General features: G+C 41.7%; 1 protein-coding gene across 1 annotated transcript; it reads left to right on the top strand.

Moving 5' to 3' along the window:
* Window positions 1-40117: 40117 nt before the first annotated feature.
* gra (granulito) lies at window positions 40118-143823 on the top strand. Its single transcript, XM_080194957.1, has 5 exons — window positions 40118-40210; window positions 55994-56067; window positions 97551-97686; window positions 122701-122813; window positions 143645-143823. Exons 1-5 carry the CDS (start codon window positions 40129-40131, stop codon window positions 143726-143728), a joined length of 489 nt encoding a protein of 162 aa, XP_080051083.1. The 5' UTR covers window positions 40118-40128; the 3' UTR covers window positions 143729-143823.
* The last annotated feature ends 356 nt before the right edge of the window (window positions 143824-144179 follow it).

The following is a 144179-nucleotide window of genomic DNA, read 5'->3' as shown; positions in this document are numbered from 1 at the left end:
TATGCAGCAAGAAAAGGTTAGTCCAGCAGCATGATTAGAAAAAACTGTATGATGTCTTATGGAATAAGTCATGTGATAAATCCTCCGCAGGGATCTACGGATTGTCCGTAAAGTTATACAAACATTTTATGTCCCTATTGCAGTGGAAGAGAAAAGAAGGCGAGGAATTCAAAAGTCCATTGACATTAAAAGGAGCAGGCTGGTGGGAGAAGCAGTAAAATTCTGCTCAATGTCTTCCTATTTTGGCACTTACTTTAGTTCTTCATTGCAATGAAAATTAATATTACAGATTGGTTTTAAGTCTCTCCCCCAGAAGATGGCAGTATTACCAGGATTGTCAAAGCTATAAAAGCAAGTTGGAGAACGATTTGAATTCAGAGTATTGAAATAACACTGTACAAAGTCAGCAAGTGTTCATCACACCAGAATGCTTCTGTTGCACCATGATGGAAGACGTATAGAGAGAACAAACTGTAAGTTTGCTATGATCTGTACCTACATTTTAATATTGCATACTCTGTTCACCATTTGACAGTGAATTTGCTTCTTTTAAAGTTGTTTTTGTCACATTTTGATTTTACAAGTGACTTTCACAATGGAAACGCCAACTTGAGAAGTAACTATTAATATCAGTGGGTTATTTGTCTAAAGGATTAATACTGTAGTTCTGCAAGGTTTTCCTGTTTGATCATTACTTTTTCAATATTATTTATGATTAGTAATAATTTGAATAGTATTAGGGCAAGGATAGAGTTTAAAATATAATTCCAGGATTTATTTCTATGTACAGATTGCATTATTCATTAGAAATTATTTTTCTTATTAAAATAGTCAGGAAAAAGAGAGTAGCATTTAATTTTTAAATAAACACGATAAAACCTCTTGTACTACATATTGAGCTTTGGCTCCTTTTCTGACAAAAAAAGAACGTGAGAAAATATGTTTAGAGGCTGCTGGCCAGCCCTTTTTATAAAAAAACAAACCGTTTTTAGTAACAGTTTAGATAATTAGCAGGTTTGGAGACCAGCGGGCCATTGTATGAAACAATCAATGGGCGAAAGAAGAAAAAAAGACTTGCATTTTTCTAACCCTTTTAAAAATCACTGGATGTCTTGGTATTTTTTTTACAGAAAGAGAGGCACTTTTTGAGGTGTAGTCAGTGTTGTAATGTGAGAAATGTGACAAAAAATCTGTGCCCAACAAACTGTATTCTGTATTCAGGATCCTCAATATAACATCAATGAAGTCTATTGCGTAATCTCCAGATTCACTGAAGTGTTACGACTTGAAAATCCAAATTAAAACAAAATTGTTCCATTTGAAGACAACATTTTGAAATTGGTACAAAGTGGTAGGGAACCTTAATTTCCTTGTCTTTTTCTGGGAAAGAAGAAGCTTCTTCATTTCTACCAAAGCACTGTTTATGAACTAAACTCTTAATGGTCCAAGAAACTTACCTTGAAGGTAATTCTGTATATTTAACAAATAACTGTTCTTGCCTTTATAACATTCCTTACCGCTAAAAGAACAAAATTCTGTATGGACTATTCATTACTATTTCTGGAGTGAGTTAAAGCATGAGGCTACTGGGGGAGATTCTCCAGCCTCCCAACCATGTGTTTCCTATCGGCAGTAAGTGACGCATTGTCTGCTAGCGGCAGGATTCTTCCAAGCTGATGGGGAGCCCATGTGCAGGGGTGTACTGCTGACAGGCCTGAAGAATCCTGCTGGTGTGAGCAGCCGGAGAATTCCAGCCATTGTCTCTGTGTCAGAAATAAGGTTCAGATCTAGAGTCTTGCTCAGATGAATTAGAGGAAATGATTCAAACAACATAAATGATGATGATGAAGTTACAGGAGGTCTTAGGTGGGATTCTTTGGCTGCGCTCACCCCAAAACTGAAGAGTCTTGCCAGAGGTCAATGGACCTTTGCAAGGTCTGTGCTCCCGCCTCCCCAGGTCCACTATAATTTATGTGGTGGGAGGGACAGGAGAATTACACCCCCCGTCCCCCCACCCACCCCCCATGTGAGTTGTCTGAGCTTAACTACAAAAAGATTAGCCCATGGGGCTTCTTAACTTTACATTGCAATGGTTTTGCTTTTATCCTTCAGCTGAGAAGTCTTTACACCATGCCCTGCATTCTGTGCTATTTACTCTTGTTTTACAATGATTACATTATTCATTATTATATAAATTTGTATGTGGGTAAAGTTCAGGATATAATAAAATTTCTCTTATCTCCTTGTCCGTTCCGAAGACGTACACATACAATTGTCAAATGTACAATTGATCTAACAGAATGTCAGAACTACGTGAATAATAAAACAGTTATCTTTTTAACAAGAGTGGATGGTACCAAATACGAAAGAGACCTTGAAAATGTGGCCTGATTTATAGACGTTTTCTAGAATGCTGTAGCTAGCAAATTCTGGAAAAAAACAATTTTTTTATAAAGCGCAGTCTTTCATGTAAAATGAACTCTTTGTTACAATCATTCCTGCTTATTTTTTTTAATAAAGACATCTCTTATTCACCTTTTAAAGGCGAAGGTTCAGAGTTTTTCGAATCTTTTCCTCAAAGTTCAGTTGGGGTCAATTTTGTGGAAATTTGTTTACACCACTTCAAAATGTCGCAGTAACCAGAAGTGAATTTAATACTTCAGGTGTACTCTACCCAATAGATCTTCTGCAAGACAATCACAGATTTACACTGCTCAGCATTCTTTTTGCTTTGTTGCTTCCTGCTCTTCAATTATTAGATTTTCATCTGTAGAATGAAAACATCCACAGCAGCTTAATCATGACAATGTTTTTCGCTTATCACTGCTACTTTTCTGGAAACTGAATATGCTTTTGGCATGGTTCAATGGTTCTATTTTACAAAGAGCTTAGGTTTTGGCACCAGCATCATGATACTGTGGATTACCTCGTGGGATTAGTTATAAAGGCATTGTAGATATAATATACATAAAATAAAGTTAAATTGTGCCAGACGATACAATATCTACTAGCAACTTGAATCCAATACTTTTATAATTAAGCTTATTTAGAAAAAAAGTTAATAGTAAAAAGAGACTAGGATGACTAACCAAACAATATGTTCAAATCTTACCGCCACATTTGAATTCTGCTTTTAAAAAAAATCAGAAATAGCAGATTGATATCAGTTAATGATATAAGATGCCAATAATACCCAATTAGCTTATTTGGCTATTTTTAAGAAGCAAACCTTGCCATCCTTACCCAATCTTACTGATAGATGAATGTTCACCCACACCAAGTGGTTGACTCTTAACTACCCTCTGAAATGGCTGAGCAAGCCATTCAAGTGCAACTAGGGATTGACAATGAATCTGGATCTTATGCTGATGCCCATTATGGTGATTTAACCCTTTCAGGACCAACTTACAGAATAAGGGTCAAAAGGCCCAGGGAACTAATTAGGAACAGGGTGGGGGGATCACCCTCGAGAGCTCGGGTTTCTGTTTCAGAACCTTCTTGGGAGCTGGTTGCGTTCACAAAGCTGTTCTGTATAGCCTTTCACTGAAAATAAGCGTGTTGTTTTTCCCTTAACTGGTGAACAAGAATTATTACATTGGCAATGGGGATAAAAGCAAACCTTGAACTTTGAGTATACAGTTTTTATTGAAGTTGACTGACGTTGAGGCAAAGAAGAACAATTATAAAAATACTCTATTTGGATGAATATTTGCATCCTTTTGATGCATCCATGGAGGGCAGAACATAATACAAAGAGCTTTTGACTATTACTTTCAGATTAATGGAATAGAGGAGGAAGGGAACAGAAACACAATCCTCCTGACTGCATGTGAGGCCCAGGCTTATAATTTGAGTTGCAGTCTCACCACCCGAAATCCAGTGACTCCAAGCCATTCAGTGAAATTATTGAATTGGTAAAATCACATTTCTTTCTGAAACCATTTTTGTTTTTGCAAGTATTTAAATTTAATTTAAAGTGGAGAACTCCACGGGAAACTATCGTGACTTAAATCACCCAGTTGAAGGAAATCTCAGAACACTGCAACTTTTGAATGACACACTGTGGAACAGATTAGTCTGTGTAGTGAATAATAAGGCAATTCAATGTAAGTTACTAAGCGGCATATGTAAAGTTTAAACGAGTGTTGGAGGTAGCATTGGCAATAGAGAGTGTGAAAAAGGTGCACAAGAGTTACAAAGTATGCAAAATGCCACTGTCCATCAGTTAAGGTAGGAACCTGCAGTCAGTAGTGATGCAAAACACAAAAATGTAGTGGTGAAGTGGGAAGCAAATTCAGCCACAAGTAAAACAAGATTTATAAGAGGCAATCAATGAAGCAGAATGCTACCATTATTGGGGGATAACCACTGTTTTGAATACTGCAGGTACTAAAGGGGCTGAATGTGTTTTTTTCTGTTACAGGAAAGGCCACTTAAGGGATTGGTGAAAAAGCAAGTTAAGTCTACCCAGTAACTAATTAAGTACATTATTATGTACTTTATATATAATGTGGAAGAAGCTATCACCAACAATTTACATGTTCACTCCATGTTTAATGGGAAAACAGGCAAGATAGCCCAATTACTGCAATACTTCTGGTAAATAGAAAGCCTTTTAAAATGGAAGTACACATTGAAGTATTTGCTACTGTGATAGGTGAATATTTACTTTGATACTTGAGAGAAGGAGCCTAGGCATTCAATTTAAAGAATACTGCAGCAAAGTTAACTTACACAGGCAGTCATAAAAATAATAGGTATGACAAGCCCCCAGCTACCTTAGAGGAGGTGCCAAAGCGATTTCAAGAGGCTGGAGTTCACTTCAAGAAGGAGAAATGTACTTTGTGTGGTGTTGTGCCATGAGATGGATGACTGATCTGAAAGCCAACAGGGTATGTTTTAAGTACTAACTCAGAAGCCGAGAAAGGCTATCCACAAAATGGAAAAGAAGGATTCTGAATAGTTTTGGGTTTCAGGAAATTCCACCAATATTTGTATGATAGTCACTTTATCATTGCTTCTGATCACAAACTGTTTATGGGACTTTTTAGAGAAGACATGGCTATTCTGCCAATTGTATTGGAAAGAATTCAGGTTGGGTGCTCACCCTCTCTTGCCTAAGAATACACAATACCGGCTTGGAACACACACAGTGAATTTGGATGCACTTAGTCACCTACCTTTGCAAAAGACTTGCATCTTCTCCAGTATTGGAGGAATTTGTCATGGCATTGAATTTCTTTGACACATTTGACCAGTTGCTATCCACTGCTGTCGAAAGTGAGGCACAGGATACTAATGGGTTGGGCTAATGAGCCAGTGTTCTCAAGAGATTAAACCATATTTATATGAAAGGTTGAGCTGTCAAGATGGCATCATACTTTGGGGAGTGAGAATAGTTGTCCCTACACCAAGAAGAGAGTTGCTCCGAGCTGAATTGCATAGGGCCCATCTGGGTATTTCTAAGATGAAGATGCTCGCCAGGAGTTATGTCTGAGGCCCTGGCATTGATGCTGACATGGTGAGCCTGGTCAAGCACTGGGAACATTGCCTTTTGCAACAAAGATTGCTTGCTGAAGCCCCACTCTGTCCTTGGGAGTGGCCTGGCCAGCCATAGGCACGAGTCCATATTGTTGGTCCGTTTATGAGCACAATGCTTTTGTTCCTTATCAATGCACAGAGTGGATGAAAGTGTTTGAGGTAAAATCTCAGACAACACACACTACAGTTGAGAAATTACACCAATGTTTTTCCACCCACAGAGTAACTGAAGGCATATTGTCTGATAATGAAACAGCCTTTACCAGTGCTTAGTTTCAGAACTTTGCTGCTCTCAATGGTATTAGCAAATTAGGACTGAGCCTTCCCACCCAGCATCCGATGCTAGTTGTACGAAACAGCCAAACCTCTAAGTCTGGCCTAAAGAAGCAGTCATGAAGGCCCCTAAAGTCTAGAATCTCTCGATTTCATAGAATCATAGAAACCCTACAGTACAGAAAGAGGCCATTCAGCCCATCGAGTCTGCACTGACCACAATACCACTCAGGCTCTACTCCCATATCCCTACATACTCACCCACTAATCCCTCTAACCAATGCATCTCAGGACACTAAGGGCAATTTTTAGCACGGCCAATCAACCTAACCTGTGCATCTTTTGACTGTGGGAGGAAACTGGAGCACCTGGAGGAAACCCTCGCAGACACGAGGAGAATGTGCAAACTCCACACAGACAGTGACCCAAGCCAGGAATTGAACCCAGGTCCCCGGAACTGTGAAGCAGCACTGCTAACCATTCTGGCCTGTAGGACTGCTCCACTTGCAACAATGGGAGACCCCACAGCAGAGTTGTTAATGAACTGTCATCTCAGAACAAGACTGAGCCTCATGTTTCCAAATTTGCCAGGATAGATAGAGGCCAGTGAAGGTAGTCAGGAGACAAACAATGATACAATGTGGTCATTTTCAGTGAATGAAGCCATGTATGTGAGGAAATTTGGAAGTGGGTTGAGCTGGGTGCCTGGAGTCATTGTATCCAAAACTGGACCCCTGTACTTTCAAGTAGACATAGAAGTAAGGATTGTCCAGAAACATTTGACCACTTGAGAGAGGAAGAGTCAGCCAGTACTGCCATCAGGAGCCAAATTGCCACCTGGAAATGTTGCCGACTAAGCATTGAAGTACTTGGTCATCCTGTGGCAGACACAACCAACACCTTAATGGAAACAGATAAACTGAACAGCCTGTGTCTAAAGAGGCACCCGTCATTTGGTTTTGGCTGACAGCAATCCAGTGGAAGTACCCCAGACAGAGGAGTTATGCTGCTGCACCAGGATTGGGAAACCCACAAAAGACTTCATTTAAGTTCCCCGGAATTGCCTCTTAGTGTCAGGGAAATTATCAGGGTAAGCGTGGGGTTGTGGGGATAGGGCTGGATGAGATTGTGTGGTTGCAGGCTCAAAGGGCTGAATGGCCTTTCTCTGCGCTATAGGGATTCTATGATTACTAATGAACCCTACACCACACGATGATTAATCAATGCCTTCACATTGCATTATACCAAATCTAGAATAGCATGTTCCCTAGTTGTTTCCTTAACATACTGGTTAAAAACACACTCCAGGAATTCATCCACCATGGTGTTGTTGCTAACTTGATTTGCCCAATCCAGATGTGAATTAAAGTCACCCGTGGTTACTGAACGGTTCTGTAGACATTTGTTATATGAACCTCTAATTTCTAGTTTAATGTCATAACTTATCACTGCTGATTGGAAGCTTATAGACAACCCAGTTGTCTTCCAACCCTATTTCCATGTTTTCCACCTCTTGTTTCTTCTTGGTTCGACCCAGATTGATTCTGCATTTAGATTTTTCTGAATCAATAAACTTACTCACTATTGCATTGATTTATCCTTAACTAATAATACCACCCAACCTTGTTTTCCCTTTTTGCCTGTTCCTCCTAAACGTTGCGTACCCATGGATTTTCAGTTCCCAGTCTTGGTCACTTTTTGCAGCCATGTCTCCATAATCATAATCATATTGTAGCTGTTTATACCAATCCGCACTGTTAATCTACCTCACTGCGAATGCTCCATGCATTCAAATATGGTGCCTTTATAACATTTTTATACATTTTCTTTTCTACTTTGCCATCTTTCATTTTTATCTTTGTTTCTCTCTCTTGTCTCTCCCCACTTATGTCATCACCTGCTTGCCAATATAGTGTAAAGCATCCCCATGCCACCCCCCTCTCCTACCCCCCAATAGCAAATATCCCCTTGAGGATATTGTTCTCAATCCTGCTGGATTGCAATCCCCTCTGGTTTGTACAGATTCTATATTCCCCAGAATTGGTCCCAATACCTCAGGAATCCAAATTGCTCCCTCCTCCACCATCTCCCCAGCCACACATTCATCTGATCTATTCTTCTATTCTTGCTCTTGCTTGAATCCATCACACCAGGCAAACAAATGAAAGAAACAAAAAGAAAGAATAGATCAACCCTTTGCCAAACTGGGACATCTGGACCAGAGACATGACATTGGCAGATGATTAAAACTGGTTGATAAACACAAATAGCAGTGATAAACATAGAACAGCATAGGTTGAACATGGATATGCCTCCCCTACAACAGACCAGCCTTGCCAAGATTACTGATGCAAATTGTCATGTGGAAATACTATGTTGTGGCAATAACAGAAACCTGGCTCAAAGAAAACTGGGACTGAGTATTAAATATTTCTGGATGCATGGTGTTTAGGAATTGGAATGGAAGAAAAGGGAGGGGGTGGCAGTGTTGTTTCGGGTATTTATAAAGGGTAGCGATATGGTAAATCTATTTGGCTAGCGCTAAGGAATTAAAAAAGTAATTACATTGCTTGGTGTAGTTTATGGGCCGGCAAATAGTAGAAAATACATATTATATTTGCAAGGATACTACAGAGAGTTGCAAGACGTATAGGGTAGTTATAATGGGGGATTTTAATATCAGAATTAGATTGGGATAGTGGTAACATTAAAGGCAGAGAGGGGCAAAAGTTCCTTAAGTGTGTTCAGGGAAGTTTTCTACAGTATGTTTCCAGTCCAAAGAGAAAGGACCCACTGTTAGTCTTGGTTCACAGGAACACAATGAGTCAAGTGGATCAAGTGTTCATAGGAGAACATTTAGGGACAGCAATCATTGTATCATAAGGTTTAGGCTGGCTTTCAAAAAAGACAAGAAACAATCTGAAGAAAAAATAAGTAACTGGGGGAAAGCAAATCTAATAGACGTAAAAATGGATCTAGGCTCGATAAATTGGAATAAAAAGTTGGAAAGAGAAACAATAGCTGAACAATGGATTACCTCCAAAGAAGACAGAGTTTGGGCACAACTGGAGTATACTCCTGTGAAAGAGAAAGGTAGGGAAAACTAACACAGTGCTCTCCAGATGGCAAAGAATGAAAAGTATGCTTATAATGGATTTCAGGAGAACTAGGCTGAAGATAGAAGGCTCAGAAGAGAAACGAAACAGAAAATAAGGGAAGCAAAGAGAGAGTATGAAAAAGAATTGGCTGCTGACATAAAAGGGAATCTCAAAGTCTTTTTATAGGCTTATAAATAATAAAATATTGTTAAAAGAAGTGGGGCTGATTAGGGACAAAAGGGGGGATTAATGCATGGAAACAGGAGGCATAGCTGAGATATTAAATGAATACTTTGCATCTGTCTTTAACAAAGAAGATGATGTTACTTGGGTCAGGATGGAAGAACAGCCAATTAGTACACTAGAAGGATTTAGAATTGAAAAGGAGGTGGTTTTGGATAAGGGGGTACAAGAGCAGAGCCATCTGAGAATACATATATGCATAGGTCATTGAGGGTGGCAAGGTATATTGAAAGAGGGGTTAATAAAGCATATAGTATTCTAAGATGCATTAACTGGAGCACTGAGTATTTGTCTAAAATACTGATTCAGCTTCAACTGGTGTATTGGTTCCAGTTCTGGGCACAGTACTTATGGGAAAATGTGAAGGAATTAGAAAGAGTGCAGGAAAGATTCATGAGGATGGTTCCAGGGATGAGGAACTTCACTAACAAAGATAGATTGGAAGTTGGGAATGTGTTCCTCAGAAAAGAAAAGGCTGAGGGAAGATTTGATAGAAGTATTCAAAATCACAAAACGTGTGGACAGATGAGATAGGGAAAAACTATTTCCAAGTATGAAAGGATCAAGAATGAGAGGTTATTGGCAAAAGATGCAATGGCAACATGAGGAAAACCTTTTTCACGCAACGAGTAGTTGGGATCTGAAATGCACTGACAGAGAATGTGATGGAGGCATGTTCAATTTAGGCATTCAAAAGGGAATTAGATAGTTACCTGAAAAGGAAGAATGTGCAGGATTATGCGGAGAAGGCAGGGGACTGGCACTAGGTGAATGCCTCATTCATAGAACTGGTGCAGAGATGGTGGACAACTGCTGATTCTATGTTTAGCAATGGAGGCTGGTACCGACATTCATCCATATAGTCTTCTCTTTGCTGCTTTTGTATGCTTTAAGGCTGTCTACAGAGAGTGTCTGCTTACATACCAAACCTGATGGAAAGCTGTTTAGCTTTGCTCACTCGAGATCTTAAACAAAGGTGCAAAATCCTCATGAGAGAGTTGCTCTACACTGATGATGTTGAACTGGTATTCCATACCAGTGGCAAATGGACAAACTTTCTCATACATGTGAAGATTTAGTTTGACCATCAGCATCAGGAAAACGCATGTCATTGTCCAGCATATTGCCTTACCACCACATATCAGCATTGACAACGTGACTCTGGAAATCATCAAGAGGTTCATATATCTAGCCTCTACAATCATCAGCAGTCTGTCACTTGATGCTGAAATCAACACATGTATCACAAAAGCTGCAATTATGTCCAAACTGAGTAGGAGAGTAAACTAACAGCCAACTGGCTGAGAACACCAAACTGTGAATCTATTAAGTCTACATCCTCAGCACACACCTCTATAGTGGTAAGCCCTAAACAATATATGCTGGGCTGGAGAAAAGGCTAACCAGTTTTCACATTCACTGTTTCAGGCATCTCCTCAGTGTCTCTTGGCAGGACAAAGTCACCAATGCAGAGGTCCTGGTCTGTGCTAATTCCATTAGCTAAGCCAATGCCATCAGCACGAACTCCGTCACATTCATCAGATGAATTATGGCTTTTTTTTTGCTACTGGTTGTGACTTCTTAGTGTCAATTTCTCTACAACAAGGACATCTACAAGATAAGAAGATGGCAGACACTATCCCTACAACTAGACAGCAGTTGCTGATGGCTCTGACCTCTTGATGTTGACTATTTGGAAAGATGAACAGAAATTACAGGCTCAGCTGACCAAGGGGAGGGCCCAGAGAAAACAAGGGCCAATGAATCTTGCACCTTCTCAGTCCACTGTCTTTTGCTGCAGCAAAAGTGGCAGAGACTGCCATGCCACTATGGGACCTCAGAGCCACGTCAGCCGATAATTAACACATAGTTGACTGCTATGGTGCAAACCATCATCCTGTGAGACATAAGGATGTCATTTTATATCATGAACTCTGGCTGAAATTACTTTGTCATTTCTAAAATGTACTCCTTCATAGTTCTATATCCCTTGGGACAATAAAATACTTTATTGTGGACCATGGGGCTAAAGACTGATAAGTCCACTAGACCTGATGTATTGCACTGTAGATATTAAAGGAAGTAACTACAGATATAGTGGATACACTGGTAGTAATCTCCTAAGAATCCTTAAATTCTGCAAAGATCCCAGAGGATTAAAAGGATTGCCAATATAACACCCTTATTTAAAAAGTGAGGGAAACAAAAAAACAGTTAATAGGCCATTTAGCCACATCAGTCATTAGGAAAATGTAGGAGTCCATTATGAAGGATGTAAGAGCAAAGCATTTAGAAATACATAATATAAGAAAGCAGAGTCAGTATGACTTAATGACGGGAAAATCATGCCTGATAAACTTATTAGAATTCTCTGAGGTGGTAATGAGCAGGATAGATAAAGGAGAACTATTTGATGTAATATATCTAGAATTCCAAAAAAGGTGGGATAAGATACTGTATAAAAGGCTACTTAATAAGATAACAGCCTGTGGTGTTTGGGATAGAATATTAGCATGGATAGAGGATTGGCTGAGAGAAGACAGAATTGGGAGAAGTGGGGCATTTTCAGGGTACAATCAGCAGTTGGAGTGCCACAGGGATCAGTGCTTGGGTTACAATTATTTACATAAATAATGCATGTACTTTGGCCAAGTCTGTGGATGACAAAAAGAGATGGGAAGGCTAGTGGTGAGAATGACACAAGGAGTCTGCAGAACGATATAGCCAGGTGAAGTGAGTGGACAAAAACTTAGCAGATGGAATATAATGTAGGAAAATGTGAAGTTATGCACTTTGGCAAGAAGAATCAAGGAGCTGAATATTAGAGAAAAACTGTAGAAAGCTGAAGCACAGAGGGTCTTCATGATTATGCCACAGAAGGCTAGTTCGCAAATTCAACAGGTAATAGGGAAGGTAAATGGAATGTTGGTCTTTACTTCAAAGGAAATGGAGTATAAAAATAGGGAAGTCTTGTTAAAAGTATACAAGACACTAGTTAGACCAGACCAGGAATACTGTGAACAGTTTTGATCTCCTTATGCAAGGAAAGATGTATTGGTATTGGAGGCAGTCCAGAAAAGGTTCTCTAAGATGATTCTGGGTATGGAGGGATTTTTTTATGAGGTGAGGTTGAGTAAAGATTGGCCTTGTACAGGCTGGAGTTTAGAAAGAAAAGGTAACCTTATTGAGACATATAGGATTTCCAGGGCAGATGTTGTAAGGTTGTTACCCCTTGTAGGAGAGTAAGGTGACTCCTTACTCAGATTATGCCCTCTGGTCCTACATGCTGTGTTCAGATGCTGAATAACAGACTTCCCCACTATGTCCTGTTTTCTCAACTCTCAAACAGCCAACTTTCCAGCAAAGGACAATGAATATGCTTCAAAGACACTGAGGCTTTCCTTGAAGTGCAGCAGCATTGACATTAGTGACTAGGGCAAGCTCAAAGTGTTCAGAATGGCAACAATTTGTAAATAAAGCTGCATCATTTATTCAGTCCCAACATTCTAAGCAAAGCATGACAGAGAAGGAAAGGAAGAATTTCCTGCACACCAGTTCCTACTGTCCCATGTGCTCAAAGATCTGTTGGTCAATAATTAGTCTCATCAACCACATGAAGACCCATGGCAGAAACTTACGATATTGAATGGATGTCCTCCTCAAATCAAAGGACAATTCATGATGACTGGAAAACTGTATATGTGAATGTATGCTCAAGTATCTAAGGTCAAGTGAGAAATATATGTTACTGTTCACCTAATTCCCCTGAAGATTTTTTGTTATCTGCTGTTAACAGAAAATGCTGGAAAACAGTCAACGGTTCAGGCAGTATCTGTGGAGAGGGAAACAGAACCACAGTTCCATATTTGCTGTTTGCATAGTTAGGACTCAAAATTGGTGACTATTATTTCTTGAGGAATGTCTCTTTGGGGATCTGACTTGTTCCAGTATGACATGCTTAGTGATACAAGTTCAGAACCAATTGAACACTCAGTGCCAAATTTGATAATCAGCTAGCTGAGCTCGATAATATCAGAGATGTATGTATTATTTATGTTTATAGAATTGCTTGCTTAAGTGATCTAGTCCTACTCTTGCCTGGCAAACTGCTAATTAGATCATCCTGGTATGCAAAGATAACCCCAGTTCCTCTTCTTAATCAGCAACTACCCTCTTAAACCCCTCTCCCCTAGTTACTTTACTTTTACCTCTAACAAGTATGAGGAATTAATGGACATTGAGAATGTTCATTAGCTGCCTCTACTGCACCTCTTTTTACTAAGCCAAGTCTTCCCCCGGCACCCTCTGCCCTAACTCTTTCTCTAATTTCTCACCTATCCTTATTCTGATTTCCAGGGACCCTGCTGTCTTGACACTATTCTCACTACAATGCTGACTATTCAATTTTCTATCCTTGTCCCCATACTGGTTCTCTCTTCTCACATACTGTCAAGTCTACCAGCATGAACTCATCCTAAAAAAAAATCCTTGACCCCTCTGAGATAGCAATTAAACTACTGCCTCATTTCCAATTTCCTTTTCCTCTTGAAAATGATACCACCTTTCACAACTATGCTTATGTCTCCTGAAATTCCATATTTGAACTTCTCCAATCAGATTTCTGCTCTTGCTGCAATAGTGAAATTACTCTAATTAAAGTCACAAATTGCATCCTTCGTGATTTGATTGTGGTGCATTATCCTTTCTCATTGCTTCTCAACCTCTCTGCAGCTTTTATTGTGCTTGACCAAACCACCTTCTTCAAAAACCAATCCTCCATCATCCAATTGAGTGGAGTCATCCTCATCTGGATTCCACTATCATTTATCCAATTGTAGATATAGCACTTCCTGCAATGTTGTCTTCCTAGCTCTACACAATTACTTCAGGAAATCACCACTGATCAACATATGCAAATTCATCTGAAATGTGCTCAATGACATTCAGCTCCACCTCATTACCATCATCTAGCATTGGATAAAGCAAAGATTTATCCAGCTGCATGTTGGGAAGACCAATGCCATAGCCTTTGGCATTTGTAAAGCTATTGATTCCACCTCTCACTCTATCCACAATAAAGCAACATTGGCATTCTGTCTAACTCTGAATTGTGCTTCCAAATCCATATCCTCTCTATCACCAAGACCATCTATTTCTATCTCAATAATGTCCATCTGTGAGGTCTTGTAGTGCATTGGTAATGTCCCTGCCTATGATTCAGAAGCTCCACATTCAAGTCCCACGCCAAGACTTGATGGCCAAGGAACTTGCATTTATAAAACAGCCAAACAGGTCAGCATCAACTTGTAAATCCTTCCAACATACGCCAATGGTAGATGGTAAAGGCAAGAAAGGTTACTGGTCAGCATATGATGGAAAAATTGGAGCCTCTCCCATCAATATCCATAGCCTCAGGCTAAAAAATGCATATAGAAATGCATGTTGTCAGTTGACTGGACAGATGGTGTGGATTGGCTTGCTGCCAACAACTTGGTTACCTGTTCTGGTTGGAGAGGATGTGAGACCTTGCTTTACCCGTGGTGGATATCATAGTGCTGTGGGTCACAGCACTTACGAAGATCATTCACCTTTCATCTCAATAATGTTGTGTACTTCAGTCCACCTGTTGCTGAAAGTTTTATTCCTGATTTTGTTAACTCATGACTCAACTATTCCAATACACTCCTGGCCAACCTCCTATCTTCCACTCTTACATCAACTTCAGTTGATTCAAAACTTTGTCTAGTATGAAACTCTAGAATTGCTGCCTTAAATCTCTTCACCTTTCTACCTACCTCTCCTTCTCTAAGATGCTCTTTAAAAGCTTTGACTAAACTTTTGGGCACATGTTCAAACACCTTATACGTCTTTTTGTCTCAGCACATTCTGCAATGGGTCTTGGGATGTTTTATAATGATACAGATGCTGTAGTTGTTGTGAATGTTATGGACAACTTGAATGAGTTGTTACATGTAGAGCACGGTAATTTTACCTATATGTGTTAGATTTTTACTTTCCAGTTTTCTGAGATGGAACCTACTAAAATGTTAACAGCTGTGATGGCATCTTACAAGACTTAGCTTTATCAACAAGATCCATAGCATAGTACTCACGCTACTATTCTGCATCCTTAAAGGTTTCCACCCAAGCAGGCACAGGACTCGGTGACCTGGTAACACCAGGATGCAGAAATAATCAGTTTGGGTTTCATTTTTAAGACAAAACCTTCGTTTTGCAGAATGTCTCGAGTATAGCTTTCCTAAAGGTGCACCTGCCATTGGATGCTGAAATCTTTCCAAGGGACCTGTAATCTAATGGTTTAATTTTGTCAGTCGCAGGATACTTACTAGCGTGTTTTGTATTGTTAACTTATGTAGTTAAAATAAACTCTAGCCCCACTTTTGCATAGACTTGGACTTCTTAAACTCCTTCATTTTACAATTAAGTCTAAGCTCTGTTCTAACAATAAATGGAGAGTGTGCACTTGGGGACAAAGTGTACACTCCATATTGAACAAATTGTTGGTTTCTCAATTTAGTTTCAGAGATTCCTAGAGGTCAAAATCTGCAATTCTCTCCCTGAATCACTACCTTCCCCTCTTTCCTTTAAGATCGTCTTTCGATTAAGCGTTTACCGAATTCGTTGGTGCGACGATGCTGGATATTCAAATACAAAAAAAGGTCGGGTAAAGTTAAAAGTACAGCGCCAGCTTTTGGAGTTTGAAGAAGTTCTTTGGACTTCGAGAGCGGCGATGCTTCTTCCAAAGGAAGGAAGGAAGGAAGGAAGGAAGGAAGGAGGGCGGGCGGGCGGGCGGGGGGAGGGGGAAACAAAGCTTGCTCTGCCAGACAGGTGAGACAATACGTTATGATTTAAATGTCGATGGCCACAAAAAGGGGAACGCTAAATGGTCCGAGGGGGTGGAATGTGCGTGCTGGTGATGGAGGCGAGCTGTAGGAGGGAGAGTATCTTGGCCCAAGCGCTGGCAGGAATGCGCTGGGAAAGATGTCCCACCGCTGCTGCTGAGACACTGACAGACGACACGCGCCACGTCACTGCGGTACCTGTTGTTGTGGTTGGCGGGGCAACCGTTCCAGGTGACAGTCCGGTCGGTTATCCAGCCTCATAACCCCCCTCCTCTCAATGCAACTTCTCTGTGAGTATTTCATTGCTGGGGGGGAGAAAAATACCCCTCCCTCCGATTGTTATGTGCTTTTTAAAAAACAAACCCCGATGTGTTTAGTAACCCTTTCTCTGGTGGAGAAACATTGTGTTAATTTCTTTTTTGCGGCGTCTAAAACTTTTTTTTTCCCCCCACCTTCCAAATTTAAAAGTCTGACTCCGTCGCCTTGATTTTGTTTGCCCTGCTAATTTTTTTTTGGTTAATGATCTTCATTTCCCTCTGCATTTCTTCAGCAGGTTTGTTTTTATAGATCCCCGTCGGACGTTCCCTTCTCGGTGATCGCCACCGCCTCCTCCCTCCCTCCCCCTCCCCGGCTGGTGCGGGACACCTCCCTCCCTCCCTCCCTCCCTCCCTCGCTCACTCACTTTCTCGGGCTCGCTCTGCGCGCAGCAGGAGCTCGAGACCAACGGACGGGCACGTGCGAGTCTGACGAAGCGGGGTCGGCCGAAGCAGCTCGAGCTCTGTGTGTGTGTTGCGGGGGGCAGTGCCGCACCTGGCGGAGGCGGAGCGGCTGGTCGCGCGGGAGGCGCTCGAGCGAGGAGGGGATGGCGGAGGTGAAGGGCGTCGCTCAAACTGGGTGAGTACGACCGTTCAAATCTGAGCGGACTCCGACTGATTCTTTTCTAAAAAAAACCGATATAATAAACGTGTTTTCTGCCACAGGACACGGAAGGGTTTTAAAAAGGGAGAGGGAGACGGAGGTTCACTCTTACGGCAGCAACCTCCGCCTGTCAGCGATCTTCTCTGTCACTCGAAGCTCTGTCCGAGACAGTTGGTTAGGTTTTCGGGAGCCTGACCCGAAGTTTAAATGGCCCTCACTTCACTCGCCTTTCGAATCAAAAAGTTGTTTTGAGTGGAGGAGTTGGTGGGTGAGGGGGTAGTGATGATTGGGGGATCGGGTGTGGGTTTGGGGTGGGGGGGGGAATGTTTGCGTTGGGTCGGTCTCCCGTTGGCTCTGCCCCGTTCTTCGTGCGTAAACCGACCGAGAATGTCGGGGCTGTTCAACTGCGGGCGGCATCGCAACTGAGACTGGATTCTCACAACACAAACAGAAAAAAAGCTGGCAAATCTCAACAAGTCTGACAGCATCTGTGGGGGGAGAGAGAGGGGGAATAGAGCCAGAGTTTCGAGTCTGGTTTGACCCTTCAGCGGAGACTCGAACCGTTAGCTCTGTGTTCTCTCTCTTTCTCCACAGATGCTGTCAGACCTGTTGAGTTCCTCCAGCTGATTTTCTGTTTTTCTTGTATTTTGCTTTTTATCTGGATTCTCGCCCTCTGACACTCTCCCCGCCCCAGACAGCTGAGGGCAGTGGTGGCATTTCTTGCCGAGATCCACCTGATTTTCGCAGAGATCGGAGATCGAATTTTGAGAGCTTCTTGACCCGTTATGCTCTGTCCCGAAGTCATCAGGATTTGCTCCAAGGCAGGATATGTTGACAAAGAGCAATCTGTGGGAAGGAAAATTGTGCAAAGCGTGCTCTCTTTTACCGGACATCATTTTGCTTTAATTCCTTTCACCTTTTTTAAAAATAACGGCTGTCACGGTTATCCTTGAATATAAAAGGATTGAAATTATTATTGCGATAGAATATTGTTTAAAAAAACATAGCAGCAGCAAACAACTTGGCATTTATGTAATACCTTTAATGTAGGGAAACCTCGCAAGGCATTTACCTGAGATTCAATAAGAGGCTGATCCAAAGGGGAGATTATGTTAGAAGGGGTGAACTAAAAGTGGCAGAAGAGGTAGACTTAAGGAAACCTTTAAAGGAAAACCACAAGAAGCTAAAGTCAGAGAGCGGAGAGTTCAGGATGGAGTACATAGGAAGAAAAGAATAGAACAGGGCCATTCAGCCTCTTGAACGTATTCTGTCTTCAGTCAAATCGTGGTTGCAACTGTACCTCAACTCCATTAACTTGTCTTTGATATCCCGTTGATATCCTTGCCTAATAACCAACCAACACAGTGGATGCTGAAATTCCAAAATAAAAACAGAAAACGCCGGAAATGTTGAACAGGTTAGGCAGCATCAGGAGAGTGGAACAGAGTTACGAGATTGAATTTTCGCACCACTGTCAGATGAGCAGAGTTGGGAAATGCCCCCAGCCGGCAAACTCCACTCAGGAGATTCTTCCCCGAAAGCCTAGATTTTCGTTCTGTGGGGTAGGTCGCGTTAGCCACTTCCAGAAACAGTGCGAAGGTAGAAGGATTGCCGAGCGTGGATGTGGACTGTTTAAAAGGTCCGCTCTGCGCTGCGATTCATCTCAGTTTCAAGAAAAGCAGCAAAGCAAAACGGCTGTCTCACCCTCACACTACCCATACTCCATCTGTTAACTCATACCCCACCAAATCCACATGATCCCTCATACTCCATTGTCAATGAGTGCTCTCCTACCCAACTGCAATAACCCTTCAGATCTTCCATGCCTGTCTACCCACCTTTGTCCTGCATAACATACATGCCAAGTTTTCCTCCTCTATATACTCTACCCACGTGGCCCTTCATAGCTCCATGCCAATGTGCCAACTTGTGTCAATCCATGATCCCCAAGACCCTTTAACCCCTATGCCAAACTTACTGCCATCATGCCAACCCATGCCCCCACCCATTACTCTTTTCCCTTGCATCCTTCATGAAGTTCATACAGCATCCATCATGGGCAGATCTCAGGAGCCATAGTGATATAGTATAAAAATAAAGTTTTAAGTCTCTGTTAAAGACTACTCTATATTAAAAAAAACACACACATTTATGATCTGGCGTATATTTTAAGTTTCTGTCCCTTTTTTGTTAGTAATATAAATAGGAGCAGGAATAGACCAAATGGCCACTGATGCCTTTGATTTGATTCATTGTCACGTGTATTAATATACAGTGAAATATTGTCTCTTGCGTGCTATACAGACAAAGAGTACCATTCATAGAGAAGGAAACAAAAGAGTGCAGAATATAGTGTTACACTGATAGCTAAGGTGTAGAAAAAGATCAACTTAACACGAGGTAGGTCCATTCAAAAGCCAGCAGGAAAGAAGCTGTTCTTCAGTCGGTTGGTACATGACCTCACATTTTTGTATCTTTTTTCTGATTGAAGAAAGTAGAAGAGAGAATGTCTGAGGTGCGTGGAGTCCTTAATTATGCTGGCTACTTTGCCAAGGCAGTGGGAAGTGTAACCAGAGTCAATGGATAGGAGGCTGGTTTGTATAATGGATTGGGCTACATTCACGATCTTTTGTAGTTTGTTGTGGTCTTGGGCAGAGCAGGAACCATACCAAACTGTGATACAATGAGAAAGAATGCTTTCTATAGTACATCTATAAAAGTTGGTGGGAGTTGAGCAGACACGCCAAATTTCCTTCATCTGCTGAGAAATTAGAGGTGTTTGTGGGCTTTCTTAACTATAGTGTCAAAATGACAGGTTGTTGGTGATCTGGAAACCTAAAAACTTAAAATGCTCAATCATTTCCACTTCATTCCCATTGATGTAGACAGCGGCAAGTTCCCCACTATGCTTTCTGAAGTCGATGACAATCACCTTTGTTTTATTGACATTGAGGGACAGATTATTGTCTCTATCCCATTCCTGTACGCCGTCTTGTCATTGTTTGAAATTCGACCCATTATGGTGGTATTGTCAGCAAACTTGAAAATCGAGTTGCGGGGATTTTGGCCACACGATCATAGGTCTGTAAGGAGTATAGTAGGAGGCTGAAGACACAGTCTTGTGGGGCAATGGTGTTGAGGATGATCATAGAGGAGGTATTGTTGCCTATCCTTACTGATTGTGGTCTGTGTTTTCGGAAGTTCAGGATCCAGTTGCTGAGGGAGGAGCCGAGGCGCACACCATGGAGTTTGGAGATGAATTTTGTAGGAATAATGGTGTTGAAGGCTGAGCTGCAGTCAGTAAATAGGTGTCTGACGCATGTGTCTGTTACCTAGGTGTTCCAGGGTTGAGTTTAGGGCTAGGGAGATGATATCTGCTGTGGACCTGTTGCGGCAGTAGACGAACTGTAGTAGATTCAGGCAGTCTGGGAGACTGGAATTGATTCATGCCTTGACTAACCTTTCCAAGCACTTTGTAATGATGGATGTCAGGGCCACTGGATGATAGTCATTAAGGCACAGGTTGTCTTTTTGAAGCAGATACGGACCTCAGATTGCTGTAAAGAGAAGTTGAAAATGTCTGCAAATAACCCCGCCAACTGATCTGCACAGGATCTGAGTGCTCGTCTGGGTACCCCATCTGGGCCAGCTGCTTTTTGTGGGCTAATCTTCAAGAAAGCTGTTCTGACATCTGCAATGGTGACATCAGGTATAGGTTCATCCGAGGCTTCTAGGGTGGAGGGCATGCCCTCAATGATCTCTTGCTTAAAATGGGCATAGAATGTTGTGAGCTCGTCAGGGATGGGTGCTTTGGAGTCTGCAATTTTACATGTCTTCACCTTGTAGCCTGTTTTATCTTGCAGACCTTCCCATGGTCGATGTGCATCCCTGTGGCTAGCCTGAGACTAGCTTGGTCTTCTGGCATTTTTGATGGAACTCCATGGATCATATCAGGCTTTCTTGCATAGGTCAGGGTCGCCTGACTTGAAGGTCTCAGACCTAGACTTCATCAAGCATTGGCTATCCCTGCTCATCCTCGGTTTCTGGTTGGGAAACATGCACATTTGCTTCTTTGAACACACGTTTTACACGCTAATGAAATCAGTTACCATAGACGCTGTCATTTGATATAATTATGGTGATCATCTGCTTTAACTCCACTTTTCTACCCCTCCCTGATTCTGGACTCTTGGTATCTCCATGGTTTCTTTGTTACTTTAAGCAATTTAAGTTAGATTACTTCTAAACAGACTTGTGCATTCATTTCTCATTTTTTAAATGCTAAGTATGATTCGGTGAATCTGTGTTGAATTCCTCCAAGGCCACTGTATCTTTTCTGAGATATGGTGCCAAAACTGAATGCTCTAGATGGCTCTGTATAACTAAAACAACTTTTTTGTATTCAAACCTCCTTGAGAAAAAGCCAACATTCTATTAACATCTTTTGATTACTTTTTGTACCTGTGCAGTTGATTTTAGTGATGGGCACTTATGGACATTGAAATTACTTTGCTCCTCTACATTTCCTAGCCCATCACCATTACAAAAACATTCCCATTTACTTTTCTTAGATTCAAAGTAAGTGATCTCATACTTTCTCACACTGATCTTCCTTCACCACAGTTTTACCCACTCACTGGTCTCCCCCTGTCACTTAACTTCCTACTCCCATCTCCACACATTACTATGTCTCATAACTTAATGTCATTTGCAATCCTGTATATACACTTCTATATTTATTTCTTAATCCTAATAATCCCGATACAGATGTTTGGGATCAGCACCTCTACTGCTATTATTTATATTTATAAAGCACATTTAACATAATAAAACGTCCTATGGTGGTTCACTGAAGCATTATAAAATGCAATATAATACACTTGAGCCTCATAAATAAATATTAAGGCAGATGACCAAAAATTTAATCAGAGCGGTAGGTTTTAAGGAATTTTTTAAAGGAAGAAAGTGAGTAGAGAATCAGAGAGATTTAGGGAGGGAATTCCAGTTTTAAGGGCCTCAGCAGCTCAAGGCACTGTCAGCAGTGCTGGAGCAATTAAAATTGGATGTGTTCAAAAAGCCAAAATCATCAGAGTGCAAATGTCTTGGAAGGTTGTGGGGCTGGAGGAGATTGTAAATATAGGAAGGGGCAAGGGCATGGGATTTGAAAATGAGAATTTTAAAATTGAGGCTTTGCTTAACTGGCAACCATAATAAATCAAAGTTTTAGATTGTCATAGTAAGCATCTTCCTATTTGAAAGAATGCACTAATGTCTTTAACAGAGATGAGCGTGTATGAATGATGTTGTTGGTATGGGCTTTTGTGGGTCTAGTTTTACCACGAGGAACTTGTGTAACTAGCTGCCTTCAGTCCATGCTATGTTGTATTTCAATCTTTTTTATAAGTAAAGATTGAATATCATAATGCATTTGGCCACCTTTTTTTGGTCAAGTTACCAAATCTTTTGGCGACAAGAAAAAAAATCCCAGAATAAAAGGGCAAGAAAAATTCAAGTTTCAGTATGGAACTATGAAGACTTGTACAGTGAGCAGTTAGTTTGCAATGTGATTTATGCCACAGATTAGCAGCACCATGATTTTGTTTAGGATTATCATTGAGCTTATGGAAGAGAACAGGGATTGGACTGAACATGCGGGAAGGTTGGAACACTTTTTTGGCAAATGGAATTGCAGGTGAGGCTAAAAAGTACTCAATTCTCCTGAGCATGTAGGGTGAAGACTTACAAGTTAGTAAGGAACTTAGCAACACCACAGAAACTGGGGGACATTTCATTTGCAGATTTAGTTGTACTCATTCTGAATCACTTCAATTTTAAGCGCTCAGTGATTGACCAGTAGTTCAAGTTCCATTATCCATTTTGGAAGACAGGGCAGCGTGTAGCTAACATTGTTGCTGAATTAAGACACTTCTATGAACATTGAGCTTAGAACAGTATTGGACGACATGCTTTGGAACAGACTAGTCTGTGGCATTAGTACTGATCACATTCGGCATTGTTTGTTGGGAGAAACCACACTAACTTTCAAGAAAGCTCTGGAAATTTTCTCAGGGCATGGAAATGGCTGCCAGCAATGCAAAATATATTCAAAAGGCCAATGGCAATGCACAGGTGAGTGCAGTGTATCAAGTAAAGAAAGAGACTGCAAATAAGAGGGTGAAATATTTCAGGCGTGGAAGGACACACAATGCAAATCATTGCAAATTTATGGATGCTGTTTGTCACTGTTCCAATAGACAGGATTATTTACCTAAGAAATGCAGGGTTGTTGAGAGCAAGTTGAAGACTGAGCAAGGAAATTCAAATTCACAAAACCTCAAGTCAGCTACGGATCACTTGGAAAGCTCAGAGCAGGCAAAGGAGCACTCTGAAATTTTTGTTTAATGTGAATGAGGAGTGGGCGGTGTCAATCTATGTTACTGTGGAAGTTGATGTTTAAAAAATGTAGCAGACAAAAAGCAGGGAATTGTAGGCTGGTTAGTTTAACGTCTGTAGTTGAAACTAGAAGAAATAGCAAAGCACCTAGAAAAGAATGGTTTGATCGAGCAGACGCAGCACGGATTCGTTAAGGGGAAGTCGTGTTTGACAAATTTATTGAATTTCTATGAGGATGTGACTAGTGCGGTAGATAGAGGGAAACTGGTGGATGTGGTGTTTTTGGATTTCCAAAAGGCGTTTGGTAAGGTGCCTCACAAAAGGTTGCTACAGAAGGTTAGGGTGCACGGAGTTGGGGTTAAGGTGTTAGCATGGATAGAGGATTGGCTGTCTAATAGGAAGCAAAGAGTTGGTACCAATGGGTGCTATTCTGGTTAGTGACTAGTGGAGTGCCGCAGGGATTGGTGCTAGGGCCTCAACTGTTCACCATTTATATAGATAACATAAATAGGAGCAGGAGTAGGCCATCTAGCCCTTTGAGCCTGCCCCACCATTCAATAAGATCATGGCTGATCTGAAGTGGCTCAGTTCCACTTTCCTGCTTTCTCCACATAACCCTTAATTCCCTTGCCTACCAAAAACCTATCTATCCATGACTTAAATATATTTAGCGAGGTAGCTTCCACCACTTCAACGGGCAGAAAATTCCAGAGATTCACCACCCTTTGAGTGAGGAGGAAGAAGTTCCTCCTCAACTCTGTTCTAAACTGCACCCCCCCCTGCATTATCATGAGGCTGTGCCCTCTAGTCCTGCTGTCCTTTCTGAGTGGGAAGAATCTCTCTACCTCTACCCTATCCATCCCTTTCATTATCTTATACGTCTCTATAAGATCCCCCTTCATCCTTCTAAACTCCAGCGAGTACAGACCCAGTCTCTCTTCATAGTCCAACCCCCTCATCTCCAGTATCAGCCTAATGATCTGGAGGAGGGGGCTGAGTGTAGGGTGATGAAATTTGCTGATGACACGAAGATGAGTGGAAAAGCAAATTGCGTGGAGGGTGTGGAAAGTCTGCAGAGAGATCTGGATAGGCTGAGTGAGTGGGCGAGGACCTGGCAGATGGAGTATAAAGTTAGCAAGTGTGAGGTTATCCACTTTGGCAGAAATAATAGCAGGAAGGATTATTATTCAAAAGGCGAAAAGCTGCAGCGTGCTATGGTGCAGAGGGACCTGGGGGTCCTTGTGCATGAGTCGCAAAAACCTAGTCTGCAGGTGCAGCAGGTGATCAAGAAGGCAAATGGAATGTTGGCCTTTATAGTGAGGGGGATAGAATATAAAAGTAGGGAGGTCTTGCTGCAACTGTACAGGGTACTTGTGAGGCCGCAGCTGGAGTACTGTGTGCAGTTTTGGTTGCCGTACTTGCGGAAGGATATATTGGCCTTGGAGGGAGGACAGAGGAGGTTCACTAGGCTGATACCGGAGATGAGGGGGTTGGCCTATGAAGAGAGACTAAATAGACTGGGTCTGTACTTGTTGGAGTTTAGAAGGCTGAGGGGGGATCTTATAGAGACGTACAAGATAATGAAGGGGATGGATAGGGTAGAGATAGAGAGATTCTTCCTGCTTAGAAAGGATAGCAGGACTAGAGGGCACAGCCTCAAGATAAGGGGGGGGGGGGGGTTGCAGTTTGGATCAGAGCTGAGGAGGGACTTCTTCACTCAAAGGGTGGTGAATCTCTGGAATTCTCTGCCTGTTGAAGTGGTGGAGGCTACCTCGCTAAATATATTTAAGTCACGGGTAGATAGGCTTCTGATAGACAGGAGAATTAAGGGTTATGGGGAGAAAGTGGGAAAGTGGAACTGATCCACTTCAGATCAGCCATGATCTTATTGAAAGGTGGGCAGGCTCGAGGGGCTAGATAGCCTACTCCTGCTCTTATTTCTTATGTTCTTATGATTTTAAAAACAAAACAAATCAAAATGGAGGTGGACAGGTAACATTTGCATCTGTAATTAATGAGGAGACCTACAGGGGGCTCTAAGCAGGCACCAGCCCTTATTCAGGCAAAGAACCAACTTTGGACACACCAGGAACGCTATATCATTGCTTGTGGCGTAAGAGATGAACATTGCATACAACTGCAAAGAAGCCTGGTGGAAAAAGGGAAAGGACCTAGTTTTCTCAGTAAAATTCTGTTAAACTAGAGTGAGATTAAACACACGTGCCATTCAGAAATATTCTGAAATTTTCTAAGATGAACTGGGTACATTGCCTACAGTTAAATCGTTTGTAGATCCTCAGGCTATTCCTCACTTTTACAAGCCCAAGATAGTGTCTTACACCATGAAAGACAAAGTGGTGGAGGAGTTGGAACAGCTGCAGAGCCTTGGAATCATTGAGTTCATTCAGTTCTCATGTTGTGCAGCTTCAGTTGTTCCCGTTTTTAAAAATGGTGGCACTCTGCACATATGGAGGGATTACAAACTTACTGTTAATCAGGCTGCCAAGCTGGATGCTTACCCACAGCCTTGGGTGGAAGATCTGTTTTTAACCCTTGTAGAGGCAAGACATTCTCAAAACTTGACATGAGTCAAATCTACCAACAGATTTTGTTAGAGAAGGACCTGAAACAGTATGTCATAATCTACAGCCTCAAGTGTTTATTCAAATACAACCATCTGGTTTTTGGGGTGTCTTCTAGTCCAACTATTTTTCAGAAGATAAACCATCTGTTGTAAGGGTTACCTCATAAAACAGTTCTTTTGGACAACATTCTGATCATAGGAGCACCCCAGCAACCTGGATCAATTGTTACAAATTTTCAGAGGCAGGGCTATGCCTGAAGCATAGTAAGTGCACCTTCTAGACACAGACAGAGTTGGAATGTATTGGTTACAAAATCACTTCAGAGTTTGTCCCTTCTGAAAGACAAAATCAGAACTATCAGAAAAGCTGCAAATCCCAAAAGTGTGCCTGAGCTTTAGGTCATTTCCGGGCATGGTAAATTACTATGGGAAATTTCTACTAGATCTTTCAACAGTGTTGGCATGCGTCACTGTAACAACTACTTCACAAATGAACAAAATGGAACCAAGGGCCGACTCAAAAAGAGACTTTCAAGGATATGACAGTACATTTAAGACATGTATTTTAATCATGTTTCTCTACAGGATTTTGTCTGCAGCCAGTGTCCTCCGTTATTGAAGCAATATAATGGACATCATGCTGATTTTAATCTGAATGAATGCAGGGTCCTGTAGTTTTAGTCTTCCTTGGGATTGCTGAGTGGAGCTTGATTGAGGATGACTGACAGGTTAGGTGAGAGCTAATTTTTTACAGAAAATTCCAAATTTTTAGTTTTGTTTCTCAGTTGCTGCTAGAAACGGGTGGAAGATGGCAGTGTCTGCGTGTGCGTATGTCTTTCTCTCTCCAGAGGCTTTCTGAAAGTTCCAGGACCAAGGGGCCTCAGAGAATTGATCCAGCATTCAAAGAACCAATTCACATAGGCGTTGAAAACTGCAAATCTAGCATCAGTAGAAAGGGTCGAGAGCTTCATGTTTTTAGGTGTCCAAATCGCCAGCTACCTGTCCTGGTCCCCTCATGCTGACACTATAGTTAAGAAAGCTCACCAATGTTCTACTTTCTCAGAAGACTAACGAAATTTGGCATGTCAGCTATGACTCTCCAACTTTTACAGGTGTGCAGTGGAAGTATTCTTTCTGGTTGTGTCACAGCTTGGTATGCTCCTGCTGTTTCCAAGACCACAAGAAACTACTAAAGGTCGTGGATGTAGCCCAATCCATCAAAGAAACCAGCCTCCCCCATCCATTGATTCTGCTATACTTCCTGCTGCCTCAGAAAAGCAGCCAGCATAATTAAGGACCCCATGCATCCCAGACATTCTCTCTTCCACCTTCTTCCATTGGGAAATAGATACAGAAGTCTGAAGTCATGTACCAACCGACTCAAGATCAGCTTCTTCCCTGCTGCCATCAGACTTTTGAATGAACCTATCTTGCATTAAGTTGAATTTTCTCTACACTCTAGCTATGACTGTAACCCTACATTCTGCACTCTCTTGTTTCCTTCTCAATGAACAGTATGCTTTGTCTGTAAACATGTAAGAAATAATACTTTTCACTGTTAACATGTGTGACAATAATAAATCACAATGTGAGCATGTTTGTTCCTGTGCAAAGTCTAAAGATGGGTGTATGTCTGTGGAAAGGTGTTTAGCTTGAAACCGCAGAAATAGCTAGCTAGTAGGAATGATACTGTGTTGTGTTTAATTCTTGTAATTGATAAAAGTTATGCTAATTTAACAGTGTTCTTTATTTGATAAAAGCTTCCTAGTAGGTCACTTGAATCGTATCTGGAGTGAAACACCTTGTGTTCACCCATGCCAAAATCAAATGTGCAACTTAGGGTCTAGGCTAACTTCATAGAGCACCTTGGAGTTTCTAGCCTGGGTCTTTCTGGGAGCTCTTGAGGGATTAAAATCTATATTCCTTGTTTGGTTTGGGATTATTGGACTCAGAAATTAAGCGATGAGTATATTTATGTTTTTTCAGTTGTTGCATTAAATAGAGAGTGCCTTGTGGAATAATGGATGTTTCAGTGGCTAAAAGTTTCCTGGGTGTGTAAGAAGCCACTTAGGGTTGTTTACAAAAGGTGATTAAAACAAAGTGGTTAGAAGTGTATGTCATGAGCAACATTACGGTGCCCATTATGATGGAGAAGCTATGCCAAGTTTTTTGCAACTCATGGTTTGCCAGACTCTCTTGTTTCTGATAGAACAAATCATATATAGTGTTGTACTGAGTTTATGCAGAGAAATGGAATACGCCATGTGCATATTTCTTGTCTTCATCCATCTCAAAATGGTTTAGCAGAGTGAGTTGTTCAGACACTGAAAGAAGGATTGAGGAGAATGGTTGGTGATACTTTGGGAACTAAGTTTTTCTTCCAGTAGCATATCATGCTACAAACAACAACCAGCTATATTGCTAATTGTTAGGAAGCCAATGTCTTACTTGGATCTGCTGCATCCAGATGTCAAAGTGAGAGTGTGAAGGAGACAGGAAAAGCAGAAGGTGAGACATGACTACCATACTAAGGAGAAACACTTCAACCCATGTGACTGTAGAATAGATCATAGAACCCTACAGTGCAGAAAGAGGCCCTTCGGCCCATCGAGTCTGCACTGAACACAATCCCACCCAGGCCCTAACCCCATATCCCTACATATTATACCCACTAATCCCTCTAATCTACGCATCCCTGGACACTAAGGAGCAATTTCTTAGCATGGCCAATCAACCTAAGCTGCGCATCTTTGGACCGTGGGAGGAAACCGGAGTACTTGGAGGAAACCCACGCAGACACGAGGAGAACGTGCAAACTCCACACAGACAGTGACCTGAACCGGGACTCGAACCCAGGACCCTGAAGAAGTGAAGCAGCAGTGCTAACCACTGTGCTACCATGTTGCCCATACATTCCTTACATAGATTGTGTCTATATAAGGAATTTTGGCAGTAACTTAATGTTGTCTGCCTGGAATTATTCTCAACTGAAATGGTCTAGTATCTTTGGTATAAAACTGACCAATGGAAGAGTTGTTTGCAGACATCAGGATCATACTCGTCTATGCCCTGATTCTGAGACAGCAAAAGTTCCAGATAACATGATAGAAGGAAATGCTGCTGTGGATATTCGACCGTAATTGGTTCCTGTTGTTTAAGGATTTCCAGTGGACTCTACTGCAGGAGAGGATGAGGATTATTCATGGACCACCTACTCTTGTGCCCACAAGTCAGATCCACTGAAAGAAGACTCACCAGTGTCTACAGAATCACTAGTGGTACTACACAGATCATTGCATAGTTGCAAAGCTCCTGAAAGACTGATGTATAGTTGAGATATGATTTTCATTGTTTCTTCTTTAAATGGAATTGAACTTAAGGGTGGAGGAGTGTTACAGTAAGCATCGTCCTATTTGAATATATGTACTGGGGTCTTTAGCGGGTATGAGTGAGTGATGTCATTGATAGCGTCCTCTTTCATGGATCTAGTCTTAGACGTAACTAGCTACCTTCAGTTCTGAGTCAATGCTGTATTGTATTTTAGTATTTTTATAAGTAAAGAGGATTGAATAACAACACATTTGATTACGCTCATGTGGCCATGTCACCATAATCAGCGTGGACAGGTGTGATGGATAAATTGGTTTTCGTGTGAGATTGAACACATGCCTCAGAGTTTTGGTTGACCTCAGCTTTTCATAAGTTAAAATCTGGGAGACCAGCTTGGAATGCTTTGGGCTAGTGTAGTCTAGAGGTAACAATGGCGTAGATGAAAGTTTAAACGGCAGAAGAGATGTGGTAGGGACAGAGTCAAGCTATGAGATTATGGAGGTGGAAATAGATAATTGTGGTGATGGTTGAAAGATCAACTCCGTTTCAAGTATAGCACAAGGTTCTGAACAATGTGGTTCAGCCTTAGATAGTTACATGGGAGAAGGATGGAGTCAGTTACAAGGGCAAGGAGTTTGTCGTGGAATCTAAAGACGATGGCTTATGTTTCTCCAGTATTTAATTGGAGGGAATTTGGAGGTTGGAAAAGCAGTGTGATAATTTAGCAATGGTGGGAAGTCAGGAAAGGCATTAGAAAGTAATGCTTAGTACCATCAGTGTAGGTGTGGAAACTGACATTGTGTTTACAAATGCTGCCCCATTTATGAGAAATAGGAGGGGACCAAGAATAGATCCTTGGTGGAACACCAGAGATAACTGCAGGAACAGGAAGAAAAGATAATAATTGTGATTCTCTGGCTATTATTAGCCAGATAAGAATGGAACCAGACAATGGAAACCCCAACCATTGGTGGAAGTGGCAACACATTGGAGAAGGATGGCATGATCAACTGTGTCACAGGTTGTGGACAGGTTGAAAAGGATGAGGAAAGATAGTTTGGCTATGTCACGGGCACAGGATGTCACTTGTGACTTCAATAATAGCTGTTTTAGTACTGTGGCAGAGGTAAAAACATAATTTGAGTGATCCAACCATGGAGTTCTCAGGGAGCTGGGAAGAAATTTTGTAGGCAACTTTACCACTTTTCATATTTCAATCAGAGAACACCTCCTTTGTCTGTAATCTATTTCTGGCCTCCCAGTAAATAACATGCAATGTCCAATATTATCATCGAATTTGATGCACTTTTACTTTTGCAAAACCTTATCAAATCCAAAGAGACAACATTCCTAGATTCCGAGTGACTTTATGAGAATGATACATAGATTAGTAGGAGTGATGCTACAAGTATATGGACTCGGGAGGGCTGGGACACAATGATAATGCCCAGATCTTTTGGTCTCCAGATCATTGGAGACTGGTTGTATGACCCAACATGCATGTTGGGACACTTCAGAAGTCATGATATATTGATCTCCAGCATAATTGCCAAGGAAATTTCAACTTCCAATGGGAAATTCCCCTGTGTCCCAGGACCAGCTAGAGTCAAGAGTCAAAGACTTCTTACAGTTCTGTGGGATTTTGGCTAAGATCAAATATTATATTGACATGCTGTGCTTGGTTGAAGTCATTAGGTTACATTTCAGCTTCATTTGAAGCAATTTGTAAAAGCGGCATCTCGGTCTTTTGGCTAAGATGCAAATGAGATCAAGCCTTGGAGGAGGAGCTATGTCTACTCCAATCAGGTTGGATCATGTAGATCAAGCCCAAGATAGGAGGTGAGAGCTCTCCCTGTCTTGTCAGCTTGGATTGGGAACGTCTCAACTTGTTGAGACTCTGAATTGGACTTGATTTGATTGAATTGGAATAAAAAAAATCTATTCTTAGTTTAATATCTGATACGTCCCTTATCTGGGGACCATATATTAGATTGATTTTTGGAGCAGGGAGATGAAATAGGGGCTTACCCCATCCACTCCACGTGAAAAAAAACAAAACTAACTCTCAGTCACTCGCAGTGACCCTTCAACTTCCACCTGTCTCATCCCCTGGCTACCTCCCAACAGCCCTTCTGTCCTCCAGCTACTCCTTCTGACTGCCTAAGCACCTCTCCTGACCACTCAATTACCATCCCTGACACCTGACTATGGCCCTGGCATCTGACTATTGACCCAGATTATACCATTTGACCTGACACAACCCAATTAACCATGTAACCCCACAATACCTCTCTGACACAGCTATTACTCCACCACCATCTGACTAGCCCCCAATCTAATTACTCTTCCTGACTTGACCTGATTACCCCGCAATCCACCCACTGCCTCCATACCACCTATCATCCCATTCATTTTAGCCACTTGCCTCACCCACCTATCCCTCTGCCCATTCATTAGCACTTAAATTCACTAGCACTTATATAGCCTTTAATCTTACTATATGGCAGTTAGTGCCTGAGGGTCACGTCATGTCATTCTACCAACTTTGCGATGGTCTGATGGAGTTCTCCGAGGGATGCTGTGCTCTGCATTTCTGAACAAGTCAGGCCCGGACAACCTTCTCCTGTGTTTACCTGTTTAAATCTATGGCCAAAATGTGCGCACAAATGGACTGTATAGGAATTTGGTTGATATAGCTTCAGCAGACATTGAGAGAGACATAACTGATCATAAATGGCATCCTGTGGCATTATTTTGAAGAACACCAGGCAGGTTATTTTTGATATTTTGGCCAATATTTATGTCTTGATTAGCATCACCTTGGTCAATATTTGCTCTTTGTAGGAGTTTGCTGTCTGCAAATCCATATTCCCCACATTACCACATTAACTGCACTTCAAAAGCACTTCATTGGCTGGAGAGCACTTTGAGATGTATGATGAACATGAGAAGTGCTATATAAATGCAAGTCTCTTTCTTTTATACAACAATTCTACCTCTCTGGGAAGTTCAGCTTTTTGGACTAAAACTGCACCACTGAAAAAAAATCAAACTCAAAGATGACAAAAATCAGTATGACGGAAAAATCATCATCACATGCAGTGTTAATAAGAAATTGCAGGCTGGTAGAAGAAGCACATATTTTCAAGAATGTTATTATATTTTTGGTAACTTTATACATTTGAATTGGCACAGTTCACCTAATTTAGAATGTCACAATTTTGTAAGTAATATTCTGCATACCTCAATTATTTTTGACTTGAATATGGATTTTAAAAGGCAGCCATTTTTATCTCATTTTCCATTCATGATTTCAGCCAAGTGCTAGTGGTTTGTCTCCAAGTTTGCAGATGAAACAAAGTTGGGTGGGAGGGTGAGCTGTAAGGAGGATGCAGAGATGCTTCAGCATGATTTGGACAGGCTGAGTGTGTTAGCATATGCATGAGAGATATAGTGTAATGTGAGGTTATCCACTTTGGTAGCAATAATAGGAAGACAGATTATTACTTGGATCAGTATAAATTGAGAGAGGTCTGTACTCAGTGAGACCTTGATGTCCCTGTGCATTGGTTGCTGAAACTAAGCATGCAGGTACAACAGGCAGTAAAGAAGGTAAATAGTATGTTGGCCTTCATAATGAGAGGATTTTCATCATGGAGTGCAGTTACGAGTGGTGTGCCTCAGGGATCTGTTTTGGGGCCACTGTTGTTTGTAATTTTTATTAATGATCTGGATGAGGGTATAGTTGGGTGGATTAGTAAATTTGCTGATGACACCAAAGTTGGAGGTGTGGTAGATTGTGAGGAAGGGTGTCATAGTCTGCAGGGAGACTTAGATAGGTTGCAGAGCTGGGCCGAGAGGTGGCGGATGGAATTTAATGCGGAGAAGTGTGAGGTAATTCACTTTGGTAGGAGCAACAGATGTGTCGAGTATAGGGCTAACGGGAGGACTTTGAATAGTGTGGATGAACAGAGGGATCTAGGTGTGTGTGTACATAGATCCCTGAAAGTTGGGAATCAAGTAGATAAGGTTGTCAAGAAGGCGTACGGTGTCTTGGCGTTTATTGGTAGGGGGATTGAATTTAGGAGTCGCAGTGTAATGTTGCAGCTGTACACTACTCTAGTGCGGCCGCACTTGGAGTACTGTGTGCAGTTCTGGTCCCCGCATTACAAGAAGGATGTGGAGGCGTTGGAGAGGGTGCAGAGGAGGTTTACTAGGATGTTGCCTGGTATGGTGGGGAGGTCCTATGAGGAGAGACTGAGGGATCTAGGGTTGTTTTCGTTGGAAAGAAGGCGGCTAAGAGGGGATCTTATTGAAACATATAAGATGATTAGAGGTTTAGATAGGGTGGATAGTGATAGCCTTTTTCCTCGGATGGAGAAAGCTAGCACGAGGGGGCATGGCTTTAAATTAAGGGGGGGTAGCTACAGGACGGATGTCAGGGGTAGGTTCTTTACCCAGCGGGTGGTGAGGGATTGGAATGCCCTGCCTGCTGCAGTTGTAAATGCGTCTAGTTTGGGGGCGTTTAAGAGATCTCTGGATAGGTTTATGGACGATAAGGGATTGGTATAGGCTAGTGGGTCATTGTTTTTGTAACTGGTCGGCGCAACATCGTGGGCCGAAGGGCCTGTTCTGCGCTGTAATGTTCTATGTTCTATGTTCTATGATTTGAGGATGGGGATGTTTTGCTGCAATTGTGTAGGATGTTGCTGAGGCTGCACTTGGAGTATTGTATGCAGTTTTGATGTCGTTATCTGAGGAAGGATGTCCTTGCTGTAGTAAGAAGTCTCAAACACCAAGTTAGAGCCCAACAGGTTTATTTGGAATCATGAGCTTTCAGAGTGCTGCTCCTTCATCAGATGAGTGGAGAGGTAGATTCACAAACACAGCATATATAGGCAAAGACACAATTGCAAGATAATTACAAATTGGAACGTGAAGAATGGTTGGAATGCGAGTCTTTACAGGTAATCAAGTCTTTGCAGGTACAGACAGTGCAAGTGGAGAGAGGAATAATCGCAGGTTAAGGAGCTTTATATAGTGATATTTATAACTTGTAGCCAATGAAGCACAGTGAAGTATTGTCACCTTGTAATACAAAAAGCATGGCAGAAAATTTTTACACAAGGTTCCACATTAGCAGCATGATAACCTGTTTGGCCATATTATGAATGCCCTTTCCATGGTGATCAATTCCTGGAATGGAACTTGAATTCTGAGCCCTAGCATAGAGGCAGGGACACTACCCACTGGGCCACAAGACTTCCCATATGATAATTGCCAGATGGTAAATTTTCATCAGATTTACTGATTTTCTTCAAAATAGTTTGATCAGATCTTTACTTCCTCTGAGTTGCAGGTGAGCATTAGCTTTAACATCTTACCCAAAAGAGGCCACTTTCAACAGCAAGATACTTCTGCATACTGCAGCTAGTCTAGATTTTGTGCTCTGAAATTTAGAACTGAGTCAGAAGGTTATGGGTTACATAAGAACATAAGAAATAGAAGCAGGAGTAGGCCATCTAGCCCTTCGAGCCTGCCCCGCCATTCAATAAGATCATGGCTGATCTGAAGTGGCTCAGTTCCACTTTCCCGCTTTCTCCCCATAACCCTTAATTCCCTTGCCTGCCAAAAACCTATCCATCCGTGTCTTAAATATATTTAGCGAGGTAGCCTCTACCACATCAACGGGCAGAGAATTCCGGAGATTCACCACCCTTTGAGTGAAGAAGTTCCTCCTCAACTCCGTTCTAAACTGCTCCCCCCTTATCTTGAGGCTGTGCCCTCTAGTCCTGCTGTCCTTTCTGAGCGGGAAGAATCTCTCTACCTCTACCCTATCCATCCCCTTCATTATCTTATACGTCTCTATAAGATCCCCCCTCATCCTTCTAAATTCCAACGAGTACAAACCCAGTCTATTCAGCCTCTCTTCATAGTTCAACCCCCTATCTCCGGTATCAGCCTAGTCAACCTCCTCTGCACTCCCTCCAAGGCCAAAATATCCTTGCGCAAGTGCGATGACCAAAACTGCACACAGTACTCCAGCTGCGGCCTCACCAGTGCCCTGTACAGTTGCAGCAAGACCTCCCTGCTTTTATATTCAATCTTCCTCGCTATAAAGGCCAGTATCCCATTTGCCTTCCTGATCACCTGCTGCACCTGCAGGCTGGGTTTTTGCGACTCATGCACAAGGACCCCCAGGTCCCTCTGCACCGTAGCATGCTGCAGTTTTTCGCCCTTTAAATAGTAGTCCCTCCTACTATTATTCCTGCCAAAGTGGATAACCTCACACTTGCTAACATTGTACTCCATCTGCCAGGTCCTCACCCACTCGCTTAGCCTATCTAGATCCCTCTGCAGACGTTCCACACGCTCTGCACAATTTGCTTTTCCACTTATCTTTGTGTCATCAGCAAATTTCGACACCCTACACTCAACCCCCTCCTCCAAATCATCTGTATAAATGGTAAATAGCTGAGGCCCCAGCACCGATCCCTGGGGCACTCCACTAGTCACCAACTGCCAATCCGAATAGCACCCATTGATACCAACTCTCTGCCTCCTATTAGACAGCCAATCCTCTATCCACGCTAACACCTTACCCCCAACTCCATGCCCCTAACCTTCTGAAGCAGCCTTTTGTGCGGCACCTTATCAAACGCCTTCTGAGAATCGAGAAACACCACATCCACCGGTTCCCCTCTGTCTATCGCACTAGTCACATCCTCATAGAATTCCAATAAATTCGTCAGACACGACTTCCCCTTAACGAATCCGTGCTGCGTCTGCTCTATCAAACAATTTTTCTCAAGGTGCCTTGCTATTTCTTCTTGATGACGGATTCAAGCATTTTTCCCACGACAGACATTAAACTATCTGGCCTATAATTCCCTGCCTTTTGCCTGCTACCCTTTTTAAACAGCAGCGTAACATTAGCCGTTTTCCAATCTTCTGGCACTTCCCCGGAATTTTGGAAAATAATCACTAAGGCATCTACTATCACCTCTGCCATTTCCTTCAGAACCCTGGGATGCATTCCATCCGGTCCTGGGGACTTGTCCACCATCAGTCCCACTAGTCCATCAAGCACTACCTCTCTAGTGACTATGATCACATTCAGGCCCTCAACTCCTACCATCCTCCTATCTTTAATACCCAGCAAACTATTCGCGTCCTCCTCCGTGAAGACCGAGGCAAAAAACTTATTTAAGGCCTCAGCCATTTCCTCATCCCCCACCACCCTTTCATCCTCTAAGGGTCCAACATTCACCCTAGCCAGCCTCCTCCTCTTTATATATTTATAAAAACTCTTACTATCCTTTTTTATATTTAGTGCTAGTTTAGCTTCATAGTCTATCCTTCCTTGCTTTATCATCTTCTTCGTCAATCTTTGTTGATTTTTAAACCTCTCCCAATCTACTCGCCCACTACTTTTAGCCACTCTAAACGCATCAGCTTTTAATTTAATACTCTCCTTTATCTCCTTCGTTAACCAAGGCTGATTATCCCTTCTCCTACGATCCTTCTTTACCACTGGAATAAATTTCTGCTGAGCACCGAAAAAGATCTCCTTAAAGATCCTCCACTGTTCCTCAGCAGTCCTACCGACCAATCTGCGCCCCCAATCTACATTTGCCAATTCCTCTCTCATCCTATCGTACTCCCCTCTGTTCAAACAGAGGACACAGGTCCGGGAACCTACTTTCTCATCCTCCATCTGTGTCAAAAACTCAACCATAGAATGATCGCTCTTCCCAAGAGGATCCCTCACAACAAGGTCCCTAATTCTACCTGCCTCGTTACACAACACCAGATCTAAGATAGCTCGCTCCCTCGTCGGTTCCATCACACACTGTTCAAGGAAACTATCCTGGCAGCATTCCAAGAACTCTTTCTCAAGCCCACCGCGCCCGACATGGGTCAACCAATCAATATGTAGATTGAAATCCCCCATAATTATCGCTGTTCCATTTCTGCACGCATCATTTATTTGCGTGTTTATAGCCCGCCCCACCTCCAAGTTATTATTTGGGGGCCTATAGACCACACCCACCAGCGTCTTCCTCCCCTTGCTGTTCCTTATTTCCACCCACAAGGATTCCAAGTTCTGCTCTTTGGAGCGTATATCTTCCCTTACAACTGCCCTGATACTATCCTTAATCAGCAGAGCTACCCCTCCCCCCTTTTCCTCCCATCTATTCTTCCTAAACACTTGATACCCCTGGACATTCAGCTCCCAGTCCCTGTCACCCTACAACCACGTTTGTGTAATGGCCACCAGATCATATCCATTTGTGCTGATCTGCGCCACCAGCTCATTCACTTTGTTCCGAATGCTTCGTGCATTCAGATAAAGTGACTTTATTCCAGCCTTTATCTGGACCCTATTTGAAGGAATGCTACCAACCTTTCTCATGTCCCCTACTCCCTTTATTATTGGGACATCCTCGACCTTTTCCCGTATCTGTACCCTCTCTTTTACTTTAGACATTGTAATTTCTCCTACCCGCCCCCCCCCAATTAGTTTAAAGCCCTATCTACAGTCCTAGTTATACGATTCACCAGGACTCTGGTCCCAGCACGGTTCAGACCAAGACCATCCCATCTGAACAGGTCCCACCTGCCCCAATACTGGTGCCAATGCCCCATAAATTCAAACCCATTCCTCCCACACCAATCCCTGAGCCACCCATTCATCTCTTTAATCCTATTTAGCCTACACCCATCTGCACGCGGTTCAGGTAGTAATCCAGAGATAACCACCTTGTCAATTCTGCTTTTTAATTTCATTCTCAGCTTCTCATATTCCCGTCTCATACATGGGTTCATACATCTCATACAACCCACCTCATACATGGGTTGCGAGACTGTACTGAGCTATGGCTTAGACCTGAGGGTTTTTTAAAAAAATCATTCATGGGATGTGGATGTTCTGGATAGACAAGGGAATTAAGGGTTATGGGGAGAAAGCGGGAAAGTGGAACTGATCCACTTCAGATCAGCCATGATTTTATTGAATGGCGGGGCAGGCTCGAAGGGCTAGATGGCTTACTCTTGCTCCTATTTCTTATGTTCTTATGAAACAGTTGTGTAATTGGACTTAAAATAGCATGTACAGTGTAAAGAGGATCATGCAGCTATAGAAATGATACAGGAACAAGCAGGCACAAACATAGAGGAGTTGGAGAGGTGATTAGAGGAGCAATTAAGTGATCTTTGAAAGTTCTCATTGGAAAAGAAAGTTCAGAGGTGAGATGATTGCTGGATCATGTTTCAAAAGGGATTAGATAATATAGATCAAGACAAGGTTGCTTTACCTTGTCCAGACCAGCAAAATCAGAAGATGATTGCTATTTTTAAAGTTCTAAAGGGACCAAAATACCTGAATCGTGCCATGTTGCTCCACACTGTCCAGAACAGAACAACCAGGAGGCACACCTGAAAGGAGAAGACAAAACTAAGCAACAGAAGCACTACCTCACTGAGCATACCATTTTATGGTATTGACTCCAAGGGTGACAGTGGACATGGATAATGTTGGTTAACCCAAATTCAAATCAGATTTATTTCAGAAAATAATATTTTGGAATAGAGTATATATGTAATTTAAGACAGATATGTTAAATGTAACAACATGTTCGATAGGAACAGACAGTTTTGAATCACTGGCTTTCTTTTCTTCATGTCTGGTTCCTTTACTGTCAAACTTAGTGTACAGTCATGATTAGTCAATAACTCCATTATTGTATTATGATTACCATAGTGGAAGAGGGTGAACTTTTTTTTTAATGTAACAGTTGACTCTCAAACACTTGATGCTCACATTAAGTGCAATAAAAGGAAAGCTGCTCTATACATTATCACTGAAATTCCTCTTAAGAGGTAACACACACAAACATATTGCAGAAGAACAGTGCTTTGGAAAGTTTTGTTTAGATATATTAAGAAATCAAAAGTTTGGCAATAAAATACTTTAAAATTTTGTTTGGCCTTGTTGGTGCAAATTTGATGTTATATATTGTTTCCAAAGTGTTCAATTCAAAAATGTCAAGTTGTACTGTCTATTATTAAACATTTGCTGAATCCCTGAATTTTCTGTGTAAAATTTTATAATTTGGAACATTGACATTTTTTAAAATTTATGAAATATTGAGGGCAGTGGTATAATCCTTCTGATCACATGCAACTTAGTATATTTTTGTGTGATTGAGTAAAAAGTGTTTGTTTTATTTCCTCCTCCGTGATCTTTAGTACCCTTGACGTGAAAATACTCATCTGAGATTAGCCGTTAGGAAGTGTGCATGCAGTCTGGGGTAATGGGCTACTTCAGTTTTCCTTCTGTAAGGAATTAAATGCATTGCTGGTATTTGAAACTCAGTATCTGACAATTACAGATCTAACTCGTATAATATTTTTCAACCTTGCATTATTACTGTGCCGATTAACTAAAGAAAAGTTAGCTCTATCATGACGGACAAAGTAAATTTTGATTTTTTTAAAATTAAAATGCAATGCTACAGGATTTACCTTCGGCAATGTTCCAGGAAACTGGCACTTTTAACCATATGACTGGTAAATCTATCATCTTGTATGAAGAAAATTGTGCTTAAAGTTCCTAAAAAAAAATTCAAACAATATGAACTGTTTCTTATTAAGAATCTAAAATAAATTCAGAATGTTCAGTATCTTTGCAAGAAGGCATGCATATTCATATATACAACCCAGAGATATCCTGAAGCACTTCAGTACTTAAATCCTCAAATTCAGATATATGTGGTTTAGTACAATTTACATGCTGTGTTACAGAGTTATTGTGATTTGACTCTTGTGTTGATTAGATTAGCTAAAAACTGAAAATTTTATAAACAGGATCTCTCCAATAATCATGGATACCACCAGGAAGGTACCAGTAATTCGCAAATCCCTCAAACCAGCGAGACCATTACATCGTTTATCTGCTGAGTTAGGTAAGTGTCACCATTCGTAACTTCTGCAGAGCATTGTTAACTACATTAGTTTTCCATTAATAAAAATTGGTTATTTTTAAATAAACCTGCAGAAACTATTTCCTAGTATGATTATAACAATATGTTTCTGCACTTTTACTTGCTGTTGCTACATTATGCCAACATTTATAAATAATAAAATCTATCACAGTGATTTCAAGAATAATCTAATTCTCTAATGATATTTACGGTATTTTAATGGTGGACGTTCCAACCACAATCTTCCAATCCTTTTTAGATATAGGAATGAAGGATTGAAAATGTTTAAAAATATTTGTAGGTAAACCCAGCAAATATAGACCCATCAGCATAATATTATTGATGGGAAATTTGGGATGAAATTAAATGACATTCAGATAAAGATGGGCTAATAAATTGAATCAGCATCAGTTTGTTAAAGGCAAATCAGGGTTCTGATGAAGAGTCGTCCAGACTTGAAACATTAACTTTGTTCTCTCTCCACAATGGAGACAACAGCTGGGGCCCCGAGCAGGACAAAGACAGTGATTACTGTATATAAATAGGTTGTTTCTTGAAGTTACATTGAGAGTTTACAATTTTAACGCTGGTGGAATAAAAAAACCTTGTTTATTAAGCTCTGTGCAGTTCATATGCTTAAATCCTATTGCATTTGGACCAAATTCTAATGAGGTCAAGACTCAAATAGCCCAAGCAGAATCCAAATTAAGCAAGAGTGAATAGGTTGTTGCTGTACAAGATTTATAGAAACATAGAAGTTAGAAGCAGGAATAGGCCACTCAGCTCTTTGAGCTTGCTCTGCCATTCATTTTGATCATCAAGTTCAGTACACTGATCCTGCCTTTCCCCCATATCCTTAGATTCCTTTAGCCCCAAGAGCTATATCTAATTTCTTCTTGGAATCAGACAACGTTTTGGCCTCAACTTCTTTCTATGGTAGTGAATTCCACACATTCACCATCCTCTGGGTGAAAACATTTCTCCTCACCTCAGTTCTAAAAGATATCCTCAAACTGTGACCCCCAGTTCTGGACTCCCCCACCATTGGGAACATTCTTTCTGAATCTACTCTATCTAACCATGTTAGAATTTTATAAGTTTCTATGAGATCCCCTCTCATTCTTCTAAACTCCAGTGAATGTCATCCTAATCAAATTAGTCTCTCTTCATATCACATACCTGACATCCCAGGAATCAGCCTGGTAAACATCTGTTGTACTCTCTATAGCAAGGACATCCTTCCTCAGATAAGGACACCAAAACTGCACACAATATTTGAGGCATGGCCTCACCATCACCCTTTACAATTGCAGTAAAACATCCTATTCCTATATTCAAATCCTCTCGCTATGAAGGCTACACACCATTTGTCACCTTTACTGCTTGTTGTACATGGACGCTTACTTTCAGCAACTGACGCATGAGGATACCAAGGTCTCGCTAAATATCAACCTCTCTCCATTTACACCATTCAAATAATAATCTGACTTTCTATTATTGCTACCAAAGTGGATAACCTCACATTTATCCACATTATACTGTATCTGCCATGCATATGCTCACACACTTAGCCTGTCCAAATCACACTGAAGCATCTCTGCATCCTCCTCACAGCTCATCTTCCCACCCAACTTTGCATTATCTGCAAATTTGGAATTTATACATGCAATTCTCTCTTCCAAATCCTTATTATCTAATGTGAACATATGAGATCCGAGCAGAGATTCCTGTGGAACCCCACTAGTCACCGATTGCAAATCAGAATAAGACACATTTAAGCCAATCCTTTGCTTTCTATCTGCTAACCAGCTTTCTATGATCTCAAGACACTACCTGCAATCCCATGTGTTTTGCAAGTGCAGCAGGTGGTCAGGAAGGCGAATGGGATGCTGGCCTTCATAGCGAGGGGGATTGAATATAAAAGTAGGGAGGTCTTGCTGCAGCTGTATAGGGCATTGGTGAGGCCGCAGCTGGAGTACTGTGTGCAGTTTTGGGCACCGCACCTGCGCAAGGATATTTTGGCCCTGGAGGGAGTGCAGAGGAGGTTTACTAGGCTGATACCGGAGTTGAGGGGGTTGAGCTATGAGGAGAGGCTGAATAAACTGGGCTTGTACTCGTTAGAGTTTAGAAGAATGAGGGGAGATCTCATTGAGACGTATAAGATGATGAATGGGATGGATAGGATAGAGGTGGAAAGACTCTTCCCGCTCAAAAAAGACAGTAGGACTAGGGGGCACAGCCTCAAGATAAAGGGGGGGCGGTTCAGAACGGAGTTGAGGAAGAACTTCTTCACTCAAAGGGTGGTGAATCTCTGGAATTCTCTGCCCGTTGAAGTGGTGGAGGCTGCCTCGCTAAATATTTTTAAGAAGCGGGTTGATGGGTTTTTGATAAGAGAGGGGATTAAGGGTTATGGGGAGAGGGCGGGAAAGTGGAACTGAGCCACGACAGATCAGCCATGATCTTATTGAATGGCGGGGCAGGCTCGAAGGGCCAGATGGCCTACTCCTGCTCCTATTTCTTATGTTCTTATGTTCTTAACTTTATATAGTAGTCTGTTATGTGAGATCTTGTCAAAAGCTTTCTGGAAGTCTAAATAAACCATATCCACTGGTTCGCCTTGGTCAGTTGTACGACTTACAACTTCAAAGAATTCCAATAGATTCATCAAGCATGATTTCCCTTTTGTAAATCCATGCTGACTTTGTCTGATCATACCACTGCCTTCCAAATGCTGAATTATGAAATCTTTGATAATGAACTCTAGCAACTTTCCCAGTACCAATGTTAGGCTCACTGGTCTATAGTTCTGTTATTTTTCTACCTCCTTTTTTTGAATAGCGGAATTACATTAGCTACCCTGCGATCTGTAGGAACTATTCCAGATTCCAAAGAATTTTGGAAAATAACCACCAATGTATCTACTGTTTCCAGAGCCACTTCCTTAAGTACTCTGCAATGATGATTATGAGGACCTGGAGATTTATTTGTCTTCAATCCCATCAGTTTCCCCAAAATCATTTCTCTACTAATGCTGATTTCCTTCATAGAAATCATAGAAACCCTACAATACAGAAAGAGGCCATTCGGCCCATCGAGTCTGCACCAACCACAATCCCACCTAGGCCCTACCCCCATATCCCTACATATTTTACCTACTAATCCCACTAACCTACACATCTCAGGATACTAAGGGGCAATTTAGCATGGCCAATCAACCTAACCTGCACATCTTTGGACTTAAGAGGAAACCGGAGCACCCAGAAAAAAACCATGCAGACATGAGGAGAATGTGCAAACTCCACACAGCCAGTGACCCAAGCTGGGAATCGAACCCAGGCCCCTGGAGCTGTGAAGCAGCAGTGCTAACCACTGTGCTACCGTGCCACCCAGTTCCTCACTAAAACTTGTTCCTCAGAACTTCTGGTACATTATTCTTGTCTTCCTTTGTGAAGACTGAAGCAAAGTACAAATTTAATTTCTTAGCCATTTCTTTATTCCCCATTATGAATTTTCCTATTTTTGACTGTAAGGAGCCTATGTTTGTATCTGTCAAACCTTTTCTCTTTACATACCTATAGAAAGGTTCACAGTCAGTTGTTTTTATTCTCTGCTAACTTACTTTCGTACTCTATTTTCCCCTTCTTAATCAATCCTTTGGTGTTCCTTAGCTGAATTTTAAACTGCTTCCAACCCTCAGGCCTATTGCTTTCTCTTGCCAATTTGTATGCTTCTTCCTTGAATCTGATATTACCTCTCATTTCCCTTGTAAGTCACGGATTGGTCACAATTCCTTTGTCATTCTTACAACAAATAGGAATAAACAACTTCTGAAGTTCATCTATTCATCCTTTAAATGCCTGTCTTGCCTGTCCACTGTCTTTCCTTTCAATAATGTTTCCCAGTCCATCATGGCTAATTCATGCCTCGTTCCATCATAGTAATCTCACTGACTGTTACAATTACTTACGGAAATGTACCGACTCTAACACACACGCAATACCTGAAATGAGGCTCTGACCAGAAATCAATACAAACACTAAAATGGGTATAGGCTCTAAGGGTAGTACGAGTGTCCATTCAGGTGAAAAGGTCTGGAAGGTATGTTCCTATGCTAACTCTGTTCCAAGGTTTTAGCGCTCCATTCCCCAAATTTTAACACTCCGTTCCCCAAGTTTATCTCTATGCTGTGTCATATTCTGTGGGTTGAAAATTCTGCCTGTTCTTAGAGGGCTGATGACTTAACATCCAGCTTGCAACTGCCACGTCAACTTCTTGCTACCACTAGATAGTTTCTGTTATACTAAGCTTTTTAATTTTATTGCAGTTTTCAAATTTTTAGTCAGAATACGCCAGTCAACATAAATTATAATTTGAACAAGACTGATTAAAGATATGCCTCCTGCACCAAATTTCCACTTAGTACTCGTTTCTTGTCAACACTCAGTTTTCAATGTCTCCACTCTGTTCTCCCACTATTCTATCGTGAAGAGATACAAAAAATATTTGTTCAACATTTCTGCAATTTTCTCATTCCCCATGATAATTCCTCCTACCTCTGCTCCTATGGCATTGATTCCCAACCAGCATGCCATGAGAAGGGTGCAAGCATACCATGGTTGCTGGCACACTCATACATGCGCCCTTGCATCAAGCCACCCGCCAAGGCCTAACCATTTCTCTCAGCAACGACCCAGTTCCTGGCAGCTGTAGCTGCCGCTCGCACATTGCCTTCAAAGTCCTCTCTTTCAAACAGATGCTGGGCACAAATGTCCCCTTCAGATCTTTTCACTTGAAAGGACGTTCATCGTACCCATTGGACCTATACCCATTTCAGTGTGTGTGTTGATTTCTGAGCACAGCCTCATTTCAGGTATTGGAATTATGTTGGGGTCAATACATTTCCTCGAGTAATTGTAACAGTCAGCGAAACAGGACATTTAAGCAAATATTCAGCCAGGGGCCACTGTTTAAAAATAAGGTGTCATCAGTTTAAGACAAACATGAAGATAATCTTTTTCCCTGTGGGTTCTGAGTATTGGAACTTTTCCTCAAAAGGTGGTAGAAGCAGAGATTTAGAGATTTATGGGTAAAGGCAGTTAGATTCTTGATTAGCAAAGGAGTGAAGGCATGTAGTATTGTGGAAATGAGAATGCAATCAGAAGAACCCATGACCTTATTGAATGGTGGAGTAGGTTTGTTGGGCCAATGGCCTATTCCTGCTCTTAATTTGTTTGTACATATCAACCTGATGAAGAAGCAACGCTCCAAAAGCTCATGATACCAAATAGACCTGTTGGATTTTAACCTGATGTTGTGAGATTTCTTACTGTGCCCACCCCAGTCTAATGCTGGCATCCCCACATCATGTGTATTATAAACCTGTTTTTTAAATCTAATAATATTCTTAACTTCCCAAGTAAGTCATGGATAGATTATATTGTTGAGTTTTTTTAACAGAATATATTTTTGTTGACAAGTTTGAATTATTTCTTTAAAGTTTACCACCATGATTTTCAGTTTATTAACCCAATCAACTGTAGCCAGCTTTCCCATACCTATGTAACTGTCTTTGTTAAAGTTTAAAATTCATATTGGGTTTGAATATGTCACATTCAAAACTTAATATGAAATTAGATTTTGTTATAATCACATTCCCTCGAGCAGCTTCTACAATTAGATTGTTAATTAACCTTGCCTGATAAACAACACTAAACCTAAAATAATTTTGTCATTATTTTGCTCCTAAATATATTGTTCTTGTAACTGTTGTGAAAGGTTCTACAAACTCAACTTCCAGACTATATTTGCCAAATTGATTTGCCCAATCTGTTTGAAGATTAACATTCATCACGATTATTATATTTTGTTACAAGCTCCAATTATTTCTTTTTAAGGCTCTGTCCAACAATGTAGCTCCTGGGGCCTATAAATTATTCCCACCCTTGTTATTTTTAATCTCTATCAATACATATTCTACTTATTAATTTAGTGAACCAAGTTCCTTTCTTAGTAGTATCATTATGCATCCTTTATTATGATGGCTACTATATCTGTTCCATTCAGCCTGACTTTCAAAATATTGTGCATCCTGGAATATGTATTTCTCACCCTTTGTCACCTTGCAACCTGGTGTCCGTAATGGTGATTATCCACTTTGGTAGCAAAAACAAGAAGGTAAATTATTATTTGACTGGCTATAGATTGAAAGAAGGAAAGGTGCAATGAGACTTGGGTGTCCTTGTACACCAATCACGAGAAGTAAGGGTGCAGGTGCAGCAGGCAGTATAGGAGGCAAATGACTTGTTGGTCTTCATAGTGAGAGGATTCAACTACAGGAGTAGAGGTGTCTTACAACAATTATATAGGGCTTTGGCGAGACCATATTTGGAATGTTGTGTGCAGTTTTGGTTTCCTTATCTGCAGAAGGATGCTCTTGCTATAGAGGGAGTACAGCAAAGGTTTACCAACCTGATTTCTGGGATGCCGAGACTGAAATACGAGGAATGATTGAGTCGATTAGGATTACATTTCCTGGAATTTAGAAGAATGAGGGGGTTTTTCAAAGAAACCTTTATAATTCTACCAGAGCTTGACAGGATAGATGCAGGAAGGATGTTCCTGAAGGCAGGGATGTCGAGAACTGGGGATCACAATCTGAGGACACGGGATAAACCATTTAGCAATGAGATGAGGAGAAATCTCTTCACCCAGAGAGTGGTGAGCCTATGGAATTCTTTACCACAGAAAGCAACTGAGATCAAAACATTGTTTTTAAAAAGGAGTTAGACATAACTCTTGGGCTAAAGGAATCAAAGGAATTTGGGGGGAAAGCGGGAACAGCTTACTCAGTTAGATGATCAACTATGATCATAATGAGCAGACTTGAAGGATGGAATGGCCTACTGCTATTTTCTTTTCATTAGTATTATCAGACTGGTTTATCTCTATTTGTGACATTGCTTTCTCTACCTTATGAATGCTTTGTGTATTTGGATAAAGAGCTTTTAATTTTACTTCTGTACCACTATTCCTTGCATAGATCTTATTTAAGGGAATAAATGAATATGGGGACAGTGGAAAACAATGTAACTGAAGAAGGAGATAACCACAGGATTACTGAATGGCGGTACAAATTTCAAGGGCTGAATAGGCTACTCCTGTTTCCATTTTGTTTGTGTTTATGTTCTTGAGGCTAAATAGAGATTTAATAAGAGGTGTTTAAAATCATGAAAGGTTTTGAGAGAGTAAATAAGAAATTGTTTGAAGTGGCAGAAGGTAAGTAACCAGAGTACACAGATATTGAGGTAATAGCAGAAAAAAACAGGCAGAATGAGGAAAAGAAAATATACAGTAAATTGGTATGTTACATTGCTTGTGAAAGGATGGTGGAAGTATATTTAATAACTTTCAAAAGATTATTGGACACATACTCAAAGGGGGGGAAGTTCCTGAGTATGGAGAAAGAACAGAAGGGGACCATTTTGTTATCAGAAACTTTAAGTGCTAGTTTGTAATCATTTCTAGATGTCAATTATTCTATGCACAAGGTCTTTAACAAATAAAGGAAGAGATGTAAACTATTAAGGACATGATACGATTTAATTTTAAAACTATTAAAACAAAATGATAGTGAAATATGTTGTACAGTGTCTTGTAAACTTATGATGCAATAACAAAATTTCACAATCAGAAATAGGTGTGCTCTTGTTCCTCTTTAACTAAAACAACCTTTCTCAGGTTGATGAATCCATTGTATGCTAATATGTTCACTATACATCATCTGAAATGGGTTTAGATGCTGCATAAACATTTGATACAAAGTACTAAACAAAAGGCTACTTAAGAACCCATAGTGTTGGGGGGTCATGTATTAGCACGGGTGAAGGATTGATAAGTGATAGAAGACTGAATTGAGATAAGGGGGGCGTTTTCAGGAAGGCAATCTGTAACCATTGGAGTGCCATAGGCATCAGTACTGGGGCCACAAATATTCCCAAAATATATTAATGACTTGGACAAGGGAAGTGAATACTATTCAGTAATATTGCCAGATTTGCAGACAACACAAATTGGTGGGAAGGCAAATGGTGAGGATGACACACAGTCTACAGACATAGGAATATAGACAAGTTAAGTGAGTGAGCAAAAACTTAGCAGATGGAATATAATGTAGGAAAATGTGAAGTCATGCACTTTAGTAGGAAGAATAAATGAGCTGAATATTATTTAAATGGAGAAAGACTGCAGAAATCTGAAATAGAGGGATTTAATGGTCCTGGTGCGTAAATCACAAGCTAGCATGCATGATCAGAAAGTAATCAGGAAGACAAATGGAATGTTGGCCTTTATTTCAAAGGTAATGGAGTATAAAAGTAGGGAAGTCTTACTAAAACTGAGGCACTAGTCAGATCACATCTGGAATATTGTAATGGTTTTGGCCCCCTAATCTAAGGAAAAATATACTGGCATTGGAGGCAGTCTAGAGAAGGTTCACAAGGTTTAACCCAGGTATAGAGGGATTTTCTTATGAGGAGAGGTTGTGTAGGTTAGGCCTGTACTCAGTGGAGTTTAAAAGAATGAGAGGCAATTTTATTGAAATGTATAGGATTCTCAAGGGGCTTAACAGAGCATATGCTGAGTGATTGTTTCTCCTTGTGGTAGAGTCTCTGAGCAGAGTGTGCATAAATTCAGAGTATAGTATCACCCATTTAAAACGGAGGAGGAATTTCTGCTCTTGGAGGGTAGTGGATCTGTGGAATTCTTTAATATAAAGGGTTGTAGAGGCTAGGTCGTTATATATGTTCAAGGCTGAGGTAGACGGATTTTTAATCAGTAAGGGAATCAAGGCTTATGGGAATATGGTGGGAAAGTAGTATTGGGGATCATATCAGATCAGTCATGATCTCACTGGGCCAAATGGTGTACTTCTGCTCCCATGTCTTATGGTCTTGTGGTTTTACACAAAATCAAACTGTAAACTGGGTATATGCCTATGTGCTTTGATATATTCCCTAGCAGAATTTCACAGTAACTTCATTGCAGTGTTAATATAAGCCTTACTTATGATTAATAAATAAACTTAAAAAAATGCCACAACAGAATTGGTTGTAACAAGGGCATTATGCAAATTTCTCTCTACTGGAAGACTGAATATGAGAACATATATTTAGGTACCACAAACTCAGGAATATGACAGTTGTAATTGTCTTTTTAGAAGGGAGTTAAATAATGCTGCAGAAACTATCGAGATATTTTCATCTTTCACAACAGGGAATAGCATTCTCTTGAATTGCTTACTTCCTGTTGGTGAGGTATTCCTCCCAGAAAAGCAATATGGCATTATACCTTCCTCTGATATGATCTTTGTTGTCAGACAAATTTAAGAAAAATGTTGAGAGAAACACCAGGCACTCTTTATTAGATTCATCGACTTGACCATAGCATTTGACACAGTAAATTGCAAGGTTCTGTGACTCGTTATGCAAAGGTTTGGATGTCCAAGAAACTTCAACACAATTCTAAAATTGCTTCATGACAATATAACTGCAGCTGTCTTGGAGTGGGAGATCTAGAACAGATGCCTTCTGTTACATATCAGCCAGTAGCTATCACAAAGAAAATTACAGATCACGTGAGGGTATACACAGGATAAATGCAACCACTTGAATACAGAACATCTCTCCCCATTTACTTTAGCCTCCAAACAAAGATTTTTCCCGATGTTTCAACAACAGATGCAATTCAACAGTAGATACACTACTTTGCACCATTACTTACCATATATACAATTAATAAACTGTCTCACAGGTGACATCTGTTTCTTTAGAATTGTACGCAATACTCTGGGATTTGGCTACTTCGACACCTTTGAAGTATCCTTATTTTCTTCTGTTGGTAGCCTTTTTTCATTTGAAACTGTTTCAGTGTCAGGTTCCATCAGTGTTCGAGATTCTTCAGAAGCAGCATTTGAATTTGTCTCTGTGGTTAGCTCCTGTTTAGATGCATCACTATTTAACATTTCTGATGTAAATACTTTTGGTGAAGTTGGAGTAATTTCACTTCTTGAGGCTAATATTTGGTCAGTATGACCTTGCCAAACTCTCTTATTGGATAAGATTTATGGCCTTGCTCGTCTGGAAAATGTAAGATCCCACCTGAGGCCATTGTTCGATCCTCGCCCACTCCGATTCCACGTCACGCAGGGCAATAAAATTCTGGCCATTGTTTTTCTGTACAGTGTAAGATATTAGATCTATTTTTGCTAGGAAAGCAGCAGACATCCATTTTTCATTGGTTGTGTAGCTACTTGCCAATACTCATTCTCCTTGATTAAATACTCTCCTTTTTAGAGCTTTGTGTTCTCCTATCAATCTGTGCTTTTATTGTCGTTCAACAATTTCACCAAATTTGCAGAAGACACAAAGCTGGGTGAGAAGGTGAGCTGTGAGGAGGATGCAGAGATCCTTTAGTGTGATTTGAACAATTTGAGTAAACAGACAAATAAATGGCAGATGCAGTATAATTTGTATAAATTGAGGTTATCCTCTTCAATAACAGGAAAACTGATTAGTCTCTGGCCAAAAATTAGGAGAGGGAAAAGTGCAATGAGAAACTGGGTGTCCTTGTACACCAGTTACTGAAGATAAGCATACAGGTGCAGCAGGCAGTAAAAAAGTTAAGTGGTATGTTGGCTTTCATAATAAGGAGATTCAGTTATAGGAGCAGGGATGTTTTCTTGATGCAATTATACAGGGCCCTGGTGAGGCTATACCTGGAATATTGTGTGCAGTTTTGGTCATCTTATCTGAGGAAGGATGTTCTTGTTCAAGAGGGAGTGCAGAGAAAGTTTACCAGACTGTTTCCTGGGATGGCAGAATTGACAAATGAGGAGAGATTGAATTTAAAGACAATATTAAACTTAAAGAAAAAGCATATACTTGCATGAAGATATGGAGGTCAAAAGATTGTAAAGAACATTAAAGAATGACAAAAATATTGATGAGGAGGGAAATAAACTAGAATAAGAGAATGCTAGCTAGTATTATAAAATGGATATTAAGAGTTTGTATAGTAATTAAATAAAAAAGAAGTGAGTGTTTGATCTATAGAAAGTGTTCTGGAGAATTGATAGTGGAAAGCAGAGCTATGGCAGACTAATTAAACAGGTATTTTGCATTGCTCTTCACTATAGAGGACACAAGAATCATTCCAGAAATAGCTGTAAATCAGGACATGAGGGAGGAACTTAAGAAATATACAACTGGCATTGAGCAAACTGTTGGGTCTGCGGGCTGACAAATCCCTGGATCAGGATGTCATCCTGAAGTCAAAGAGTCAAAATGTCATAGAGGTTTACAACATGGAAACAGGATCTTCAGCCCAACTTGTCTGTGCCACCCAGTTTTTAATCACTAAGCTAGTCCCAAATTGCTCATGTTTGGCCCATATCCCTCTATAACCATCTTACCCATGTTATAGTTCAGGTTAGAAACTCCAAAGCGTTCTGTCGAGCTAACCTGGGTCATTAAGTCTTTTGTCTTGAATTTGGCTAGGATAAGCACAATAGGCTTCCCTTCAGGTATAATTCAAACAACCCACTAGGCAGCTTTTATCAAACAAAGTTTATTTAAGAATATAGTCAACATGTATAGTAAGAAAATTAGCAAGAACTTTAATTAATTACAAACCACTATAATATATAATTCTTAAAAATATCTAATGTGTTCCAATCAAACTTTGCCACGGACAAAACTCTTTAAACAGGTTCAATACAGCAAAGTCTACTTTTTAATAATGGAAATTGAGTCCTTTGGTTGAAGTCTGCAGTTCTCTGGATTCATTCTGAACAGTTCGAGGATAAGGCAGCTTTCCAAAACACCAGAGAGATTTTGGTCCGGCCCAATAATAATTGATTTTCAGCCTTCAGGAAAGCAAGAAAATTTCCAAAGGGGAAAAAAAAGACAGGGAGAGAGGGAAAACACTTTTTTGGCTTGCTGTCCCTTCTAAAACTAAAAACTCAAACCAGCAGCTCCAAACTCAAAATGAAAAAACTCCAAAAATATATGGCCATCCTTCTAATAATGTAGCAACATAAAACAACCCCATTTAAAACACTTAAGTGGGACGTTTCCAGTCAAGCTGGCAACAATGACCTCACTGAAACTGTGAGCTAAGAAACCCTTGAAGCTGTGAGAGCTGCAGAAATCATGTTTTTTAAAAAAACCTTTCTTAAAGATACACTGTTGCTGAGCTCTTTTTCTTGAGGTTCTCTATTGCTAAATTTAAGCTAATATAAAGACTTGTGAAATGCAGTGTACTGATTCTAAGATGTAACTTTATTTAAGCAAATGATCGAATGGGAAAACGATATAAGGTAGCGCAGCATTCAAGTTCTAGAATGTGGTCAGCCCAATATCACTCTGAAGAACAATGCCCCCCTGAAGGAAATTTCCCAAATCATGTTGCTGGGCATTATCCAGTAAACATTAATACAGATCAGTCAATCATCATCCTGTTATTAACTCCAGTCAAGCCTATAACAATACACATCCTAACCTCATGGGATGTCATTAAATTACAACAATTCCTCCCCTCTGTTGCCCAGCAACATGGAGCACTGAACAATGAAATAGGGGAATGATTCTCCCGAATTGAATACACGTGGCTCTCATCCAACCCAGAGAAATCTCTTATGTCTGCCTTCCACCTGCGTAATCAGCTCAGAACTGTATAGCTCTATTCATCAAACTGGCATTGATAGCCATCTTGTTCCCGACTGATAACACAATTGCATTCAGTGAAATTGTTGTCCTTTGGAACGCAGGCTCTGTCTATGCTTCCTCCGTCAAGCCTGAAGCTTCCCAAAATCCTATAATCAAACTACATTTCATAAATTCAAAATACCTGTTTTTAAATGAAAAACACTTGTTATTCCTAGAGCTGATGTCTACAACAACAGCCCTTGTCAGCCCTCTCCGTAGCCTAAGATCATTCACTCTTAGTCACTATTGTGTTAGTATTCTTAAACTTGTGGTTATGTATCTTTATTAGCCTAATTAGCCCTCCTACATCATTCACTAACATCACACCCATCTAACTGTGCTTTTTCAAAGATAAAATTGTACACATCTTTACCACTGCCTCTGGCAGCTTTGTTCCAGACACTCACCACCCTCTGAGGGTTGTAATGGAATACTCACCACTTGCCTGGATGAGTGCAGCTCTAACAGCAGCCACAAATTTCAACAGAATAGAGGATAAAGCAATCTGCTTGATTGGTAACCCATCCACCACCTTAAACATTAACTCCCTCTACCACTGACACATAGTGGCAACAGTGTCTACCATCTACGAGATGCACAACAGCAACTCACCAATGCTCCTTCAGCAGCTCCTTTCCAAACTTATGACCTCTACCACCTCAAAGGAAAAGGGCAGCAGATGCATGGGAACTGCATCTGCAAATTCCCTTCGAAGCTGCACACCATCCTGATTAGGAACTACATCACTGTTCCTTCGTTGTCCCTGGTCAAAATTCTGGAAGTTCCTTTCTAACAGCACTGTGGATATATCTATACCACCATAGACTGCAGTAGTTCAAGAAGACGGCTCATCATCATTTTCTCAAAAATCAGTTAGAGATTGGTAAGAAATGCTGGCCAGCCAGCAATGCTTACGTCCTGTGAAGGAATTAAAAGTACTCGGATCATGGTGTAAATGTGAGCACTCTAGTGTTCAGACAAATATTACAAATGCTTGCCGAGCTTCCCCTTAAATGTATATGAGGAAGTAGGGAATAGAATGTTACATTGACAGAGTTTAGTGAGAAGGGATGGGAAGTGACTCAAGTTGAACATAAATGGCAGGATGGCCTGGTTGGATTGACTGGCCTGAGTCGTGCTGCATTTTATATATAGAATCATAGAAACTCTACAGTACAGATAGAGGCCATTTGGCCCATCAAGCCATCCAAAGATGTGCAGGTTAGGTTGATTGGCCATGCTAAAAATTACCCCTTAGTGTCCTAAGATGTGCAGGCTAGTGGGTAAAATATGCAGGGAGATCGGAGGTAGGGCCAATACATTCAGTAAATTTAAGGAGGAGGTAGACAGATTTTTAATTTGGAAAGTTAAGAGCTATAGTTATTAGATATGGGGAATAGATGTAGCTCTTGGTGCTAAAGGGATCAAGGGATATGGGGGGAAGATGGGATCATGATATTGATTTTGATAATCAGCCATGATCGAAATGAATGGTGGAACAGGCTTGAAGGGCTGAATGAACTTAACGTATATAAATGATCTTCATTAAAACCTAAAGTTGTTGTTATTAAAAAGACATTAGAGCACAAATTTTGTTTTATTTATGTAATAATGTATGCAACATGAAATGTTAAAAAACATAGAACACCACACCTAATTGCATGTTTTTTAGAACATAGAACACTACAGCACAAACAGGCCCTTTGGCCCACAAGTTGTGCCGATCACATCTATACCTACCAAGCCAGAGAACTATCTGTAACTTCCAATGCCATTAGATCCCATATACTCATCCAGAAGTCTTTTAAAAGACCCCAGCGAGTTCGCCTCTACCACCACCGACGGCAGCCGATTCCACTCACTTACCACCCTCTGAGTGAAAAACTTACCCCTAACATCTCTGTACTTGCTTCCCAGCACCTTAAACTTGTGTCCTCTCGTAGCGACCATTTCAGCCCTGGGAAATAGCCTCCTAGAATCCACCCTATCTATTCCTCTCAACATTTTATAAACCTCTATCAGGTCGCCTCTCAACCTTCGTCTCTCCAGGGAGGAGAGACCTAGCTCCCTCAACCTATCTTCATAAGGCATGCCTCCCAATCTAGGCAACATCATTGTAAATCTCCTCTGCACCCTCTCAATAGCTTCCACATCCTGTAGTGAGGTGACTAGAACTGCGCACAGTACTCCAAGTGGGGTCTGACAAGGGTCTTATAAAGTTGCAGCATTACCTCCCGACTCCTAAACTCAATCCCTCAATTAATGAAGGCCAGTACGCCATACGCCTTCTTGACCACATCCTCCACCTGCGAGGCCGATTTAAGAGTCCTATGGACCTGGACCCCAAGATCCTTCTGCTCTCCAACGCAGTTAAGACTCCTACCCTTGATATTGTACTGCATCCTGCTGGTCCTGCCAAAATGGACCACTACACATTTATCTGCGTTGAAGTCCATCTGCCACTTCTCTGCCCAGTCTTTTTGTTTTAATGCAGTTTGTGTATTAGGGAAATTGGCCAAATAGTGCTGCCAGCCTTGACCTCTATTTTTGTAGCGGTCACATACACCAAAGAATCACATGCAACTGCGCATATCCACACTTTTATTTTGAAACCATGTTCCCACCACCTTGCTTTCTGCCCGAATACAAACCCCTCCTTTCCTTCAGCCCACCGCCTATCCTTATGTCCTTGTTTCCTCCTGTTCACTGCTTCCTGCTTGCTACGTCTTTCCCAAATCCCTTTGAAATCAACAAAAATCTGAAAATCCCTTGCTGATTCACCAGATTGCTTGCACAAATAGATATGAATATTTTTAGTTATGCTGATGTTAAATTTGTGATGTTACCATAATGCTGAAAATGTCAGAGCCTAATCTTGTAAAAATTTAGGTTTTCAATTCTTCAACAATTCCTCAATGGATATTTTACATGAAAATGACAAAACTCATGAAAGGGTAGAGACTTGTGTATCAATAATATTTTTTTTAATTTACCTTTCCATTAGATTCTGCTGTTTGCATTGATTACCTACCACCGGTTTTACATCAAAATGAAGTTTCATGGAGTGAAGAGAACTGGGTATGATCAATTCCATTTGTAAGATGCTTTTCTATGATCCCATTTCTTGTCCAAAAGAGTTTTATTTAATGGTTTAGAGCTGGTGGATATTATAAAAGACACTGAGTGACAGTATTTTAGTTTCTCTGGTGAGTGGAAAGTCTTGTTGTTTTCAACAAATGAATGGAGTAAAGTAACCTTAATGTCTATGCAGCTACTTATTTGTTCAACCATACTTCCACCTTTTGATGTTCTTGTCCTCAACAAAATCATTACTGTCTTTTGCCCTGGCCATTGCCTCTTGTACAGCCCTCATCTCTGCTAACACAAATCCAAAGTATCAATCTTGAAAGGATATATCAGACAACTGGTTTCACCATCCACTGCCATATCTGGCTTGACAATAGAAAACATGATTGAATGAGTGTGGGGAAGAAATAACAAAAGATTTTATGGTGATGGGCAAAACATAAAAGATGTATTGAGATGGGATGTGAATGTGAGCATATCTTTTGTTTCTTTACTTAACCCATTACTATAAAACCTTCTGTCATTTAATCTCTCCTATTCTCTACCCTATAATAGACGTTCCCATTTGTTCTCTCTCTCTCTCCCCCCTCCCCCCGGCTTTCACTTGCTCAACATTTCTGTCTTTACTGAGTTCTGATGAAATGTCATCATAACCAAAGCTTAACTCTATCTTTCACCACAGATACTGGTTTAACTGATGATTATTTCTAGCATTTTCTGTTTCTATTTCAGATTTCCAGCATCTAGAGTATTTGTGGGGTCCTGTTCTTCTCTGCTAAAACTGCTCACTATTTCCAATTCATCTCAGAATGCATAGATAACCCCTGGCTTTTTCTCTTTACTGGAAACTATATCATTAAAAACCCTGCCCATTACCTCCTTTACCTTCAGTTCCAACAATAAGGGGGAGGAACCCATAGACCTCTTTGGATGGTCTCAATCTTGGTGACAATTAGCTGTTTCTACTGCTTTCCTTGCGCTAATCCACTAAGCCAAATTTTCTTTAGTTCCCCCATACATAGCCCTAAACTCACCTTTCCCCAGTTTCCCTATCACTCTCTATGCCTTCTCCACACGCACATCATCCATAAACCCAGTTCTTGCTCCTGATCCTATTTCAGCTGAACTAAACTTTCCATTATGGCTCCATATAAACTGATTCTATTAAGAGATTACTTGTTATAGGTGCTATGCTGCTGTCCTTTAAATCTGCCATAATCATCTTCTCTTTAATAAAATTACCCTTAATCCCACATTTTTGCAAACTACCATCCCTTCTCCAACTACTATTTCCTCTTCAAAGTCCTTCTGTAAACATTATTCACAGAATTTGTTTCAGCATTGAAGGATGATATTTGGACCGTTGCATTTTTGTTGGCCCTTCTAATAAGCACCTTCTATCTTCTCCCTATAACTCAGATAAAAATCCAAATCCCTCTTGAATGCTTTGATTGGACCTGCCTCCATCACATTATCAAGCAGGAAAAAGTCTCACAACATCAGGTTAAATTCCAACAGGTTTATTTGGTAGCACAAGCTTTCGGAGCGCTACTGCTTCATCAGGTGAGTGGGAGTTGGGTTCACAAACAGGGCATATATAGACACAATTACAAGATAATGGATGGAATGTGAGTCTTAACAGAAAATCAAGTCCTTACAGGCCACAGACAATGTGCGTGGAAAGGGTTTTAACCACAGGTTAAAGAGGTGTGAATTGTCTTGACCTAGGACAGTTAGTGAGGTTTTGCAAGTCCAGGCAAGTTGTGGGGGTTATGGAGAATGTGACATGAACCCAGGATCCTGGTTGAGGCCATCCTCATTGTGCGGAACTTGGCTATCAGTTTCTGCTTGGCAATTCTGCATTGTCACGTGTCTTGAAGGCCACCTCGGAGAACACTTACTCGAAGATCAGAGGCTGAATGCCCTTGACTGCTGAAGTATTCCCTGACAGGAAGGGAACACTCCTGCCTGGTGATTGTTGAGCTGGGTGTCCATTTATCTGTTGCCGTAGTGTCTGCATGGCCTCGCCAAAGTACCATGTCTCAGGACATCCTTTTCTGCAGCATATCAGATAGACAACATTGGCTGAGTCGCAAGAAAACGTACGGTGTACCTAGTGGATGGTGTTCTCATGTGAGATGCTGGTATTTATGTCGCTGATCCGGCTAGCCAACGTTGTTTACCTGATATGCTGCAGGAAAGGATATCCCGAGGCATGGTACATTGTTGAGTCCATGCAGATGATACGACAACAGATGAATGGACACCGCTCAACAATCACCAGGCAGGAGCATAAGAACATAAGAACATAAGAAATAGGAGCAGGAGTAGGCCATCTAGCCCTTCGAGCCTGCCCCGCCATTCAATAAGATCATGGCTGATCTGTTGTGGCTCAGTTCCACATTCCCGCCGTCTCCCCATAACCCTTAATCCCCTCGCTTATCAAAAACCCATCAACCCGCGTCTTAAAAATATTTAGTGAGGCAGCCTCCACCGCCTCAACGGGCAGAGAATTCCAGAGATTCACCACCCTTTGAGTGAAGAAGTTCCTCCTCAACTCCGTTCTAAACCGTCCCCCCTTTATCTTGAGGCTGTGCCCCCTAGTCCTACTGTCCTTTCTGAGCAGGAAGAGTTTCTCCACCTCTATCCTATCCATCCCATTCATCATCTTATACGTCTCAATGAGATCTCCCCTCATTCTTCTAAACTCTAACGAGTACAAGCCTAGTTTATTCAGCCTTTCCTCATAGCTCAACCCCCTCAACTCCGGTATCAGCCTAGTAAACCTCCTCTGCACTCCCTCCAAGGCCAAAATATCCTTGCGTTGGTGCGGCGACCAAAACTGCACACAGTACTCCAGCTGCATTTCTTCCTGTTGGGGAACACTTCAGCAGTCAAGGGCATTCAGGTTCTGATCTTCAGGTAAGCGTTCTCCACGGCGGCTTTCAAGATACATGACGACGCAGAATTACCGAGCAGAAACTGATAGCCACATTCCACACACATGATTGCAGCCTCAACTGGGATCATGTCACACTATCTATAACCCCACGACTTGCCTTGGCTTGCAAAAATCTCACTCACTATCCTGGCTTGAGACAATTCATGCCTCTTTAATCTGTGCTTAAACCTCTCTCCACTCGTATTGTCTGTACCTGTAGAGTTGATTACCTGTTAAGACGCGCATTCCATCCATTATTTTGTAATTGAGTTTGTGTCAACATATGCCCTGTTTGTGAACCCAACTCCCACTCAACTGATGAAAGTGCAGTGTTCTGAAAGCTTGTGCTACCAAATAAACCTGTTGGACTTTAACATGGTGTTGTGAGACTTCTTACTGTGCCTATCCCAGTCCAACACAAACATCTCCACGTCATGACCATCAAGCAGTTCATTCCCAATCATAACCACTTGCTGAGTGAAAAGATTTTTCCTTGTGTTTCCATCGCTTCTTTTGCCAATTAAGTCTGTGCTGCCACATCCTTCACCAGTGGGAACAGGTTTTCCCTATCTACTCTGACCATACCCCTCAACATCTTGAATGCCTCTATCAAATCTCCTCTTAACCCTCTCCTCGAAAACACAGTCCCAACTCTTCCAATCTATTTATCTATACAATTGCAATATCTCATCCCTAATCTTCTGTACTGTCTCTTGAAAGTGCAGTGCCAAAACAGACATAATACTCCAAGCTGAACTATTGTTTTAGACAAGATTAACACAAGTCCTTGCTTTTTTACTCTATGCCCCATGAATAAATCCTAGACTGCTAGTCCACTATGTTAACCAGTCTCCCAACTAGTCCTGCTGTCTTCAATGGCTTAGCATGTATACACCCAGGTCCTTCGATTCTTGCATTCCCTTTCAAAATGTATCCATTATTTTATACATTATGTTTAATTTTATACATTATTTTTACACTATGTCAGGCTCCTATTTATTGACCACTGCTCAGCCTTCAACACAATTATTCCTAAAAAAAACTCATTTCCAAACTCTGTGGCCTGGGCCTTGGCACCTCCTTCTGTGACTGGATCCTGAACTTCCTAACTCAGACCACAAATCAGTAAGGATAGGCAATAATATCTCCTCCATGATCACTCTCTTCACTGTTGCCCCACAAAGCTGTGTTCTCAGTCCTCTACTATACTTGTACACCTATGACTGTGTGGCCAAATTTCCCTCCAATTCGATTTTCAAGTTTGCTGACGACACCACTTTAGTGGGTCAGATCTCAAACAACGACAAGACAGAATACAGGAATAAGAGAATTTGGTGAACTAGTGTGGCAACAATAATCTCTCCCTCAAAGTCAACAAAATGAAGGAGATTGTCATCGACCTCAGGAAGCATTAAGGAGAACATACCCCTGTCTACATTAACGGGAATGAAGTAGAAAGGGTCAAGAGGTTCAAGTTTTTAGGTGTCCAGGTCACCACCGACCTGTCCTGGTCCCCCCATGCCGACAGTATAGTTAAGAAAATCCAACAACATCTCTACTTGGTCAGAAGACTAAGGACATTTGGCATGTCAGCTATGACTCTCACCAACTTTTACAGATGCACTATAGAAAGCATTCTTTCTGGTTCTATCACAACTTGGTGTGGTTCCTGCTCTGTCCAAGACCGCAAGGAACTACAGAAGGTTGTGAATGTAGCCTAATCCATCATGTAAGTCAGCCTCTCATCCATTGACTCTGTCTATACATCCCACTGCCTCAGCAAAGCAGCCAGCATAATTAAGGATCCCACACATTCTCTCTTTCAGCTTCTTCCCTTGGGAAAAAGAAACAACAGTCTGAGGTCACGTACCAATCGACTCCTGAACAGCTTCTTCTCTGCTGTTGTCAGACTTTTGAATGGACTTGTCTTGCATTAAGTTGATCTTTCACTATGATTAACACTAAGTTCTGCATTTGCTTGTTTCCTTCTCTATGAACGGTATGCTTTGTCTGTATAACACATTAGAAACAACACTTTTCACTGTTTATACACGTGCCAATAATAAATCAGATCAAATGTTCTCTTTTCAAGTTCTTCCTACCAAAATGAATCAACACACAACACAGCAACAACACAGCAACACAGCACGGGAAACAGGCCCTTCGGCCCAACGAGCCCGCGCCGCCGTCCTACTATCTCAGTGACCTATTCATGATTTTAGTCTACGCCTAACGTGCGAGGATCAGGGAGGTCCAATTTAGGGACAATTTTAGTACCCAATCAATCAGCCTAAAAGCACATCTTTGGGGGATGTGGGAGGAAACCGGAGCACCCGGAGGAAACCCACGCAACCACGGGGAGAACGTGCAAACTCCCAGAATCACTTCACACTTCTCTGCATTGAACTTCTACAAAATTCTACCAACATGTTTATGTTTTTTGAAGTTCTATCCTATCCTTCTCACAGTTCATATTGCTTTCAATTGATGGATCGTCAATAAATTTTGAAATTATGCTCTGTATACACAGGTCTAGATCATTAATATATATCAAGAAGAGCAAATATTCCAACACAGACCCCTGCATGAGAAATCTACTATGAACATTCCACCAGTTCAAAAAAAAATCCATTAATCATGACCCTGTTTCTCATCACTTAACCAATTTGTTATCATGTTGCTACTGTCTCTTTATTCCATGAACTATAAATTTGCTCATGAGTCTGTTGTGTGGAACTGTATCAGATGCCTTCAGGAAGCCCAAGCTGGAGGCCTGTTCATATTGGAAGCCTGTGAGCAGCTTCATGCCTCAGGGAGCAGTGTTGGGTCTACTGTTATTTGTCATTTATATTAATGATTTGGATGAGAATTTAGAAGGCATGGTTAGTAAATTTGCAGATGATGTCAAGATTGGTGGCATAGTGGACAATGAATAACCTTATCTCGGATTGCAACAGGATCTTGATCAATTGGACCAGTAGGCTGACGAATGGTAGATGGAGTTTAATTTGGATAAATGCAAGGTGATGCATTTTGGTAGATTGAACCAGGGCAGGACTTACTCAGTTAATGGTAGGGTGTTGGGAAGAGTTATGGAACAGAGAGTTCTAGGGGTACACGGTCATAGCTCATTGAAATTGAAGTCTCAGGTGGACAGGGTGGTGAAGGCAGCATTTGGTATGCTTGGTTTCATTGGTCAGAACAATGAATACTGGAGATGGGACATCTTTTTGGAGATGTACAAGACACTGGTAAGACCACACTTGGAATACTGTGTACAGTTTTGGTCACCCTATTATAAAAAGAATATTGTTAAACTAGAGAGAGTGCAGAATAGATTTACTAGGATGCTACCAGGACCTGATGGTTTGTGTTATAAGGAGAGGCTGTAGACTGGGTCTTTTTCCTTTGGAATGTAGGAGGCTTAGAGATAATCTTATAGAGATCAATAAAATAATGAGGGGCATAGATAAGGTAGATAGTCAACATTCTATCCCAAAGGTACAGGAGTCTAATACTAGAGGGCATAGTTTAAGGTGAAAGGGGAGAGATACAAAAGGGTCCAGAGGGGCAATTTTTTTCAGAGGATGGTGAGTGTCTGGAACAAGCTGCTAGGGGTAGTAATAGAGGCGGGTACAATCTTGTCTTTTAAGAAGTGTTTAGACAGTTACATGGGTAAGATTGTTTTTGAGGGATATTTTAAAAAAAGGGTGGCATGGGCAAGTTGGGTCGAAGGGCCTGTTTCCATGCTGTAAACCTCTGACTCTATGTGCATCATATCAACAGCATTAATTACCTCAATCCTCTGTTCCCTCTTCAAACAACTCTAGCAAGTTAGTTAAATATAATTTGATTTTAACAAATCTATTTTGATTTTCCTAAATTAGTCCACATTTGCTACATGACTATTACCTTTGTCCTGAATTATTCTTTCTTGAAGCCTTCCCACTGTTAATTGACTGCCTTGTCATTGTTGTGCTTAGCTTGATATAGTTTTTTGAACAAAGGTTTAATATTTGCAATTCTTCAGTCCTCTGGCAATGTCCCAAATCTAAGGAACACTGGAAAATTATGTCCACGCCTCTACAATTTTCACTCTTATTTCCCTCAGTGTTCTCGGTTGCAACTCATCCGATCCAAGTGCCTTATCAACTTTAAACCTATTCAATGCCTCTTCCTTGTCCATTGTATATCATGTCACAATTACCTCCTCTTGCACAATGACCTTTTAAGCATCATCTTCCATGGTAAAGACAGATGCAACGTATTCATTTAATACCTCACCTATACCCCCGTTTCCATGCATAAATCCCCTTTTTGGTCCCTAATTGGACGCACTCCCCTTTCATCACTCTCTTACTATTTGTATGCCTATTGAAGATTTTTGAATTCTCCTTTGTTAGGTGATCAGTCACGATCTCGTTGAATGCTGCAGCAGATTCAATGGGCTGAATAACCTATTTCTGCTCCTATGTCTTATGATCTGTCAGTCACTGTTTTGTACTCTCTCTTTGATTCTCTGCTTTTTCACATCATTTCTGAACTGTACTTGAACTATCCTTCTTTAAAAATAGCCTATTATCAGTTACTGTTTTTCCCACCAACTGCTGATTCCAATTTATCAGGTTCATATCTATTCTTGCCCCATTTGAAGTTGGCTTTCCACCAAGTAATTATTCTTACTCTGAAATGGTTTTTGTACTTTTCTTTAGCCAACCTGAAAATTATAATAGAATGCTCACTAATTATTTAGGTCCCTGTTATAGGTATATCATCAGATTTCCACGTAGCAATCTGCACCTGTAACTCGCCAGTCCTATTTTGTGCACTCTGTGTGTTTGCATTCATGCACAATAACTCCGTTTTAGACTTCATCACTGCAGACTGAGTGGATAATGCAGCTACAAAAAGGGTCACATGATTGGAATGTGGGAGTTCTCCCCAGAGAAAAGATAGAGCACAAACTTTGAGTAGCTTACTCAGCTGGTGAATAAAGTCTTTGATGTCAGTGTTTCAGAACCCAGAACCAGAAACTTCTACATGGTGTTGAGTTGGCAGCACGGCATAAGGATTTTGCTGCATCAACTTGGTCATTTTCGACAAAAACATTGCAGACAGTTGGGAAAAGCTTGAGGAGTGGCATAATTGCATTACGACAACTCAAAAAAGATACAAGTTCACAACTTACTAAACTTAGTGGGCTCTGAGACTGATTTTTCCAAATGGATGAGGAGGAGTAGGATCCTGAAATAATTCCAAAAAAGGATAGAGAATATTTGTTTTCTGGTAAAAAGTATAATTCTTGACAGGCACGTGTTTAATTCAACAAACCCAAGAGCAAATGAATCAATACAATCTTACATGACAATCTTGAAAAGTTAGTGAGGAAATGAACATTTGACACCCTTATAGATGAGTTAATCAGGACGTGAATAGCCTGTGGGATCCACAGCAATCTTGTCTATGAGAAGCTGCTGCAAGGGAATGACTTAATACTACTAACAACCATTAGCATTTGCATATTAAATGAATAGTCAGAAAAATTCAGCAGGGATTTTAGGTGAGAAACAGAAGTTTTTAATGATACTGGGCACACCCTTAATTTGATTTATTATTGATGTGGAGCTGCTGGTGTTGGACAGGGGTAGGCACAGTAAGTCAACGCCAGGTTAAAGTCCAACAGGTTTATTTGGTAGCACGAGCTTTTGGAGCATTTCCCCAGGACTCACTTGATGAAGGGGCAAAGCTCCAAAAGCTCATGCTTCCAAATAAGTGTTTGATTAATTATCACACGTATTAATATACAATGAAAAGTATTGTTTCCTGTGCTCTATACAAACAAAGCTTAGCATATGTACATACAGAAGGAAAGGAGAGGGTGCAGAATGTAGTGTTACAGCCACAGCTAAGGTGTAGAGAAAGGTCAACTTAATATGAGGTAAGTCCATTCAAAAGTCTGGTGGGAACAGGAAAGATGATGTTCTTGAGTTGGTTGGTATGTGACCTCAGACTTTTGTACTTTTTTCTGACAGAAGCAGGAGGAAGAGAGTATGTTCGGGATATATGGGGTCCTTGATTATGCTGGCTGCTTTCCCAAGGCAGTGGGAAGTGTAGACAGTCAATGGATGGGAGGTTACTTTGTGTGATGGACTGGGCTTCATTCATGACCTTTTATAGTTTTTGCAGTCTTGGACAGGGCAGAAACCATACCAAGCTGTGATACAACCAGAAAGGATGCTTTCTATGGTGTAACTATAATGATTGGTGAGAGTTGTAGTGGACATTTCTTTAGCTTCCTGGGAAAGTAGAGGCGTTGGTGAGTTTTCTTAAATATAGCATTGGCAAGGAGGGACCAGGACAGGTTGGTGATCTGGAAACCTAGAAACTTGAAGCTCCCCATCATTTTTACTTCGTTCCTGTTGATGCAAGCAGGAGCATGTCCTCCACTACGCTTTCTGAAGTGGATGATCATCTTCTTCATTTTGTTGACATTTAGGGAGAGATTATTGTCATCGCACCAATTTCCCAACTGTGATAACCATCACTCTCAAAACAGCATGTTTCACATATGGTAAATGCTGCAATAAACGTAACAACTGGAATAATTTTGCAAATGCTGCAGATCAAAACCTCCACCACCCACATTTAGCCGGTTAGCCCTCCAAGAGTAGGAGTGTCAACAAGGTGAATAAACTGGAGCTTAGCCAAACCAGCAAAACCATTGAGCCCCCAATAGTGTGATCATGTCTACACCTCACAGAAAAGGGTGAGATCTTCACCCGCCTGAAAGTGATTTGCAGCAAAGCATGAAGGTAAAGATTGATACAGGAGCAAGGTATAACGTATTGCCCACCTGAATGCTATGGGACAAGACACATATACAGCATCATACCCCAGTTTCCAGGTGAGTCCCAAGACAAATCATCCACACTGAAGGTGGGCCACTCTCCATTGCAGACAGGGTAATTTCAAGTTTCATAGTTGACCATAACATAAGGCCAGTGCACTGTCCTCGGGATATATATTGGAGTTCATGCAACTTGGTCCAGAAGTGCATATTTTACAACATAAGGCCCCAAGAATGAGAGAGTATAAATATCTCTTCAACTGTGATGTCATTGATGACAAACTTCGTGTAACAATTCCTAGACGAGGCCACAAAATAGGTTTGAGTGCTGAAGTAAAGAAAGATGGCACTGACCCAGCCCATTTGAACAAGGTTCTCCTCAAGCCTCATGACCGTATGAAACATTGGAACAGGTGATAGCAAAATGCCAAATGCTAAGGTTTTCAGCAATGTGAATTGCAGGTTACACAGAAACTAGAAGTAGAAGTAAGCCATTCAGCCCTTCAAGCCTGCTGCGCCACTCATTTTGATCATGGCTGATCATCAAATTCAATATCCTGATTACCCCTTCCTCCCATAACCCTTGATCCCTTTAGCCCCAAGAACTTCATCTAATTTCTTCTTGAAATCAGACAACAAATGGCTGATCATCCAACTTAGTAACCTGTTTCCACTTTCTCCCCCCCATATCCTTTGGGCTCTTTAGTCCCAAGAGCTATATCTGACTTTGTCTTGAGAACAAACAATGTTTTGGCCTTAACTGTTTTCTGTGGTAGAGAATTCCATAGGCTCACCACTCTCTAGGTGAAGAAATTTCTCTTCATAGTTCTAAATGGTTTAGTCTGTATGCTCAGGCTGTGACTCCAGGTTCTGGACATCCTATCATTGGGAATACCTTTCTTGTTCCTACTCTGTCTAGTTCTGTTAGAATTTTATAGGTTTCTATGAGATTCCCCCTTCATTCTTCTAAATTCAGGCAAATATAATCCTAACCAACTCAATCGCTCCTCATATCAGTCCTGCCAGTGCAGGAATCTGTCTGATAAACCTTTGCTGCACTCCTTCCATAGCAAGAACATCCTGCCTTAGAGAAGGAGGTCAAAACTGCAAACAATATTCTAGTTGTGATCTCATCAATGCTCTTTATAACTGCAACAAGATATCCCTAATCTTGTACTCAAATCATCTTGCAGGCAATTTACTCTCAGCCGATGGTGGAAAGCCAGATCCAAACAAGACAATGATAAACAACAGATGGCCATCCCTGTGGACTTCCTTGGTATGACAAATTATCTTTAACTTCATTTGTTGTAAAAGTGAGATCATGGGATCTCTTAATCAGATCCTCGACCAGGACATCAAATAGTGCTGACAGGAGCAGCACACAGCGGTCTTCAGCAGCCTCACTGGTGCCACAATACTTTGACTTTCAAAGGACCCATATTTAGATCAGCAGACACCTTCCAACACAGACTTGGCAAAGTCTGAATCCAGAATGGCAGACTAACAGCCTTTGCATCAAAGGTCCTCCTTGACAATGAAAAGTAACTCTAGTCTTCACCTGCCAGAAATTCCATTACTTTATATATGGTCCTCCTGCAACTGTTGGAACTGATCATCAGTCACTCAGTTACTTAAAGAAGCCTCTTCACATGCAAACTACTATGCTGCACTCAGCCTACAAAATCTGCCACGATGGGGCCTGCCTGCCTTGTCAGCACAATTCTTACTACTGAAGCTCTGCTGCAACCTAAACTTGCAATCAATGTGAATGATGCCCTTATGCAATGATGACTGAGAAGTAAAATGTACTATGATCGAAATGCCCTCAGACTCAGCCTTCTAACACATGGTCAAATAGTCAGGATTCAAATTGCATGCGATCATGACAAGTTGACAGTGGTATGCAGCCATGCTGTATTACGTGGTAGCCTCAGACAGTGATCACAACTGTTATCACTTTGTACGTGTATCAGAACCAGCACCTGCAGATGCACAGCACTAGTCATCCAGCCTACAACACAGACCCTCTATAACGAATTTCTTACAAATTGTGACTATACTCCAGAAGTACTTCATTGGCTGTGGAGCACTTTGATACATCTGGTAGTTGTGAATTTGCTATATAGATGTAGATCTGTATTTCTCTCTCGCTGGAATACTGAAATAGGTCTTATTAACGTCAAGATTGACATACGAACACACAAGAAATAGAAGAGAAGTTGCCCCGCCATTCAATCAGATCATGGCTGATCAGTGCTGGCTTCAACTCCTTTTTTACGTTATTTCCCATGGCCTAGATCTATAAATATTTATCCACCTCCACTTCAAATATTTCTAATGATCCAGCCTCCTCCACTCTTTGAGGCAGAGAATTCCAGAGATTTGTCAATCTCTGCAAGAAGTTTCATTCAGTTCAGTTTTAAATGACTGGCCTTTATCTTGTAGCTGTCCCCTTGTCCAAAACTCTCCCACCAGTGAAAACTTCTCACTATCTATCCTGTCAAGCCCCTTCATGATCTTATATGTTTGAAAAAGGTCACCCTTAATTCTCAGACTGTTTAACCTCTATAGAACATTACAGTGCAGTACAGGCCCTTCGGCCCTCGATGTTGCACTGACCAGTGGAACCAATCTAATGACCCTCTAACCTAAACTATTCTAATGTTATCCATATGTCTATCCACTGACCATTTGAACGCCCTTAAAAGTTGGCGAGTCCACAACTGCTGAAGGCAGGGCATTCCACACCCATACTACCCTCTGAGTAAAGAACCTACCTCTGACATCTGTCCTATAACTACCACTCCTTAATTTAAAGCTATGTCCCCTCGTGTTAGCCATAACAATCCTCTCATCTCACACCCTATGTGACTGCGATAACGTTAAGTTAGACTACCCGATATTCTCGGCCTGCGTGCAATCGTTGACACAATTGATCATGCTATTCTCCTCCAACAGGTCTCCACCATCTTCCATCTAATTGAGCCAAAGTATCACTTCATAGAAATCATAGAAACCCTACAGTGCAGAAAGAGGCCATTTGGCCCATTGGGTCTGCACCGATCACAGTCCCACCCAAGCCCTATCCCCATATATTACCAACTAATCCCTCTAACCTACACAACCCAGGACATTAAGGGGCAATTTAGCATGCCCAATTAACCTAACCTGCACATCTTTGGACTGTGGGAGGAAACTGGAACACACGGAGGAAACCCGTGCAGACACAGGGAGAATGTGCAAATTCCACACAGACAGTGACCCAAGCCGGGAATCGAACCCACAGGTCCCTGGAGCTGTGAAGCAGCAGTGCTAACTACTGTGCTAGCTGCTCCTTCTGACATTCCCCCAAAGATATATCCTTAGTCCCCCTTCTCTTTCTTATTTACCTGCTGCCTCTTAGGAACATCAGCTGAAAGCAGTGTTAGTTTTCATATGTATGTTTATGACACTCAGCCCAACCTTGATACCACCTCTCTTGACTTCTCCACAATTGCCAAAATATGGGACTGTTTAACTAACATTTATTACTACATAGCAGAATTAAAATTGGCAAGAACAAAGCCAGTGTCCTCAATTTCTGCTGAAGGTTCTCTGTTTTCCAGTTGTTGATTCATCCCTCTGTCTGGCACCTGTCTAATACTAACTCAGGCTGCTCAGAATTTATGTTATATTTGGTGCAGATATAAACTTCTGGTCTCATTTGCATCATCACTAAAATCATCTATTTCCACCCCTGTAATGTTATCTGACTTTTTCTTCACCTCAGCGCATCTACTGCTGAAACTTGGTTCATGTCTTTGTTATCTCTAGTTTTGGCTAGACTCCTGCAATGTATCCTTCATAAACCTAATGTAATTCAAAGCTCTGCTATCAATTTCCATCCTCGCACAAAGTTCTATTCCGCGATCTCTCCTATGTGTCATTGATATACATTTAGTTTCTGGTCAAGTAATTTCCTGATTTTAAAGCTTTGATTCTTGTTTTCAATTTCCTCCGGGAACTCAACCTCTATTTCTATAGTCTCCTCCAGCCTAACAATCCTCTGCAAACATCTAATTCTAGTTTCTTGTACATCCCTGATTTTAATTGCTCCACCATTAGTGACTATGCTTCAGCTACCTGGGCCCTGAACTCTACAGTTCCTTTCCTAAAGTGCTATGTCTTACTACCTCTTTTTTTCTTTAAATGTGGTCTTTAAAGCCTCTCTCTTCAGTTAAGCTTTTAGCCATCTGCCCTTCATAACCTTCTGCGGCTCAGTGTCTATTTTAATTTGTAAAGCCCCTGCAAAGTATCTTGTGCAATCTTATTACATTAAAGTTGCTGCTAGAGGTTGTTATAAAGCATTTTTTTTCTCAGTTCCAGACTTTGAAAGCCAAATTTTTCTTGCAAGTGTGGGCAATCCATATTTTATACTTCTCCCAGATAAACTGCTGTGATATTTACCTTACGATTTGAAAGACTGACATGAAGTTTATTCTGTTTAAAAACAGAAGGAAACCATTTAACATTAACAGCTTGTATTTATGTTATGCCTTTATTCTAAGAAATGCCCTTTGGTGTTTTACAACCAATACTGTGGAAAACAGATTGAGCCAGGAATGTAAATGGGACTACTTGCAAATCTGAAGGATGTAAAATGTTAACAAGTATCTTTAAGAGTGAAGCCAGTGAAATAATCTTTACCTATTTAGATTGAACAGTTAAGATTGTAATACATGTTGTGTCCTTTTGTGTCCATATTAAGCTTACAGTTGTATTTTGTAATAGGTATTCCTACTCATCTGTTACGTTGTAGTTGTTGATTTTCTGCTACTGGATTGCATTGAGATGCAAGTTATTCCAATCTTCCAATTTTTGGCTGCAAAAACCAGTTTCGTAGAACCCTGCTTTTGGTATTATTGCTGCTGTTTTGGGTACAAAATGGCATCCATGCTGTATGGACACATTTTTGGTGCAGGCTTCATCTCTTGCCATTTTGATGTGTTCACATGTACATTCAGAGTACATATGGAAAGTTGCCAAAATATAAAGATTATGATGTCAGTAAGTGCACAACACTGATTTGATGTCACTAATGCTACTTTCTAATTTGTGTTCCACCTAACGTTTTCCCTTAAACATGTACAACTGAACATGCATTCAGTAGCAGGAAGGACAGCTCAAGGAGCACTACTTAAAAGTATTGTTGCTCACAGGTTAATGGTTGACTGATTTCTACAGTTTGTTGCTGAGATTGTGGAAGTGATGAGATTTCTACTGCTACTTTAAAGTTGGTAAAGCCCACAGAGAGTGTATTACATGTGGCGAATGCCTAGGTTCTAACTTTGTGTTCAGCTTAGGCCATTTACATTCACCTCCCCCAACATTATGTATGATTCAGTTATCATTTTTACTTGACCTGTGGTCTGATAGGTATTGTAGTATGACTTAAAGTGATGGCGTACTGCTATTCCTTAAAGGAAAATGTGTTATGTGATACAGCTCCAGTTTCACTTTGGCCATTGGGAAACCTGCTGCTATGAAACTTTTGAGCGTACAAATTCCATTTGTAGATTCCGTAACCCTGAAGTACAAGTTACAATTAATTCTCTTGGGTGCCACAGATGTTCTACATTGCTCCACAAATATCCCCATTCTCAATGACTGAGGTGCCCAGCAAATCTGTGCAAAAGGATAGGCTGAAGCATTTGCAACAATCTTCAGCCAGAAATAAAGAGTGCATGATCCCTCTCGGCCTCCAGCCAATTCGATTCACTCCCTGTGATGTCAAAAAATGGCTGAAGGCACTTGGATACTGGAAAAGTTATGAGCCCTGACCATATTCTGGCAATAGTTCTAAAGACTTGTGCTCCAGAGCTGGCAAAACACTGAGCCAAATTGTTCTAGTACAGCTGCAAATCTGGCATCTATCCAGCAATGTGGATTGCTCAGGTATGTTCTGTCCACAAGAAACAGGACAAATCTAACTCAGCCAATTACCATCCCATCAGTCCACTCTCAATCATCAGCAAAGTGATGGAAGGGGTCATCCACAGTGCTTTCAAATAACAGTCAGCAATAATCTGTAGAAGGTTCAACAAGGGCTGGATCTAATTCTAGGGAATGAAGCTGGAAGGTGTTTGAGGTGGTAGTGGGGGAAGCATTTTAGAGATAGTGACCACAACAGAGTATGATTTAAGCTTGTTATGGAAAAGAAAAGGTGGTCTACAAAAAAATGGATTTGGCGGTTTAGAGGGGATTTAAGGAAATACATTTTCGCCCAGAGGGTGATGGGAGTCTGGAATGCATTGCCTGGAAGAGTAGGAGAGTGGGAAACCTCACAATCTTTGAAAGTATACATCCATGTGCCTTTTGATGTCATAAAATTTAGTATAGGCCAAGTTCTAGAAAGTGAGATTAGTGCATATTTAAGTTTTTATTAGTGCAGACCATGGGCTGAAGCGCCTTCTCTGTACTGTTTGACTCTATGCTCAATCACTCAGCTCCTGACCGCATTACAACCTTGGTTCAAAAATAGACAAATTACCTGAATTAGTGAGGTGAAATGAGAGTAACTGCCCTAAACATCAAGGCATCATTTGACTGAATATGGTATTAAAAAGCCCAAAGAAACTGCAGTCAGTTGGAACTGGGGGAAAGCCCTCCACTGGTTGGAGTTATACCTGGCACAAAAGGCAAATGGTTGTGATTGTTGGAGGTCAATCATCCCAACTCCAGGACATCATTGAGCACAGTACACTACTCTGGGGAACTCCTGCAATCATCTTCAGCTGCTTCATTAATGACCTTCCTTCAATTACAAGATCAGAATTGGTAATGTTTGTGCAGTGAGTGATCTGCAATGTTTCACACTATTCACAATTCCTCAGATATTGAAGCATTTCATGTCCAAATGCAGCAAGACCTGGACAATATCCTGGCTTGGGCTGACAAATGGCAAGTAACATTTGCCAAGTAATCACCATCTCCAACACAGAGGATCGAAGCATCACCCCTTGACAATCAGTGGTATAACTATCACTGAATCTCCCATTACCAACATCCTGGTGATTATCGTTGACCAGAAACTGAACTGGACTAGCCATATAAATACTGTGGCGATCATAGCAGGTCAAAGGCTTAGAATCTTGTGGTGAGTAACTTATTTCCTAACCTCCAAGGCCTGTTCAATTTCTATAAGCATTAAGTCAGTAATACAATGGAATACTCGCCACTTGCCTGGATGAGTGCAACTCAAACAAAACTCAAAAATCTCTCTCCATGCAGAACAAAATGGCTTACTTGAATGCTACCCTTTCTACAAACATTCAATCTCTCCAACAGTAATGAACAAAGTCACCTGTATGTACAAGGTGTGCTGCAGAAACTAACCAAGGTTCCTTATGAAGCACCTTCCAAACCCACAACTAGTACCATCTAGAAGGACAAAAGCAGCAGCTACCTGGGAACACCACCACCTGAAGTTTCCCTCCAAGTCATTCACCATCCTGACATGGAAATATATCACTATTCCTTCAAAACTGCTGGGTTAGAATCCTGAAACTCCCTCTTTAACAGCATTGGATATACCAACGTCAGAGACTACAACAGTTCAAGAAAGTAGCCTGCCACCACCATCTGAAAGGGAAAAGGAATAGGCACTAAATGCTAGCCTAGCCACGACACCCACATGCTGCGTAAAATAAGTTAAAATAAATTGTGGGACTAAAGGTCCAATAATTGAAAGCCTGCTGGCATGCCGTTACCTCAAACTGGTAATAATCCATGGAATTAGTCAGATAAAATACACCAAATCAACCTTAGAAACTGTTCCATACATTTCAGTTCATGATCTAACATTAGAATATCCAGATTGTTACAGCAAAATTGGCACAAAGAACAAAGAAAATTACAGCACAGGAACAGGTTCTTTGGCCTTCCAACTCTGCACTGACCATGCTGCCTGACTGAACTAAAACCCCCTAAAAAGAAGAACAAAGAAAGTTTCAAGCAAGCTGTAACATTACATTTGCTGGAAAATGTAATTTGTCTGGGTGCATTTTGCATAATGCAAATACCAGTAATTACAAAAAAAATCAAAAGATTACATTCTACAGAAACTGGGAAACCATCATTGAAGAAAATCTGGATTCGATTCAACATGTCCACAAATATGAGATCATTTTGACCTTAACAGGGTGAGCTAAGTTGGAATCTTTGCAACTTGATATTCTTCAACAGTTTCATCATTCACACAGGCATAGATCTGATGAAAAGACTAGCGAGAGACAGTCTTTGATTGATATATGAACAGTGGCATTGAAGTCATTGTGAAGAATGGAGATGCATGTCAAGAGCAAATGCTATGTCAACACAAAGAGCTATTGATTCCAAAATTGTATTCAACCTCTTTCGTGTCTGTGGCACTGACTTCATCATCATTGTTGTCTACTTTATGAAGTACTTCATTATTTGGGTGCACAATATGTCAAGTACGATTGTTGTCTCACTCTTAGTTCTATTTTCAGTTTATTTGGTGTCCCTAGAGAGATAAAAGTCCACAATTTATTTGTAAGCTATTTCAGAATATATGTGCAAAGTACAATATCACTCACATTACTACTACTCTTCATTATCCTAGGTCTAATGATCTAGCTGAATGAATGGCTCACAATCCCTAAGTCTCAAATTTAGACAGACTAAGCGAGATCTACACGTTGCAAGATTTACACGTTGCAATGTTACATTTGGGAGGGATACTTTCAAGTGCAACTATTCCGTCATTGGCAGAGTTTATGTTTGGCAGTGCTTACCAATCTACCTACTCTGTCAGAGATCAGAAGATGTCCAAGATGCACAATAAAAGTGTGGGTACAGAATTGCCAAGTTTACAGTTGGGACAACATGTTTGCATTCAGGATCCCACAGAAGGTATATGGCAACCAGCTGATGTGGCAAGGATTTGTTCAAAACTAAGGCCCTATAAAGTAATTACATACAAATGCATAACCGAGGGCAAATCAGTTCTATTCTAGACTTTCAAGTGCGGTACAATCATATTGCGTTGAGGACTAGGTCCCAAATGCAACCAGGAAAAACACCCAAAAATAATCATCCCACAGAATACGGAGAGGAAATAAAAACACCTCTAAAAATGATTGCCATTACAAGTTAAATTTAATTAATTAAATTTGTGGGGAGATGGTGGCATAATGGTATGGTCACTGGACTAGTAATCCAGTGTAATGATCTGGGGACCTGGGTTTGAATCCCACCATGGCAGATATTGAAGTTTGAACTCAATTCAAGTCTGAAACTAAAGTCTAATGATAACCATGAAACCATTGTCACTAAAATGCCACCTGGTTCACTAATGACTTTTAGGGAAGGAAATCTGGCATCCTTACCTGGTCTGTCCCACATATGACTCCAGATCCACAGCAAATTGGTTGACTTTTAAATGCCCCTCGACATGGCCTGGCAAGCCACTTAGATTCGGAATGGGCAATAAATGCATGCCCAGCCAGTGACACCCATATCCCATGAACAAATAAAATTACCTTTATGCTTTAGAGAGTCAGATTCATCTATACACTCTTATAAATAAAAATTGATATATATTGTAAATAACTTCTTTGGAAGGTGGAAAGTATCTTTAAAAAAGGAAATGTGATGTGCCATTAAGCATGCTATTACTTTAATATCATGTGATCCAACCTCAGCTTCATTTCCACCTGCAGCTCTGTATAGTCAAGTTTGCTGTCCATGTATAGCTGCCTAAAATTAAGAAACAAATCCACAATATGGTTGCACAATTCCTTATGAGTGATTAGTCCCTTTATATCATAACACACACAATAGGAGGATTGAACAAAAGTACAAGCTGTTTGCAAAGGCAGAAGGACTCTCAGCAGGAGTCCTTACCAAAAACGGTTTTCAGTTAGCAATTCTCTTATTTTAATCTCAACAATGAATAGTATGTGTGGAGTCGCTGTTTTACAAACAAGGTACTTACTTAAATCTGCCATCTCTTGCAGGAAGACCTGTAGTCTGAGTAGAGCAAGGACAGTATGGCCAGTGGCTATGAGAGTGATCATGGCTGTGAACTTCCCCACTGTCCAGATTGGATCAGATGACATCTTAAACCCTCCCAGTTCTCTATCCACACCTTTATAAGGGAAGTTAATATTGCTGTAAACCAAGAGAGGGGAATACATTCACTTTCTCTGGTCAGAGTATGTGGAACGTGCACCTAGCTATATCAAGATAGTGGGCTTCCCAGTGGTACTGAGTGCCATTAATTGCGCACATGTGGCTTTGTAGGTACCTCAACTAAATGTGGAAATATACCATGATCTTAAAGGATTTTGCTCCCTGAATGTGCAACTGGTGTGCAACTAAGCCCACCTCACCTTGTAGGCAAATGCCCTGGAATCGTGGTTGTAACCATGATGCATTTATTTTGTGCCAGTCTGCTGTACCATCAGTATTTCAGCCACTATGTCAAAACAAGGGATACTGGAGGCAAGTCCTAACTTGGTTTATTACCCTAGTGTGCAACCCAAGCACACGTGGATAGCATGTGTATTATATTGCCACATAAAACTTAATTAAGCAGACTACTAATTGCATAAAAAATGCTTCTGTTGCCTGGGGCCTTCTGGAAGAGTCCTCCAGTACTTGTTAAAGCATGTCATAGAGTCAGGGGTTTACAGCATGGAAACAGGCCCTTTGATCCAACTTGTCCATGCTGCCATTTTTTTTAAACCCCCAAGCTAGTCCCAATTGCACACATTTGGCCCATATCCCTTCATACCCATCTAACCTATGTAACTATCTAAGGGGTTTTTAAAAGACAAAATTATACCCACCTCTACTACTACCTCTGGTAGCTTGTTCCAGACACTCACCACCCTCTGTGAGAAAAAAATTGCCTCTCTGTACCCTTTTGTATCTCTCCTCTCTTATCTTAAACCTGTGCCCTCTAGTTTTAGATTATCTTACCTTTGAGAAAAGATATTGACTATCTAGTTGATTTATTCCCCTCATTATTTTAGAGACCTCTATAAGATCACCCCTCAGCCTTCTATGATCCAGAGAAAAAAGTCCCAGTCTATCCAGCCCCTCCTTATAACTCAAACCATCATGTACCAGTAGCATCCCAGTAAACCTTTGCTGCACTTTCTAGTTTAATATCCTTTCTATGATAGGGTGACTAGAACTGTACACGTATTCCAAGTGTGGCCTTACCAATGTTTTGTACAACATCAACAAGACATCCCAACTCCTGTATTAAATGTTCTGACCAGTGAAACCAAGCTTGCTGAATGCCTTCTTCACCATTCTGTCCATCTGTGACTCTACTTTCAAGGAGCTGTACCCCTAGATCTCTTTGCTCTGTAACTCTCCCCAGTGCCCTATCATTAATTGAGTAAGTCCTACCCTGGTTCAATCTACCGAAATGCATCACCTCGCATTTATCTAAATTAAACTCCATCTGCCACAGCTACACAGGCCTTCAATTTGAAAAACAGCCCTCTACAACCACCGTCTGGCTTCTGTTGAGCCAATTTTGTATCCATTTAGCTACCTCAGCCTGGAATCGCTTATGCAACAAACTACTATGCCTGATGATTACCATACCTACCATGTATGATACTCATTCCTACACAATCTCACCAACACAAGGGCAAAGCCCTTCCTCCAGGCATATGGTGAATAGCTTCAGAGTGAGATGAAGAGGAGGAGAAAGGAAGAAAGAATCCAGCACAACCCATTTCTAGCTGGGCTATTCATGATTGATCATCTGACAGTGCTGCTACTAAATCCAATTTTCCATCCAATTCAACAATAGTTTTCCATCTTGCCCTCCCTCTAATTTAGTGAATGCAAATCTTCAAAGCCATGCGATCATCTCATTTGTGGAGTTTAAGGTGATTAGTCTGCCACTTCGTCTGTAGAGGGTACACTGTTTTATAATATACAACATTGTTTGTGTCTTCCTATAAGTGTCTAAGGGGTTATACTGAGGCCCCAGTGGTGGAGGTTGGTGCACAGGAGTCTGGCCATTCTGAATCTAATTAGCAGGAACTACTCTTGCTGTGGTAGTCCAAAGCTTGCCATTCAACAGATGGGTTTTGTCGCAAGAAACTTGCTAGTGACTTTTCCTTTTTCCCATTGCTTGATCAGAAGGATGTCTGATGGTAGACCTTGCTTAGGAAGGGTGCTCTCTATGAGATGCTGAGATGGGAGGCAGGTAGTGGGTGGGTTTTACAGATCATCATTGAATGGTAAGTCAGGTACAGAATGGACGGTTTCAACCAGCTTGTGGGTTTTTATCAGCCAGTGGATTGTGACGGGGTGATGAATGCAATGACATGAAGCCAAGGAAAGGGTGTTGAGTGGAGTTTCACTTATGATGCATATTGCAGCATTCAATTGTGTCAACAAGATGTATGTCTGATGATCTTTGCCAGACAGATGCACGGTATACTGCTGTGAATGGTAATAGGGCAAGTGCAATTGGTGAATCTCCATTACATTCCCTTTGACAAGACCAAAATTATACAATACACTTGGTGATGTCTCACCAAACCTCTATACAACTGCAACAAGACATCTTTATTCCTGTTCTCAAATCCCCTTGAGATGAAGGCCAGCAAACTATTTGCTTTCTTAATTACTTGCTGCACCTACATGCAAGCTTTTAGTGATTCATGAACAAGCTTACCAAGGTCCCTTTGCACACCAATATCTCACCATTTAAGAAATATTCTGCCTTTCTGCTTTTCCTACCAAAGTGAATATTTGCACAATTGTTGTGTCAGCAGCACCCCACGTAAATCCAGCTAGTTTGGTTAGTAGGTTGTTTCTGGTTTTAACCATTTTCTACTGTTTTCTTCAAATGTTCCTGGAAGGACAGAGTCTTATCTTAAGTCACTCCCAGGTACGCTGGGTTGGGGTCATGCTTTAGTTTGTAGCCATCCATTTGGCTATGCAATTCTTTTTAGACCCTGGCATTATGGAGGTGGTATACGTTGATTTTGACCTTAGAGAGATTTAACATGAAGCAGTATATGCTGCAATATTTCATCAATGTTGTAACATCCTTTTTGATCTGGAATGCAGAAAGATAGAACTTGGGTGGCACAATAGATGTCATCAGCATTGATGAATTTGCTGGACGTGGCAGTTGGTGCATTATTTCTATATACGTTGAACAAGATTGGGGCTAGCACTGAGTTCTGTGATAGTCTATTGGTTTGTCTTAGGAACACAGGAATAGAGGCAGGCCATTCAGCCTGTTCCATCATTCAGTTTGATCATGACTGATCACCTAACTCCACCATTTTCTCACGCTATCTCTATATCCTTTGATGTCACTAGCCTCCAAAAATCTGTCGATTTCTGTTTTGGGCATGCTCTTGGGGGGTAGAGAATTCCAAATATTCAGCACCCTCAGACTGAAAAATTCCTTCTCATATCAATCTTAAATGACCTACCCCTTCCGAGATTATGTCCCCTTGTTTTAGACTCACCAGCCAGAAGAAACATCTGATCTACATCCACTGTGTTAGGCCCTGTAAGAATTTTGTAAGTTTCAATAATGTCATCCCTCATTCTTCAAAACGTGGGTGAATACAAAGTCTCTCTGATCTCTTGTCATAAAACAATCCCACCATTTTGGGATTAACCTGGTGAATCTCCACTACATTCCCTCAAATAAGAAGTCCAAATTTATACAATACTCCAGGTGAAGTCTCACCAAACCTGTATACAATTGCAACAAGACATCTTTACTGCTGTTCTCAAATCTCTTTGAGATGAAGGCCAGCAGATTATTTGCCTTCCTAATTACTTGCTGCATTTACATGTAAGTGACTCATGAACAAGATTATCCAGGTCCCTTTGCACACCTGCATTTCCCAACCTCTCACCATTTAAAAAATATTCTGCCTTTCTGTTTTTCCTACCAAAGTGAATATTTGCACAATTATTCAAATTATATTCCACATGCCGTTTCCAGCCCATTCATTCATTCAAATCATTCATATAACTTGTGAACAGCTGTGGACTTAATACTGATCCTTGCTTTCAGGATCTCAACCCACTTCCTACCTAAGTCATTGATACCAACATGGACAATGACTACTGGCTCTTCACCCTCTCCCAGCAGAGTGTCTTGCAGCTTCTTTATGACATCTTTGTCCCTGGCACTAGGGAGGCAACATACCATCTTGGAGTTATGTTTATGGCCAGCTATACCATTATCACAGTTCTCTTTCCCATTTCTTCATCCCCTCTTATGCAGCTGAGCCATCTGTGGTGTTTTGAACTTTGTTCTGATTGCACTTCTTCAAAGAACCGATGCCCTCACTAGTATCCAAAATGAAACTGATAAATGAGCAGGACCTCGGGAGGTCCCTTTGACTGTCTGCTAGTCACTCTGTTCCATTTCTACCTCTATGCCCTAACCGGTGGTGTGACTATCTCTCTGAATGCTATCCACATAATTCTCAACCTCATGATGTGTCACAGTGATTCCAGTCGTCGCTCAAGGAGCTCCACTTTCTGCAGCTGGTGACACTTTCTGCATGTGTCATCGTCTAGGTGACCAGTAATGCCCACAGCTTCCCTACACACATTCCTCATGACCAAGGTACCCTGCCACGTCTTAACTGTATTTCCTTTTTCTTAACCTTATTTTAATTTTATTTATATTAATTTTACTTCACCTGACCTGTTAAGCCTTATGATTGATAAACATTATTAGTTGTGATAGTTATGATTAATACTATAAACCTTTTTTAAAGCATCTCTTTCCCTCTTGCACTAAATTCCCAAGTGAATCTAATTTGCAACTTATTTGTTTTCTATCTCACTTGGCATAGTCTCCTGACTGTATACTCCTTATAGGTAGAATACATTGGATATGGTTTTAGAGGGATTTAACGTGAAACACCATGTGCTGCAGTTGCCCATCGACTTTCTAATGTCTTTGTCAAGAGTCTCGTTCAGAGTGCTGAAAGATGGACCTAGGTTGGCACAACTAATGTCATCAGCATAGATTAACTCAAATTCTGAGACTTTGATAGGATCAGAACTGACATGTTTTTATTTTGCTGGTGTTTTTTAAGTCTGTTAAAGGTGATCTATTTTATTCTTAAACAGTGTTGTCACTACATGAGGCAACTTGGTCTGGGGTGATTGATGGGTGATTTAATAGAGGTGGTTTTTGGGCTGCTCCAAAGCCGCAAATTGGGCTACAGCACTTGTGATATGAATGAATGGAATTGAACTCTGCTGTTGTTCCCTCCTGCCTGGTGCTATGTGCAACATCAAGAGACTGGATGAGGAGATCTGCCATATTGGAGTCACCAGAGGATTAATATTCCTTTTTGAATACTGCACTCTCTGCATGAAGTTATGGAACATAGATGGGTCAATAGCCTTAAGAAATGGCTACGCAAAGTTTTGTGTATGGCATCTCAAAACACTACCGACACTTCCACAATTATGAATAAGCACAGCTATAGCAATGTCGTCCAAGGTCTCACGTATTTTGACCAATCTACTTTACAGAAGTTCCATTGCATCTACTTTGTACCGTTGATGATTGGAAGGCAAGAGCCAATGTGAGTGAGCGATGGCCTATGTTGACAATGTGAGAAGTTATCTGGGACTAGGTGCTATGCTGATTGAGGGTGACCATCAAGGTAATTGATCCAGCACGGATCAAGTGAGTAATTCCCACTCAGTAATAGGATTGGATGTTTTTCATTGCTTGAGGTTGTTTATAAAGGTGAGGTCATTTCTGATGGCCTACTGTAGGAGTTGTTCAATGTCACTGAATGTTGCCCAGTCAGCGTGGTAGCTCCAGTATTTGCAGGACTTGCTGCTCCCAATTGGCACTTAGAGGCTTGTGACATTGGCAAAATGGAAATCACTGACCTGAATTGTGTCACAAAATATGGTTGATGACAAGGAAGCTGAATCAGCAATGATGGATAGGACAGACATGGCATGGCCATGTTTGGCATGAGGGGAGTAGCACAATAGATCCAAGCCCTTGTTGTAATAGTGACCTGCTTTTTCAGTCCCAACATGAATCTCTTATGGACAAATTATATCAATGGAATTTTGGGTGTGGTTTAATTTGGCAGCTGATAGTCCCTTAGTGTTATATTTTACAATTCAAAGAGCATACCCTATTGGCATAGAACCAGAGGACTTCTCAATATTGGAACTGTGGTTCTGGGAGGACTTGGATTCTGCAAGGGGGCTTTTCACAGTCCTTTAATTGTCTCTTGGAATTCAGTCAGCTGATAGGATCATTAGTTTCCCCAGGGGCATCTGGGTACTGAAAGAGTAACGTGACATGAACACTGATCATTGTCCCCTACTTTCCTCTTAATAACTGTAATAGAGAATTAGTCAAAATCTGAAATAAAAACCGCGACATAACAAACATTTGAAATCAACTTTATTTAAACAAATTATCCAATATTCTATAAAAGAGTCAGCCAATTACCATTGTGTATTTTATTGGTGCCAGTCTTGTTGTTATCTTTGCTTAGTCTGACTATTCTATGTAGTGAGACACCAGTGACTGGAGAATGTGTACGAATGGAGGGGAGGAGATAATTTAAACAGAACTAATTTTTCATCTCACCACCCTCTGTAATCAGAAAGGTATTTTTGATTTGCATCCTATTTTACAAGTGATGGCAGATTTCCCAAAATCTCAGTTTTGGTTTGATACAATTTATATTAATAACCCCACAGCAAACTCAAGATAAGATGAATGCAAAGGTTAGTTTATTTGTACACACTCAAAACATAGAGGAGAGTCATATTGTTGCCTGCTCTGCATTTATACTGCAAAAGAGGGATATAGAAGAGAAAGATTTACAATGCCGAGACCACAGAGAAAATAAATAGTGTTTCACATGGTTTCCAATCTGGTCAAAGAGATTAATACGTCCAATCTGTGCAGAGCCTGTGGGGGAAGGGGAGTCCCTGTTAGCAGTCCCTGCACTGGGGAACTGCAGGCAGCCAGATTTGGAAGATTTTGCAAGAGGATAAGACCTCCATCTGTTCGTAATGCAGTTTAAAAAGGTTTTTTTTTAAAAAAATGGTCCCAACTGGAGCCACTAGTGAAGTTGACAAAAAAGATACATGTTAGAACTAGGAGGAAAAAGACAGACCCTCCAGACAGGCAGAAAAAAATGGGAAAACTGCAGAAATCGAAGTAATCTTCCACCAAAGAATCCAAAAGGAGGAGCTGCAGGTTTCTGCCAAAATGCCAAAAGTGCAAGAAAAGCAGACACAGAGAAAAAGCAGCTATGGCAATTAAAAATAAACTTTGACTGTCTTAAAGAGTTACTGCGTTTAATATTGTGCAAAATTTAATACAACAACCATATGAAGGAGCAAAGGACAAAGGGCAATCAGAGAACATACCAGATAGAGTGCAATTCTAAATGGGGCTCCATTAGTAACTGAAAACCTCAAAGGAGGCAGTGAAGACCTCAGTGGACGAAATGAAGACCTCAAAGAAGAGCCAGTGCTGGAGCTCAGAGGAGGTAATAATACCTCAAGCAAGAGGCAATGCCAGACTCAGAATAAGCAGTAAAAATCCCCTGAGAGGCAGATACTGAAAGACCCAAAACAAGGGCAATGAAAGATACCAGGAGGGCAACAAAAGACCCCAGAGGGTCTACAAAAGACTCTAAATGACTAAATGAAGAGTTGAAAGAAACCAAGACTCAGTTGCATCCTATCCTTCTGTAATGTATGGAAAGGTTCCTTGAAAGTTTTAGCAATAAATTACAAGCAAATGGTAAAGCTGTAATCAGTCAGGAGATGAGACAAACCACAGAGTAGTAGTAAAAGCAAAGGAAAAAGTGTTGGATAAACATCACTAAGAACTATAGCAAATAAAAAAAGTAAACGTTTGTGAGAAGCAGCCCAGCTACATCAAAGCTAAGGAAAAAAAAATACAAGCACTATGAAAAAGTTGGAAGTAATTCAGAAATCTATTACGGCCAGTAAGACAGTGTGCAATATTCACCAGCAAGTGATGAAGGAACTAGAGTAAGAGCATGAAGATATGCACAAAAGACAAAAAGGGTTGCGAGAGAAAGGCACAAGCAAAACTCCACAACAGAGATCATAGCATGGAACCTGAAAAGAGGCAAGGAAACCCCCATATAATTAATGCTATTTGTTTTGTGATGGGTGGGAGAACTGCTAGCCTCAGTGAAATATATCGAAGATTTGATCCATAGCATTCATGGATAACATCCTGTATCATCTGCTGCAAGAAGACTGTACTATTGAAGGGAAGTTAGATCAGAGGTGTAATTTACCAGAGCCATTATTAGGAATTTTCCATAGAGCCAATTGAATGGTCGAACTACCAGTTGTATGGAAAACACAAATGAACTGAGGTAGAAATTGTCAGTATTCGAGGATGCTGTGGAGGATATAGCAATGGACAAACTCAAAGAGAGAACACAATTCAGCGAATTTTCTAATTAAAAAAGACCAAAAGAAAAAAGTAGAGTTCAATACAACTACATCAAAATGAATGTGACATTTCTCTGTAAACATGCAAAGTGTGAGAAGGAAGAAATTATCAAATGTTGTTAAAAGAGAATGATGGATTCACCTTGGAAGAAATTCAGAAACTGATAATCTTAATGGATTGCCAAAGCAAATGTATAGAATAAAGAACACCTCAGAATTAAGCAGAAAGTTGGTTGATATGGAAGACAAAGGAAGAGATTGGTAAATTAAGCCACTCAGCTGAAGGAGATGAGCAGGAGAGAACAAGACAAGCGGCAATTCAGGTAGATAAGGAAACAAATTATATGCCAGAACAAGATTGCTGAAATGGTCACACTAATAGAAAAGCACAAGCATTAATATGATAAACTGGACAGTAGAAAAGATGCCAGATAGAAATATTGAGAAGAGAAGAAACTTTATTCAATGACCAAAGGATGAGGAATAGAGTACCATGACCTTTACGAGTGACAAACTGAGATTGTGCAAGAACTGTCAAGACATAAGTGTATGTTGTATTGCTGTGACAGAACCTGCCTGCATTGTAGAGTAAATTGCTTGAGAAAAGGATCAATAGTGGATTAGAGAGTGACACCATTCTCAGAGTCAAGTATGTAGCCCATGGTCAGTGGACAGTCTAAGATAGGATTCGGAAAGCAGAAAGCCTTTATGGAAGAATCCCATTCAAGATCATGATTGGAACTATGCATAGCTGATGCTTTTTAGAAGAAATATTATGTTAAATGCAATCTTCAAGATCCCTTCATTGAACAATCACAACATCGATTTACAAATATCTAACGTGTGTATAATATTTATTTAGAATTTGGATTGAGTAAGTTGCTTTTGAAGATTGTATAAGAAAGTTAAAGGAGAGGGATGTTGTATATGTGGGGCAAAATTCTCCGGCCGTACTGGTGCCGAGTGTGTTATCCAAATATTTATAGTTTTCAAAGTATTCCAATATTAGTAACAGCAGGAGTTCATTTACTGTAAACCTAAATTCAGTCAAATAAGATCCAAAAGGATTAGATTCCCTCCTAACCATCAATGGCGTTTCACATTCTCCGCAATCCGCCAGCTAAATTTCCAGTGATGGACAGGATGGGAGAATTCTGGCCATAGTATCTATCTAACACAGTACAATAAAAGTGAGTTGCCTGACTTGAGGGACCAATAGAAACTGAGAGTGAATGATCATATCAGAGGGTAAAGTTACCTTTCAGGCAGAATGTTCCAGAAGGCCGGTTGTAAGCATGTAAGACCTGGAGCTGATGCTCCCAGGTGGTGAAGGGTTGCAAATTCCTGTACCAAGTTTCTCTTATCAATAAATACCTTGTTTCTAACAAAATTTGACATCTCTCTTGACAATTCCAGAAGTCAGCCATGCAAATATATAATGGCCAATTCCAGTTGGGTCTTCATTTGCATCCCAGTAGTTGGATGAAAATAGGTTTCATGCCAGTCTCTTGTGGGAATTGTGACCTGCCATGGTTGGTGGAAGTAGAAGATCCCACTATCATTTGATGCCAGTGTGAAACCAATTTTTGGAGCTCCCACTGCATTTTCCTCTTCCACCTACCTCACCGCTTCTGCTATCCCACCATTAAACCCATTGCCCCATGGGACAATTCTATCCAATGATGTATCCCAAGATTTGTTTGAGGGTCACACACAGATGTATGTTCAGCCATTTTAGGTCTTTTTCCAGTTTTATATTTTTAGAGATAGTGATGAGTTTATCTCTATATATTTTACAAAAATAAATACAGGATGAAGTCTTAGTCCCTTGTATATGGCTGGCAGAAAGTTGTTGACCTTCATTTGGAGATAGCCTTGCTTTATGACTTGTGGAGCTCGGGCCCTAGGCAGCATAGCTTCGGTTGCCCCATCTGCCAAGGGCGGCAGCAGTGTGTGCTGGCTGTTAACGAACTGATTTGCAAAGGCATTTGTGACTGGTGGTGGGAGGACAAATTCTGTTCTCCTGGGGATGAACAGCAGGTTTGTGTTCCACAGAGCAGTCACTACTTTTTAACTGTTGAAGGACAGACTGCTGCCTGCTGCAAACCTTGCTATATTTAGAACCATGATGGCAGCAGTCTGAACATGCATTATAGCAAGCTACACTTGCATGGTGTCATGACAAAAAGGCATGAAGAACAGAAATTTCTTAATTTTTTTCTCTTCCATATTCTCTTGGTTAAATTCTGACTTTTTATAAATGGACAATTGCTGAATTGATGAAAAGGCAACAGCTAGTCACCCGTTGGCATTTCTGGAAGATTCTAAGCTGTTCCACTAGAAAAAGGTTAACTCATCAGCTCCTGGAATGTCACAGCTCTTGCACTGTATGAATACTCCAGTTAAGTCAACACAAAAGGACTAGTAGACAAAACATCTGCAGCAGCTGTGGTCAAAGGCAGAGGCTATTTGTGACTCCTATCTCCAACATTGTGCTAAGGGTTCCAGAGTATTCTTCTCAAAACTACAACTGGTTTTAATGAGTGAGGATCCTTCACATATATCATCAGCTGAGCAGCTTAATCAGAAACCATCCTATCACATGGCTGAGACTTGAGCTATTTGAAATTCTTTAATTATACAGATGCTGAATCCTGTCTTCAGTTGCAGTTTAACTCCACAAGAGAAAACTGGACACCAGGCTAGTAACTTACTTCTGACCTCCATCTTTTGCAAAGTTGGATCTCCAGAAATAATCCTGTATTTTGCCTACAGAGCGAACTAATTCCCAAAAGTAGTTTACTTCATCTTCAAGTGCTTGCAACTTAGTTCTTCAGACAAAGACGTAAGACCCAGAATTCAGACAGACAAAGCCACCTGAAAAAAATCTTCATTGACCATTGACTTACTAGACTCTACTTGTGTGAATTAATGTCAATATATTTTTGACTTAAGTAACTTGCAATTTGTAACTTCTTTCCCTTTCTTTCTCTGCCTTGATCCATCTGAACTCCCTATGAAATGGAGATCTAGGTAATCTCATGGTAATAAACTTCATACTCTTTTTTGGTGTGAAGCCGTTTTCACCACTAAACAGAACTGGGAATGGGCCGGGAAGGCAACAAACAGATTCGCACAGGGCACAAATTGGATTTTTGTCCTCCCACATTATCCTCCTAGCTTGCCACATTGATTGATGGGCATGGCGAGCTGGTAAGGTTGGGCTTATAATGTAAGTATGTACCTATTGTCCAGGCACCTCTCATAATGAATGTGGGTAGTTCACAGTGCATGTTACTTGAGGGAACAGATCATTGTAAAAATTGGTGGTCTTTCATCCATTTAAGACAGGAACAGACTCGGCATCAAAGCTTTGTTATGAAACAATTTTATTAAGACAAAGCCAGGACAAATTTATTAAGATCTCAGATAAACTATGCCAGTAAACTTGGCCGGTGACTTATGGTTAAACATGGATTATACTACCTGTGTCAAGATCTGGATTGGAATGAGCACGAATGGTTTCTCCTGCTGCGTTGGTCTTCTCATCTCCAAGCACCGTCCTCACCCTCACCTGCTCTCTCTCTCTTCCTCTTTATCTCTTGTCTTGTTTGTTGCACAAGGACAAAGGGCATATCTCATTTAGACTGTTATCCAATTAACCCCTCCCTTTCTGCAATCATATTAGTCCCACGTGTGAGGATATCTTACTTGATCAGCCAGGAATAGTTCACATAGATGTGGGTAACCTTAATTATTTATGGAGGTAACGGCCTTTATATGTATTATTGTATCTTGATGCTTTTACATCCTGTGAGGTCTTATCTCATACAGAGAGACGGACACTCCAGCAGTTTTTCATAGACGGCCTCAAGGGCACAGCTTTTTCCTATAATAAACAGCGAAACATGAGATAAACTTCCAGAATCCCTCTATCTTTTCTGTACTGCACCTTACTTCTAAATTTTCCCACTTATTCTCCAAATAAGAGTAACTATAAAGTCAAATATTAATTTCTAATAAAGTTAGATGTTAATTTCTAATAATAAAATTAGTTTTAACAATTAGCATTCTGGTTAATAACCAAACAACCTTGCAACTCCTGCAGTTGAGGGGAAGATATATTTACATTCTAATATCCCTAATCCTTAGTGCTGATAATTTATATTAGCATAAACGGCACAAAGGTTGGTGGATTTGTGGATAGTGATGAGGACCATCAGAGAATACAACAGGATATAGATCAGCTGGAGACTTGGACAGAGAGATGGCAGATGGAGTTTAATCCGGACAAATGTGAGGTAATGCATTTTGGAAGGCCTAATACAGATAGGAAATATACAGTAAATGGCAGAACCCTTAAGAGTATTGATAGGCACAGGTCACTGAAAGTGGCAATGCAGGTGGAGAAGGTAGTCAAGAGGGCATAAGGCATGCTTGCCTTCATTGGCTGGGGTTTTGAGTTAAAAAATTGATAAGTCATGTTGCAGCTTTGTAGAACCTTAATTAGGCCGCCCATGGAATATTGTGTTCAATTCTGGTCGCCACACTACCAGAAGGATGTGGAGGCTTTGGAGAGGGTACAGAAAAGATTTACCAGGGTGTTGCCTGGTATGGCAGGCATTAGCTATGAGAAGAGGTTGGAGAAACTTGGTTTGTTCTCACTGAAGTGATGGTGGTTGAGGGGAGATCTGATAGAAGTCTACAAGATTATGAGAGGCATGGACAATGGATAGTCAGAAGCTTTTTCCCAGGGTGGAAGAGTCAGTTTCTAGGGGGCATAGGTTTAAAGTGCAAGGAGCAAGGTTTAAAGGAGATGTATGAGGCAGATTTTTTTTTTACACAGAGAGTTGTGGGTGCCTGGAACTCGTTACCAGGGGAGGTAGTGGAAGCTGATATGGTAGTGACTTTTAAGGGGCATCTTGACAAGTACATAAATAGGATGGGAATAGAGGGATATAGTCCCCGGAAGGGTAGTGGGTTTTAGTTAAGGCGGGCAGCATGGTCAGTGCAGGCTTGGAGGACCGAAGGGCCTGTTCCTGTGCTGTAATTTTCTTTGTTCTTTGTTCATATAAATACATACAGAAGTAACAGATTATGTATAGATTCAAAATATTCTCCAGTTCTCTCTTCACCTGTCTCCATTTTTTGGATTTTTTTCTTAAGTATTATTTCTCCCATGCCTTCAGTTGTTCTAATCCCAATGTTATCCCTTGTAATTAATTAATTATACTCATTTTGACCATTACTTGTGCATTTAATTTTATTCTGATTGTTTTAAAAAGTTTCTCTATGGAACATGTGTCAGTACATTGATAATACAGACTGTTGTCTCATTCTAGGGACCACATTAACTAATCATGTGTCATGCTATTTGTCAAAGAGTTGTGCATGTTTGACATCTACTGTGTAGTGCATTTCGTGATGCATTGCTGCATGTTTATTACTTCACACATAATTTCAGCTCTTGCAGTTGCTGAAAAGCTAGATATACATTCAGATTGATATTCAGTGGTTTCCTCACTGGAGTCAACAACAGAATTTAAACACAAATACATCCCTCAACTAGAATTGCTGTGGAGCACACCGTTCTGTTGCTAAAGGAAAAATGTTCTGTTTGAAATTCTCAAGTGGATTACTCCCAGGTAGCTCAGCAAAGACTTTTCAAAATAACAATGATCTGCTATAGGTCGCATGATTTTGTAATATTAAAATGTTTAGGTTTGTAGCAAAATAAATTGGAGGTCCAATGGAAGAAATGAGCATGCAACTGGCCAGATTATTTCAATAAGCAATTCCTGTAATTTCAAAATCTATTCACTGCACGTTTGCAGATCCATCTCCTCTACCTGTTTTTTCACGATGCAACCAACACTTTATTGCACAAATGAGAAAAACATCTCTGTGAGCCTCAAAATGGAATTGGTTTTACATTAAGATGCAAGTTCATTAGATGGTTCCATTACAGCTTGGGGCATGTCTACGACAACCAGTGCCTGTTCATCCCTTGGCAATCCAATCATTTGTGGAGCTTGCTGGGTTAGTTAAATGTGTGTTTACCTGCGTAGAATTTTGTCTTCTTGACTCCTTCTACTGCTATGTACCATAGGATGACTTGTAATTTCAGTAAGAGAAAACTATACAGAGTGTCACTGAGGAATATAAATCTCAACATTAGAACTTTGATCCTTACCTTGCCAACATTGATCCCCACCAAATTATGTAATTTGGAATTGATATTCTCCATTTGTTTATTTGTGAGATAAATTATCCAAACTTGTTCCATCTGCCCAGTACTGGTTATCCAGTGCAAAGGATATTGATGTTGCTGTGATCTGTGATGAATAGCAATTGTGAAAAACCATTACTGAGGAACCAGAAACACATGCAAGGTCTGTGGAATTAGACAGATAGGCCTCAGCACATAGTGTTGATTCCTGATACAGACAGATGAGCAGTTTATGCAATTCTTAATGCAACATTTCTATCATATTCTGTCCTAACATTACATTTATTTTATAATGACCATCATGATAAACTAACAGTAGTTGGCACTTGGTTTGTTTAAAATGAGCACATAGTTCCCAGTTTCTAAATAACCCTCTAATCTCCCAATATGACTATCAGAAAATGTGGATACATTTTAATCCAGAATTATGACACTTATTATATTGGATCAGGAGCCACCAATACCATAAAAGGCAGCAGCAGAGAACGAGTGGATAACCTATCTCATTTACGGATCTGAATTATCATTCCTGGATCACAAGTGTAGAATTTGGCACTGTAAATCCAACCTGGTAGAAAGTACCCTGGAAATTGGGATTTTAATTCTAGCGTGGTGGAGTTGGCACTATAGTCACCATGCCTCCCCACCCCAGAGGTTACCATTTGCAGCAAGGGAATGGGCAACAGGCCTGCATCTGTGTTCTGCAACTCAAGAAAAACATGAAAAGCAGCTCTTTATCCCTCACCCCTCTCAAATCTCTGACCCCTTGTGTAATCCCTATGCCCCACCCATTACTTCATGCCTTCTAACCAACCCCTCATGTCCACCATGTTCTCCATGCCAATCTGTAATTCTCTACTGACCTCTGTGGCTCTTTACACAACCCCCACAACTTGCCTGGACTTGCAAAATCTCACTAACTTTCCTGTCTGGAAACAATACACATCTTTTTAACCTATGCTTAATGCTCTCTCCACTCACATTGTCTGTACCTTTAAGACTTGATTAGCTACAAAGACTCACATTCCAATCATTATTCATGTAAATTGAGTTTGTGTCATTATATGCCCTGTTTGTGATCAGAACTCCCACCCACCTGACGAAGGTACAGCCAGTTCCGAAAGCTAGTGCTGTTTGCTACAAATAAACCTGTTGGACTTTAACTTGGTGTTGTGAGACTTCTTACTACGTTCTTTACAACCCCAGGCAAACTTTGTGCCCTTTACTCATCACACTTCTTCTTTGCACTTACCATGCCAATTCATCCAGTATGCATATGGGCAGACCTGAGAATCCATGCTGAGGATTTTATTTCATTTGTTGCAAGTGTTTACTGCAGACTTAAAAAAAATTAATTAAAATCCATTCATTCATTTCCATTCCTTTAACAACATCTTGATTTAAAAAAAACATTTAACTGAAGTGTTTAATCCCTTACAAATACAAACATTTCATTCAATGGTTTCAATCCTTATGAAAACATTGGAATTCGTTGTCCCAGTTCGAACGACTTGTAACCACTTGGAGCTGCTAATCAAACTGGAATGGAAGGCAACCTATGGTGGTAATGGAAGCTTGTGAAATCAACTGTTCAACATGAATTCAGTAATAGTAGTTCTTGGGCCTATATCAACAGGGTGAAATCTCAAGCAATTTTTTTTAAGAGCAGGACCTTTAAGTGCCTTGACAGCTTGATAATTTCCTGTGACAGTTCATTTTGATGTTTTTGACACTTCAATCAGTTGCAATGAGCTTGACAGTTAAAAGTTTATGCACTTCTTACACATATTCATGCCTAGCAGCTAACTTCCCTTAATGGTGTTATGGACCATGTTCAATGGGGTACATTGCCTCTCCAAATGGGTACTCCACATCTCTCTCTGAAGGACTTCATAATCACAGACCTGTTCTTATTGGGTCATGTCATGGTTCATACACATAGGTCACCAAAATTAGACATGAGTGGAAACAGCTGCTTTATATGGGCAGCTGTTTCGATGAAGCATGCACAGGCCAGACTGTAACTAGATTAATTCCACATGCATGCCGATAGGCATTCCTGCTTAGATTCAGTAGCAGCAACAGACCATCTAGGGAGGACTTACCTTCATACAGGATCCATTTTTTAGTTTAGGTTATAAAATGTTGGAGAGAGGACATCACCCTCACCCTCTACAGCCCGCTGCTTCTTTCATACTGGAAGATTCCGATTGGCCCTCCAGCTTCGAGATCTTGACACCAATATTAATTGGTTTGTGAGCCCGTTTCCAGGCCAATTGAAGTGTGGGGGTGGGGGGGGTCTGCTGTGAAATCACAGTTAATCATGCTGTTCCCTATGGACAGTTTTGGCCTCTTAAGGTCAAACCAAATAAACAAACTCAAATTAAATTAGGACAAAGTAAAAGGGGCAGCTCCCCAAAAGGAAGGGGAACAGCCCGAACAAAACCAAAGCACAAAGGAAACTTAAAAACATCAAATTAAAATGTGATTATTAGGGTCAATAATGCACCCCAGCCCCTGCGGTGCCCAACAAGCGCAGAAGGCGTCAACTGTACCTGCAAACGCTGACGGACGGTTTTGGAAGTAGGGCAGACTTCTATCTCATACTTGGAGGGAAAATCCTGCCCACAGAATCTAAGCAAGGAAGTGTAAGTTATAATAAAAACAGAAACTGCTGGAAAAACTCAGCAGGTCTTGCAGCAGCTGTGGAGTGAGATGTTTGAAATCCAATATGACTCCTTGAAACTGAAGAGAGGTGGGAATATGATGGGTTTTGTGCTGTTGAAAACAGAGTAAAGGGTAGGTGAAGCAAAAGTAAAGGCCAGGGATAGGTTAGAGAGTGGGAATGACTAAGTGATTAATATGCCATAGAATACAAGGCAAAGGGAATGTTAATGATAGTATTAAAGACAAAAAACACTGGTTCAGAATAGGTACGAGAGTAGAATACAGGTGGGTGCTGTCTGAAAGCAAAATAGCAGAACATTAGAATAAAGTTCAGTGCTGTCTGAAAGCAAAAACATGAGCCCAAGATATAGTCTACCGCTTGGCAGGGTGGGGATTGTAAGGGAGGAAGAAATTAAAAATGGAGGCAGATGTTATGATCTGAATTTGTCGAATTCGCTGTTGAATCCATAAAGCTTTAAATGGCCCAATCAGAAGATGAGGTGCTGTTCCTCCAACTTGCATTGGGCTTTGCTGGAACAGAAATGTGCCACCCACCAAATACAACTTTGCTTCCCAACCCCTGTCAGTATTCTGAAGGGACTGTTCTCTCTGTGATACCCTGCTTCACTCGTCTATCGCCCCCAAAACCTGATCGTCATTCCATGGCACCTTATCATGCAATCATTGGATGTGTAACACCTACCCTTTTCTGCTTGTGTCCTCACTGTCCAAGACCTCAAACATGCCTTCCAGGTGAAGCAGCGATTCAGTTGAATTTTCAATTTAGTCTATTGCATTTGCTGCTCACAATGCAGTTTCTCGTATATTGGAGAGTCCAAATGCAGACTGGGTGACTGCTTTGTGGAATACCATCATTCAGTTAACTTTCTGATTGCTTGTTATTCAATTCAATTGAGCTCTCATGCTCAATTTATGTCCTTTTTATACAATAGTCCAATGAAGCCCAATGCAAGCTGGAGGAACAGCACCTCATCTTTCAAATATGTGCTTTACACCCTTCTGAACATAATATTGAGTTAAACAACTGCAAACCATGAATTATTTTTGATTTATTATTGTCACATGTATTAGCATACAGTGAAAAGTATTGCTTCTTGCACAGTATATAGACAAGGCATACAATTTATAGAAAAGGAAACAAGAGAGTGCAGAAAGCAGTATTACAGTCATAGCTAGGGTATACAGAAGGATCAACTTAATGTAAGGTAAGTCCATTCAGAAGTCTGACAGCAGCAGGGAAGAAGCTGTTCTTGAGTTGGTTGGTACGTGACCTCAAGCTTTTGTATCTTTTTCCTGATGGAAGAAAGTGGAAAAGAGAATGTCCGGGGTGAATGGGGTCCTTAATTATGCTGGATGCTTTGCTGAGGCAGTGGGAAGTGTATCCTTTATTTTGAATATCTTTCCCCTAAGTGCCTGTCTGTACCATTCTCATATGTTTGCATTCAGACAGCACTGACCTTCGTTCTGCTATTGGCATCTCTGCTGTTTGGTTTTCAGACACTGCTGACCTTTATACCATTATTAAGACACACTGTGGACCAATGCTATGTGTCCTTAGGACTGTAATTACCACCACTATGCCTTGTGTTCCATGATATCTTTGTCTATTCATCTCCTCTGCTCTGACCTCCATCTTTGCTCCACTTGCTCCTCTCACCTTTACCTTCAGTTCTGAAGAAGTCATATAGAGTCAAAATGTCAACTCTTTGTTCACAGATGCTGTCAGACGTGCTGAGATTTTCCAGCACTATTTGTTTTTATTTCCGATATCCAGTAGCCCCCACAGAATTTTGCATATATTTTGGTATAAGTTAGAATATTTAATTCAATGTCACATTGTGTACAAAAAGAAAACTAAAGAGAGGGAAATAAAGAATTCATGAAGAGGGAAGCCAAGAAAAATTTAGAAAAAATATTTTGTGTTTCTAAATTTAAAAAAAACTGACAATAATTAAAATCTGAAGAAATGTGATTCCATATATTTAAAAATAAATTTTTGGTGGCAGAGAGGTATTTTGGCATTCATTAAGATTCATCACATTGTTTTAAACTTTGCTTACACTTGAATGGACAAGTCATAATTATTTTCAATGTGTGAGTATCTAATGGGTAAGTACAACAACTATACACCCTTTTATCTGAATGAAAGTTTCTCGGTAAGATATGGTTAAGGCAAGTCATTTGGTGGAGCACGACAACTCAGACAGCAACTTCCTGATTCATATGTTGACGTGTGTGCAGATGCCTGAAGTAGCTATTTTTAAAAGATGGTGAGCGCTGAAGCCTTGCGTTATTTCCGATGCAAATTTTCAGCCAATGTTATTGTCGAGAGCATTCAGGTTTAGTTGGGTGCGTTGTGCAAAACTAGTGAGGCTAAAGGCAGATAAGCCCCCTAGACCCTGGCCCTGATAATTTGCATCCTAAGATCCTAAAAGAATTGACTACATAGATAGTGGATGCATTGGTTGTAATTTTCCAAAAATCCTTGGATTCTGGAGAAGTACCAGAGGATTGGAAAATCACCCATATGACAACGCTATATAAAAAGGGAGGCAAAAAGGGATAACTATAGGACAATTAGTCTAACATCTATTGTTGGAAAAATGTTGGAATCAATTATTAAAGAAGTAATTGCAACATATTTAGAAAATCATAATTTAGTTAAACTGAATCAGCATGTCTTCATGAAAGGGAAGTCATATCTCGCTAATTTATTAGAGTTTTTCAAGGAAGTCTCAACCAGAGTGAATAGAGAAGAACCAGTAGATGTGTTGTATTCTGCCTTCCAGAAGGTGTTCAACAAGGTACCTCACAAAAGGTTATGTCATAAGAGCCAGTGATTTTGAAGGTAGCATTGTGGCATGGATAGAGAATTGGCCAATGAGCAGAAAACAGCGAGTGGTTCTTTTTCAGTTTGGTGACCTCTAACCAGTGGGGTTCCACAAGGATCAGTGCTGGGACCACAGCTATATATTAATGACTTGGGGGAATGAAGCAAATGTACTGTTGCCACATTTACAGATGATATAAAAATTGTGGAAAAGCAAATTGTGAGAGGGATACAAACAGTAGGGCAGCATGGTGGTACAGTGACTAGCACTGCTGCCTCCCAGCGCCAGGGACCTGGGTTCAATTCTGGCCTTGGGTAACTGTGTGGAGTTTGCACAAACCCGATTTTTGCGTCTTTCGCAATCTTACTGACTTGGCTTACCTATCGAGCATCAGGACAAGCTGGTAAAATCACCCCTGTAGGATTCTTAAGGGGCATGACAGGGTAAATGCTGCCAGGATGTTTCCCCTCATGAGAGAATCCAGCACCAGAGGGAATAGTCTCTGAATAAAGGGGCACCAATTTGAGATTGAGGTGAGGAGGAATTTATCCTCAGAGGGTTGTGAGTCTTTGAAACTCCTATTGCATGGTGGAGCAGGCTTTCAGGATTGAATGGCCCACTCCTGTTTCTATTTCTTGTGGTCTTGCGGTCTTATGTCATTTTTTTTTGTTCTTGAGATGTGGCCATCACTGGGAAGCCTATATTTTCTGCCCAAACCTAGGTACCTGAGAAGGTAAAATAGGAAGTTTTTGCAACTTTGGGCAGGATTTTCTTGCTCTTCCTGCCAGTGAGATTTTCTGGTCCCATTGAAGGCGATCCCGTCCCCCCTCGGTGGGTTCCCCAGCAGCAGGGCAGGCAAGCCATACAAAATGTTATATAGACTTCAGTGGGACCAGAAGATCCCACCAGCAGCCAGTGGTGATCGTCCTCTGCCTCCAGAAAGCTCGCTTCAGAGGGGCTAGAAAATCCCAGCTTCTGTTAACCAAAATGTGAGAGACTGGAGCGATAAGTAGGCCAGAGCACGGGTAGCTGAGGTTCCATGAAAGACAATTTTTAAACCAATATCCAGGATAATTGTTGGTTTTCATAGTCATTTTCCTTGTGGTAAACCCACAATTTACCAGCTTCATTCAGTTGAAAAGTGCAAAATTTTAGAATAATAGCCAAGAACATTAGTAGCAGTGGGCAGATAGGAACTTTGAGCTTCCCACGTATGACTGATGGGAGTGGCAGGTTTAAAGGATTGTAGTAATTGCTGTTCATAAATTGGGAGTGAGGGGAAAGGATATGTTTAAAAAGAATCTTGTTTGATCTTTTCAGTTTTTTTCTGTGCCTTGCAAATTTGTTTTTCTCCCAGCAGCCTGCAGATAAATGAATGATGCAGCCTATTATTAGAAGTAACCGTTATTTAAAACTTTGCAGACTATTTCAAGTGGATATGCACAACGGGAAACCAAGTGGAGTGATGCCCCAATATTTAGAAGCAAACAAGATCTTAAAGGACAAGAACGACCAATAGAAAGACGGCATTCTGGTCAGGGAGATGGCACTAAGAAGGGTGAGTGGATTATTTGTATTACTTGGTAGTATAAGCCAGGTTTGTGCAACCTTTTTCACGTGAGATGACATTTTCATTTTTTCTCACTCGAGGGGCCAATGAGCAGATATGATATATGAGTTTCAAAATAAAAGTTCACGATATAAAAGAGAAACAAGTTGCTTAATAAAAATAATGCCAAAACAATAAATTGATAATTTAAAAGGGTACTTCATAAAAATGACCGTTAGAGAGCAAGAGGGTAACTGTGTATATCCTTACCCCCTGTGAGGGTTTACTCACACCCTCACCAGCGGAGAGAGTGTTGAAAGTATATGTTGGTATGCGGGGATGAAGGTAACTGAGAATACTAACACTGGAAATGAGACTCGCACGCATACTCACACTTGTTCACTCCCTCCACCTCACCCTCACTTGTTCTCTCTGCTTCACCCTCATTCACTGATCACTCTGCCTCATTCTTGGTAGCTCGCTCTCTCTGCTTCACTCTCCCTCATTCTCTCATTCTCAGTTGCTCTCTTCACCTCACACTCGCTTGCTCGCACTTTCGCACTCATTCATGCTTTCTTCCCCTCTCTTGTGCTCTCTCGTTCTCTCTCACACAAATAGCAAATTATATAGCAGGACTTCTACTTCTTTTGGAGTAGACAATCAACCTTTTAAGAATTTTACTATTTAGGTAGATATAACAGCAGTGGCTTGAATTGTGTTTGACACTCACGCTACTTCCCAGTATTTCCATTCAGGGTCCTAAAGCTATTTTCTTTTTGCAATGTTTGGCCTACACTCAGTTCCGAAGAGCTCACATCTCTGCCCACAATGGGCAGAATCATGAGCCCAAACTCTCTGTGCTCAAGAATGGCAGTGCACTCTCAAAATCCAGAGTTTTGAAAAACGCGATCCTCATTGGCGGGATGGCATTTTGCAATTTTGCAGCAGGCCTGCTGGCAGAATGATGCAGAATACACTGTGGGACATCGGGAACCTCACTTCCATACTAAACACCTCATTATTGAACACTGGATATTGAGTCTGCACCTAATATTCAGCAAGCTCCAATGTGACGACACGCCAGTGCCATTTACAACAGCTCCAAATAAGCATGAATGTGGTGCTTTCACTTACACTGGGGATATCAGAGGTGAGCACTCAGGCAGCCATTTCTCTTCAGCCTATCCCAACACTCAAGGGCACCAAGGAAATGGCTGAGGACACAGATAAATGGAGCTTGGGGCCAGGGGTGGGGGTGACTCTTGCCACACTGGTGGGTAGTGAAAGGCCAGGTCAGATGCAGGGAGAAAATGGAGGCTCAGCAGTATTCACCCTTGTGATTTACACAGGAAATAATGTGGTGATGTGGCCGTTGTGTCAAAGGGGATATTGCAGCAGAGAGCAGATATTAACTCAGTGAATGGGAAGCACTTGGGTGGAAGTCACAGAGGCATGGGGATGGATGAGGGTCAGGGCTATAGTAAGACTCTCCATAGCTCCCTTGGTATTTTCAATCTTTTAGCACATGATTCAGGAGAATCATGGAGCCTGTGGAGTTGGTCTTTCTGCTAATCAAAGTTGACCAGCAGCAGAGACAAAGGCCTGTTGCTGCATGTACTCAGGACCAGAGTCCTGCAGTTGTCCAGTGAGCAGAACATAGGGTCAAAGACATACCAGCCTAGAATCTTCCTGCAAAGATGTTCATACCTTCAGACGTCTGGACCTCCATACCAGAGAAGGCTGCATCTGTCCTGGGAGATAGTGAACCACCTCTGCCATATACTGCATGAGCTGGCACCTCATGGAATTGGAGTACACCCAATGCCTGTGCCCCTTAAAGTCACAGCCACATCAAACTTCTGTCTGATGATGCCAATCCAGAGGCCAGAACCACCACAGGACACTCGACACATTGAAGCTCATACTTCATGTGTCTGCATGGATTTCTTCCTGGTTTTTCTGGTTTCCTCCCACAGTTCAAAGATATGCAGGTTAGGGTCCCAAGATACGTAAGTCAGGGGATTAGTGAGGTAAATACATCACGTATTCTATGATTCAATGCTGTGCTAATGGAGCAGGCCATTGAACTGCTGAAGTTGTAGTTCCAGTTCCTGACTGGTCAGGGGGTGCCCTACAATATATTCTGCCCCCCCCTTCCAGAAGTTCTCCTGCATTATGGTGCTTTGTTATGCACTTGATAACTTAGCGCTACAAAGGGTGACACCAACTGGTACAGGAGGAGATGGGCAAGTGCCACATTTCCTTGGATGAGGAGGATGTTAAGGAAGGAGGCTATTGTAGCAAAGCTGAGCAAGAGGAGGAAGGCAGTTTAAAGTTTGTTCAGTCAAAAGATGTGTGGATTAGGTGAATTGACTATGCTAAATTGCCCCTTCGTGTCAGGGGGACTAGCTATGGCAAATGCATGAGGTATAGGGATAGGGCCTGGATAGGATTGTGATTGGTGCAGATTTGATGGGCCAAATGGCCTCCTTCTGCACTGCAGGATTCCATGATTCTATGATTAGTGTCACAAGTAGGCTCACATTAACACTGCAATGAAGCTACTGTGAAAATCCCCGAGTTGCCACATTCCAGCACCTGTTTGAGTAACCAGCACATTCTTCGGAAAGTGGGAGGAAACTGCAGCATCCAGAGGAAGTCCATGTCGACATGGAGAAAACATGCAAGTTCTGCACAGAGAGTCACCCAAGCCGGGCCCCTGGTGCAGTGAGGAGCAGTGATAACCACTGTGCCACCATGCCGCAGTGCAGTTCCATCAGTTTTTTTTTAACTTTTTAAAAAATACTTTATACTTTAAAACTTTTAAAACTTTAAATGTTGCACGTCTTCATGGGCAGGGGACTGAAGCCATTGGCCAGACTTCAGGAGAGTAATGATGACTTGCTGCAAGGACAGAACGCTGCTCCTCTCATCCTCAGCGATAAGTCTGACTTCTGCCTAATAAAGAGCTGAAGGTTCCCTGCCAATGAGCCAGCACAGGGTGGGCTTCATAAATGGTTTAAATGAGCATCAGGAACTGCAGGCCTTTTTGGGGTAAGTGCTCAGTTTCAGCTTTCACCAAGGTCAACAGGCTCTCAGCATTTCAACAGCCCCTTGGCCTCTGGGATACAGGTGCAATGTTGCACTCTTGAAATGCTATAACCTTGATGGGGGTGGGGTGGGGGAGGGATGTGCCTTCAATGAATGGGATGTGGGAAGAGTTTCTGGGACTTGGGGGGGTGCTTGCCTGCAGCTGAGCATCTATAGTTCAGTGCAGGAAAGACATAGCACAGCCATCCTTTCACTCACTAGGGATGGAGCACTGGGTGTGCGAAAGGGCTCCAATAGCTTTCAGCACCAAATGACACGAGAGGCTCTGTGGCTGAACAAAGTGAATTTTATTTTAGAACAGTATATAGTGGTGACCTTTCTACACTTGTACCTATTTTCATCTGTGCCAACTAGGTGCCTTAACTTTCTGCCCCCCCTTTCCCTTGTACTACGTCTAGGTGCTTCCCTGGATCCACAGCTGAGATTGGACAGGCCTGTTGACTTCCATGCCCTGTTACCTGAGATAACCTTCACAGGTGTCCCCTGGTGGGCCTAGACCATATGGATCCTGGCTTGCTTTCAGGCAGCATGGGTGTTACAATGTTACCTCCTCAATGCGAGGGACTGGAGCTGTGTTGCTGACAGGGAGGGGAGAGTCAGATGGGCTGGACGCCCCTGGGATCTCCTGGGTAGAAGAGTGCAGCTGTGCCCCAGATGATCTTCTTCCTTTTAGTGCCCCTCCAGGGGATAGAGGGGACACTGGAGTAAGGTCCAGAAACTCTGCTGTCCTCTGGTGCAGGCATTGTTAATTCCTCTAGTGCCTGCACCATGCAGTTGAAGCCCTGCACATGGAGCTCGAGCGCTCAAATATTGAGGTCATGAGCTGAACCATGGTGTAGACAACTCTTGCCATGGCACGCATGTCCTGTACCATAGTCTCCATTGTGCCCGCCATCCTTGCAGTGTTGGCCTCATTGTGATGAAGTGAAAGCACAATCTTCTCAGACTAAAGGCAATGAAAGCCCTCCAGCCAGACTTACAATCTGAGGAGGAACACTGTCAGCCCTTCCTCACGCTCACAACTCTATATTTGCAGTTCCATCAATTCTGGTGTGACCGGACCCAGAGCCATGTCAATGGCCGGGGACACAGCAGAGTCCTGATCTTTGGCATCCCTCCACACTGGTTCCCTTGGACATCCCTGTTTCTGTTGCTGTGGATCTTTAGCTGTGAGGTGCTCACCAGTAAGTGACCCAGAGGCCTGCCTACTTAATGAACCTACCGAAGTGTGAGTATTTGCACAGGTGCCGGGTACAACTGGCAGCTGTGATGCATCTTCAACAGTGGGGTCTGAAAAATCTCCCTCTGAGCTACTTGTATCCAGTGAGTCCAGGGGCCATGAGGATGATCTGGGCTGCTTTGCCTGTAAAAGAAGGGAAATGGCATTACTGCATTACAAGGGATAAAGGAGAGAAAACTGATTTCTCACTTGAGACTTGAGGGATGACAGCATGTCTCGAGAATTCTCACATTTGTCTGCAGCCTCAACTTCACCAGCAGCACAGGCACAGTCTTCCTCCTCTTCGGCCAGCTCAAGTGCTCTGTCCTTGAAACGCATGAGCTTTGGCATTACTTCAGCTGGGTGTGCTTGCTCACGCTTGTTGTGGTTGAGTTTGTCTTCCAATGATATACTAGGAAATTGTAGGTGAGAGTAATGAGATTGAAGATGATGATGACATGTGGCAAGTGTGGGACTTGAGAGGGAGCATGCAATTTGAGGACCATAGCAGCTACTAGGAAGAACATGGTGATTGTGGGAGTTGGGAGGAGGGCCTCGTTCCTTGCGTTGCCAATCCCTGAAGTGGGTGGATAAGGGATGAAATTGCAGTGGGAGGGGTGTGCGAGGGGGTCCAGAGAGAGAGTGCCTGTTGTTTACTTACCCTGGCTGAGTAAAGAAGATCGTTTGTCTGTGTACAGAACTGTGTACAGTTCTGGTCAATGGTGAGGGATTGGAATGCCCTGCCTGCTGCAGTTGTAAATGCACCTAGTTTGGGGGCGTTTAAGAGATCCGTGGATAGGTTTATGGACGAAAAGGGATTGGTTTAGATTAGTGGGTCATTGTTTTTTTTTAACTGGTCGGTGCAACATCGTGGGCCGAACGGCCTGTTCTGCGCTGTAATGTTCTATGTTCTATGTATTATAGAAAGGATATTATTAAACTAAAAAAAGTGCAGAAAAGATTTACTAGGATGCTACCAGGACTTCATGGTTTGAGTTATAAGGAGAGGCTGGATAGACTGGGACTTTTTTCTCTGGAGCGTTGAAGGCTGACTGATGAACTTCTAGAGGTCCATAAAATAATAAGGGGCATGGATCAGCTAGGTAGCCCATATCCTTTCCCAAAGGTAGGGGAGTCTAAAATAGAGGGCATAGGTTTAAGGTGAGAGGGGAGAGATACAAAATTGTCCAGATGGGCAATTTTTTCACATATAGGGTGGTGAATGTCTGGAACAAGCTGCCAGAGGTAGTAGTAGAGGCGGGTACAATTTTACCTTTTAAAAGGCATTTAGACAGTTACATGGGTAAGAATGGTATAGAGAGATATGGGCCAAATGCAGGCAATTGGGACTAGCTTTGGGGTTTAATAAAAGGGTGGCATGGACAAGTTAGGCCGAAGGGCCTGTTTCCATGCTGTAAACCTCTATGACTCTACCTTCCTCTCTCACTGCCGTCCTGTCTTCTTCTGGAGTGAGCTGGCTGCCACTAACATCCCAGGCAGGGATAGTGACCTTACTGGAAAGCCTTCTTCTGGCGTGAGGGTAGAGTGCATCTCGTTTCTGCTGTACACCATTCAGCAGATTGCTCAGGACTCCTTTTGAAAAGCAAGGTGTGGACTACTTGATGGCCATCCCCTGGAATAGATCTGGAACTAGTGTTGGGGAGGAATTTCCTCGTGATTGCAGCGATTAAGTTGTTGAGGTTGGACAAGTCAAAGGGAGTACACCACAAGTGTGGCATGATTCTCACATGCATAAAACTTTTCCTGAAGAGGCACAAGATTTGGTCAGAAATCCTGCTGGCATTGGTGCCAGCACTGACATACTGCTAAAATCTCATAAGATTCTGCCCAATGATTCCTTGGGTTTCCAAAGCTTTTCTCAATTACTAATCGAGGGATTACTAGGAAATCAACAATGTCTATATGTAGATATGAATGTAACATCTCAAAATTTCTAACATTTGTTCTGTTAATTATTTTGCATATACTGTGGTGGATTAAGGGAAAGCTCATTTACAGCTGAGAACTATTTGAATATTATTATTCTGTGGTACAGTAGAAGAATGTGACTGTTGTAAAGCATGGAATCTATTTGATTGTTCATTGTAATCCTACCTTCTACTGTGGTCCACTATAAACCCCAAACAAAACTTATAAACTTAACCACATGTTCCAATCTTTGTTTCACTCTCAGTAATTTTTTTAAGAAGTGGTTGGTTATTAATGCTTTCCATGTCCTGGTTGGCTGACGATAAGAATTACTTAAAGCAATTGACTGCTTGGACAAGTTGATGACATCACTGCAGCTCAATGCTTGGAATTGGTATTAAAGAATGTTACAATAAATTGCATGTTGAGAGAGGTAAAGCTGTCACCAAAGAGATCATTAAATAACTCAGCAAAATTCTCTTTGAAATCAGCGATGAGGGACAGCAATGTTGAGCGATTGTAGCTTCTATAAGTAAGTCAAATTCATGAGCCAAATATGTCAGAACACAAAAATTAGCCAAGAATAAATGTTGTTTCCAAGTAGTACAGAGGGGTAGAATTTGGGAAACCAAATTCTTGAAAGCACCCTCAAGAATGAGTACTTTCTTGAGGGTGCGGAAATAAATGGACTGACCCAAGCTATTCTTGCACATTACAAGCTGGCTGTTTAGCTGTTGAAATTAATTGAGCAAAGAAATGTGGTTAGTGCATCAAGATTAGGAAAGGTGGTGGCAATGGAAGGAAATAATGCTTAAAGAATGATTTGGATATATACATTTACGTATTCACACCAGACAAATGCCATTGTTAGCTAGTAGAGAATATGTAAAATATAATCAAAGTATATGTGAAAAAAGAACTCTTGATTGGCATGATGGTTTTGTGGTTTAATTTTTTGTTAATTTCTAATCTTTACTAATTGTCCCTTCTCCAAAACCAACGTTTGACTTATTTAGAAACAAATTATGCAAAGGTGGAGAAATAAAGGGGCAGTGATTGGCCTTTCTTGCACATCTGCTGGCTTAAAGTTTAAAACAAAGCAAAAATTTAGGTGGAATACTTGAATACAAGTTCATTTTTTAAAAATCTTATGTTACATGCTTAAAGAAAACATCTATCAGCTAATTATTTGTTGAATTAGTGCCCATTTTACATTTGGAAAACAGGTACTGAAATATCCAGTATGGAAGATGTGTGAACCAACCTGTCACGTGTGGGAAATGAAGCCACCATATTTGATTGTGCTCCTCATAGACATCTACAGAATGCAACACAAGTATTAAAATGGCCCATTAAAACATTTAAGTAAAAAGTTTTAAAAGTTTATTTATTAGTGTCACAAGTAGGCTTACATTAACACTGGAATGAAGTTATTGTAAACATCCCCTAGTTGCCACTCTCCAGCACCTGTTTGGGGGTACACTGAAGGAGAATTTAGCGTGGCCAATGCACCTAACCAGCACATCTTTGGACTGTGGGAAAAAACTGGAACACCCGGAGGAAACCCACGCTGACATGGAGAGAATATGCAGGCTCCACACAGACAGTGACAATGTAAGCTGGGAATTGAACCTGAGTCCATGGTGCTGTGGGGCAGCAGGGCCACCGTGCCACTCTGCCACTGTGCTACCCTGAAAGTGTCCTGTCCTTATAGTGAGATCCTTTTGTGAAATTGGGCTATGACAGCACCTGACTCACGTGAGAAATTATCGTTCACGAACTTGTGACATAATGGACATCAAGTATCCTTCATCAGCTCTATTTAAAAGGCTCATCCTGAATATCCAGTTAGTTGTTGGTTTATCCTTTTAAAGCAGCTTGCGTGATCATGTATTTTTTGCTCCATTTTCTTATTTCTATAATTGATTTCTGACTCTGATAAGACGTCACTAGTTCAATCGTTGTCTCGTAAGGATAACTTGAATGCTGGAGGATAATGCTAAATGAGTGTGAAAATAGAAGAGAGCAGGAACAGCCATGCAAGGAAGGAGGAGCATGCCATGCAGGAAACCACACTATTAATATGTTTTAAAGGAGCATTTCTTCTAACTAAATTCCATTGAAGAGTAATGTCTCAGGCTATCAGTGAGCTGTGTGACCTATTACAGCTACAACTTGAGCCTCGACCCAGGGCATTTAACAGTGACTGTCATAGTCACTGTGGCTCTTAACCTGTAAATATCAGGAATCATAGAGGCACAGCAGTTTACATCAGTGACATCTTTATCAAGATTATAAGGGGGCTTAATAGTGTAGACACTTCTGCTGGTTGGGGAATCTAATACATGGAGGCAGACTCAGGATCATTTAGGACTGAGATGAGGAGAAATTACTTCACTTAAAGGATTGTGAATCTTTAAAACTCTCTACAGTTGAGTATTATTCATGCTCCATCATTGAATGTGGTTAAGGCTGGAATAGACAGATTTCTGATCTGTCAAGGAATGAAAGGATATGCGGAGCAAGTTGATCTTGTGGGAGCAGGCTTAACAGGTCATATGGTATATTCCTGCCTCTATTTCTTGTGTTTTTGTGAAGATTTCATTTAGTGCACCCGAAGTACCAGTAACGTAACTCCCACTATCTTGTCATGACTCAAACGAGTGGGAAGAAGGGTCTGCCAGAACAAGTTTTCATTGCCCCCATTGACTGTTGCATGCAGGTGCAAGAAAGAAATTAGTTCTTCAGGAGTGTGCATAATGCTTCATCTGAGGGAGCATGGAGGATGGGCATGACACTCTTTCACATAGAGGCAGTAAAAGTCAGTCAAAGAGAGCAACTGGAACCCAGAGGAAGGGTCAAAGATCACGAGGAAGAGGCACTAGCAAGGAGAAGGAGAGAGAGGACGGCCAGTTTGTATACTGTGTGGAGGATGTACAGATGGAGGGCATCACACCAGACAGTACCAAAGAAGATTCAGGTTGAGCCATGTTGTTACCACAGACATTTGTCACATGATACAGCAGCAACTGGAGCCATAATCCAACGACCACCATGCCCTGCCAGTGGCTATGAAGGTAACCATCAAACTGAACTTCCATGGTGCTGTCCAGGGCTCAACAGGAGACTTGGTCGGTATATCCCAGTCAGCAGCATGCAATACATTAAAGAAATGATTAATGCCTTGTTTGCTCATGCAGGGGAATGCATTGGTTTCTGCTTGGCTCTCAAGTCACATGGCTATTCCCCCCTCTCCCCCTCAGCCACCTACAATCTGAGGCAGAGTGAAATTATAATAGCAACTGTGTTGTCACCAGGAGCACTAATGAGCAGGCCACTGGCATTTTAGCAATCATAGAATCCCTACAGTGCAGAAGGATGCCATTTCAGTTACAGGAAATTGACCTAGATAAGACAATGTGATCAGCACAGGCTTGATGGTTTGAAGGCCCAGTTCCTGTGCTGTACTTCGTTCTTTGTTCACTCAACAAGTCTGTACCAACTCTTCGAAAGAGCATCTTAATCAGGCCCTACCCCTTGTCCTGTACCCATAACCCTATGCATTTGCCATGGTTAATCCAATTAACCAAGATATCTTTCGACACTTGGGCAATTTAGCATGGCCAATCCACCTAACCTGTATATCTGTGTACTTTGGGAAGGACCCAGAACATCCACAGGAAACTCATACAGACACTAGGAGAATGTGCACACTCCACACAGGCAGTCACCCGAGGCCGGAAGTGAACCCAGGTACCCGGAGTTGTGTGGCAGCAATGCTAACTACTGTACCATCATCCTGCCCACAAGAAATAATGATGCCTTGATCACGTAGATGGAGTTCTCCAATATGCCCAAGAAAAGGTTTCAAGAATACTTATTTGCTGCACAATACTGTGCAGTGGAGAGGCCTCCAACTTGATGAAGGTGATGTCATGAGCAGAGCTCCAATTCATTAAGGAGGAAGAAGATGAAGGAGAGGTGGAGAAACTTGCCAATGGTAGAGGTAAGGACATTCGACAGGCTGATTCTGTGCAAGAGGAGTGTCCTTGTGCAGAATAGATTTTCAGAAACATTTTCAAAATAACATATGTCATCACACAGTCCCTGGTAACATGTCTCCATACAAATATCATTACACCTTGATGCCACAGTATCTCAATGATTGCATGTTGTGACGATACTGTGCCTTTAAGAAATGTATTTTAATCACATTTCTTTGCAGGATGTTTTGTTGGCACTGTATTGTCGATAGCCAGTGTCCTTCATTGTTACTGAAACAGCATAGCTAACATCATGATTATTTTAATATGAACTAATGCAGTGTTCTATGGTTTTAATTTTCCCTTGCGATTGCAGAGTAGAGCTTGATTGGGGGTGATTTAGATGTCAGGTCAGATGGCTAGGGACAGTTATTTTTCACAGAGCATTCCAGTTTTTATTTTGCTTTCAGAAGCTGCTTAAAGCTGACAGAAACAGCATGTTTTCCCCCTCTCTAGAGTTGGGAGTTTTTGCTGTTTAAGTGTTGCCGTTTTTGAAGCTGCCAAAGACTGGGTTTACCTCTGAGGTTTTGCTGTTTGGAGGATATATCCTTCTCTGAATTCTGATATTGGGTTTGCTGTCCAGAAGTGTTACAAAGCATACTTGTTTTTGTGCTAACTAATGCTAGAGAAAGGTGTATACCTGTGGGATATTGCTTTACCTTGGGACAACAGAGATAGCTACCTGTTAAGAGTTAAACAGTGTCATGTTTAAATATTGTAATTGGTAAAAGTTATGCTATTTCTTTTTGTTATATTCTAACTGTGTTCTGAAATATACTTTGATAAAAGCTTTCTTGTGAGTCGCTTGAATCATACCTGGAGTGAAACATCTAATACTCACCAGTGCCAAAATCAGATCTAAAATTTAGAGTCTAGATTTACCTCACAAAACACTCTTAAGTTTCTGGCCTTTACCTTAACAATATTCTTCACTATACAATCCCATCGGAGCGAAGCAACACCAAATGAGTTTGATTCAGTCACATTTAGACTGCTGCTATCTTCTCCATCGTGGACATGGTCGTAAACATCTTTCAAACACACATTGTGACAAATACTTTTCATCCTGGTTCTCCCACATGAATTCCATTGATTATGAATGATACACCCATAATGCAAAATAGACCATCAAGCCCACGCCCACAATGCAGAAAAAGGCATGAATTATGCCATTAAACTTGTGTCACTATATTTATGTTGCATTATATATGCAGATATGACATCTCTCACATCATGATTAGATATTTGAAATACTTTGTGTTATATCTATTCTGACCCATGTTCCTGTTTAAGAACTGGGCACCAAATGCATCAGTTTAAATAGATCTCTCAAATCACAGTCTGACAAAGAAAGTGACAATGCAGTCATTTTAGTGGTGACGGCACATGACCTATATTAGGTTGATGGCCGCAGCTCAGGTTGCATTAATGTGCAAAACTACAGCAAGAATTAATGCTTAGGATCCAGCATTCTTACTTAAGGTGCACTTACTGACCAGGATCTGATCATTGAATCAGTTCATTAAGCCTCCCTTAAAGCCACACTTAGATGGAAACTGAAAGATACACACAGCACCTTCATGCCTGAACCTTTGACCTCTGGGTTCTTATGTTATACAACAGAGAGGAGGAACCTCCCATATACCCCACCAATCAGACCATATCATTCCTCCTAATGAAGCCACATCAAGATGCAACTCAGCATGTTTACCTCAATATTACTGGTCAGTAATTAACTTACATTTTAGTCATTCCTTTTGAGGTCTCCGTTGTACGTGCATACATAGAGTCATTTGAAAATGAAAAAATGCATTGAACAAGTGTTCAAATGTGCTACATTTAATGTGAATATAGTAAAAACTGTGAATATAGTAACCACAGTGAACCCATTCACACTGTAGGTGAGACAGCACCCTGTGCTAATGGACACTCCCATTAAATGCCTGCTCCCATGTTGCTTTGAAAGAGGGCAAGGCAGGCTTCTCACATATCTGTCTAATGGACAGTGGGGAACATTGATGGTCTACTTATTCATGCAGGCATCCATTGGGAACCTCCCTTGGATTGCAGCCTCTGTGCAACTTATGTTATATAACATAAGAATCCAGAGGTCAAAGGCTCAAGCATGAATGTGCTCCATGCATCTTTCAGTTTCCATCTAAGTGTGGCTTCAAGGAAGGCTTAATGAACTACTGATCAGTAAATGTATCTTATGTACTGGCACTTGCAGAACATAGAACATAACAGCGCAGAACAGGCCCTTCGGCCCACGATGTTGCGCCGACCAGTTAAAAAACAATGACCCTCTAACCTAAACCAATCCCTTTTCATCCATAAACCTATCCACGGATCTCTTAAACGCCCCCAAACTAGGCGCATTTACAACTGCAGCAGGCAGGGCATTCCAATCCCTCACCACCCTCTGGGTAAAGAACCTACCCCTGACATCCGTCCTATAACTACCCCCCCTTAATTTAAAGCCATGCCCCCTCGTGCTAGCTTCCTCCATCCGAGGAAAAAGGCTATCACTATCCACCCTATCTAAACCTCTAATCATCTTATATGTTTCAATAAGATCCCCTCTTAGCTGCCTTCTTTCTAGCGAAAACAACCCCAAATCCCTCAGTCTCTCCTCATAGGACCTCGCCTCCATACCAGGCAACATCCTGGTAAACCTCCTCTGCACCCTCTCCAAAGCCTCCACATCCTTCCTATAATGTGGGGACCAGAACTGCACACAATACTCCAAGTGCGACCGCACCAGAGTTGTGTACAGTTGCAACATGACGCTGCGACTCCTAAATTCAATCCCCCTACCAATAAACGCCAAGACACCGTATGCCTTCTTAACAACCTTATCTACTTGATTCCCAACTTTCAGGGATCTATGTACACATACACCTAGATCCCTCTGTTCATCCACACTATTCAGAGTCCTCCCGTTAGCCCTATACTCGACACATCTGTTATTCCTACCAAAGTGAATTACCTCACACTTCTCTGCATTAAACTCCATCCGCCACCTCTTGGCCCAGCTCTGCAACCTGTCTAAGTCTCCCTGCAAACTATGACACCCTTCCTCACAATCTACCACACCTCCGACTTTGGTGTCATCAGCAAATTTACTAATCCACCCAACTATACCCTCATCCAGATCATTAATAAAAATTACAAACAGCAGTGGCCCCAAAACAGATCCCTGAGGCACACCACTCGTAACTGAACTCCATGACAAATATTTACCATCAACCACCACCCTCTGTCTCCTATCTGATAGCCAATTCCTGATCCAATTTCCTAGATTACCCTCAATCCCATACATCTGCATTTTCTGCAGAAGCCTACCATGGTGAACCTTATCAAACGCCTTACTAAAATCCATATATACCACGTCAACTGCCTTACCCCCATCCACCTCTTTGGTCACCTTCTCAAAAAACTCAATAAGGTTAGTAAGGCACGATCTACCCGCTACAAAACCATGCTGACTATCTCCAATCAATTCATTACTCTCCAAATAACTATAAATCCTATCCCTAATAATTTTTTCTAAAACCTTGCCCACAACAGAAGTAAGACTCACCGGTCTATAATTCCCGGGGAAGTCTCTGTTCCCCTTCTTAAACAATGGGACAACATTCGCTATCCTCCAGTCTTCCGGTACTATACCTGAGACCAACGACGACCTGAAGATCAGAGCCAGAGGCTCTGCAATCACCTCTCTTGCCTCCCAGAGAATCCTAGGGTAAATCCCGTCCGGACCAGGGGACTTATCTATTTTCAAACCCTCAAGAATATCCAGCACATCCCCCTTATCAACTGCAATACTGTCTAGTTTACACCCCTGCAACCCAGTGTTCTCCTCAGCTACATTCATGTCCCCCTGCGTGAACACCGAAGAGAAATATTGGTTCAATGCCCCTCCAATCTCTTCTGGCTTTGGTGAGGTGGAAGGGGAGGAGGGTAGCAGAGAAGTGGCAGAGGATGAGGCTGTTGAGGAGATCTTAGCACAGGCCTGAGTTGGTATTCAGGTGGGGTTGATGGGAGCTAATTGCCGGTGCGCAGCAGATATCCAATCCAGCAATACATCAACCAACAGTACAAATGTCCATTATGAGTATGCAGTTCCTCATGTATTCCATGGATATCAGCATTTATACTGAGCAGACTGTTCCAGGCTACTGAGTGAGGCTTTCACCTTTTCTTGGCTGACAGCTGCTCTTGCATTCCTCCAAGTGTTAATGCATGTGCCCCTCCACAACACTGGCCAATCTCTCATGGTCAATGTGGAACTTATAATGGTGATGGTTTCCTCCATTTGAAGTTCAGGAGCTCCTATTGCCTCGGGAAACTCTGCCAGATGTCCACACAACTGCTCCAGATTGGACAAATACCCAAATACTGATTCCTGAGACTTCACGTATCTCCACTGGAGTATCATCATGATTTTCCACCCTTCTCCAAGGGGGATTTTGGACAGAAATCTATGTCTCTGTCATCTCTTATATTCTGGTGCAGTGACTGTGCCACTGACTCTAAAAGCAGACTACCTCCATCTGAAGTGCCTGAATTTGAGTTGGTGGCACGTTCACTAATATGATGTATGCTAACTCCTAGGAAATCTTCTTGCCCAAGAGATGATATGGACCTGGTGGCAAAGCCAGCAGAACTGTGTTGCATATGAAAGACAAAATGAAATATTTAGGTATAGTCCTTCTCATAGTGAAAACATGCTCTGATGTATGCTTTAACCATGTTCACGGTGGCCACATGACTCAATTCCATCATTGGACTACCTCTCTGCCAATGTCCCGTTGTGCCCATTGAAGGGATAGCATGACATCTACCGTTACCACCATGTGTCAAAGCAAAGTCAACACTTGCTTTATTACTTGCTACTGGGGATTCACCAAGACAAACAGCCAGTAGCTGTAGCGACCTGGCAATCTTCAGGGCCATTTGCTCCACAGAGCTTAGGGTCATCAGGTAAGATCTGCACCCAACCAAAAGATGTTAACCTGGACCTAAGTACCTATTACAGATTTCACTATATGAAAAACCATTCTAATTTATAAAAGCCCATGAAATACATTTAAATTCCCACAAGTACTTAATCCTTATAAAAAACAAGTATTTTTATATGTAACCCAACATAAGTCATTCAATAACCTTTTGTAATTGTCCATCAAAATGTGAACTTCATAGAAGTACCTCCCAAACAGGATAATGAAAGGTTGTGGAAGCAGTCAAGCCATAATAATATTACAGTAATAGTATTTAGGCTTTGTAAACAAACATATGTCGAAACTGTAAGTACATACTTTTTCAACTCTTAAATAGACTGGCCGTTTTAAATTTAAAGGGCAGATGAGTTTGACAACTTGCGGTTCCCCTGACCTAATCCTCCCTTTATTCACATTTGCATTTACACTAAATAATTTGAAATTCACACTCTGCAGGATAAGTCTCAAGCAAAAATGGGATTTCTTGGAACTCAATAATGAGTTTAAATTGTGCTGCTGAGTTTGGGAGAGTGAGGGGTAGGGGGGCAACTGATCAGCATGGCGAACCAAGAAGATCACGGGCGAGGGTTAAAAAAAGATTTGCAGTTTTGCTGGAGATGCTTTGCACCCGGAAAGGACACAAGGCCAATTAACATAAATGTTAGATGACTTACCTGCTTCCCTCACAGAATCTTTCCCTTCGTCAGTGTGGCATCATGCTGGCGTGAACCAGTATTGGTCTTCATCAGCAGAGATGAGGTGCCATGACCAGGCCAGGGTTGGATCAGAGCCCATTGAAGCCCTTGGGTGGCTGAACAGTGTCCACAGAGCAGTGACAGTCTTGCAGTTCTGAGCACACACCCTGGCAGTGTCCAGTTGGGCACCATAATTGTGCCTGGATCAGTGCCAAGGGAGTGGGGCCTGAGTTGGGGTGGGATCTGTAGGGGCGGTGCTATGAAGGAAGGTGAGGCCTGAGTGGGGGTGGGGCCTGTGGGATATGGCTTTGATGGGGCCATATGCTAAATGACCGGGGGGTTATGCAGAGGGGGTATGCAGGTGGGGTTGGGTGTGCGGGGAGAGAGGTGCAGGGGATTCGCCAGGGGGTGGTACGGTGGGTGTGCATGGGGAGATGTGTAGGGGATCCGCCAGGGGACTCTTCGGGAGGGTCCTGATGGCCTGAAGTTAACAACCTGTGTCTCCGATTTCATGTTGTGGGGTGAAGGGGCTGGTAGGAAGTCTACCAATTTACTGGAAGATTGGGGCTCCCTGTGCAATGGTGACTGATTTGCTCTGCTGCTCTCTCCCCCCTCCCCCACACTTCCCTCCCCTCCCTGTCCCACCTACTCCCTCCCCTTTATTCCCTCCCCCCATCTCCCTCCTTCTCCCCCTCCTCTTTCCCCCTCCCCCTCTGCCCCTCCTCACCCTCCTCCTCTGCTCCTCTCCCTCCTCCCTACTCCCCCCCTCCCCTCCTGTGCCTGGCCTGCAGTCCCTATCCTCCTGTCCCCCTGTTCCCACATCCCCGACCTCTCATTCCCGTCTCTGTCTCCCCAGTCCCATCTCTGTCCATTCATCTCCCCGTCCCTATCACCCCCCCCCCGTTCCCATCCCCCCCATCCCTTTCCCCTTGTCACCCCTCTCCCGTTTCTTGTCTCCCTATGCCTGCCCCCCCGTCTGACCGTGCCCGTACCCCTGTCTCCCCGTGCCCGTTCCCCCGTCTCCCCGTGCCCGTTCCCCCGTCTCCCTGTCCCTGTCCCCCCATCTCCCCGTCCCTGTCCCCATCCCCTTGATCCCGTCACCCCGCCTCCATTTCCGCTCTGCCGCCCCCTCATCCCAGCCCCCCTGTTCCCCTGTCCCCGTGCCCATTCCTGTCCCCCCATTCCCATTCCCCACTCAGTCTCCCTCCCCATCCCCCGTCCCCATCCCCCGTCCCCTCCCCATACCCCTCCTCTCTTCCCGTCCCCCTCCCTGCTCCCCATCCCCCTCCCCAACCCCCTCCCTGCTCCCCACTCCCCGTCCCCTCCCCATCCCCCTCCCTGCTCCCCGTCCCGGCTCCCTCTCCCGGCTCTCCCTCCTGGCTTCCCCTCGTGGCTCCTCCTTTCAGCCGCCCCCGATCCCTCTCCCTGTTCCCCCCTCCCCATTTCCCCCCTCCCTGTCTCCCCTCCCCGTCCGCCCCTCCCTGTCCCTCTCCCCGTCCCCCTCATCACCCCCGTTTCCCTCCACCTCCCTTCCCTCCACTCCTGTTCCCCCGCACCCCCTTTCCACCCCAACCAATGCAAATCTATCAGCTGTTAGAAAAACTGACGCGAGTGTGCAAAGATTGCTATACCAAACTCGCCCAAAAACTAGCGTGGAGTACTCCTATTTTCAGGCCTTTTTAACACTAATATTTTTGAGCAGATTACCTGCCTCCCCTCACCCCCTTCCTGGCAATGTTTCCCCCATGTGTGAGTCCTGCCTCACCAACTTTCTCATCGGTTCTGTCAAAAATGCAGGTGAGACTATAGGCTACTGAATTTTGCAACATTTTGGATAAGCCATGGATTCTCTACAGTTCTGAAAAAAATCTAGGCAATTTTGTTGCATTGAATTTGTTTGCAGAACATACTTTTGTTACCATGGCAACTAGAAGCAGGAGTAGATCATTCGGGCCTTTGCACCTGCTTCGCCATTCATTTTGATCCTGGCTAATCATCAAATTCAATATTCTCATTCCCCCTTCCCCCCATATCCCTTTATCCCTATAGCCCCAAGAGCTATATCTAACTTTTTCTTGAAATCAGGCAATGTTTTAGCCTCAACTACTTTTTGTGGTCGTGAAGTCTACACATTCTGGATGAAGAAATTTCTCCTCAACTGAGTTCTAAAGGTTTGCTCCTTATCCTCAAACTTTAACCCCTAGTTCTGAAACTCCCCCACCATTGGGAACATTCTTTCTGAATCTACCCTGTCTAACCCTGTTAGAACTTTATAAGTTTCTATGAAATCACCTTTCACTCTTCTAAATGCCAGTGAATATAATTCTAACCAACTTAGTCTCTCCTTATATGACAGACCTGCCATCCCAGGAATCAGCCTGGTAAACCTTCACTGTACTCCCACTATAGCAAGGACATCCTCAGATAAGGACACCAAAATGGCACACAATACTCCAGGTACAGCCTCACTGACATCCTATATAATTGCAGTAAAACATCCCTATTCTCATATTGAAATCCTTTTGCTATGAAAGCCGACATACCATTTGCCTTCATTACTGGCTGCTGTACCTGAATGCTTACTTTCAGTGACTACGAAGACACCAAGGTCTTGCTGAGTATCCACCTCCCTCAATTTACATCCATTCAAGTAATAATCTGTAATCTCACATTTATCCACATCATACTACATCTGTCATGCATATGCCAACGCACTCAGCCTTTCCAAATAGAACATAAGAAATAGGAACAGGAGTAGGCCATCTAACCCCTCGAGCTATTCAATAAGATCATGGCTGATCTTATAGTCGTTCAGTTCCACTTACCCGCCTGCTCCCCATAATCCTTAATTCTCTTATTGGTCAAAAATCTATCTATCTGTGACTTAAGCACATTTAATGAGGTAGCCTCCACTGCTTTAATGGGCAGAGAATTCCAAAGATTCACTACCCTCTGGGAGAAGAAGTTTCTCCTCAACTCTGTTCTAAATTGACTCCCCCATATTTTGAGGCTGCGCCCTCTAGTTCTTGTTTCCATTCTAAGTGGAAATAATCTCACTGCTTCTACCCTGTCTAGCCCCTTCATTATCTTATATGTCTCTATACGATCTCCCCTCAGCCTTCTAAACTCTAATGAGTATAGGCCCAGTCTACTCAATCTCTCCTCATAACTAACCCCCTCATCTCTGGAATCAACCTGGTAAATCTTCTCTGCACCCCCTCCAAAACTAATATATCCTTTCTTAAATAAGGGGACCAAAATTGTACACAGTACCTTGTACAATTGCAGCAAGACCTGCCTGTTTTTATACTCCATCCCTCTTGCGATAAAGGCCAACATTCCATTTGCCTTCTTGATCACCTGCTGCACCTACAAACTGAGTTTTTGTGATTCATGCACAAGGACCCCCAGGTCTCTCTGCACAGTAGCATGTTGTAATTTTTCATCATTTAAATAATAGTCCATTTTACTATTATTCCTTTCAAAGTGGATAACCTCACACTTGCCAACGTTATGCTCCATCTACCAGATCCTTACCCACTCACTTAGCCTATCCAAATATCTCTACAGACTTTCTGTGTCCTCCACGCAATTTGCTTTCCCACTCACTTTTGTGTCATCCACGAACTTTGTTACCCTACACTCGGTCCCCTCCTCCAGATCATTTATGTATATGGTAAGCAGTTGAGGCCCCAGCACCGATCCCTGCGGCATGCCATTAGTCACCGACTGCCAACTGGAAAAGCACCCATTTATTCTGACTCTCTGCTTTCTGTTAGATAGCCAATCCTCAATCCATGCTAACACTTTACCCCCAACTCTGTGTACTTTTATCTTATGCAGTAACCTTTTGTGAGGCACCTTATCGAATGCCTTCTGGAAATCTAAATATACCACATCCACCGGTTCCCCTCTGTCAACTGCACTCGTTATATCTTCATAAAAATCCAGTAAATTCGTTAAACATGACCTTCCCTTCATGAATCCATGCTGCGTCTGTTTGACTGAACCATTCTTTTCCAGGTATCCTGCTATTTCTTCTTTAATGATAGATTCCAGCATTTTCCCAACTACGGATGATAAGCTAACCAGCCTGTAGTTACCTACCTTTTGTCTACCTCCCTTTTTAAACAGTGGCATTACATTAGCTGTTTTCCAATCAGCTGGCAACTCCCCAGAGATCAGCGAATTTTGATAAATTACAACTAATGCATCTGTTATTACTTCTGCCGTTTCTTTTAGTACCCTGGGATGCATTCCATCTGGACCAGAATCATGTTGAAGTATCTCTGCATCCTGTTCACAGCTCATCCTCCCACCCAACTTTGTATCATCTGCAAATCTGGAGAACATTTAGTACCCTTTTTCAGATCAATGTGAACAGTTGGAGTTGTAGCACAGATCCCTTTAGAACCCCACCAGTCACTGACTAAGAGACCCATTTATGCCAACTCTTTGCTTCTTATCTGCTAACCAGCTTTCTATCCATCTGAAGACATTACCCGCAATCCCATGTGCTTTAACTTTACATAGTAGCCTGTTATGAGCGATCTTATCGAAAGCTCTCTGAAAGTCTAAATAAACCATATCCATTGGTTCTTTTTGGTCAACACTACTAGTTACATCCTCAATGAATTCCAGTAGATTTGTTAAATATGATTTTCCTGTTGTAAATCCATGCTGACTTTGTCTGATTATACCAGTGCCTTCCAAATGCTGAGTTATGAAATCCTTAGTAAGGGACGCTAGCAACTTCCCTAGTACCAATATTAGGGTCACTGGTCTATCATTCCCTGTTTTCTCTCTACCTTCCTTTTTGAATAGCAGGCTTACATTTGCTACCCTCCAAACTGCAGAAACCAGTCCAGAGTCCAAAGAATTTTGGAAAATAACCATCAGTGGATCTTCTATTTCCAGGGCCATTTCCTTAAGTAATCTGATATGAAGATTATCAGGACCCTGGAGATTTATCCACCTTCAATCTATCAATTTCTCTACTAATGCTGATTTCCTTCAGCTTCTCATGAAAACTTGTTTCTCTCAAAACTTCTGGTACATTATTCATGCCTTCAAGCAAAGTACAAATTTAATTCCTTGGCCATTTCTATATTCCCCATTATGAATTCTCCTGTTTCTGACTGTAAGGGGCCTACATTCGTTTTTGTCAATATTTTCTCATTACATACCTATGGAAACTTTTACAGTTTTATGTTGCCAGCCAGCTTACTTTCTATTTTTCCTTCTTAATCAATCCCTTGGTCCTCCTTTGCTGAATTTTAAATTGCTCCCAATCCTCAGGCCTATTGCTTTTTCTTGCCCATTTGTATGCTTCTTCCTTGAATCTGTTACTATTTCTAATTTCCCTTGTAAGCCAAGGTTTAGCTACATTTCCCTTACCACCCTTGCGCCAAACAGGGATAAACAACTTCTGAATTTCACCTATTCTTTAAAAGCCTGCCATTGCCTATCCATTGTCTTTCAATGCAGTAGTGTTTCCCACTAATACACGGCTCCTTCCATCATAGTAACCTATGTTGAAATTCAGGACCCTGTCTCAGAATCAACTTTGTCACTATCCACCTTGACAACGAATTCTACCATATTATGGTCACTCATCTCCCAAGGATTCTCTCTCAACTAGATTTCCAACTAATGCTTTCTCATTGCACAATACCCAGTCCAAAATGGCCTGTTCCCTTGTTGGCTCCTCAACGTTTGCTCCAGAAAACCATCCCGTATGCACCCAAGAAATTCCTCCTCTGTTGTACTGTGACTAATTTGATTCTCCCAGTCTACATGCAGTTTACAGTTGCCCATAATCTCAGATGTTCCTTTAACACATGCATCTCTGATTTCTTGTCAAATGCTTTTCCCAACATTACCAAACATGTTTAGAAGGTGGTATGGTTGTTATATTTGTGAGTGCCTGAAAGAGTTAAGTTGCTATATGCAAACTGAGGCTTATATTTGGATGGTTTGGGAAGATATGGACGTCAATGCCAAATCAGTGGGGAAGAAGTAAAATGGAGTTGAATTTTAACCTTAATAAAAAAGTGAGTTTGGGTCAGGTTTGTAGTTAAAGTCTGAAAAATCTGTTTCCTGACCTAAACTCCAACTTAGTCATTTTCAGCTTTAGGTCAGTCAAGAAGTTAGGTGGACAGCCAACCTCTTCAAAGAGGCAGACTGAAACTTTAAATATGATAATGAGGATTTTAACTTCATTGCCCTTCAGGTTTTCAAGTTGGACTCTGTCGTCAGGAAACCTGGCAGCTTTATCGAGGCGAGGACTTGGTGGATTCAGGAGGTAAGTGCCTTTGCACCTACCTCCTGGATCCAGGCACCTGTCTCAGAAGCACCTCCCCACCCCCCATCACCACCATTAACATCCTTCTCTTCCCATCTACCCTGTTGCCCAAGACCTCTGACGTCATCATGAGGCTTCATATCTAACCATCGCCAGGTCCCAATTCCTAAGCCTCCAAAGTCTGCTATTTCCCCTCCCCAAGGCCTCTGATCTCCTTCTTGAGCCTGTAATTTGCACCCCCACCACGAGGCCTCCTTGGAATCTTAGTACACCCAGTTGATCTAATAAATTCTTTCCTTCTCCCCGATTCCTCTACCACTGTGAAGATTTTTTCCCTGATGCTGATTTAGCTGCTGCTGCTGCAGCCTTTAGTGATCGGTTTCCCACCTAACCGAAAGGTTGGCCTGTTAATCAGGCTGGACCAGGCAGGTAACTACTCAATGATGTCACAACATACTGTGGAGTTACTACTTCACAATATGATGTGGGAATGCTGAATTGATAGTTTCCCACAACTTTGAACTGACCTGTTCCTTGTGTGTCAGGTAAGTAAATTTTTTCCTTAAAATGTCTTCAGCTGTGATTGTTACAAGTTGCTTTAAACTGACATCCAGTTCTGATTTGCAACCACTTCAGGGCTCACTTAATGCAAAAAAGGATTGGAGATGCCTTTCATCCTCCATAAGGCCTCCATAATATTGCTTCTTGACCAAGTGAAATCCTGACAAAAGCATGCATCATACAACAACTCTTGAGACATTGTATAGCTTAATTGCAGGATGACCACAGCCCTATCCAGGCAGATGTGCTGCTTTAGCACTCCAATGCTCGAAAGCTATTCTGGATAATTCCAGCAAATTACTGCCTGTGCTCAGTCATGTCCTGAAATTTTGCAAAGGTCTTGTGATTCCTCTCTCCAGAGAACAGTCTTGTTTGCCCAGGACCATTGTAAGACAAATACAATAAATTATAAAACAACTTTCATAAAGAAACATCCCAAACAGGAGGCATAAGCTAAAAGATGAGGGGGAGGTTCAGATCTATGGGGTTTTAGAAATCTAAAGCAAAAAGTTGAGACAATGGAACAATGCAATAACTTAGGTCAAGATGAGCAGTCTCGTTGGGCCCTGTGGTCTTCTCCTGCTCCAATTTCTTATGTTCTTATAAGAGAAAAAAATGGACTCCTAGCCAAAGAAGATGATATTGGGATCAAAAATAGAAAATGCTGAAAAATCTCAGCAGGTCTCACAGCATCTGTGGTGAAAGAATATAGCCAGCGTTTTGAGTCTGGATGATCCTTTGTCAGAGCTGATGATAGTAGGATGGTTGATTTGTCAAAGAGGTGGACTTCACAGTAAGCCTTAAAGAGGGCCATAAAGAAGAATTAAGAGATTAAGGAGAAAAAGAACTGAGGCTTTGGAAGTGAATTCCAGAGCATGGGAGCTAGGCAACAGAATGCATGGTGGTTAATAATGTAACTAAAGAGAAGGAAAATGCACACAAGGCCAGAATCAATTTTTGCATGCCATTTCTTCTATAATCATTTTCTCCTAAACAAAAAAGCACAGCTACAGAAGAATTTCCAAGGAAAGGGTATGGTGAAATTCTTGAAGGCTTGTTTGGGGGCAGGCGGGAGGCCTGATGGACAAGGAGGTCAACAACAAAACAATTGACATAAAGGCTTAAAAAAATCTAAGTGACAACATAATGGCTTGCCAAGCAAAGCCATGTACAGATTGAATCTTACTGACAGGCTCTTTAAATTAACTTATGCATAAAGGTTAGCCTTTGTGTAGTATGATATAGCACAGAAGGAGGCCATTCGGCCTACTGTATCTGTGATGCTCATAATAGTTATCTAATTATTCCCAGTTCTCAACTCTTTTCCTCATAACCCTGAAAATTTGCCTTTTTCAAATAAACTTCCAATTCCCTTTTCAAAGTTGCAATTGGATCTGCTTTTGCCTTCAGGCACTTCATTCCAGATTGTAACGATTCACTGCTGAAATCAAATCTTCTCATCCCCTTTTGCCAATCATCTTAAATCTGTCATTCTCTTGTCATTGACCCTTCCGCTGGTGAAATCAGGTCTATCAAGACCTCACAGTACAAAACTGAAATTATATATGAATTTTGATACTGCACCAAAAATGATAAAACTAAGAATTAGATAGTTGTGTGGCAGCATTATTTTCATTTAACACCAAAATGTATTTCCCATCCTTATATAACATCTTGTTTTCTGCAAGTTCAAAGGCAAACCAATCAATCTAACCTCCACCAAAAAATGGCCTGTTAAGACACAGTCCAGTAGTTTGTCTTAGATTAGTCCTGAAGGTACTCAACCAAAAATGTTCATGATGCAAATTAGATCAAGCCTTGGAGGAGGAGCTACACCTACTCCAATCAGCTTCGATCATGTAGATCAAGCCCAAGACAGGTGGTGAGAGCCCTGTTTTGTGAGCTTGGATCGGGAATTCTCAACTTGTTGGGACTCTGAATTGGCTTTGATTTGATTTGACTTGATTGGATTGGAATAAAGTAAACAAAAAAAAACAATTAAAGCTGGGAAACACGTAGGGTGCAGTAGTGTTGTGTACAGTTTTAATACTATTTAATGTATCCAAAATTCTAAGGAGTGGTTTGACTTCAGTCTATCTAAATTTACAGGTTTTTGTTTTAATAAAATGTCCCATCATCAATTCAATTTATATTCCAGATGCAGAGAGAATTACATACAGTAGAGAATTCCTGATGAAAATTGCTAGCCTGCCTATTTCAAAAGAGAAACCTGAATTTTTGCCATCTCTTCCTGTGGTATTAGAGAGGCCAGTAAGTTATGCCTTTTTGGTTAGTGATTTCTTTTCTATCGGTACATTATACTTTCTGTAATAGTGCTTCAATAATATTCACAATTTTGATTTTAATTAACAAGACATTAAGTAAAGCTAAAATAATATGTCTGTATTCAATTGCTAAGTGCACATTTTGGACTGCTATTTCTGACTTTACATTTAGAAATCAAAATATATTATTGTATGTTTCAAAAATTATATTTTGAAAGAAAAAAATCATAAACCCAGTGCTCCAACTCAAGAATTCCCTTCCTTATGACTTATTTCATGCTTATTTACTTGCTCTTTGCAGAGTAATTCTACTTTTCTGTACTATCAATCAACAAATTTCTGTATAGCACATTGTTAAGTTAGAATTTTATCTTTCAGAATCAGAATCTGTATAGTTCAGAAGGTGGCCATTCAAACCATTGAGTCTGCATCGACTCTCTGACAGAGTATCTTATTTAGGCCCTCTCCCCCACCCTATCCCCACAACTGCATACATTTACCATGACTAATCCATCTAACCTACACATCTTGGGACATTAAGGGGCAATTTAGCATGGCCAATCCACCTAACCTGCACATTTTTGGACTGTGGGAGGAAACTGGACCACCATGTAGAGACAGGAAGAATGTGTGAACTCCACGCAGGTCCACCCAAGGCTGGAATTGAACCTGGGTCCATAGGACGATGAGGCAGCAGGTTAAAAAAACAAAAAAAATTGTTTGGAGGGTATAATCTGCTTCGAAAAAACTCTGGAGGGTAGAGTTTAATCTTAAATTCTTTTGAAAACAATTGCAGTCTAGAAATAATTGTTAGTGCTACAATATATGTCTGCACAAATAGAGGCATAGAGAATGCCACATCTTTCAATTAACAAAAGCTGCCAGATGTTGGGAGGAAGTGGTACTGAAGATTTCATTTGGCTTGTTAATATAATTATTGCTGGCATAAGTCCTGAACCTGAATTTAAGTTGCTGAACAGCATATCCCAGATCTCTCACATCAAACATATGATGTAATTTTCTCTCAAAGATCTAGAAACTGCAAATTGTTTATATGTATTGATACGTTATCTGTTGTACCTATGCATCAATAATTTATTAATGATTTATATTGAATCCAGTGCTTTACTAATATTGAGGAGGAATAATGAGAGCAGAAAAGAACTGCCATGTGTCACATTATAAAGATGGTGTCGGTGATAGGAAATTGTGGTGGAGTTGTGCCATATTCTCAGTAGACACATCCGGGCAAAGTTATACATGTTGTCAGCTATCAAACTATCCACAGCCTTCAATTATTTTGTGTTAAGCTCTTTCCAAATGTTCACTGGTAACATATGCAATATATAACCAATTTTCAGGCCACTGGCACATCCTTCAGAATGGCCAATTATTTCATTACTTATAATAGCAACAGCTGTACGGTAACAATTACAATATAATTCCACTCTCGTGCTGACTTTTCAGGGCTTTGGTGCTATTGAAATCACAGTGTACAGTTTTTAAAAATTTATTCAGGGGATGTGGGCATCACTGGCTGGGCCAGCATTTCTTGCCCATCCCTAATTGTCCTTGAACTGAATGGTTGGTTAGTCCATTTCAGAAGGCATTTAAGAGTCAACCACATTGCTGTGGGTCTAGAGTCAAATGTTGGCCAGACCAGAATGGCAGATTTCCTTCCTTAAAGTACATTAGTGAACCATATGAGTTTATCTGACCATTGATAATGTCATAATTAGATTTTTAATTCCAGACTTTTGTTGAATTCAAGCTTCACCAACTGCCATGGTGGGATTCAAACCTAGTGACCAAAACATTACCCTGGATTTCTGGATTATTAGTCCAATGACAATACCACTGCATCACTGCAGTAGTCCCTTTGCAATGTCCCATTTTCATTGTTAATACTAATTCTTTCAGTATATAGCCAGTATGGACTGATCTGCACAAAAATAATGCTTATTTCCCTAGGAGCTTTGACCATGCCTTTATTTTAAGGCAATCAGTTATGTCATCTTTATTTCAGAAAAATGAAAATCGGGAAAAATGGTTTTTGGGAGATTAAGATTTTCAGCCATAACTCATGTCACACTTATGCCAAAATAGACAGAAAACTAAGCATGCTAAGTCAGGTGCTCAAGACATTTAGAACAATTATTGAACACACCACCGGAATCTGGAAGAAGTACTTCAGATGTTTCAACTCATGGAGGTGACTTATATTTGAGCCCTCTGTGCTCATTATTAATTACTCTATTCTGCACATCCCATAATAATTTGCAAAATGGCTGATGTGGAGTTAGATGAACAGGATACTGAAGTCACAGTAGATCTGGAAAGTGAAAGCAACAAAGAATTACCTGCAGACCTCCCCATGAGTTTGACTGACATTTATTGAAAGTGCCTTCGAATGAATGACAGGCCTGCACGTTTCTTAAATCTGTTATCCAGTTTTCCAACTGCATCCTTTTACATACTTAGAAAAGGAAAGGAAGGAAAAATGCTTCTTGGCATGACAGTAGCGATTAGTAAAGACATTGTGCTGAAGGAAAGGAAGGATGTCCTTGAGGCAGCAAAGACAGAATCTATTTGATTTAAATTGTGGGGATCTTGGTCTTCTTAAATAGCCTTGAAACAGGGAAGTTATGCAGATAAGAGTCTAGCCACATCAGGAGGATTACATCTAGTTCCAGATTTAGGAAGGATGTGAAAGTTCTTGATAAGGTGCAGAGGAGATTTTTCAGAATGGTTCCACAGGTGATTGGGGAAGATTCAGTTGAGGTGTACAAGATTATGACAGGCTTGCATAAGATAGGTAGTGTAAAGCTGTCCCACTTAGCTGATGGCACAAGGATTAAGAGACACAAATTTAACTTACATTTAAACTGTGTCTTCTAATTCTAGATTCTCTCACCTGAGTGGCATCAGAGGGCAGTGCCAGGAGGTGAGTTGCTGCAGGGCCCGGGGCAGAACCAAAAAGGAGGGGAAGGACACAAGAGGCGGTTCCCCATATCTGTGGTGGGTTACCCATTATGTACGTGGTAGGTGGGGAGGTCTCCATGTATGTGGGCGGGGGAGGGGGGGGGTTCTATGATTTTTCATTGGAGATTGGGATGTTAGTGACTGAGATTTCCAGCTTTGCCAGCTTTTTCCAACCCCACAATGCCAGCATGATGACATGGGCCATACAATGTGGTGAGAAAGGCCAACTTTGCAGCTACATAGCTGCACGCCAGTTTTCTCGGCACAGCCAGCACTTTGTGCGAATAAAGAGAAAATTCCACTCCTTGGGGGCGATTTTACCATCGCGTTGTAGCCATTTTTAGGTGCGGCATTGTAGAGAAGTGGCTGCAACGCGCTGAGCATGATCGGCACCAGTTTTTGCGGGTGGCGCCGTTTTATGAGCACTGGATATCCAGCATAGTCAGTCTCTCACTGGAGACGGGCGACAGGCAGGTTAACATATTTAAATCTATTAAAATGAACATTTACATCTACTTACCGAGCCCAGTGCTCAATCATCCGGGCTTGGCCCTCCCATTATGACCTCTGCAGAAAAGGTTCATGCTGGCGAGGAATAGACATGCTGCCCATGAATGGGAAGCAGTCAACCTGCCGGTGGAACCACAGGCCATTGAGGACCCCCGGGAAACCGCAGGCAAGGGGAGTGCCCCTTGGGCAGTGCCAGACTGCCAGTGCTGCCCTGGCACCTGGGTAGTGCCCACCAGGCACTTGGGCAAGGCACATGGCAGTACCAGGGCAGGGCTAATGGGGAAGGGGCTAATGGGAGAGGGGCCCATTGCAATTCTACAGGGATTGGGGAGGGAGGGAGAGGGGGCCCGCTGCCTTTTTGTAGGGATTGATGGGGGAGGAGGGAGAGAGGGCCCGCTGCCACTCTACAGGGATCAGTGGGTGTGGGGGGTAGGGATTGAGGCCTGCTGCCACTCTGCAGGGATCGATGAAGGGGGAGGGCGAGACGGCTCTCTGCCACTCTGCAGGGATCAGTGGGTGGGGGGGAGGGGAGTGGGGGGAGGGAATGGGGGCCCGCTGCCACTTTGCAGGGATCAATGAGGGGAAGGGAGGGCGAGGGGGCTCTCTGCCACTCTGCAGGGATCACAGGGGGCTGGGAAGGAGAGAGGCCCTGCTGGTACTCTGTAGGAATTGATGGGAGGCAGGAAGAAGAGGAGGCCTGCTGCCATTGTGCAGGGTTTGGGGAGGGAGGGGGTGCTCAGCCACCCTGCAGGGATCGTTGGGGGGAAGGGAAGGAGAGAGACCCCGCTGCCACTCTGCAGGGATCAGTGGGTGTGGGGGGTAGGGATTGAGGCCTGCTGCCACTCTGCAGGGATCGATGAAGGGGGAGGGCGAGACGGCTCTCTGCCACTCTGCAGGGATCAGTGGGTGGGGGGGAGGGGAGTGGGGGGAGGGAATGGGGGCCCGCTGCCACTTTGCAGGGATCAATGAGGGGAAGGGAGGGCGAGGGGGCTCTCTGCCACTCTGCAGGGATCACGGGGGGCTGGGAAGGAGAGAGGCCCTGCTGGTACTCTGCAGGAATCGATGGGAGGCAGGAAGAAGAGGAGGCCTGCTGCCATTGTGCAGGGTTTGGGGAGGGAGGGGGTGCTCAGCCACCCTGCAGGGATCGTTGGGGGGAAGGGAAGGAGAGAGACCCCGCTGCCACTCTGCAGGGATCAGTGGTGGGGGGGGGCCTGCTGCTATTCTGCTGCGATTGGTGGGGGGAGGTGGCGGGTGCACGACTGGTGGTGGAGAGGTGCCCGCCATCGGTCTAGGCAACGGAGGGGTGAACGATAGCTGCATCTCAGGCTGCGGGCCCCCACGATTGTGGGGGGAGCTGCTTCAGGTAGCTTGCAGTAGCAGGGGCTTGACAGCTCTCTCTTGTCTGTTAGTCCCCTGCTACTGCTGATGCGCATGTGCAGCATCAGAGACCTGCACATGTGCACTACCTCCTTCTGCAGTCTTTCTGGCACATGAAGCTCCACCCACCGGCTTCTGCAACACGAATCTGACACTCTCAAACTTTTATAGGCAGAGTGCATATAGGAGGGCCTAAAAGTTGGATCTGAAACTCTCCCAGTCTCAAATCCATCCAGCACTTGAATTAAAACGGTAAATTCGCCCCCTTTGTCTCTTCAGTTCTTCCTTTCTTGGAGCTCAAGTCACCTCAACTTCTGGAACACCTCAGGAGCATTTGTCAGGAGTCTTCCTTCAGAATCAAACATCTATTGAAATGAACCCTGCCAAAGTCTCTTAGTTTATACTTTCTTTTCAGAGGTTGATGCTTGGGCTGCTAAGTGGCAATGACATTCACACTGCATAAGTACCAGGCAATGACCATCTCCAACAAGAAAGATCTAACCATCTCCCCTTGACATTCAATAGCATCACCATCACTGAATCTCAGAAACTGAACTGGAACAGCCATATCGATATGGTGGCTCAGGAGCAGTTCAGAGGCTGGGAACTCTGCAGTGAGTAACTTACTTCCTGACTTCCTAAAGCCTGTCCAGCATCAGCAGGGTTCATGTCAGGAGTGTGATAGCATGCTCTCCACTTGGCTAAATGAGTGCAGCCCCAGCAATACTTAAGGAACTCAATACCATCCAGGACAAAGCAACTTGTCTGATTGGCATCCTCATTCACTACCTTAAACAATCACTCTCTCCATCTCTGAAATGCAGTGGCAGCAATGTGTACTATATATAAGATGCGCTGCAATAACTCACCAAGGTTTCTTCAAAAGCACCTTCCAATCCATAAAGGGCAGTAGATGCAAAGAACCACCACCATCTACAAATAAGTCACATACCACCCTCACTTGGAACTATATCACCATTCCCTGTTATTGGGTTAAAATCTTGCAACATCTTAACTAACATCACTGTGAACGAGATGGGTTTTTTAATGACAATCAGTGATTGTAACAAGGTTATCATTCCTTGAATGTTTTCAATTCCAGATAGAGTTTTACAGCACAGAAAGCGATCTTTTGGCCTATCATGTCTGTGCTGGCCATCAAGCACCTACCTATTCTAATCCCATTTCCCAGCAGTTGGACCGTGGCCCTACATGCTATGGCCTTTCAATTACTCATCTGAAAGTTTCATAAATTAGCTATCTTCCAGTCCTCTGGCACCTCTCCTGTGGCCAGGGAGGATTTTAAAATTAGCATAAGTGCCACTGCAATCTTCTTCCTTGCCTCACTCAGCAGCCTAGGATACATCTTGCATGGGTCTGAGGATTTAGCAACCTTTTAGCCTGCTAAAACCACTAACACCACCTCCATCTCAATGCTAATCTGCTCAAATATATCACAGACCCCTCCCTATCTTCAATATCTATATTGTCCTTCTCCGTAGTGAACACAGATGCAGAATATTAATTTAATATCTCACCCATGTTTTTTGGCTCCACACAGAGATTGCTACTTTGGTCCCGAATGGGCCCTACTCTTTTTCAAGTTACCCCCTTGCCCTTAATATACTTTTAAAAAAATGCATTTTATAGGATGTGGAAGTTGCTGGCTGCACCAGTATTTATTGTCCATCTCTATTGTCCTTCAGAAAGTAGTAGTGAACTGCCTTCTTGAACTACTGCAATCCATGAGGTGTAGGTACACCTACAGTGCTGTTAGGGAGGGTATTTAAATATTTTGACCCAGTGACAGTGAAGGAAAGCCATGCAAACACAGGGAGAATGTGTAAACTCCACACAGACTTGGAGGGGAACTTCCAGATCATGGTGTTCCCAAGCATCTACTACTACTGTCCTTTTAGATGGCAGTGATCATGGGTTTAAAAGGTGTTGCCTAATGCATTTTGTTGAGTTCCTGCAGTACATCTTGGAGATAGTACAACTGGCTGCCATTGTTTGTCAGTGATGAAATGATTGAATGTTTGTGGAAGGGGAGCGATCAAGTGGGCTACTTTGCCTTGGATGGTGTCGAGATTCATGAGTGTTGTTGGAGCTGTGCTCATCCAGACAAGTGGAGAGTATTCCATTACACTCGTGACTTGTGTGTTGTTACGCACCACAGGATTTAAAGCACTTATATGGCTAATCCAGCTCAGTTTTTGGTCAATGGTAACCCCCAGGATTGTTACAGAACATTTTGAGATTTTCCTTTATTTTGCCTGCAAATGTTTTTCCATGCATCTCTTTGCTCTCCTAATTTCTTTTTTAAGTACCCCCCCTCCTCTGCACCTTCTATACGCCTCTAGGGCATCCACTGTTTTGAGCAATCCCCCCACCATCTGCCATAAGCTTCTTTTTTTTCCCTTATTACCCATTCACTCTCCACAGAATTATAGAATCATAGAATCCCTGCAGTGCAAAAGGAGGCCATTTGGTCCATCGAGTCTGCACTGACAACAATTCCACCCAGGCACTATCCCTGCAACCCCACATATTTACCCCGCCAGTCCATCTAATCTATGCATCCCGGGACACTAGGGGCACTTTAGCATGGCCGATCAATCTAATTCGCACATCTTTGGACTGTGGGAGGAAACCCATACAAACACGGGGAGAATGTGCAAATACCACACAGACAGGGACCCAAGCTGGGAATCGAACCCAGGTCCGTGGAGCTGTGAGGCAGCATTGCTAACCTCTGTGCCACCATGCTGCCCCAATTACAGTCCTTTTAGCAGTTGCTTCCAGTGGGTTTCCATATATATCCCTGTTTTGTTAAGTAATGATTGGAAAAACAGAACAGATCTGGCAGCATCTATCAGAAAGACAAAATTGTGTTAACATTTTCAGTCCATACGGACTCTGATTTTGTTTCAGATTCCAGCTTCCACAATATTTTACTTTAAATTTAGTAACTCTGAGTGACCATCTTCAGATATTTTCCGCAGTTTTCAAGGAATTTCTTAGATCCACTACCAGCAATAAAGCCTGCTCCACTGATTATTCTTCCCTGTGACCATGGCAGAACAAATCTCCTGGACCTAATGGCTGCAGGATACATCTCAGCAACTAGAGACTGTCTCCCTCCCACACCTGGCTTTGGTAGCTCACACAGCAGCCTTTTCGCTCTGCTGACACGCAGAATGGCTGTCTGTGATATTCGTTAATTTGTAGGAATGTCATAATCTGATCTCAAAATTGAATTCTTCTGCCCACTTTCCCAATGTGAAACAATCAAAGACTGCTGTCTTTAAATGCTGCATTGATACATCTTCTTCCCAAGAGAACAATCTTAGCTTTTCTTTGACCTCTAACAATCAAAACACCCAGAATTATTTGTCAGGCAGACTGCAGAACAGGTTACATAATTCCCTTTATTTAAACGAAATTTAGAGATAATGTCCCAAAACACAATCAACTTATAGACCTCACAATTGTAACAGTATATTCTAAACCTATTCCTAATTTCATAGAATCATAGAATCTTTATATTGCAGAAGGAGGCCATTTGACCCATCAAGTCTCCAACGACCCTCCGATGGAACATCTTACCTAGGCTCAGCCCCTGCCCTATCCCTGAAATCTCACACGTTTCTCCCACTAATTTCCCTAACCCACACATTTTGCGGACACAAAGGGGCAATTTACCACGGCCAGTGCATCTAGCTTGCACATCTTTGGAGTGTGGAAGGAAACTGGACCACCCAGAGGAAACCCATGGAGACATGGGAGAATGTGCAAATTTCACACACTCAGTCACCCAAGGCTGGAATTGAACCCAGGTCCCTGGCACTGTGAAGCAGCAGTGCTTGCCACTTGTGCCACTCCTGTATTTATAATCCTTGTGAAGGAGGAATAGCATTTGACCTCACTTTCAACCTTCTGTTAACATTCCAGTTCTAGATTATTGGTTTCATTGTACAGTTGACATGTGAGACATCTTAAATATGATGTCATTGTGGTTCGGACTCTCAGGACCCAGCACAGAGAAATAACTAGGAATGTTTGCAAGTGTGTAAGCTACCTCTCACCATTGGTGATCTAAGTATTTTATTGTCTTTTTAGTCTGATGGTTACCTTGTTGCATTTTAATCTAAATGTTTCTGGGATGTATTACTTTTTTCAATGGCGGACCTTAAAAGTGAGATAGGGTGTGAACTGGATGTCCAATTTTTAATGCTGGGGGGATTTTCCACACCCATTTTCAGGGTGCAGGAATGACAGAGGGTGTGGAGAATCCAGTGGGAGACCCAAAGTAGCTTTCATGCTGGCAAGATTTCCCTGTTTGATTGTCTCCAACCCACCGATAACATAATGTGGATTCCAACTTTAAATGTTGAGATCCTAATTTGTATTAATTTTTTCTCATCATCAGACTGTCCATTCATGCCAATGTGAATCACGCTGGATCCCCCACGATGTGCACCTGATGTGTTCCATGTCTGTTGGGTGTTCATTCAAAAAAAAAATTTTACATCTGGAATGGTGCCTTGATCTTTCGGGATTCTCAGTTGCTGGTGGATGTGGGCTCAATCAGAGCCTGCCCCACTAGCACTGGTAAACTCTGCGCACTGTTTTCAGGTCACCTTGTTGCAGAACAAAATTAATTTGTACTTGGATTACATTATAAATTCTTACCACTAAGTATTAATTGAGCATTTTCTATTAGAGTTACGTCAGTGGGGCCAAAATGAAAGATTGGCCACATTATCTGATCTCTTCAGGGTAGTTACAGCCTTTTGATATTTCGAAGGCTGGCAGACTTTGGTATCTAATGTTATTGTACAGAATCACATTGTTACACGTTACTACTAAACTTTTCTTGGGACCCTCACTTATCACAGGGCAAGATTTTATTCTCTTATCCTTTATTTTTATCACTCTTTGGATCGGATTTTCCGGCCCTTTCCACTGACAGGATCTTCCTGTTCTGACAAAGGTAACCCTCCCCCAGTGGCAGGATAAGCGAGCCAAACAAAACACTGCAGACTTCATTGGGGAATATGTCAGCAGTAATGGACATTCAGCTCTGATCTTCGAGTAAGCGTTTTTCAAGGCGGCCTTCATGACACACAACAGTGCAGAATCACTGAGCAAAAACTGATAGCCAAGTTCTGCACACATGAAGAGGGTCTCAACTGGGATCTTGTGTTCATGTCAAACTACCTGTAACCCCCATGACTTGCCTGGGCTTGTAAAATCTCACTAACTGTCCTGGCTGGAGACAATACACATCTCTTTAACCTATGCTTAATCTCTCTCCACTCATGTTGTCTCTACCTTTTTGAGTCTTGATTACCTGTAAAGACTTGCATTCCAACCATTATCTTGTAAATTGAGTTTGTATCTATATATGCCCTGTTTGTGAACAGAACTCCCACTTACCTGATGAAGCTTGTGGCTTGTGCTACCAAATAAATCTGTTGGACTTTAACCTGGTGTTCTTACTGTGCTTACCCCAGTCCAATGCTGGCATCTCCCATGACTTCATTGGGACCAGATTATCCTGTCAATGGCCATTGGTGAGCCACCACTGCCTCCAGAAAACATACTGTGTGGGGGTTGGAAATTCCTGGCATTTATTTCTCTAGTGCAAGAACTTGATTAACGTTGTTTTCAGAGTTTGCTTTCCTTTTTCCATAACCCCACATGACTGTGGGTATTGAAATATGGACTTTGAACATAATAAGAAATAGGAGCAGGATAGTTGGAGTAAAGCATAGTCCCTAATTGCTATTGAATTGAAATGATATTCACCACTTGCAGATTACCTCTATCAATAACATTCCTTAATATTCCTTATTCCTTTGTAAGAATGGTGGGTTGAAGTGTATCTACTTCATTGCAAAGAGCATCCGGAATAAGGCTGGTGAACTTGGAGCGTGGATTGGTACTTGGACTATGATGTTATGGCCATCACAGAGACATGGTGAGAACAGGGACAGAAATGGTTGTTGGCAGTTCCTGGGTATAGATGTTTCAATAAGAGGAAGAAAGGTGTTAAAAGAGGCAGAGAAGTAGCATTGTTAATCAAGGATAGTTTAACGGTTGCTGAAAGGCATTTTGAGGGCTGAAGTTAGAAATAGGAAAAGAGCGGTTACGTTGTTAGGAGTTTTCTATAGGCCCCCAAATAGTAATAGAGATGTGAAGGAGGAAATGGCAAAGCAGATTATGGATAGGTGTGGAGGTCACAGGGTAGTTATCATGGGTGACTTTACTCTCCAGATATTGATTGGAACCTTCATAGGTCAAACAGTTCGGATGGGGCGCTTTTTGTACAGTATGTGCAAGAGGGTTTCCTGACACAATATATGGATAAGCCAACAAGAGGTGGGACCACATTGGACTTGGTACTGGGTAATGAACCGGGCCAAGTGTTAGATTTGTTTGTGGGAGGGCATTTTGGAAGTAGTGACCACAATTCGGTGCCTTTCATTATTGCAGTGGAGAGGGATAAGTTCACATGGCAGGGCAAGGTTTATAATTGGGGCAGGGGTAATTAGGCAAGAATTAGGGAGCATAAGATGGGAACAGAAGCTGTCAGATAAAAGCACAAATGAAAAGTGGAGCTTGTTCAAGGAACAAATACAGTGTGTCCTTGATAGGTGTGTTCCTGTCAGGCAGGGAGGAAATGGCCGAGTGAGGGAACCATGGTTCACAAAGAAGGTTGAATGTCTTGTCAAGAGGGAAAAGGAAGCGTATGTAAGGATGAGAAAACAAGGTTCAGTTGGGTCGCTTGAGGGTACAAGGTAGCAAGAAATGAAAAAAAAGGGCTTAGGAGAGCTAGTAGGGGGCATGAGAAGTCCTTGGTGGGTCAGATCAAGGAAAACCCCAAGGCTTTTTAGTCTTTTGTGAGAAATGTTGTAGGAAGAATGCTTGAATCCGTCATCAAAGAAGAAATAGCGAGGCATCTTGAGAAGAATTGTTTGATAGAGCAGACGCAGCACGGATTCGTTAAGGGGAAGTCGTATCTGACGAATTTATTGGAATTCTATGAGGATGTGTCTAGTGCGGTGGACGGAGGGGAACCGGTGGATGTGGTGTTTCTCGATTCTCAGAAGGCGTTTGATAAGGTGCCGCACAAAAGATTGTTACAGAAGGTTAGGGGGCATGGAGTTGGGGGGTAAGGTGTTAGTATGGATAGGGGATTGGCTGTCAAATAGGAGGCAGAGAGTGGGTGTCAACGGGTGCTATTCGGATTGGTGGTTGGTGACTAGTGGAGTGCCCCAGGGATCGGTGCTGGGGCCTCAGCTATTTACCATTTATATAGATGATTTGGAGGAGGGAGCTGAGTGTAAGGTGGCGAAATTTGCCGATGACACAAAGATAAGTGGAACAGCAAATTGTGCGGAGGGTGTAGAAAGTCTGCAGAGGGATCTAGATAGGCTGAGCGAGTGGGCGAGGACCTGGCAGATGGAATACAATGTTGGCAAGTGTGAGGTTATCCACTTTGGCAGGAATAATAGTAGGAAGGACTACTACCTACAGGGCGAAAAGCTGCAGCATGCTACGGTGCAGAGGGACCTGGGGGTCCTTGTGCATGAATCACAAAAACCAAGCCTACAGGTGCAGCAGGTGGTCAGGAAGGCAAATGGGATGCTGGCCTTCATAACGAGGGGGATTGAATATAAAAGTAGGGAGGTCTTGCTGCAACTGTACAGGGCACTGGTGAGGCCGCAGCTGGAGTACTGTGTGCAGTTTTGGTTGCCGCACTTGCGGAAGGATATATTGGCCTTGGAGGGAGTGCAGAGGAGGTTCACTAGGCTGATACCGGAGTTGAGGGGGTTGAGCTATGAAGAGAGGCTGAACAGACTGGGCTTGTACTCATTAGAGTTTAGAAGGATGAGGGGGGATCTCATTGAGACATATAAGATGATGAAGGGGATGGATAGGGTAGAGGTGGAGAGGTTCTTCCTGCTCAGAAAGGACAGCAGGACTAGAGGGCACAGCCTCAAGATAAGTGGGGGGCAGTTTAGAACAGAGTTGAGGAGGAACTTCTTCACTCAAAGGGTGGTGAATCTCTGGAATTCTCTGCCCGTTGAAGTGGTGGCGGCTACCTCGCTAAATATATTTAAGATGCGGGTAGATAGGTTTTTGGTAGGCAAGGAAATTAAGGGTTATGGGGAGAAAGCGGGAAAGTGGAACTGAGCCACTTCAGATCAGCCATGATCTTATTGAATGGCGGGGCAGGCTCGAAGGGCTAGATGGCCTACTCCTGCTCCTATTTCTTATGTTCTTAAATAAAAGAACGATCAGGGTGAGGTTAGGGCTGGTCGAGGATAGTCATGGGAACTTGTGCATGGAGTCAGAAGAGATCGGTGAGCATTGAATGAATACTTTTCTTTGGTCTCACTAAGGAGAGGGGCCATGTTTTTGAGGATGAGAGTGTGATTGATACAGGCTGATACGATGGAGGAGGTAAATGTTCTGAGAGAAGATGGATTAGCAGTTTTGAAAAACCTGAGGGTCGATAAGTCCCCTTGGCCAGATGGAATACATCCTAGGATACTTTGGGAGGCTAGGATGAGATTGTGGAGCCTTAGTTTTGATCTTTGGGTCCTTCACTGTCCATGGGGATTGTGCCAGAGGACTGGAAAGTGGCGAATGTTGTTCCTGTCTTCAAGAAAGGAAATAGGAATGGTGCTGGTAATTATAGGCCAGTTAGTCTTACTTCGGTGGTCGGTAAATTAATAGAAAAGGACCTGAGAGATAGGATTTATGACCATTTGGAAAGATGCAGTTTAATCTGGGATAGTCAGCACAGATTCATAAGGGGTAAGTCTTGCCTCACAAATTTGATTGAGTTCTTTGAGGAGTAACTAAGTGTGTAGACGAAGGTAGAGCAGTTGATGTTGTATACGTGGACTTTAGTAAGGCGTTTGATAAGATTCCTGATGGTAGACCCATGAAGAAAGTAAGGAGGCGTGGGATAGAAGGAAATTTGGCTGTTTGGATAGGTAACTGGCTATCTCTGGCTATCTTCCCCCAAGATTGGGGGAACGGCAAATTGTGCGGAGGGTGTGCAGAGTCTGCAGAAGGATCTAGATAGGCTGGGCGAATGGGCCAGGAAATGGCAAATGGAATTTAATGTTGGCAAGTGTGAGGTGGTCCACTTTGGTAGGAAGAATGGTAGGAAGGACTATTACTTACGGAGCGAAAAACTGCAGCAGGCGACGGTGCAGAGGGACCTCGGGGTCCTTGTGCATGAGTCGCAAAAACCCAGCTTGCAGGTGCAGCAGGTGGTCAGGAAGGCGAATGGGATGCTGGCCTTCATAGCAAGGGGGATTGAATATAAAAGTAGGGAGGTCTTGCTGCAGCTGTATAGGGCATTGGTGAGGCCGCAGCTGGAGTACTGTGTGCAGTTTTGGGCGCCGCACCTGCGCAAAGATATTTTGGCCTTGGAGGGAGTGCAGAGGAGGTTTACTAGGCTGATACCGGAGTTGAGGGGGTTGAGCTATGAGGAGAGGCTGAATAAACTGGGCTTGTACTCGTTAGAGTTTAGAAGAATGAGGGGAGATCTCATTGAGACGTATAAGATGATGAATGGGATGGATAGGATAGAGGTGGAGAGACTCTTCCCGCTCAAAAAAGACAGTAGGACTAGGGGGCACAGCCTCAAGATAAAAGGGGGGCGGTTTAGAACGGAGTTGAGGAGGAACTTCTTCACTCAAAGGGTGGTGAATCTCTGGAATTCTCTGCCCGTTGAAGTGGTGGAGGCTGCCTCGCTAAATATTTTTAAGACGCGGGTTGATGGGTTTTTGATAAGAGAGGGGATTAAGGGTTATGGGGAGAGGGCAGGAAAGTGGAACTGAGCAGCGACAGATCAGCCATGACCTTATTGAATGGCGGGGCAGGCTCGAAGGGCTAGATGGCCTACTCCTGCTCCTATTTCTTATGTTCTTATGTTCTTATCTCATAGAAGACAGAGGGTGGTGGTGGAGGGAAAATTTTCAGACTGGAGGCCAGTTACCAGCGGTGTACTACAGGGGTCAGTGCTGGGTCCTCTGCTATTTCTGATTTTTATCAATGACTTGGAAGAGGGGGTTGAAGTGTGGGTTAGTAAATTTGCTGATGACACCAAGATTGGTGGAGTAGTGGATGAGGTGGAGGGCTCTTGTAGGCTGCAAAGAGACATTGATAGGATGCAGAACTGGGCCTAAAAGTGGGAGATGGAGTTTAACTTTGATAAGTGCAAGGTGATACATTTTGGTAGGACAAACTTGAATGCGGATTACAGGGTCAATGGCAGGGTTTTGAGGAATGTGAAGGAACAGAGAGATCTTGGGGTTCATATCCACAGACCTCTGAAGGTTGCCATCAAGTGGATAAAGCCATGAAGAAGGCTTAGAGTGTGTTAGCATTTATTAAGAGGGGTTTTGAGTTTAAGAGCCGTGGGGTTATGCTGCAACTGTACAGGACCTTGGTGAGACCATATTTGGAATATTGTGTGCAGTTCTGGTCAGCTCACTATAAGAAGGATGTGGAAGCATTGGAGAGAGCGCAGAGGAGATTTACCAGGATGCTGCCTGGTTTGGAGGATAGGTCTTATGAGGAAAGGTTGAAGGAGCTGGGGCTTTTCTCTAGAGCGGAGGAGGATGAGAGGCAACTTAATAGAAGTTCATAAGATGATGAAGGGGATAGATAGAGTGGACGTTCAGAGACTATTTCCTTGGGTGGATGTAGCTGTTACTAGGGGGCATAACTATAAGGTTCATGGTGGGAGATATAGCAGGGATGTCCGAGGTAGGTTCTTAACTCAGAGAGTGGTTGGAGTGTGGAATGCACTGCCTACTGTGATAGTGGACACTTTAGGAACTTTCAAGCGGTTATTGGATAAGCACATGGAGCACATCAGAATGATAGGGAGCGGGATAGCTTGATCTTGGGGTTGGACATAGCTCGGTACAACATTGAGGGCCGAAGAGCCTGTACTGTGCTGTACTGTCGTATGCTCTAGGAGTACTGCGAATTTGATTCTATTATACATTTGTGGTATCTGGGAATTGCAGACTAAAGTCATCCCTAATTGCCCTTGAATGAGTCGTTGCTAAGCCATTTTAAGCCAGTTAAGAGTCAAAAAGGCAGGTGAATTTCCTTCCCTAAAGTGAACCAGATAAGTTTTTACAATAATTAATAGTTTCATGGTTATCATTGCTGAAGCTAGTTTCCAGTGGGCCAGACATTGAATACAGGAGTTGGAACATCTTTTTGAAGTTGTACAAGACATTGGTGAGGCCACATTTGGAGTACTTTGTACAGTTCTGGTCACCCTATTACAGAAAGGATATTACTAAACTAGAAAGAATGCAGATAAGATCTACTAAGATTCCACGGGACTTGATGGTTTGAGTTATAAGAAGAGGCTGGATAGACTGGGACTTTTTTCCCTGAAGCATAAGAGACTTATGGATGATCTTGTGGAGGTCTATGAAATAATGAGGAGTGTAGATAAGGTAGATAGTTAACATCTTTCACCAAAGGTAGGGGAGTCTAAAACTATAGGACATAGATTTAAGGTGAGAGGAGAGAGATATAAAATGGTCCAGAGGGGCAACTTTTTCACACAGAGGGTAGCGATTGTCTGGAACGAGCTTCCAGAGGTAGTAGTAGAGGCAGGTACAATTTTATCTTCTAAAAAACATTTAGATGGTTACCTGGGTAAGATGGGTATAGAGGGATATTGGCCAAATGCGGTCAATTGGGACTAGCTTAACGGTACATTTGCTATTTTCCAATCCGGTAGGACCTTTCCATATTCTAGGGATTTTGGAAGATTAAAACCAATGCATGTATTATCCCAGCAGCCATCTCTTTTAGGACTCGAGGTTGAAGTCCATCAGGATCTGAAGACTTGTCTGCCTTTTTTCTAAAATCTTTACAGTACCCTTTCCCTGGTGATTGCAATTGTTTTTAGTTCTACTCTTCCTTTCACCTGATTCACAATTCTAAGATGTTACTTTGATCTTACATAGTGCAGACAAAAGCAACATATTTGTTCAGTTCATCCACTGTTTCCTTATTTTCTTTCATTAATTCTTCAGAATGCATCCTCCAGAAGACCAATGGTCTAATACCTATAGAAATTCTTATTATCTGTTTTTATATTTCTAGTCTGTTTTCTCTCATAATCTAATTTATCCCCCCTTATTAATCTTTTAGTCACTCTTTCCTGTTCTTTATATTATGTTCAATTTTCTGATCTGCCACTCATCTTTGTAGAATTATACACTTTTTATTTCAGTTTGATACTACCTGTAAATTCTTTAGTTAGCCATGAATGGTGCATCTTTCCCTTGGAGTCTTTCTTTCTCTTTGGAATGTATCTTTTCTGAGATATCTCCTTCAATTGGGCAGCATGGTGGCACAGTGGTTAGCATTGCTGCTTCACAGTGCCAGGGACCCACGTTCAATTTCGGCCTCGGTTCACTGTCCATGTGGAGTTTGCACATTTTTCCCGTGTCTGTGTGGGTTTCCTCCGAGTGCTTCAGTTTCCTCCCACAGTCCAAAGATGTGTGGGTTAGGTTGATTAGCCATGCTAAATTGACCCTAGTGTCAGAGGGATTAGCAGGGTAAATATGTGGGGTTATGGGAATAGAGCCTGGATGGGATTGTGATTAGTGCAGACTCGATGGGCCTCTTTCTGCACTGTAGGGATTCTATGACTGCCCTGAACAAGTTTCCTGGTTCACTTTAGTCAGCTCTGTCTTCATACCTTCATAATTGCCCTTATGTCAATTTAAAACACTAATCTTAGATTGACTCTTCCATTCCTCAATCTAAATGTAAAATTCAATTGTGCAATCTGTGAGGTCATTAATTACATAAAAACATAAGACGTGTGTAATACCAGATCTAGTATAGCCTGTACTCTGATTTTAGAACATGCTATTCTAACTGCATTCTGAAATGCCCTAGCAAGCCACCTTTTTCAAGGATAGTTAGGTTTGGATAACAAATGCTAGCCTTGCCAGCAAAGTCCATATTCCCTGCTAGAATAAAACAACATAACTGAATTCCAAAGGTGAGTTGAAAATGACTGCTGTTGATATCAAAGCAGCATTTGACTGAGTGTGACATCAAGGAGACCTGGCAAAATTGAAGTCAATGGGAATTGGAAAAAACTGTCTGCTCACAAAAAAGATAATTATAATTTTGGGAGGCTAATCATCTCAGCCCCATGTCATTACTGCAGAAGTTCCTTAGAGTAATGTCCTAAGCCCAACAATCTTCAGCTGTTAATGAATATTCTCCTCTCCATCATAAAATCAGAAGTTGGGATATTCACTGATGATTGCACAGTTCAGTGCCATTCACAGTTTCTCAAATATTTAAGCAGTCCATGCCCCCATACAACAAGACCTAGGCAACATTCTGGCTTGGGCTGATAAGTGGCAAGTGACCAAAGAAGTGCCAAGCAATTACTATAACCAATGAAAGAAAGAATCTAACAATTTCATCCTGACATTCAATGACATTAACGTCATTGAATTCGCCATGATGTTGACCAAGAATTTAACTGGTGGACCAGTCATATAAATACTGTGACTGCAAGAGGAGGGTAAGAAGCTGGAAATCCTGTAACTCCTCTTCCAACTCTCCAAAGCCTGCGCATCATCTACAAGGCAAAATTCAGAAGAGTGAAGGAATAGTCCCCAGTTGCCTTTGAGTGCAGCCCTAACAACATTCAAGAAGCTCTACAAAGTAGCCCACTTGATCAGCATCCCAACACCTGAAGTACACATCTTCTCCCAATTCGCCAAGGCTCCTTCAACAGCACCTAAACATGCAACCATCTACTTTAGCTCGAAGGACAGGGCAGCAGATGCGTGGGAACATTGCTGCCTACCAGTTCCCCTCCAACCCACACACCATGCCGATTTGAGACATAGTGCCATTCCTTTACTGTTATTGGGTCAGAATCCTGAAACAACTTCTCTAACAGAACTATGATGTTCTTACACCCATGTGAATTGCAGTGATTTAAGAAGGTGGCTTACTTTCCAAAGGGCAGCTAAGGATGGGCAGTGCATGTTGGCCTTACCATCAAAAATCACATCCCATGAACAAACAAAAATAATGTACATTCATCACTTATGAACTGTTTCAATGCTCTCCTTGCAAGGCTGTAATCCTCTAGTTTCTGTAAATTTTTATTTTGTTCATCCATGACTTTGGTGCACACTCCATAGCGTCCTCCATCCTTTATGTTCCTCTCCTTGCCTTATAAGTTTTCTGTTCCTTAAATTCTTTCCCTTGTGTATGCCGTCATTCTTTTGTTCCAAACATGTGGGTTTTACAATTTAGAATTCTTTAAATGTTACCACCTCAACATTTCTCTCTCTCCATTCAAAAGACTCCACAATATCCATTCATTTCAGCAAGGACCACATAATTTTGTCTAATTTTCCCTTTAGCATGAGAACAAAGGAGCAGGGGTAGGCCATTTAGCCCCTCAAGCTTGCTCCACCATTCATTAAGTTCACGGTTGATCTGATTATTGTCTTAATCCCACTTTCCTGCCTATACTTCAGCTGCCTGTTTTCCATATCTATCTATGTTTGGAACATTCTTTGCACTAAATATACCATATAAATGAAAGTTGCTATTGATTCTGTGCTCAAAGAAACAGCTTGCTCAGTGAAAGAAAAAGCTTCTAAACTTCAAAAATTTGTTGGACTTGAGTATTAAGACAAGCAAAAGCAGGTTTAAAAATTGAGAGGTTATGTAAGAAATTGAGAGTACAATAGAGCTTTTGAAATATTTGCACAGTTCACAAAAGGTGATTCAAATGTTGGCCTATTTACAAATGATTATGGGAAGATAAAATTCAGGGCAAAATAATAACATTTATTGATTATTCTTTTCCATGCTGCTTTATGATGCAATATAGTGCAGAGTTTGTTCAAATCAAGCAGCAGATTTCTAGAAATAGCACATGTTAGACTGTATGCAGTCAGTGACCAGTTTGGTTGTAGATAATGTTTTTAAAACATATAATGTAAGAAAGAGGCTGAGCTAACCTTAGGGTTTGCCTCCTCATCCTGCCTCCATAACAAAACCACGGCCTAAGCCATGGTTCAGCAACCTCAAAGAAAAGAGGAAGAAGTACATGGAACTATGGAACAGCAAGTTTAGGGTTAGTATATTTGTTTAAAATTCTCCTTTTCCTTTTAAGTGAATGTTATGATCACTTGAAATTTACTTGATATTTTAGATTCTTCAGCTTTCTTGCCAGCATAACAGCTTGGGTATCCCTTCCTATTCTGACACACTAGTTTAGTTAATATGTGAAATGTCCCATGTATTCCAGAATTGCAAGTGGCATGAGCTCTTGTTTTAGCCTGGCCAGGGAATCATTCCAGAGTTGCAGGATTTACAGAAAGTTATACTCTAGTTTGGAATTTCACATTCCAATGTATCTAAAAGTTGTAGTTAATGTATTACTATCATGAAATGCAAAACACATTTTTGTCTTTGTGCACTGAAAATGTTTATTCTTCACACTGCATAACAATTTATACTGTTCCACACCTAACAGAGGATTCTTTTGATTTAGTCTTTTAGTAAGTTCACTTCAGTATTTATAAAATTGGAATAGTAAACTGGGCTATTGAAGGTTAATTAACCCAGTTTTGGTGCACAAAAACATGAGTAGTCAGAATTTCCTTGAGGCCACTGGTGCACTGCCATAGTTTCAGTTGGAGAAGCCCTGTGGAAATTAGCTAGCTACCCACAAATGTGATAAAATGTATATTTAGTTTTTTTTATGTTAACAAAAAATAATTTATGTCGATGAACTTATCTTTTGTTTTGAAGGAGATCTGATAGTATATATCTTTTTTATATGTTATAATCTCATATGTTTGACTAATCCTTTGTCTTCTTATTTAGAGAGAGAGGTTGTATGGAAGTGGACGGGGTTTATGTTTTGCTTACCAAAAGATGGCTACCAATCATCATGGAATTGCTGGCTGATTGACAGTTGTAAATCAAGTCCTGAACTCACTTGGAAGGTGCTTATATTCTGTTTAATATTTCTAAACATATCTACTGAACTTTTGGATCTTTATGGGAAGAACTCATCCAACTTTACTCAACAGCTGGAAGATTTTTTTTCAGTGATGAGGTTCATGATTAATTTCTTTTGATTCTAATTAATCAAGATGGTGAAGTACCACATTTGTAAAACAGCACTTTTGGTAGAGTTTGTGCACTTGAAATAAATTGCAAATGGGTTAACAAAGATTTTTTATGTAGCAAATGAAATACATAGAAAGAACAATATTGTAATTCTGGTTATCTCTATTGAGGGATATTTATTGAAACAATTACTGCAGAGACCCATTTCAAATTTTGGAGACAACAGGATATCCGAGGGCCATGCATAAAAAGAAAGAGTTTTTTTAAGATCATCCTATTTTAAACA

The sequence above is a fragment of the Carcharhinus amblyrhynchos genome, chromosome 8 (genome assembly GCF_965287045.1).
Source record: "Carcharhinus amblyrhynchos chromosome 8, sCarAmb.v2.hapA, whole genome shotgun sequence".
Classification (NCBI taxonomy): Eukaryota; Metazoa; Chordata; class Chondrichthyes; order Carcharhiniformes; family Carcharhinidae; genus Carcharhinus; species Carcharhinus amblyrhynchos.
The sequence above is the reverse complement of the archived record's forward strand: the minus strand, read 5'-3'. Positions and strand labels throughout refer to the sequence as shown.

What these genes read in the sequence shown, in the direction of transcription:
- gra (XM_080194957.1), top strand. Translation starts at nt 40,129, where the DNA reads ATGGATACCACCAGGAAGGTACCAGTAATTCGCAAATCCCTCAAACCA. An exon ending in CATGGAGTGAAGAGAACTGG is followed by an intron (nt 56,068 to 97,550) that starts GTATGATCAATT and finishes AAAACTTTGCAG; the next exon opens with ACTATTTCAAGTGGATATGC. An exon ending in GGGAGATGGCACTAAGAAGG is followed by an intron (nt 97,687 to 122,700) that starts GTGAGTGGATTA and finishes TTTATATTCCAG; the next exon opens with ATGCAGAGAGAATTACATAC.